The 144,179-nt window shown below is 43.1% G+C and overlaps 2 protein-coding genes and 1 long non-coding RNA gene across 11 annotated transcripts in view; 1 reads left to right on the top strand and 2 right to left on the bottom strand.

Moving 5' to 3' along the window:
* Positions 1-69,103: 69,103 nt before the first annotated feature.
* Positions 69,104-99,693, bottom strand: ALX1 (ALX homeobox 1). Of its 2 annotated transcripts, XM_028746064.2 has the most exons (5): positions 99,320-99,693; positions 92,951-93,255; positions 83,752-83,880; positions 70,558-70,614; positions 69,104-69,771 (listed from the first exon to the last, which is right to left on the bottom strand). In XM_028746064.2, exons 1-5 carry the CDS (start codon positions 99,540-99,542, stop codon positions 69,451-69,453), a joined length of 1,035 nt encoding a protein of 344 aa, XP_028601897.1. In that variant the 5' UTR covers positions 99,543-99,693; the 3' UTR covers positions 69,104-69,450. The 2 variants fall into 2 exon arrangements, with proteins under 2 accessions (XP_028601897.1, XP_028601898.1); XM_028746065.2 differs by lacking the exon at positions 70,558-70,614 and having other exon boundaries at positions 99,320-99,661.
* LOC114605157 (uncharacterized) lies at positions 96,096-116,618 on the top strand. 5 transcript variants are annotated; one of them, XR_003708516.2, is made up of 4 exons: positions 96,096-97,038; positions 101,162-103,648; positions 104,070-104,200; positions 105,644-105,843. It is a non-coding gene; the product is annotated as an uncharacterized LOC114605157 (long non-coding RNA). The 5 variants fall into 5 exon arrangements; XR_013394361.1 differs by lacking the exons at positions 96,096-97,038; positions 105,644-105,843 and adding exons at positions 100,198-100,661; positions 116,450-116,618; XR_013394362.1 differs by lacking the exon at positions 96,096-97,038 and adding an exon at positions 100,198-100,353.
* Positions 116,619-121,516: 4,898 nt separating this feature from the next.
* The window catches only part of LRRIQ1 (leucine rich repeats and IQ motif containing 1), a 96,617-nt gene continuing 73,954 nt past the window's right edge, over positions 121,517-144,179 (bottom strand). For all 4 annotated transcript variants that reach the window (XM_077934778.1, XM_077934779.1, XM_077934780.1 and 1 more), the window contains 4 exons: positions 140,516-140,639; positions 137,110-137,170; positions 132,947-133,067; positions 121,517-122,712 (listed from right to left, as the gene is read on the bottom strand). In XM_077934778.1, the coding sequence (XP_077790904.1) occupies positions 122,579-122,712; positions 132,947-133,067; positions 137,110-137,170; positions 140,516-140,639 (440 nt within the window). In that variant the 3' untranslated portion in view covers positions 121,517-122,578. The remainder of the gene's footprint in view (positions 122,713-132,946; positions 133,068-137,109; positions 137,171-140,515; positions 140,640-144,179) is intronic.

Raw genomic sequence — 144,179 nt, 5'->3', positions numbered from 1 at the left:
ACAGTTCCTTCGCTGAGCACCTGTACATGACATTGATTTAAGAGGCTTTGCAGCAGGCCTACCCAACCTTTCAGCATTGCCTATTGAGCATCAATGGTTCAAAATATGTTGTTGGCTACCTGCAATAGATGACATCACCTTGGAGGGTTTGCACCAAAGACCCCAGAGCTTTTTCTAGTGCTGTAATAGTAAAGGTAAAGGGTCCCCTGACCATTAGGTCCAGTCGCCGTACAGCTTCCGGGTCATGTGGACAGGATGACTAAGCCGCTTCCGGCGAACCAGAGCAGCTCACAGAAACGCCATTTACCTTCCCACTGGAGTGGTACCTATTTATCTATTTGCACTTTGACGTGCTTTTGAACTGCTAGGTTGGCAGGAGCAGGAACTGAGCAACAGGAGGTCACCCCATCGCGGGGATTCGAACCGCCGACCTTCTGATCGTCAAGCCCTAGGCTCTGTGGTTTTGCTATTTTATTTGCTATTTTAATGGTGCATTTCCTAAGACATATCACTGTGTTGTAATCTTTCATTAGGATTAAATGTTACAAAGTCGCAAGTAGTCTTTTGAGGTCTTTGAGAATTCACTATCAGGCTGGATATGAGACAAAACGGTGGGCAGCAAGTTAGAAAGGATTGTGTGAACCCAGTTGGTGCAAGACACTTGGTGCAAGACAGATTGCAAGGTGTACCCGGGGCTACCATGATGAAAAGACATTTTTTTAAACTCTAATACCTAGGAGTTGCACAATTCTATCTCTAGCCTTGATTGAAACACCCAAGTCCGTTGTAAAGCGAGGCCCGCCAATGCAGCAAAGTCTGGTAGTACTGCTAGATCAGGCCAAAGATTAACTCTATGTGGTACACTAGTAGCAAAGTCCAGCATCTTAAAAAGCAGAGACATCACCTTGCCAGCAAAGGTCTGTATAGTTAAAGCTATGGTTTTCCCAGTAGTGATGTATGGAAGTGAGAGCTGGACCATCAAGAAGGCTGATCGCCAAAGAATTGGTGCTTTTGAATTATGGTGCTGGAGGAGACTCTTGAGAGTCCCATGGACTGCAAGAAGATCACAGCTCTCCATTCTTAAGGAAATCAGCCCTGAGTGCTCACTGGAAGGACAGATCGTGAAGCTGAGGCTCCAATACTTTGGCCACCTCATGAGAAGAGAAGACTCCCTGGAAAAGACCTGGAAAGATGGATGGCACAAGGGGAAGGGGATGACAGAGGATGAGATGGTTGGATAGTGTTCTCGAAGCTACCAGCATGAGTTTGATCAAACTGCGGGAGGCAGTGGAGGACAGGAGTGCCTGGCGTGCTCTGGTCCATGGGGTCACGAAAAGTCGGACACGACTAAACGACTAAACAACAACAACAAAGTAGCAGAATCAATGGCCAAATTGAGAAGTGCAGACTAGTGGCTAGAGTGCATTGTAACCTCCCTCCAGTTAAGTCCCTTCTAGTCCTAAAAGACAGGCATTCTTCTTCATGCCACCACAAGCAATAGCAGGATGGGGTCAGTACAGGTATGAGGTCAGCATACTTGTGGATCAGCCTCTGCCAATATCCATGCTGGCTGGGGCTGGAGGGAGTTGCAGTCTGAAACATCTAGAAAGCCCTGGGTTTGCAGAGGCTGGGTAAATGCTGACTGGAAGTGCTGACATAGTGTGAGGCAAGAGGTTAGTCAGCACAAGAGACAAGACCACCTAAATCTTCTGCAGGCCGTAGCTGCTTTCCTAGAAAATACATTCAGCCTACAAATATGGAGAAATTGTAAGATTTAAGAGACGAGGGGCCAGGGTCAAGTTGAAGACCTTTGGCGCAAGGATTAGATTTCTCCAAGCATTTTGTCTGTGCAGCTATGCAGATGTTAAAGCAAAGCAGCTGAGGCCAGTTCTCTGTCAGTCCTCCTGAATGGACCTTGGGGGATAAGATTATGTTACCTTCATAATGTGAACCTTACAAAGTTCATTCACCTCAAGTACGAATGGCAGCCAATTATAGGGTTATAATTGCTGCAGAGGGGATTTGGAATTAGCCTTGGATGAACTGGCTCAAATGATGTATAAAATGTATATGGGAGCATGTGACTCTGAGCAGGGGCTAAATGGAGATGTATTAAGCCTCTGAATATACATAGTTTTAACCGGACTGCTAATTGAATGGAGATAAAATTGCCTGGAAATTCAGCCAGTTTTCAGAGCTGTGAGGAGTGTTTTGGGGATTTCTTTCTTTCTTTTTAAGAAGCAGCAGGAATCTGCTCATAGTTTGACCAGGGAGACCAGAGCTAGCTATGGAACTGCTATGACAACTCTGATGAAGTGACTATAATTTAGCCTCAACTTTCAACATGAAAAGTTAGAGTCATAATCCTTAAACTGCTAGATTGCTGTAAGGATTGGGGAGACAGAATTGTAAAGCATCTTGCCCATTGAAAGATCTGAAAGATGTATTCCAGTTTTTTAACAGCAACCAAAATAAACCATTTCCCTTCTTTGTAAAATTATTTGATGGTGTGCAGTGGTGCCTCGCAAGACGAAATTAATTCGTTCCATGAGTTTTGTCGTCTTGTGAGTTTTGTCGGCTTGCGAACTTTTTCGTCTTGCGAAGCACGGTGTCGGGAAAGTTTTGGAAAAGCTTCAAAAATCACCAAAGTCTTTAAAAACCTCAAAAAAAGGCTACCACACCACGTTCTATGAGTTGCTCCTCGAAGTCAAGTCGCAACTGTATTAACGGTGTTAAGAAAAAGGAAACAAACTTGCAAGAAGTTTCCGTCTTGCGAAGCAAGCCCATAGGGAAAATCGTCTTGCGAAGCAGCTCAAAAAACAAAAAACCCTTTCGTCTAGCGTGTTTTTTGTCTTGCGAGGCATTCGTCTTGCGAGGTACCACTGTACTTGTATCTGACATCACTCGTTTCCTCACTCTCCCAAATACCACAATATTTTGATGTTTCACATTCCTGTACACTTCTGTGCTTCCTGACTCCAGCTTTTCTGGAGATCTGTCTAGTGCGGATATATTTATTTGCAGATATATTTTATTAGAGAGCTGCTGAAAGGGGCTGTATATCTAGGCTGCGTCTATCATCCACAGCTGCTTTGTAAGACACTACTGGGTCAAAGACAAATAACCAAGTCAGATTAATGGACTGAATGACAAGAGTAATGCTGTGCATAGTATAGCATCATGCAGTGTGTGAATTGGCCCTAAAAAACGCATGTAGATTTTTCAATCTTTTGGGGGTAAAAATATACCCTATTCAGATATCTGGAGTTGTAACAATAAGGGGGAAGCACAGGTAGGTGTATCAAAGATGGCAAAATAGATTCACTATTAAAGGTAAAAGGTAAAGGTACCCCTGCCCATACGGGCCAGTCTTGACAGACTCTAGGGTTGTGCGCCCATCTCACTCAAGAGGCCGAGGGCCAGCGCTGTCCGGAGACACTTCCGAGTCACGTGGCCAGCGTGACATCGCTGCTCTGGCAAGCCAGAGCCGCACACAGAAACGCCGTTTACCTTCCCGCTAGTAAGCGGTCCCTATTCATCTACTTGCCCCCGGGGGTGCTTTCGAACTGCTAGGTTGGCAGGCGCTGGGACCGAACAACGGGAGCGCACCCCGCCGCAGGGATTCGAACCGCCAACCTTTCGATCGGCAAGCCCTAGGCACTGAGGCTTTTACCCACAGCGCCACCCGCGTCCCTAGTTTCACTATTAGGACAGCTATTAACTTTGATAATCAAATGAAATGTGTTGACAGAACAGTCTGTCCTATAGATATGTTTCATTTTACTGACAGACAGTGGTAGTGATGAAACTGATAAATACTGGTATATTATTATTTTCTTTCATTTAATAATCACTTCCCATAACGCACCCTGAAGAAATTTACAGTATAATAACATATATTTTAAAATTTACAGAATTACATACACAAAAACATTTTTTGAAAAAATATATAAATATATAAACAATTTAGTCACATATGCATAAAGTCACATAAAACCAAAAAACAGGTAATAACAGGGATGCAAATTTCAGAAGGCGTGTTGAAATAATAATAATGATATATCAATTCTAACTAAAGGAATAAAGCACTTAATGCCAAATACAAGTTTCTAAGTGGTTCACGTTGTATAAAAATCAGTTACACAAGCATGTAAATATAGAAATACCCATAGAATAGAAATGATGACAGCAGACATTAAAACAATCCAATTAAAACAATGCAGGAATTAAAACAAGAGCTTCAAGATAAAAGCAAGGAAATTCCTTGAAAATAGGTGCTGTTACCTAGTTATGTGCACCTAAAGGGCTTCTGCTCTTGTCATATAGCAAAAGTAACCCCTTTGTGTCTTATGGCAAAAAAGCAGCATGTCATATGTCACGAAATTTCCCTGCTTTTCAGAGAAATTTAGTGACAACTCCCTTGGATGTGTCTAAGATTGTAGTTGTTTGAACCCTAGGCAAAATATATTGTTTCATACCACCCCAGTCTCTGAGATTTCAATGGTTCCATGTGTTTACCCACGGTTTGCTTTTATTGGAATCAGGCACAGTGATGTCTTTATCATATATGGTTTACCTACACATAGATACAACCTGAGCCTGCAATGGTGGGGCTCAGAGCAGTAACACCCCGGAAGGTCTTGCTTCTCCCATAGTCAAAGTCTTGGAGTCCAGCTGGGCTCTGTCTCTCCAGTTGCTGCTGCACACACACACACACAGCTGCACCCATTGTCTTTCTCACTACCACCCAGGCGAGGGAGGCGGCCCACCCACCTGCTTTCTGGCACACAGCAGCTTCCTTTGTTATACTAATGACCATGCTTAGGAGGCAACTTGCCATTAGATTTTTAACCTTGCTGGACCCAGGACCCAGGCATCATACAGGCTAACCCCCAAACTCACAATATTATGCATGGAAATCTCTGTGTTGAGCTGGTGTGAGACATACACAAGTTTTTGATTCAGTATTTCTCTTTCTCAGCTTCCTTACCAGCTTCTCCCTTCCGTGTTCCAATAGTGGAACATCGGCTTTTACAACCAGAAGTTTGCAGTTTCAATTCCCAGCATCTCCTGGTAGGAAACTCTGAAGACCTGCTGCCGGTCCATGGAGAACATACTGAGCTAACTAGACCAATAGTCTGATAAGGCGGCTTCCGGCAATCCTTTTCATCATGTCTGATATTTCCATTGTAGATCTGCAGGCAGGCATTGTTGTTGATCTTTGTTAGCGGTAGAGGACAACATGGCTGTGCGGCTCACCCAGACTCCCTCCAGATGAGTTGTGGCTGCATACTGGGGATAGAGAGGAGAAGGGAAGTAGGCAGCAATGAGGACAGAGGTCAGGTGAGTGGTGCAGCCCTGCCATGCCTTCTGCCACTGTTTCTTGGCAGAGGCTGCCTGCTGATTCAGAAGTTGCAAAAGCTGCTGGAAAAGTTTCCATGTGGCAGCAGGGTGGATAATATTAGAAAGACTTGCCAATATCAGCTGGCTGGTGTGGATATTCTTCTCCGATAAGGCCAATCCAGGTTGAAAATGGGTTTTGATAAATATGCACCTTTTTGAAAGAATCTTCTTCTTTAAAGTAAAATACCATACACAGGATTTTATTAAGGGTTGGGTTGCATTTTAGTGGCCTAATGACACATTTCCATTAGATAGCCTGACCTTTCTTAAGGTGCAGTATTTAGATCTTGAATCACTACAGCCATTCACACAGGTTTTACATTTTTTTATTTCCAGCATCTAAATCAAATGAAAAGGCTACACTGGACAGGCTGTAAATTTTCTCACACAAACAAATGTATCCCTTTCATTTTTGATCTTGTATGAACATCATTCTCAATATATATACCCCAGGCTAAAAGATGTTCCTGATTACAGATTGTAAAAAAAATGGCTTCAACATCTTTCAGAACGATAATGTGTTCCACTGGATTTCTGACTCAGTTTTTGCATTCATTAGGATCCATCAGGGGTTAGATTATCACTTATTAATTATTCCCTGTTGTTTTCCTTAACTGAATTAAAGTATCCCTGTTTCTCTTGAAAAAAGTCATAATCATTACTTTATGCTGACACCTAGTGGGGGAGGAGGGAGAGACACTGGCGTGTAAATATTTCACCATTATAAATCTAAAATGTAACATACTAAAGCTATGCAAGGCTTTTATTACAAAACATGAAGCTGCCTGGTATCAAGTTTCATTACTAACCCCAAATGTAAGACAGGTTCACTGAATGGCTTCCAAAAAGTTCACTAATCATTGAAATAAGCTGGGGTCACACTTCAAATAAGCTACTTCCTGTCCCAAACCATTCAGAAATCAAGGTTATGTTTGAAACAATGTTACCTTAGCACTGACCTAAGGGAAAAACTGGTATTATTATTGTCAGGGGTTCAGGGAGAGAGGCACAGATGAGGGAGGAGACTGAGAGCGAGGGGGAAGAATCCAGGAACGAGGAGGAGGAGGATGACAATGACTTGAGGGTTTCCATGAGTCTTTCAAGTGAATCGGAGGATTCCCAAAAGGGGGCGCCCCTGGTCAGGCCAAGGGGAGCCACAGGGGGGACTCGTCAGGAGCAGGGGAGCAGCAGGGAAACCCCGAGTGGGAGTTGGAGATCGGGGCCGGCTTCCCCGCCGGAACGGAGTGAAGAGGGTGGAGTTCCCAGTGTGACAGACGAAGCAGAGCAGGAAGCAGAGAGGGGAAGGAGATCGGGGCAAGACGTCCTGCCGGAAGGGGCGGAGAGTAGCACAGAGAGTAGTGTAACTGTCAAAAGGAAGGTCAGGGGTAGCGAACGCGCGCCAAGTTCAAATGTGGAGGCGCGCGGAAATGCGGAGAGCCCGGAGGAGGAGCCTGGTCCCAAAGCACGGAGGAGGGGGGAACAGGCGTCTGGGGACTCAGCGTCAGGGGAAAGCAGGAGGGAAGGAACCCAGGGGGGCAGAAAGACCCTGCGGAAAAGGAAGGACAGGAAGAGGTGGACCAGCAGAAGCCTCTTAAACTGGTGTGGAGGCGGGACTGATTCAGAGGGGACTTCAGCGGTCTAAGCGTAACAGACGTGGGGCTGCGCGCCTCGGCTGTGGAACAAACAATGTACTTCAATAAAGACTTTTGTAAATAAAGCGGACTTGGCGTTGGTCTCTTGTGAGCTGGGACCTGAGGCGGCCCTGACAATTATTATTATTATTATTATTATTATTATTATTATTATTATTATTATTAATTGTTTATTAAATTTGTATACTGCCCTATACCCATAGATCTCAGGGCAGCTCACAACACAAAATGACAATATAACAAAACACAAAATACATAATAAAAATAAAAGCAAAGGCAACTCAATAATCTCCACTTCAGCGACACATTTTAAAAGGGCATTTGATGTCAATCGGCCAAAAGCCTTGTTAAAGAGGAACGTTTTCACCTGGCACCTAAAGGTTTATAATGAAGGCACCAGCCGAACCTCCCTGGGGAGAGCATTCACTCCACAAATGGGGACCCACTGCAGAAAAGGTAGGTTTTTCTGAATTCCTTTGTGAAGATTTGTCAATATCAGAAGACCGTATTTTTCATAAAGGCATGTCTCTTTTTCCCCACACATTGAACTTAAGAACTAAGAAGCTAAAACCACATCTGTACTCCTAGAGGACCATTTTTAACATAGTGGTTCAAAGATAGGTTTGTGTCACAGAGAAATTTCCAATATTCCTTCCTACTGCAACCTCAACACAAAGAGTTGTGCTAATGCAAAAGTCCCCCTAATAGGTGCCTCTAGTATTCCTTCTAACCTTTCCTAAGAGGGCCCCCTTGCTACACATACACAATATATGGAAGGGATGGCCTTATAGTCAGGTCGCCTTCATGAAAAATTGGGAAGAGTGGAGAGCTTAACCAGTTATGACAGCATGGGACAGCAATGGCGGGTCTGATCATCTTTAACTGTGTCCCTGGATGCTCATTGGAATACAAGTATCACATTGTGTATCATAGAATCATAGAATCATATAACCATAGAATCATAGAGTTGGAATAGACCACAAGGGCCATCAAGTCCAACCCCCCTGCCAAGCAGGAAACACCATCAGAGCACTCCTGACATATGGTTGTCAAGCCTCTGCTTAAAGACCTCCAAAGAAGGAGACTCCACCACACAATGGAGTCTCCTTTGCAGCAAATTCCACTGTCGAACAGCTCTTACTGTCAGGAAGTTCTTCCTAATGTTTAGGTGGAATCTTCTTTCTTGTAGTTTGGATCCATTGCTCCGTGTCTTGGTAGTGCATTTCAGCAGTGTTACAAACTATACAGCACCTAAAGGGAATGAACCTATGGCCCTCCTGATTTTCTAGACTACAACTCCCATCATCCCTGAACATTGATCATGCTGATGGGAGTTGCAATATAAAAGGACCTGGACACCCACAAGGTTCCCTATCACCACACTACATCTTGGTGGGGCCATTCTTTTATGGGACAACAATGTTTGAGATAAGGCATATATGGGAATATCTAGTCCCTCCAGTGGAGTGCTAACATTAAATGGGACTGCATCAGCCAGAAGTGTTAGGGGGCTGCTTCAACTCATAAGATCCCTGATCTGAGATATTCAAGATTTTTGCTGTTGTTGTTGCATATCCATGACATCTCTGTCAAAAGAGAAACATGCATTTCCTCCTGGAGAGAAGGGAGTCTGCTCCAGATGTGCCAACAGCACAGATATCTCTTTGTGGGGGAAAGAGGCAAGGGATCACAATTCACTCTGGCTTCCTCTCCGAGATTTGTTTCAGGTTTCTAAAAGACATACATGGTTCTCCTTGTAACATGACTCCTGACATAGGGCAGTGAAGCTTTGGACCAGAATCCTGGTTAATCTTCTTGGATAATGGTGGGCAGAGCAATCCAAGCAAGAGGAAGCCTGTGTAAATTATGACAGGGAAAATTATGCCAGTGCAATTTGTTGTTGTTTAGTCATTTAGTCGTGTCCGACTCTTCGTGACCCAATGGACCAGAGCATGCCAGGCACTCCTGTCTTCCACTGCCTCCCGCAGTTTGATCAAACTCATGCTGGTAGCTTCGAGAACACTGTCCAACCATCTCGTCCTCTGTCGTCCCCTTCTCCTTGTGCCCTCCATCTTTCCCAACATCAGGGTCTTTTCCAGGGAGTCTTCTCTTCTCATGAGGTGGCCAAAGTATTGGAGCCTCAGCTTCACGATCTGTCCTTCCAGTGAGCACTCAGGGCTGATTTCCTTAAGAATGGAGAGGTGTGATCTTCTTGTAGTCCATGGGACTCTCAAGAGTCTCCTCCAGCACCATAATTCAAAAGCATCAATTCTTCGGCGATCAGCCTTCTTTATAGTCCAGCTCTCACTTCCATACATCACTACTGGGAAAACCATGGCTTTAACTATACGGACCTTTGTTGGCAAGGTGATGTTTCTGCTTTTTAAGATGCTGTCTAGGTTTGTCATTGCTTTTCTCCCAATTTACCCCATTCCAAATCCTGTTCAGGAGCAGGGCTACTGCCAATTGAGCTGGCCCAAGCCTGACAGAGGGAAAACAAATCTTGAAAATAGAGTTGAACTTACTGTATCCTTTTTGCTGTGTGACTTCGTTGGGTTGCACAGTTATATGACCAAGCTGAATTGAGTTTGGAATGCAATTAAGTCTCCCCTTGCTCCATCCCACCCACACCTCTTCCCCAGAATGCCCCTTCTTCAGAAACTTCCCTGGCCTCTGCTCAGTGGGATGCACTGCAGCTGAGCTAGAATGGAGGACTTACACTGGTATATCACCAACTGAGCCAGGATGCTTGGATTGCTCCCCAAGTGCTCTTAAGAGTCCAGCCTTATGAGGACAAACCGCTCCAAGAGACAGACTCACAACAAGGGGAGGAAATCAGCAGTCATTCATTCTCATTCATTTTATCAGCCTTCAGTAGAGGTGCTGCTCCATTCCAGACCAACTTGGGCAAAAAGTGACGCTCTTGAAAGTCAAACTTCCTGGGCACTGAACAGGAAGCAGAAGATTTCATGGAAAGGCGTTCCCAAGCTCTCCTAATTTCCACTGTAATTTCAAGTTTTTTAAAAGGCAAACCAGATAGATAGCTTGAATATATATATACCTGCATTTTCATATTCAATATTGCAACTTAAAATTGAATCCCTCCCATTTTTTTCTTCTTTTACAGCAGTAGCATCTAAACCATGAGTAGCTAACATGGTGACCTCCAGATTTTTTGGACCACAATTCCCATCATACTTAATGAGCATGGCAAATGATGAGGGAGGATGGGAACAGTAGTCCAAAAATCTGGGAGGCACCACATTGGCTACCCCTTATATAAAGGATAACACTCAATTTGGGCTTTCCTGAATGCTGTTAATAGGATTTCAGATCTCCATGCCTTTTGACATTATTCTTTGGCATCACCCCTCCCCCGCTTCCTGGCCTTGCGTTATTTCTCACAATGCAGAGGACTCGAGTATTTTAAGTCACTGGCGGCTCACTCCTCACTTCCATCACCAAAATAAACGTACATAAAATAATAGACTGGTGGTTGAAGGTTTAACAATTATGACAAGCAACCAGGATACAATACTTATCATCTCACTCAACCTCAGACGTTATCAGTCGGCAGGAGAAATTTAATCCCGAACATAAATTGCATTTCCTAAAAAAACATAATCTTGCCTTAAGACACCAAACTCACTGATTAGAGGGAATGTCTGTGTTTACACATTTGTAGAACGCATGCTGACTGTATTAGTGTCCTAGGAAACAAATCGGGCACAGCACACAGGCCGGCTGGAAGCACAAAGCTAAAGGAGAGAAAGAATTCTCTCTTTTTTTACTTTTCTTTTTTTGAAATCAGACCCTCCGATCTCTAAATCCTTTCAAATTCCTGAAGCACATTAGCTTTACTACTGCACGATTTTCGCGGTAGTATTTCCCCTAATGAAATCTGACTAGAAGTTTAAATGAGTTTAATGCATGAAATGTATAAATAAAATGTGGCCTTGATTAAATTTAGACTTGATACATAACTTAAATGGGTAGCACAAGAGCAGCTTCGGTATCATGTATCCGGCTTATTTTTGACCATGCTCTGTTAAAAGGAGCGCAAGCTTTTACATTCCACATACCTTCCAACAGGAAGACAATATAACGGAGAAGGTTCCCTCAGACACAAAGTGCTATCACTCTGCTCACAATCAGGTAGATGCTCTCTGTTATTTTCTAATGCTAGGGGGAAGAATATCGGATTCTAAATACATATATCAAACCTTTTTTAAAACCGTGGTTGGAGATACTTGATGCATGGTCTCACCAACACCATCATTCAGGTACTAAGAGAGCAAGGGTGGTTTCACTGCAACTTTCCTGATATTACCTCACTAATGTATCAGACCCCTGACCTAGAGAGACCATTTCTAGGGTTGCAGGCAGCTCAGTTTCCATGTCCATTAAATTATTGGCCTCATTCCAAATGTGGCAACTTGGAAAGAAGGATTTGTGATACTGAAGATGAGGAGTACCAAAAGGAAAGACATTCCCCCCCCCATATTATCTCAAGATGATGAAACAGATCGCCCATGCCCGAGAACAGTTCTTGAAACCAAGCATAAAATCCATCACCACCAGAATGAAGCTGCGAAAGAGATGTTAGTTTATTTGTGATTTAAAATTGCCTGTGCATTTGTTGGGATGTATTTGTGGAAGGGGAATAACTGTCGGCCATCTTTAGTCTTGTAGAAGTCGACATGGGAATGAGTATGTGGTGACCTTTATTGTTCTACAGTTAGTGGCCCTCCTAAAAAAAATCAAATTCCTGAGCAAAATAGCAATGGCACTCAGACATAGCTATAACTTTCAAATATATATCCTGAATGTTTTGTCTGAAATGGAACTCCAGGTCATTTGCAAGTTCTCATTTACTGAAGCACCACAGAAAGCAGTTCATGCATTAGAAAAGAAGCTGTCCCTTTCATGGGAAAAGAAAGAAAGAGAAGCAACCACTTTATTCATTATAGTGGGGCATTTAAACTGGTTCTTTTCATTGTTCGGTGAGGTTCAGCCAGAATCAGTGAGTCAGTGCACACGGTCATATTCATCATTTGGTAGCTACATCACATATCAACCCTTTCAGGGATCTGCAATGGTTGCCGACTTCAAGGTGTTACTATTGGAGTGTAAAGCCCTTAACCAACTTGGGACCAGCTTTTTGCAAGATCACCTTGCTCATCTATGTCCACCTGACTGCTTCAGTCTACAGAACTGACCTTGTTGAGGTTGCCACATAATATATGTTATGCAGTTGTAACAAATTGATCTTTAGTGTGGCAGCACTTACACTATGGGTCTTCCTGCCTATTGACATCAGGAAGTCACCTTCACTGCATTATTTTTGGTGCCTGCTTAAAACATTTTTGTTCAGGCAAGCCTATCCAACCATGCAGATGTGTTTTAATCTCTCTTTTTTTACTGTTCATCTGAATTATTATAAAACATTTAAATTGTTTTTAACTGTTTTTACTGATAGCTTTTGATAATTTCAATATTTCTTATCAACCACTTTGAAGTTTTATTACAATTAAGTGGTACCGTGGTACCACAGGTTAATTCGTATTACAATTAAGTGGTACCGTGGTACCACTTAATTCGTTCCGGAGGTCCGTTCTTAACCTGAAACTGTTCTTAACCTGAAGCACCACTTTAGCTAATGGGGCGTCCTGCTGCCGCTGCACTGCCAGAGCACGATTTCTGTTCTCATCCTGAAGCAAAGTTCTTAACCTGAGGTACTATTTCTGGGTTAGCGGAGTCTGTAACCTGAAGCATATGTAACCTGAAGCGTATGTAATCCAAGGTACCGCTGTATATTATTTTTGTTAAATAAATTTTGAAAATTGTATTTCATTTTAATATCTGCTCCGCCTTTCCTTCAAGGAGCTCAAAGTAGCACTTATGGGTCTCCTTTTCCCCATGTTATCTTCACAAAAACCCCATGAATTAAGTTGGCAGAGAGACAGTGACTGGCCTAATGGCACACAATGAGTTTCATGGTTGTTTGGTGATTTTAACTCTGGTCTCTTAGGTCCTAGTCCACTTCATATCACTAAATTTTATTCCACATTCTGGGGGGAGGGATGTAGAAATGAACAATATTTTCCCACAGGTCTAGAAAAATTCCTTTGTTAACAACCCGATGTGGTACCTTTAAGACTAACCAATTTAGGCCTGAGAGGACAGAGTTTTGCTGTGATGTGACCTAGAAGAAAAGGCAGCAGGCTGCAAAGACAGAGAGAGAGAAAGCCAAGGTTGATTTCTTGAATCCAGGGCTGTGACCATGGAGTCTTAGTGCTGTAAACCCCTCCATCATAGGCTCATATGTTATATATGTGTGTAAATAAACCATATATCCTAAGGACACCACAGTCTCCACTCTGACCCATTATCAAAAGGAAACATGAAGCCTGCATAAGAACCTCAAATCTTGGAATCTCTCACTACTCGGAGACTGGGGTGGTGTGCAACATTATGGTTATTATGACATGAATCCACACTAGACATTGTGATTGCAGGGACTCATTCTCAACCAAGATAAGACACTTCGGTCCTAAGTAGTAATAAGGCTACAGTGTTTAAGTGTACACACTTCCTTTGCAAAAGAGGATAGGGAGGGAACCAGAACAGGTGGGAAAGACACAACTTTTCTCCCAGTGGAGAAGCAATAAAAAAGGGAATTGACAGTGATAGATCAATCGATAGAGCATGAGATTCTTCATCTCAGGCTCATGGATTTGAGACCCAAACTGGGCAAAAGATTCCTGCATCACAGTGGGTTGGAGTGAATGATCATTGTGGTCCCTTCCAACTCTATGTCTATGATTCTACTTAGCCCTTGCGTGGCCCATAGACATGATATCCCTTTAAAATCTTCCATATTTCCCATCAGCAATCAAAACTCTTCCTCTGGTGATTTATATGACACCAGGCTGTGGAAGTAGCTGTTTAATGATGTTCAGCCATGTCAGTGATCTCTAAGGTTCTCCACCTTTTAAAAAAGTCATACCAAAATTCTGCCACTTCTGAAAACACTGAAGACTGTAAAATTGGATTTGAAAATGCAACATTAAATCCCCTAAAATCTGATCCTTCTGTCAGGACCTGGAATAAATTAAAGTGATGTACGTTATTTTTAAAGAAAGGGGGGAAATATGGGAAGCGGTTTTCAAAGCCTGAAGGCAGAGGACAAAACAAGTTAAGCAGGTGATACAAACCATCTTATTTTCATTCTTATAATGATTTTGCTGCTTCCATATGGGGGCTTGGGCTGGAAATAATTCATAGAATGCAAACTGAAACAAAAAAGTAAAACAGCTTGAATCATACCCTTCTGAAAATATCAGCTGAGTTTTCATAACCAAAATACTGCTAAGAATTTCCTGGAATTCGGAGCAGATTGAAACCTGCAGCAGCACAGTGGCAGGGCATTTGCCTTTCATGAAGAAGGTCCTAGCATCAATCCATGGAGACTCCTGCCTCAGATCCCAGAAAGCTGCTGTCAATCATTGTAGACAACACTGAGCTGGATGGACACATGATCTGACTCAATAGGAGAAGTAATGGGTGGTGGGGTGGAAATGTGCTACTCACCAGATCTCCAGTTGGTCACAATACACAGTTACATATAAACATGTTAAAAGGTAAAGGTAAAGGACCCCTGACAGTTAAGTCCAATCACAGATGACTCTGGGATTGCAGCGCTCATCTTGCTTTACAGGCTGAGGGAGCCAGTGTTTGTCTACAGACAGTTTTTCTGGGTCATGTGGCCAGCATGACTAAGCCACTTCTGGTGCAGCAGAACACCGAAACCAGAGCAGCACACGGAAACGCCGTTTACCTTCCCACCAGAGCGGTACCTATTTATCTACTTGCACTTTTGGGCATGCTTTCGAACTGCTAGGTTGGCAGGAGCTGGTACCGAGCAATCGGAGCTCATCCCGTCATGGGGATTTGAACCGCCAACCTGATCTGCAAGCCCAAGAGGCTCAGTGGTTTTGACCACAGTGCCACCCACATCCCTAAAACATGTTACAGTAATGCAAAGTTACACACACACACATATCTGCACTATTATATATAGTTTAGATAGAAACTTTATTTGCATTAGCCACTAGCCATAACAATAAGATAAAATATACTGGGATTAGAGCTAAATAGTTAGCTATATGAAATACATTCTGGAGGTTTGCATTTCCCAGGGGGTCCACAGGATGGGATCCAGGCCCGTTGCCCCAGAACTCCCAGATATTTCTTCACTCTCTGTCATCTCCTCCTCCTCCAGCTGCTTTCTCATTCAGTCCAGCTTTCTGAGCCTAAACTGACTGCTATGTTTTAGAGTGCTCTGTCTCCACGCTGGGTTTACATGCTTGCTGTCATCAAGGTATATCTGGGCATCTGCACAGAACCGTGAATGGGCTTTTTGTGCCTGCTTGGCCTGTCAAATTATCAACCAGGACCTTCTGTTGTACATCCCTTCCTTCCATGGAAAGTTCAATGCCAAAGTACAGGCTTGATTGAAGTTCAATCCACCTTTCTTCTCAATGGCTTTGCATAATTTTGTCATCTGGAAGGAACAGAAACCTAGATCCCAAATGGGCATGGAAGCTGCTTTCTACCATTGCCTGAACCCCACCCCTCCCAAATTTCTAAACCAGCGCAGCCCAGAACTCTGGTTAACAGCTAATAGTTGTAGCAGGGAATGGTTACTGCAGTAAACACTGTAGAAATATGCCTACATTTCATATACATTCCAGGAGAAACTTCCCAGACTGATTTGCCATGCTGTCATGTGTCACATCCCATTACCTTTGTGACTTCGTGTTATGATACATCAAGGATGTGACTAACATTAACCACATGTAATGTTGCACAGTACCATCTTGTCTGCCAAGGAAATTTAGAGCAGCATGTCTTTCAAAAAGCAGGGTTTCCATTAGAATTATTGGTTTCCGTGCTCGTGTGTGAGCGAGAGATTAACTCATCAGTTAAACTCAGTTTTCAAGTCACGTGCTTGAATACAAAACCCGCAGCCCTTACCCTACTAATTAACAGAGCACAAAGGAAAATCTGGGAGCCAGCCTTCTTTCTGTTCCATATAGTATAGTACAAAATTGGGTGGTTGGGTTTTTTGTTTTTCTTTTGTTTCAAACAGGGCTGCATAGACCTTGGCACCCAACCACTGCACTCTCAATGTTTGGAAATGCTTTCCAGGGACAAAGAATGCACTAATTAGAAATCAGGATCCCAGGTAGATGAAATGCAGAGCCATACAGTAATTTGTGTTTGTGATCAATTTAATAGCTGCACTCTGGAGAAGATTGGTGATCTGGGGAGCAGCCTCTGGGGTACAGGAAAGGGCTCTGAATTTACAGTACAACAGTTCCTGCTCCTCACCTACACGGAGGGTGGCAGTGTTGACCAATTGTAATTGGATTTTTAAATTCTAACTTTTTTAAACAGTTGTAACCTGTCCTGAATGACCTTAGGGTGAAGGGTAGATGGTTAATAATCATAATCATAACTGTGGGTATATTTTGATAAACTTTTAAAATTGTAAATAACTTAGAAGTAATTTTGGGAAATAAGCAACATATAATAATATAATGATGGTGATAAAATCTTGAGATACAGTGGTACCTCGGGTTACATACGCTTCAGGTTACATACGTTTCAGGTTACACACTCTGCTAACCCAGAAATAGTGCTTCAGGTTAAGAACTTTGCTTCAGGATAAGAACAGAAATCGGGCTCCAGCGGCGCAGCAGCAACAGGAGGCCCCATTAGCTAAAGTGGTGCTTCTGCTTAAGAACAGTTTCAGGTTAAGTACGGACCTCCAGAACGAATAAGTACTTAACCTGGGGTACCACTGTAGTTGCATATGAATACATGTAGAGAATGAAGCATTGTTTGCCATTATTTTATGCTGAAGTTATGATCATCTTGTACTTATGGATTCATGTGAGTAGGAGTGTTGCAGAGAAGCTGGAGAAGGCTTTAAAAGGCAATCTGACCACACTTAGCGAGGGGCCAACCTGGCTCCATTTCATGCCATTGAGGGGTCATGTTGTCCATCTCAGTCAGCAAAATGTTTTGGGGTGTCCGTGACTCAATGTGAGACAAAACTACAATAACTTCTTCAAAGGGGGGGGTCATTTAATCTTGTTTGCATTGGGTATGCATATTCCTGCTTCTCTATTTTGCACCCTGAACTCAGGAAGTGTTCCAGTAAGCGAGACAAAAGGGTTTGTCATGAGCTATATTTCTGCTAGATATTTCCAGTGAGATAAGTTGCTAATCTCAGCAATATTATTATTAGCAGTCTGGATTGAGGCTCTGTGTTCCATTTAATATGTTCCTCATGCAACGTAGCATCCTGAATTGTCGCTTTCCCTTTGAAAAATAATAATTAGCAAACAATTGCTGTTATTTGGATGCATAAATTTATGGCAGAAGTTTGCCTCTGAAGTGCATGGAAAGTCTTTTCTGATTAAAACTTCATAAGGTTCCATGCTGTGCACTATTGTTTCGCCTTTTGTGCTTAAGGTGTCAAAAGGGGTGGAATAACAGAGCAGAACTACAATTTTGTAAAATCATATGCTCCACATTAGTTTTAGTTTTAAGGTGTGGAAAGAATTAAGAATAGGGCTGAATAAGTTAGGAAGCACAATGGCACCACACACACACACACACACACACACACACACACACACACCAAGTTCTTAACTGTGCTATCACTGAAATGTTTATAATACATCGGATGAGTTTCCATATGCATCTCTAACCACTTAGTGATGGCCGTTTCAAGTGATGATTTGCATGTGTAGAATAGCATCACAGATAACAAGCAACAGGCAGGACCTTCTGATCACAACACCTTCTCTGTTGTTGTTTCCAGTAACGGAGACAGTTCACACATTCAACTGCAACATAATATGAGTGATGAGATTTCAGATATCACTGTATCATCGAGTGATGCACATGCAATATTTTTTCAACAGATAGTTCTTTCATTAAGTTCCCACCTGCATGTTGGTCACTTGATGAAGGCCGTGTCAAGTGATATCCTACATGTGTGAGACAGCCATTTCACTTCAAGAATCACAAATAGAAATGGTTGTTATGTTAATGAGCACCCACACTTTACCTTGTGAGTGCCCTTTGCGGGATTGTGCATGGTGCTACAGTTCCCAGGGAGCTTACTGGCAAACAGGGGCTGGCTTGCCTCTCAGTGTTAATTTTTGGAGGTTCACACCCAGCCTCAGTAATCAAGTTTCTTATCAGGGCTTCCCATCCCCATAATTGGCCTATCATATTAGTAACAAATGGCTGCCGCAAATGGAGGCAAAATCCATAGGTTTATGTGCACACCATGATTTATAAGTCACTTTCTTAGAAATGAGAGTAAACATAAATTCCTGAGGACTCCTGTGATATGCCCTGTGATATGGTCAAATGAGCAGCTCCTAATAGAAATATTATAAATGGTTTACATGTTAAGGTCCATATTTGACCATAAAAAGTTGATAAAAGACACAGTTGGGGCTTAAAGTAATCAGTATACCTATTTCCCCCCCAGAAATTTCATTCCTGACCTCTTCTCAAAATTTGTACATAATGTAGTCTCTTGTGAATGTACTTTATTTTCCAATGTAATGGCTGTGAACCCTTTTATTTTTGGTACAGTTTTTTGTACAGTTTTTTCCATCTTTTTTATTTATTTTATTTCGTATTTCTTACTGGATTGTTATTTTAACTTCATATTAAAGGTATGGAAATGTTTTCTTAAAATAAAAGCAAAACAAATTCAGTAGGATACATGGTTAGGATTGCTCTGTTAATCATCCCTCTTCTTCATCTTTTAAAGGAGGGGGAAATTTCCCCCATACCTTAGTACTTGAAAGCAGGAACTATTTCTAACCAAGAATGGAAAAATTAAGAAGTCAAATGAAGTGAGGGCAAAAAACACACACCAAAAACAAGTCTATGGCTTGTGCTTTCTATTGACACAATAAACATTCTTGCAGCTACAAAACTGACACCTTTGGTGTTATATTCCACGAGTTATCAGTTAAAGACAAATAAAGAATTTGTAACACTGGGAAGCCCTGTCAGTCAGCTGTAACTAGCTCATTGCATAGCAAAAATTAATCTCTCTTTTTTTAAAAAAAAAACAAAAAACTATTTTTGTACCTCCCTTCACTGCAGTGTACAGTGAAACAAAGTGCAATAAAGCACAATACATAATATTTCCTATAGAAATAAAGAGATATCTTTTTTTTGTCAAGGGTTTTCTCCAGTACTAGAACACCCCAAGATTCATGCAATGCAATGAATGAATTTCCCTTATCTCACATATGAGTTAAGCATATTTGGCTGCTCAAACTGAACAATCAAAACAACTTGACTGTGGTTAGTGGTTCAAAGTTCAGCGTCTTCTGGGTTATTCTGCCACCAGGTGTAACCTTTTCTAGAAAGAGTCGGGCAGCAAAAGAAAATACCTGCATTTCATCATCAGATGATGGGTAGCGTAGATTGCAAAGAAAAGAAATCCAGAAGAAGAAGAAGAGTTTGGATTTGATATCCCGCCTTTCACTCCCTTTAAGGAGTCTCAAAGCGGCTCACATTCTCCTTTCCCTTCCTCCCCCACAACAAACACTCTGTGAGGTGAGTGGGGCTGAGAGACTTCAAAGAAGTGTGACTAGCCCAAGGTCACCCAGCAGCTGCATTTGGAGGAGTGGAGACGCGAACCCGGTTCACCAGATTACGAGACTACCGCTCTTAACCACTACATCACTCTGGCTCTCAAGAAGACTCAAGATGGCCATTTTCATGGAGACTCTGTAATGTGAGCGCAGGGTGGCCATTTAGGCATCACCAAAATGAGAGGAAATGAAAGAGGACACTGATTTGATCCTGTTACAGTTATCCTGATACCTTGTTGCATACTAGCAAAAGTAGCGAGGATCAGAAATAGAGACCTTAGGAAGAAATTTTCCAGGCTGTTTTTATTTGTCTCCTTCCTTCTGAGGGCCCTGCTTTCCAACTTCTCCCTAGCAAGAAAGAGTAATGATCCCAACTGCACATTTGCACACTCCTTAAGGCATGAGCCTAAGCATAATATTTTGTGTCAGTCCTGCCTCCATTTTTATATTAAGTTGAAAGTGTGTCTGGTATACATTTGTAATAAATATTATCACTGCCTGCAGTATTAATCTCCTCTGTATATCCTGCATAAAGACTTTTCCAGAATTGCTTTTTTTTAAAATTCTGCTGAAAAAATAAGCAGTAATTTGAAGTCTAATAAAACAGCAACCGTAATCCACAGACATAGGTTCCCCCACCCCCAATGTGGAACATGACTCTGCTCTGGCATCACCTGAAACTTATTTGTGCCTCATTAAGATGCACACCAACAGCAAGTGAAAATATGAGTTTGAAATTTGTTTTCTCCCAGATTTCCCAGTGGTGGTGAATATTCTTTCCTCGCTTGCATTGTAAGGGCTTTGAGTATTACTCGGCCTCCTTGGAAAGCAGAGCTTGCATATGACTTTTCACACCAGGAAAAAAATAACCCAAACCAACTCATAGTTGAATATTTGTTTTTAATCCAAGCCATATTTCATCTGCTCCCCTATTCTCCGGAATTTCATAATATCCATATGGTCCATGGCAGTGTTCACATTTATTAAAATGTGGAGCTGAGTTGTGGTTTTATATTCTGTTCACTCTTAATTGTCAATATTTTACTAGCTGTGACAATAGATGGATAAAAGCCCGTTTGCCCTGCATGAGGGCCTGAAGTGACAATGTAAACTAGGGCATAGAAGAATGTGGCATATCTAAGGAAGGGTTCGTACAAACTTGAATGCCCATTGCCAAACAGTGTTCAGCTTGTGAGTCGATAAAATACACTAGGAACAAATAGGCATTGTCTGTATTAGGTTTTGGAAGGGCCTTGGGCAAGTCGCCTCCTGCAGTGTGGGGCCCCCTTCCTCCTTGCTGCCATTGGCTGCTCCCCATCACTGTGGCTTGCTTGCCTGCCAAAGAGAAAGCTGGCTAGCAAGAGAGTGCTCAGGCAGTAGCTGCCACCATTGTTCATCCTCTCTGGAGCAGAAGGGAAGGATGCGCAAGTGGCAATAACAAGAAGCATCAGGAGCCAGAGAACACCATCAATGGGCCTCCAAAATGCCCAGCCGTGTCAATCTCTGACACACCTAAAAAAAGATCAAGCTTCCTTTTCCTAGTGTTTATGAGATGATGCTTTGGAGAAGTTCCTCCCATGGGAGGAGGACATTCTGTGTATGCTCTTTGAGCTCAGTCTTCTACATTTGTGGTGCTGTGGTTAGAGTGTTGGACTAGGCCCTGAGCAAGCAGGGTTCAAATCCCCACTCAGCCATGGTGATTTTGGGCCAGTCACTGTCTTTCTGTAACAACACTTGTACACATGTCAGTTTTTGGAGGGAAGCTCTAGGTGCATCTGATATCAACAGAAATTTCACCAGGTTGAATGATAAAGGGTGTTCCATAAACGATGCTTGGTGAATTGACTTTACTTTGTGTGGGGTTTTTTATTACAGTCATACCTCAGGTTATAGACACTTGGGGTTGTGTGATTTCGGGTTGCACACCGGAAGTACCGGAACAGGTTACTTCCAGGTTTCGGTGCTTGCGCATGCACAGAAGCACTAAATCGCGCTTTGTGCATGCACAGAAGCACCGAATCGCAACCCACGCATGTGCAGATGCAGGTTGCGAACGCTATGGGTTGCAAACGTGCTTCCCACAAATAGCTAATTAATGAGAATCCCCTGTTTTCCAAAGCCAAGCCACAGACCCCCTACTTTTGAAAAGTTTGATAATTCTATGGTAGTTACCTCTGCAAAACAATTTTTTGAACAAAATGTGGGGTAGCCCCTAATAAGCAAAGGATTTTAGGTATACTAAAAGCACCCAGTGCTTTTTTTCTAAAAAAAATGTTTAGGGGTACTCTCATTTTCCTACTCATATTGAAATACTACCCCTCAATGAGGCCAAACTAAGATTCACAAAATGTTTAGGGGTATGTGTACCCCTGCGTCCCCGTCCCCCCAAAAAAGCACTGGTTATATCAGCAGCTAAACATTGTGATATTCCGATATATCACAATGTCTGAAATTGGAAATCAGGTGGGGGGATGAGGGAAAGAGCAGCCATGGAGATCAGATGAGTGGGGAAAGGAGAGGAAGAAGAATCACCTTCACCACATGGTTTGAGTGGGAGGGGACGGGGATAGGGGTTGCATCAAGCCACTGTCAGCAGCACAGCCAGCGGTGTCAGCCAGTGAAGAAGCACATATACTATGGCTACTGCTGCTTTCCTGCTGACTGAGAAAAGCTGCTCCAGTTCAGTGCCCAGGGAAGATAGTGCCACAGTGCCTTGAAGTGAGGGTGATCATTTGCCCTGTTTTCCCTCAGCGTGAGGGAATGCTGCAACATTATCAGCTGCCCTGATCTCTTTCAGCAGTGTTATCGGCTGGGCTCAATGTGCAATATCAGCGGTGCCTTGAAATTGGCTGCCCTGCTCTCCCTCGCACGAGGAGCCATATATTGCTGCACATTGCTAAGTGAAAATCATTATTGCAGTGTGATTTCAAAACCAATTTTGGCCAAATTACACAGCACTAAAACAGACCATAAAATGTGTGAGGTTACCATGCAAAAATGACAAAAAAAGTAGTTGGAGAGGATGCAAGGACCCCACTGGGTGCGTTCCCCAGGGGTCCCCAGACCCCAGTCGGGAACCACTGACATAAACGTTTTCCACACAGTTTTAAGTCTCTCCCTCCTCCATTCCTCCCACTTACCTGGGAATTGCTTCTGCAGAGCCATGCATACAATAGCATTGCAATTATTTTATAATCAATCAGCTTTGGTGAGCATGTTAGGAGCATGCTTCCCCCACTTAGGTACATGTATCCCATTTTTTTTAACCCTCTGCATTTACTCATTTAGGTGCTAGACTTTTCATTTCGCCTCCACCATTCTCTGTTAAGAACATTGCCCCAGAAAGAAGCTCCTTGTTTGCATATATAAACTTGCTGTCAAGTGACCTAGTTTATTTTTATCCCAAGTAGAGATTTTGTTCCAAATCAGAAGATAGATTTCCAAGGACTTTTAATTAGAACTGGAGTGGGGGGTGGGGGGGATATGCCGATGGTGTAATTGATTTTGTAGTTAGGCTCTGTTTAATTTAACTTCCTGGCTTTGTCACATCATTTTACTTCTTTTGAAGCAACGAAGGCAATGTAGTTTTTCTTCCGTAACAGGGTGATTCGTAGTAATAGAGTGAGTGAGATGGGTTTTGGACTGTTCTTTCCTCAGTCCTGTCTGTCTTCACATCATCACATTTCCTGGAAGAAGAATTGGCTGAAAAATGGCTCTAAGCCCAGCTTACGCTATTTCAGTGAAGAACTTGAAAGTGACATTATAGTATCAGGCAGCTGCACTCCCCTCCTTTTTTTCCCCTTTCATCCAGATGCAAAAGGCAATGATATGAAACTGAAAGAAACCACAACTCAGTCGTCTGCCTTCCACTTAATTTTTCATACAAATTTAAGGTCAGGTTGTGGCCCAGCAACCCATGAGGTGTGTGTAACATTAGAAGGCCTGTAGCAGGTCTTGGGAAGGGTGGGGGGAAAGGAGAGAGAGAGAGAGAGAGAGAGAGAGAGAGAGAGAGAGAGAGAGAGAACTAAGTATGACTTTTCATTCATTTAGTAGCATGGGTATAAATCCAGAGTTGCTTCATTAAAATCTGTCCAATTTATCTAGATTCATTAATGACTTGCTTAAGGGGTTAAAAGCTCAGCACTTGATTGACCCTTCTTCAGGACAACATTACCAGCAATTAGAAATGGGAGACTCTGACAATTTAAGTTCTCTCAGTTTCTCATGTTTTTTTCCAGCCTTAAATTCCATTCTCCACATTTTTGCAGCAATCTGTGGGTTGTTGTTGGTTTGTTTTTAAAAAGGGGGAGGGAGACCATGAAAATCCACCAGCACGTCAGTGCACATTTCTCTTAATATACATATTTTTGCCTGCAATTTCCCCTAAAATAAATAATTTTGTGTGTTATTTTCATGTATATCGGCAGTTTTATGGATGCATTACTTTGTTGGAGTATATGCAGTATGCTTGACTGGAGAAAGGCATTGCAAAATTCAGAGAAGTGAAAATTTCAAAGGTGTGTGCATTTTGGCTTGTGTGTTGTTTTGGAAATGGTCAGTTAGGCAAATTCACTTTAAAATGCTTACTGAATTGAAATCCTCCCCCATCCCCGCCTGCAACCCAATTAAGAATTTTAGAATATTCATATTTCCTTTTTTATTATTATCGATCATTGTCATTCAGGAAGGACAATAAGAAAAGTCCACACACACAGTCAAATATAAGGTGTGTGTGTGTGATAATTAAGACTCCTTGATACTGGAATGTTTTCTTGGTGGCTATACAGTATCTGTTCTTTTTACTAGCCATATTGTAGAAAAGAGGTGAAGTTTCATTGAAAGGAACATATTGAAAACGTGTGCGTCCCACTTTGTCACATCTGTGTCAAGCCCCCCAAAAGGCAATTGTTTTTACTTTCCTTTTAATCTTGCAAAGAAATTTAAAAGTAGAAGAACTGACCCCATGTTCAAAGTCATTGTCAGAGACAATGAAGTCATAGGCTTCTGGTTTTAATAATGTCTTGCAAAACACTCAACATCATTAATCATATTCAGAGAATAAATGACACACAGATTTTCTAGCTTCAAGTCCTCGTGAACAGCATTTCAGAGTCTTGAAAATTCATGGAGACACCTTCCCTGCAATGCTGCTCAGAAGGAAAGCTGTGAAGGAAAGTTTTTATATATACGGTATATAATCATTCATTTCCATTAAAAACCTGCATATTCTGAGTGAAAGACTTTAAACCTCTGGAATCCTATCAGTATTTTCTACACTGAAACTGCAATATATTTCCTTCAGAACAGCTCAGAAAAGAGGACCACTCAAAAAAGTATGATGTGGATTGTGAAATGTTGCAGTAATTTTGCTTGATTTAACGACCACTTCCATTCATCAAATTAAAATAAACTGCTGATCCATCAGGTGAGCAAGTAGAATGCAGACAGTCATGACTGTGGTCATATCTCTCTGATGTATATATGAGTGGCGATTTGCCTCATTCCCACAAAGCTCAGCAATTTCCTGCAGACACAGGGGCATCGATTGACAAAAATCTATGGTTTGCCCTGAAAAATTCAGCTGAGGGAATGTTTCTGTACAGGAAAAGCACCTCTGAAATCAAAATGATTGTGGCAACCCGGCTCCACGTGCAAATATAAGCTTATTGTATCACACATATCTCTTTACATGTGTGTCAACAGTGCAATAAACATTAAGATACTAGCTAAAGCAGAACCAACCTGACCTTGCATTAATCATTGTACATCAATATAATTTAGGAATAACTGCAAGTGCTTGGGCTAGCAACATTTGCAGAAACAGTATCATCTTATGTCTCCTCAACAGGACCCAAGTTTAATACTGGACAATTGCACATCCTCGATAGAAGCGTTAATAAAGGATAAAAATGTGGCCACGCTGAATCAAACACAACAGATTTGGCTTGATCCACAGCCCTGCACAAATAATGAATTAGTCTTTCCATCTGAGCTCAGTGCCAAGCACGCCTATATCAATTCCCAGCTTCCTGCTATTGTTGACTAAGCACAGTCCCGGTATCGCCATCTTTATTTGCCCAGAGACTTAAATTGTCATTGGCATATGCCTTCTTGGGCTGCTTTGGAAGGGCAGGATATAAATTTAATAAATAAATATGCAAGTTTGTGTCGTAGGCCTATGTCCTGAGTCTTTTAGGCAATGTCCCTGTTGGACACTTCTTTAAAACTAAGGTTACAGATAGGTAGCCGTGTTGGTCTGCCATAGTCAAAACAAAAAAAATTCCTCCCAGTAGCACCTTAAAGACCAACTAAGTTAGTTCTTGGTATGAGCTTTCGTGTGCATGCACACTTCTTCAGATACACTGAAACAGAAGTTGCCAGATCCTTCTATATAGTGAGAAGGTGGAGAGGGGTATTACTCAGAAGGGTGGTGGGAATGGGTGATTGGCAACAACATCACACATACCATCTCGGGACTATTTAATTGCTCATCATCTAACATTGTGTATGCCATCAAATGCCAACAGTGTCCTTCAGCTCTCTATATTGGACAAACAGGCCAAACCTTACGCCAAAGAATAAACGGACATAAATCTGACATCAAGAATCACAAGACAGAGAAACCAGTAGGAGAACACTTCAATCTCCCAGGACATTCTATACAAGATCTCAAAGTAGCTGTTTTACTACAAAGGAATTTCAGAAATAGACTGGAAAGAGAAGCTGCTGAATTGCAACTCATTACCAAACTTAAAACCATGGAGAGACCTGGTCTGAACAAAGACATTGGATTCTTATCTCATTATACATGACAAAGCCATTTTTCACCTTCTCACCCCTTGCTTTTTCCTGTAAGACCTATTGCAGTCGTTAAGAGTCGTCAACAGGCTCATCACAGCTATCTGCCAATCACCCATTCCCACCACCCTTCTGAGTAATACCCCTCCCCACCTTCTCACTATATAGAAGGATCTGGCAACTTCTGTTTCAGTGTATCTGAAGAAGTGTGCATGCACACGAAAGCTCATACCAAGAACTAACTTAGTTGGTCTTTAAGGTGCTACTGGAAGGAATTTTTTTTTGTTAAAACTAAGGGTTAGGTTTAGGCTTGCAAGACCTATTTTAGGTTTTTTTATATATTCATATACTGGGATCTAACAATCTGAGCCAGGCGCAGAAAACATATATGGAGAATGAGAGAATTCTTGAGTCCAGGAATTCATTCTAAGTACCAGAAATGAACTGAGCTCACAGTCCTTTCACATAAAAATATATTTCTGATTACCATCTCCCCCATCCCAGATTCTTCATTTCAGCAATATAATGATTGTGGGTGTAGGGAGTCATTTTGTTGCTTCCCTTGATAAAAAAAAAAAAATTGGGAGTCAGAAATCCTTGCAAATCACTTGAACTACCAGTCGTTCCTGATTTACCTTCTGCCTATCCCTGCTTTAACCAACCATAAAAGTAAGTCACATTATGTGCTTTTTTATTGCAATCCCTGGTGGAAATTATGCTGTGGTATCCCATAGCACATCTGGAACAAGGAAGCTTTTTTCCCTCATTTCAAGGGGCAAGCTCCACAATCATATTTCAAACAGTACTGCTTAAGAAGATCAGGCCATTTTTCATCCAATACCAAATGCAAGATACTTTCCATAATTGTCATGATCATCCCCAAGAATACTTTGGAATAGTGTTTGCCAACCTGGTACCTTGCAATACAGCTGGGGCTGATGAGATCTGTAGCCTGAAACATCTGGAAGTTGCCAGATGTTGAAGGTTGCTTTAAAAAATATACAAGGGGAAGCCTAGCTCAGCAATCAAACAGAATATATATGCTTTGCATGTAGGAAAGTCTAGGTTCCATCTACCACATTTGCCGTGGGAAAGATCAGGTAGTTGCTGGGGAGGGCGGGGTATAAATATGATGATGATGATGATGATGATGATGATGATGATGATGATGAGGATGAAAGAGCCTCTGTTTGAGAACTGCTGCCAGTCAGTGAAGACCAGGACTGGTCAATGTGGTGCAATTCACATGCTGTTGGACTACAACATTCATCACCCTTGAACATTAGCCATAATAACAGTGGATGCTAGGAATCCAGCTGTTGGACCAACAACAACTGACTATCCCTGATGAAGACAATACTGGGATAAATGGACTGTCAACCCTTGTATAAGGCTGATTTCTATACGTAAGCTTGTATATAAGCTTAGAGACCAAGCTTTCATTGCTAGAATACAGTCTGTGACAATTTTATAATAAACACGAACTTCCCATGTAGTAAACAATAACGTGTATAAGGAAGGCGTTAGGCAAATGTACAGGAACGAGTTGGATAACACTTGGTTGATGTGATGTCATCTAACCTCCCCATGAACAAATCAAAATTAATGCTCAATAAATAGGTCATTTGGAAGTTGAAGACCCAGTGAAATCAATGGTCACAACTAACTTGTCCATTGATTTCAACAGGTCTGCTCTGAGTATGTCTCAATCACACACCCTCCAAGAATTCTGGAAACTGTAGTTTGCCTCTCAGAGAGCTGGAGTTCCCAGCACCCTTAACAAACTATCATTCCTAGGATTCTTGTGGCGGGCTGTTTTTAATGTATGGTGTGTATGCAGCCTCAGAAGGATATAACCCACTCTCCAAAAGCACAATTCTCTCATTTTGAGATTTTGAAAAATCTCAATTTTTTTTTTGAAAAATAAATAAATAAGTAGTCTCCTTCAATTTGCTGTGTGAGCAAATCTGGGCTTAGGTGTCAGTCTTGCACTGGTTGCCTCAGTACGGCACGGCAAGATGTGAGGTTTGCCATGATGTTACCTTCAAAAGCATTCATGCAACTGTTTGAAATTTAAGTGGCAGTAATATTCATCACATATGTAATGAATAAGTTAATATACATCAAACCTCATTCTTTCCTTAAAACATGTGGGCCCTTTAAATACACCCCCACTTATCTGAAGACAGGACTGAATCAAGATTAAATTTTATTTGCCAATTATGCCCATACTTCAAGCCAAAAAGAAGGGGGGAGATGCTTGAGTTGGACTCAACAATAAAATTAGAAGTCAAAATTCCTTTAAATACCCTCAGTGCTTAACTTTATTTATAGCAGACGACAAGAGTATATGTTTTCAATGTTACAGTGGTGTTTGCTGCCTTTTTGAGGTTAGTTGCATTTCCACATTTTCACAGATAAAGAAAACCATGATTTTTAAACAACCTGCAGCTTTGTTTATTGGATTCAAATATGGCTTGGTTAATTTTCTTCTTCTTCCATTGCTGCTTTCACTATAAACATTTTAGCACCAGTTACTGATTTCTCTGTTACCTGCACCATATAAATTGGCAAATCCTATTTGAGAGCTGAAGCATTTAGCAATGCAGAGCAAAACATCTGTCTTTAGAAAAACTGTAAATTAGTTTTATAAAGAGGCAATTCAGCAGAACTAATACAAATGATTTCACGCTTTTTCCGTGAGCAGCTGGCTTTTCATTCCTGTGCACAATGAATTAGCAACCTCTGGAATCTGTTTCACGAGAATAATTCTGCAAATCTAAAAGAGATGGCGGTGGAATAGGAAGGTGTTTGGTGCATAAGATGGCATGCCCATATCAGCGGAGAGTGTTTATTATTATAACTCAGTTGAACTATGTAAAGCAATAGGATGTCTGCACTCATGGAAAATATTTCCAACAGCTGGATCCTAAGACTTACTGTACAAGGAACACAATGCTTAGGGAATAATGGCTACCCTTGGGCAAAATGTCACAACCAGCGCCAGGGCTGTGTTTTTCCCTGCAAAGGGCATAGAATATGATATTAGCTATAGAATTCAGCATCCCAGGAATTTGACTTTCTTTTTAAAATGAAATGAAAAAAGTTTGTAATCCCTATGGTTTTGAAGATAAACTTAAAACCTCTGAAATCAGAGGATCCATGGAATTAAATTTCCATGCTTAGAAACAGAGCCAGCTCAAGACATTTCACTGCCTGAGGCAAAGAAAAAATAATCCCTGCTCCTTTTCATATTTAGAAGCCTTCTTGCCTAGGAGCTAAATCTTACTTCAGCACTGGTGTAATGGCAGCATTCTCCACTGCACCTGATGCCAGCAAGCTGGTTTAGGGGGTTGCAGGAAAGGCAGTGGGGCACTTATATTAGGGTTACCAGACATCCCCATTTCCCGGGGACAGTCCCCGGATTTGTGAATAATTCCCCGGACAAATTACATCCCTGGAATTTCTCCAGATTTCATCTAATGTTCCCAGGAAACGCAGCAGTGGCAGTCTCAGCAGTCTCCCTTCCTAGCTGAGGGATCCTCGCCCCCTCCTGCTTGCATGCAAGTAGGAATGGGATTGGGGCTGCTCCGATGGGAAGGAAGGCATCACGCTGCCCAAGCCTCACTACCACCGCCAATCTCGGCCCTCCTTCTCTGCCTTCCATGCCTGACCCACCGCGCACCGCTTCCCCACCACCACCACCAAAGAACCAACAACTCAGGGGCTGCCCAGGCTCATGGAGAAAGGAGATAGAAGCCTCAGAGGAAAGGGAAACGTGGCAGTGGAGGTCAAGGTGGCTGCCGCCCCTCTGCCACTGCCATGGCTGCAGCATCAACGTCCCGAACGTGTAGTGATTAATTAATTAATTAATGTGTCCCTGGATTCATTGAAAAAAATCTGGTAACCTTAACTTATATGCCCCTCGAGCATCTGCCATCTGAGGAGGCAATGCCACTTTGCCTAATGGTAGGGCCAGTCCTGGTTAGACAGCAGACCTTTGCTGCCTTAGTGCCAACAAAGTATGATGTGTGGATGCATGTTACGTATCTCTTTTTAAATTGGTTGGCCACTGTGAGAAGAGGATGCTAGACTAGATGGGCCACTGGCCTGATTCAGCAGACACTTCTTATGTTCTTAATTGCTAATTGAGAAAAATCTGCAAACATTTAACATCGGCAGGTTTTCTAAATTAGCCATTCAGATTAAGCCTTTCCAATAGCTCTGTTTGGTCCCTAGCTTTGCAGGGCAGAAGTCGACTGGTGTTGCGGGTCCCTGTTTTTCCAAGAGATCAGCTGCCAATTAGATGTATGCTAATGAGAATTTCAAAACTGGATTAAAGGCATTAGCACGTCCTTTCACAAGTGGGAAGCCGTGCTGAGTGCTCAGTGGCAATCCTGGAATGAAAGGAGGTGTCAAAATATTTGTTGGGTGACTACCTGGGCTCAGCAGGCCATCATATTCTCCCTGGCTTTCCATTAAGATTAGTTGCAATTACAGGAGGAAACTATCATTGCCCTTAATTCACTAAGAAAACACTAAGGAGTGTCTTCTAATTCATTTCAGGCAAAAGTTAAACACCACCTGGGAGGGATCTAATATACCACCCCCGGGCCTGGATAGACTTCATGCTCCTGTGGGATGTGGTTCAAGCATTCTCAAGGGACCACTAATGTGAAATATCTTATTACACATATTAGCAGCCTCTACTACCAGAGAAAACAGGATACAGTGTTTGTAAAAGAAAGAACGGTAAAAAAAAAAAAATCAATTCAAGAGTAGGGAAGCCTAGTTGGCTGAATCCAGGACATTAAAAAAATCTCCCTTTGTTAAAGATCACATCTCAAAATGAATTCATTTGGTACCCTACTGTGTTCTAGTTTATTGTTTATCAGCCTCATGCAGTGGGATCCTTTGGACGTGGGTAAAGGAAAGGTTCTAACACAGGCTTCCTCAACCTCAGCCCTCCAGATGTTTTTTGCCTACAACTCCCATGATCCCTAGCTAGCAGGACCAGTGGTCAGGGATGATGGGAATTGTAGTCTCAAAACATCTGGAGGGCTGAGATTGAGGAAGCCTGTTCTAACAGATGATGGGCTCTATGGTCACCATGCATTCAAAATATTGGTTGGCCAATGTAGGGCAGCTACTGAATTAATAGTGTCTGGAGGGGTAGCCATGGACGCAGTGGTAGACCTTGGAGTCTCAAATTTCAGTGGACCCAGTGTGGCGCCAAAATTCTGTGCCCCACCACCACCTCTCCCCTTCCATTCTACCTACAAGTTGTAGAGCCCCCTGAGGCACCCCAAGATTCCACTGGTTTCCCAGTGCGACCAAACCAGTCACGCTCCCCTAAATCTGCCTTTGATAGAAGCCTGTTGCAGCAAAACCAACAAGGTGTCTTAGGCTGCAATTCTATACATTTATCTGCTTGAGCACCATATTCCCACACAGGCAATCTTCCAGGGGCCATATGGTGGACAGGGGCTCGAGGCAAAACTGACAGGGTCAGAACCAAAAAAGTGGACAGGGCGAGAGATGCAGCCTTTACTGTTTTGTACAGTAGGCTATATTACGGCCTTGAGAAAACCTGAGATTTCTACTCATCTCTCTATCTTCCATCCAGGCAACAGAGATCAATAGGACTTATTCTTAGATCCATGTCTGTAGCAAAGATGGGGAACATAGAGCCTGAACATGTCCCTCCAGGGTTCACTATCTGGCCCTAAGGGTTCTCACCAGGCCATGACCCTCACTGATCCTGATCCACACCCTCTTGACTCTAACTCCCATTGGCCTCAGTGAGGCTGACTTCTGATTAGACATGCATAGGATTGCCCTGACGTTCCACACCCTTACAAGAAATTAAGCAGACTTCCTCAGAAGGTGGTGGACTCTCCTTCATTGGAGGTTTTAAGGAGAGGTTAGAATCATAGAATTATAGATGTGGAAGGAACCTCAAGGGTCATCTGGTTCAACCTCCTGTAATGGAGGAATCTTTTGCCCAACATGAGGTTCAAACCCAGGACCCTGGCATTAAGAGTCTCATGCTCTACTGACTGAGCTATCCTCACATGGATCCTGTCATGGATGCTTTAGTTGAGATTCCTGCATTGCTGATTCTATGGTTCTATAAGCCCTGTTGAACACCATGGGGTTTCTTTCTGAGTGAACATGCATAGCACTGCCCAGCACAGTCACCGTAAGCACTGAGAAATGCAGTCTAGAATAAACATAGAGTTCACTTCATCACATGATGATGATGATGATGATGATGATGATGATAACATTTCAGGCATCTCTAATTCATGAAAGTACATGCCAAAATAAATTTCTCAGTATTTAACACGCCACAATTGTCGTTTATTAGTTTGTTTGTTTTTGAGTTAATTGTGCATTGGACTGCAACCCAGATCCCAGTGGCGACTGCAAACATTATACTTTTGCCATTTTGAAAGGTGCCAGCCCTCTAAAAAAACCAGACCTTTAAATTCCAAGGCTGCAGCTCATTATGCAGATATCTTTTCCTGCAAAGAACTGCCATTTGTTATACCAATAGTTCTCCCATTACGTTTGCATGTATTTTCAAATGAAAGTGTAATTCAAGAGAGTGTCTGGTCTCTTCAATCACTATGAAATCTCAAGGACATCAAATAAGTCCTTACGAAATCAACAGAATTTAAATGCATGGTTAAGTGCATAAATCCCCTCAATTTTTACAGCAGGATGCGAGCATGCCGAAATCTGTCTGGAGAGCATCCAGCGCTTTTTGCCTGACTAGGCCTGGATGAGCTATTTATGATGCATACTTTATTTACTTTCGATAATATAAATCATGGTGTGTTGCCATCCAACACATTCCAAGTACACAGAATTTTTCCCTTCTCAAGGATTGACAAAATTAAACTAATTTTCCAAAAAGGAGAGTGTCACCAAAATTTGCCTGCATAGTAATCAGCCCATATGGTCCTCTCTTACAGTACAAAGAGTTTTGGTTTTTTTAAGCAACAAATTATAGACCAATATCCATTGGACAGTGTTGTAGTTGTTGTCTTCATATTGAACTCAGTATTCTTCTGAAAATAATTCCAATGGTAGCCGTGGTTTCCTTTTCACAGCTGAATTGGTTGTACTGCAGATTTGAACTGATGGTTTATTGAAATAATATCCATGGACACATTGGATTGTATCCAGTATTGCAGCTCTGCTGGCACAACAGAATTTCTTCTTCCTCTCATGTCCCACCCCCCACCCACCAACACCAAATGGTTGGGGGGACCCCCAGAGCAAAAGTTTAAGAAACTGAAGTCCTGTTAACGTGAGTAACGTGAGAACTCTGCTTGCAAAGAGATGCTAGATGTACAGTCTACCCAGTCCAACCTCTGCTGATTTGATCCTTCTGACTTGCTAGTATCACTTGATGCCTTATATTGGGTACAAGAAAACTGTGTCACTAGAGAACAGGCTAATATATATGGACTAAATACCAGCAGGCCTATGCAGGCTATTAAGAGAACATCCCCCACAGTGGTCTACTGATGCTTGTTTTTAATTTCTTTTTGCATCTAAATTATTTGTGGCGTGACACCTCTTTCGGTTGTTTTTATTTTTGATTCAGATTTGTCACGGTCAACAGCTAGTACGATAAAGTTATTTGAATTGGATTGGATAATTTTTTTTTTTTGCTTTTCATTGTTTCTCACTGTTTTTATGATTGTATTGTTTGGTTTTATTTTTTTATATTGCTGTAAACTACTGTGATTTTTATTTTTATGATACAACAGCATGTAAATATTTCATTTAATAAAAAAAACTGCAACCCATAGACTAGAAGGAGAAAATATGGGTCCAGAAAAAATGTACGGAGGATGCACAACTCATTCTTTTCAATTAAATATGTACAGGAGACACACCCTTTGGGTTGTGCTGTACTGGGGAAATGGTTCAGATGAAAAAATTGATGAAAGATCTAAATCAATGGAAAGAGAAAACATCTCCAAGTTGCTTTGTTGCTCAGCAAAGCATAGGAACATGCTTTATACCAAGTCAGATCATTGGACAATGTAACTCAGCATTGTCTACACCAGGAATAGGAAAGCTGTGACTCAGGGATGATGGAAGTTGTAGTCTAGCAACATCTGTAGTCCAGTCACCTCTGGTTTACACAAACCTTCCCCAACTGACCTGGCCCCCTCTGGTTGTTTTGGATTACAACATCCATCATTCCTGACCATGCTGACTTGGAGCTGGAGTCCAACAATATGAGTAGACCATCTCATTGGTCTACAGTAGGAGTGGCCAATGTGGTGTTTTCTAGATGTTGTGAGCCACAACTCTCAGAAGCCCTTACCAGCAATGGTCAGGAGAGATGGGAGCTGTGGTTCACAACATCTGGAGAGCACCATCATGGCTATCCCATGTCTACACTGATGTACAGTAGAATCCAAGATTTCAGAGTGGGGTCTTTCACAGAGATGCCATGAAAATTGAACTTGTGGCTTTCTGCATCCAAAACATATACTCAACCAGTGAGCTCTTCACACACACACACACACACACAGAGAGAGAGAGAGAGAGAGAGAGAGACGAGCAAGACAGAATAAAGAGTCTAAAACACTTATTTCAAAAACCCAAGAGAAACTCAGAAAAGCCAGATCCATCAGCATGTACCTAATGAAATGCTCAAATGAAACATGTAGGTTTCCACAGATGGAAATTCCATTCCCAAAGGAACCGGAAATAAAGAATTCTACAGTCTGAATGAAGGCATAAAGCTGACCCTTTCCCCCCTGTTTTCATTCTTCTCTCAAATTTTAGAGACCATTTGAAACTTTGCCCAGCAGTCTAATTTGACCCCTGGTAAAGCAGAGTTAGGATATGCTATCGAATAACAAATACAGAAAAATGTTTTCATATTGTTCCTTTTCATTCAGCTGTGGGCACAAAGCCATATACTGATGTTAACTCCCAGCCTCCACAATGAAACAGAGAGAGGGGGGGAGGGGGGGAGATTTTATCTTTATTTTTATTCTAACCAATACCTGCACACTGCTATTTGTCTTCAAACCTTTACTCATACAGTAGCGCTCTGTGGTCCTTGGCGCAATCTTTTCCTTCTAATGACTTTGGCAGGTGCAAAATGCTGACTTTGTCTACCCAAATAGATAAATAAATAAACTAGCCAGGAAACATATGGTAGACTTTCTATTTATAAATTTAAAAAATCCCCTAAATAACCCAAAAATATGTTTCCACCATTTCAGCCAAAGATGAGTCTACCACAGTCACAATATCATCTGTAGCCATTTTGAATTACATAAAAGTTCCAAGACATCAACTGGTTCGTCATCTTGATAATATTTGTTTCATTTAGATTTGCCAATTGATTATTAAACCAAGCAAATTTGTTCCGCTTGGTTCATCTCTCAAGGAGTGAATATCATATGAAAATATGTTCTGTGCCTTAATATATGGTATATCATAATGTTTAGAAATGAAATGGTTGAGGAGTTTAAATTACATTGAAAAAGTGCAGTTCAATATATAAAATAATTTGCTAACAGCTGAATCGCTGGGGGTGAATAAGATCTTCCCTGAAAGTGAGCATCAGAGCATCTCATTGCTCTGCTTGATGCCCAGAATCGCTATCATCTGAGGCCCCTAAAAAGTGCTCTAAAGACTTGCCTAACCCAGAGTCCAGAGGGAGAAGATACATTCAATCTTGCAGCTCTTGGCTGGGTTGGGGGGCCTCCTGCAGCCCTAGGATTGTGGATCTGCCACTGGCAGGTTTGCCACCAAAGGGGAAATAGTCAAAGGGAGTCATCCCTTTGGGTGTCCCTTGGGGAATCCCAAAGCTCAGGGCACTACCCTCCTATTCCAACCACCACCAACTTGGATGAGCTTGGATAGTGGGGAGTGGTACAGGGGTCAACTTCTCAAAAACTTTGCTGGGGCCCAACACAAGGTCCAGATGCCATGTGCACAACACCGCACAACGTCCTAATGTCAAACAGTGCCAGGGGGTGGAGTTGAAGGCAGAGGCAGCACAGCCCCAGTGGCCAGTGGTCCCCATCCTTCATCTCCCCCTGCCATGCAAGGAAAAGATGGGGGAAGCTTCCGCCAGCAGTGGCAACAGCAGCAGGAGCCACAACCACTGAGCCATGCTACGCTCAGCTGTGTGTTCGCCCTCTGAACAATGGGGGCCACAGACCCCTCAAAAACATGGAGGAGTCAAAATGTCTTGGCCCCTAGGAGTCGGTTGTACTCCCCCTAAAATAGTAAGTTCATAGTCTGGGGGTTCTCCTGAATCCATCTTTATCACTAGGTGTGTCAGCTTAGGGTGGTGGAACAGCTTCAGATATTTCTGGACTGGGATAGCCTAACCACTTTCACCAATGTGCCAGCAACCTCTTGTCCTGATTACTGTGTGGTGCTACTTTTGAAGTTGGTCCAGAAGCTATCATCCCTAGTGGGTCACTCCTAACGGAACTCAAAACAGATAGGTTTTATTCCTATTTTATATGTTGACTCATACACAAGGAGCATGCTTTAGGTCACAACCACACCACACACTTAAAGCACAATTACCACACATCTAAAGCATATGGCTTCCTTCAAAGAATCCTGGGAACTATGCCAAATAAGCCTGGGAGCTGTACTTTACAACCTCACAGAGCTATGGTTCCCAGCACCCTTAACAAACTATAGTTATCAGGATATTGGGGGGGGGGCAGCCATGTGTGTTAAATGTGCTCTGAATGTATGGTGTGCCTGGGACCTTTGTTTCTGCAATTCTCCTTGGTGTAGAAAAGGGTGAAGAGAAAAACAGAACGATTTTGTCTGTGTCCTTCAATCTCACTGCAATTTTTTAAAGGAAAAAGCACAGCTCTTGACTAAAGTCCTGCATGGGGGGAAAGCTTCTGCTTTGTTGGGAAATGCTGGATCTCAAGTGTTGCGGTCTTGGCTCATCTCCGAAGACTGAAGCTTTTCAATGGAAGCAGCATGAAATCATTGCACAGCTGAAACGTTATCTGTGGCAGGAAAGGAAGGACGGTGCCCAGACCAATGGATCACACTGTTTCTATAATTCACAGCCTGTTTTTTATATAAGCAGGATAATTAGAATCAAACGAATCACTATCAACTGTAATTCTGATGCAAAGAGGAAATTTGGCACAAGAACAAGTCGAGTGGAATCGTCAATTAGGTAAAGACATAATATCCCGACCACAGGATTTGGAAATTATGTGCTTCTAACCAGTTTTCATTCTCCTTTTTATTGGCAATGGTTTATAATCCTATTGCCGCAGTCAGCAAATATCAAAAAGTGATGTTGTATTTTGGAAGTTTGCTTGAATGCCAGGGATTCAGATTATTATTCCCTGGCAACAACTAACCTACCACATATGCAATGTGGCATGTGGAACTATGTCCAACAGAAGATGCAGGAAACCAAAAGGAGAAGTTATGGGGGAAAGCGAACTGGGTACTGGTTTAAGTAGAACAAGATGTAGTTTTATGACCTGTTTTCCAGCTAACATATTCTGTTTAGGCAACAGGGCATGTTTTACCCATTATCACTTGCACAGAAAATTTAAAATATCCTGCCACAAGCTGAAAATTAATATGCAAAAAAATGCATACACTATTATGTCGAAACCAATAGTTCTGAGTTTTGAAGAGGAGCTCTTGAGAGTACTTAATGGTGTGAAGTTCACGGTACTGTATAGCCATTCTTTGGACAAATTCTAAAATCATATTATGCAATTTCAAGGTAAAACTGAAAATTTGAGGAAATTTTTAAATTGATCCAAAAAATTAAATTTGGATTGTTTATTTTTAAAAAAACATTATTTCCAAAATATGAAAATAAACAATAACAAAATACAAAATAGACAGAGTTTCATCTGGTGACTGCTAACAGAAGGTAATGCATTTAATATATTTTCCCTCTGATCCAACTTGGAGATTTTCTGTATAATTCATCACAATTTTACAACTCGTAAAATTATCTGACGAAAGACTTTGACAAATGTCACTGCATACACTCCTGTTTTTTATATAAGATAAAATCATACCACTGTATACAATTTGAAATCTGACCTCAAAAGTTTGACTTTTTAAAAATAAACTGGAAAAGGGGAGGTAGCCTCTTGACTGCTTGGCTTTTCTCAGCTCTCAAATACAAAATATTGTTCAATGTTATGTATCAAAAACTGTTAGAATCAAATACCATTGCATTATGCCTACCCAAATCTTAAATAGTAGAGAAACAGCTTTCTCTGTTTCTGGTACAATTATTGTGTCAGGTGTTATAATCACATGACCTCTCTGAAAAAGGCCACTCCCCAAATGAAAAGCGGGAGTTGAACAGCAACAGAACAAGATTACACAACTGTGCGTCATCTCTTATGAGTGCAATGTATATTTTCATCTAGCAGTGGCTCCCTCTAGGAGCTGTAGGGTTTGAAACACACCCACACCATGCTGGTCATCCCTACCATATAGAGAGTCCCAAGCAGTGCTGTCCGGAAAACCAGAAGTTACCAGTGATGTGGTTCATTAGGTGAAAGTACCAAGGCAACAGAAGGGGAGAGGAAATCCTGCCCTTACCTGTCAGTATTGCAGTGCTTCATTCTCTCATTGCTAAGTGTGACATGGTGCCTTTAATTGCCTAATTACCTAATGTATTGTTGTGAGAGAATGGGAGCTATTTAAGTGTCTCCTCCTTCTTCATGTTTCCCCGGCCCTGCCTGCCTTCTTCCGTTTTGAAGATTGCCTCTGGCTTTACGGGTGTGTGAGTTGTTGTTGTTGTTGTTGTTTAGTCGTTTAGTTGTGTCCGACTCTTCGTGACCCCATGGACCAGAGCACGCCAGGCACTCCTGTCTTCCACTGCCTCCCGCAGTTTGGTCAAACTCACGTTTGTAGCTTCGAGCACACTGTCCAACCATCTCGTCCTCTGTCATCCCCTTCTCCTTGTGCCCTCAATTTTTCTCAACCTCAGGGTCTTTTCCAGGGATGCTGCATTTCAACCACAGTCTACTTCTGCTGTACTCTGCTACTAAGGGCTAAGTCCCTGACCTCCAGAATAGAAGGGGAGTGTGTCAGCCCACATGACCTTCTGTGTCAGGGCGTAGTGCAGTGTTTCCCAACCTTGGGTCTCCAGCTGGTCTGGGACTACAACTCCCATCATTCCTAGCTAGCAAGACTAGTGGTCAGAGATGATGGGAACTGTAGTCTGAAAACAGCTGGAGACCCAAGGCTGGGAAACACTGGCATAGTGATATGTGCCACCATGAGCACTATGAAAGTGTGTGGTTGTCGAACATACAGTATAGTCACCTTACTGGTGTCAGCAGTCTGCACCTGTACCAGGTCAACCACCTACTTGTATGGTGTTCACTGCAGCATCTGCCCCGCAACTCCACCGCTGCCTGCCAGTGCCCAAAAGTGAGCCCATAATTCCCTCTTCCTCACTGTTGTGATGCAACAGGTGCTGGTGGCATCACCTTGTGAGCTGCCTCACCAACCACTGCTGAAGAAAGTTCTTAAGAACATAGCCTAGTAGGAGAGTAACTGCTTTGCATGCACAAGGTTTAATCCATGGCCTCTCCAGATATAGCTGGGAGGATAGACTCCTATTTGAAACGCTGGAGAGCCTCCTCCACCAGTCAGTGTAGACAGTACTGAGTTAGATGGACCAATGGTCTGTCTCAGTAGAAGGCAGCTTCCTATGTTCCCTTGAGTGTATGTTTTGTAAAATTATAAGTCTCTTAGGACACCTACATAATAAAAAATAATGATCATCATATCTAATAGTAAGAACAACTCACATACTCTGAGCTGTGAGGAATTTTAGAGGCCCTCGGCAAAATAGGTTGAAACCACTCAATTTGGACCAGGTCTTACTCTGTAAAGTTCATCATACGCTTAACCTAAAAGCCCTGAATGTATACAATTGATGTATTGCCAGGAAATATTTTCTCTATTAGGGTAAGAAGCTGCACTGGGGAAGTTATCTTTCATCAGTCTATTCAATGCGTCACAGGAACAATACTGGAATTATACTGAAAAAGAAGTTACCATATTAACTGCTGAGAATATGGATGATAGGCAAAACAAATGGTCACTTGCAATCACTACCAGCAGATGGTGATGTGGCTGCTGTGGTTATTAGAACTGGACTTTCTAGGAAAGTATAAGTTTTTTGGGGGGGGCGGTTAATTAAAGAAGATAAGACGTCTGACATTGTAAGGGAAACTTGCCTGTATTTCAGGATGTGGTTTAGAGAGTGTGATCACCCCAAAATGCACACAAAGTTCACCCCTGTGTTTTCACACCATGCATGATCATTCCAGGGAAGAACCAATATTTCTCACCAACTCACTGGTTTTCACACACTGAGCAACTCTTAATATAAGTAGTGAAGAGTGTCCTGGGGTCATAAGACATACCGGTAATCCTCTCTCAGAGTTTTTTCTTATAACAGTGCTCACTGGTACAGAGTACCACCATCTTTTTTCGCTGCTCATGGCAGCCATTTTGTGCTGCCACCCATGGCACCCTTATGAATATCAGCACTTCTCTTTTATTAAAAATCAAAGCACTGTCCTCTCCAATGGTATCAGAGACAGAACTTCTGTTTTGCACTGCCGCTCCTTATTACTGCTGAAGCCACTGATGACCTGTCCACAAGTCCTAGTGTTATGAAAGAGGGAGAAAACCTATTCTCTATTGACTTTCTCCATACCATGCATAGTTTTTTAAAACTAGCATGTCACAAAAATCCCAAACACTGCAACCGTTCTTCAGATAGGAATTGATCCATCCCCTTCATCATTTTGGTTACCATTTTCTGAACCTCCCAGTGGCTTACACAAGTGAAATATAAAATGTCAAGCCTTTGAGTAGTTTTTGTTGAGGATTTTTTTAAAAAAACACACACTCCCTCATATGCTATGGAACCATCCACCCTTCTCCAGGAAGATGTTTTGTTTTGTTCAAAGAAGCAGCCTTTGTAACATTTCCCTAAAGAAAGAATTAAAGAAGAGGGAGAGATGACAATCTCCTAACTCTGGAGTTTCACATGAACGACCTTGCAGCACCAAACATGTGCTTTACTTCTGCGCTGAGATGACAAACACAAGTCAGATGAAATGGGCACCCCATGGCCAACAGATGGCTTTAGGCAAAATTCATTCTTCTACCATGTGCCTTTCAGACCAATATGCAGCACAGCACTTCCTGAATTCTTCAGAATCTAGACATGTCTTTTAGGCCAGGACCCCATGGAAAGGACACACCCATAACTAACGGACACATTCTTCTTAAAACACATTCAGATCTATCAGCAATTTTGAGATATTGAAAACTCTAGCTACAGGGAATCCCTCTTACATTAATATCAAAAGCATGTATGTGATTGATTAAGAGAATGGGAAAAAATATTTCTGTAAGATAGCGACAAGGACAAAACTGTGATTATTCTGCCTGGCCAAGAACTGATACTACAGAGGCAGCATGTGGATAATACGGAATGTAATTTTTCAGTAATATCTTCTCTATGAAGAAAAATTGTGCATGCCATTCCATTGACATCATGCTACCCTAATATCAGCAGGGCAGTCTTTAAAACATCATTCCAGCGGGTAAGGCTTACATGCTTCATTTTTATTCCACCCTTTGTCCAAGGTGTCCATGATGGTAAACACATCTCCACATACGCTGCCATAACCCCTTTACCCCCAGAACAACCTTGGGATGCAGGTTGAGATGTTGTGGCTGCTTCATGTATAGAATACCCTTCCCTCTGCCACACAGAAAGAAGTATCCATCATTTGCTAATAGGACTAGATATCTGTACAGGCTTTCCTTGATCCATAAGACTGTATCCTGTGCCACTGTAATTCTGGGTGGCATTTTAATCTTTGGTGTGTTTTTTACAGTATTATCATAGTGTCTTGATGTTGATTTAGGACCCCTACAGATTTCCTGTTTATTGGATAGTCATCTGGATTTGCTTGCACAAAGTTTTTGCAGAGGTTGAAGTATATCTGGTCTTCAGTGATTTGTTTGCAAGGCAAACATTGGGCATTCATCTTTCATGAATCCTGATTTGCTTGTCATATGTTTATATATCTTCTCCCTGGTAATTCCTTCATCCCACACTTTTCACTGCATTTCTCCATCGCTTTCCAAACTGCAAAGAAGTCTTATTCTTTTTTTAAAAGATTATTTGCTGCATTCGGGCAACAAAGTGCTTTAATCCACCTTAATTGCTCATACTGAAATTTCCCAGTATGCACTTGGGTCGCTCCTGCAAAATAGTGACATCCTTACACTGAAGTACACCACTTCAACAATTTAAAAATATCAAGCAGGTTAGGAATACTATAAATTGAATAAAATAAATGCAGCTCGCAAGCTTCAAGATTGAATATGCATGCCAACTGAGTCTTCCTGGTCCAATGCTCAACCCAGTGTACAATGCTTAGGAGGCATGCATCCCATGAGTGAGGAATACTGGTCATGTATTTACACAAAGTTACGCACTACGTGGTGCAATACTAATATAAACATATATCAGCACTCAGAGATTTCTCTCCTTCTACGCTGGAGTCTGTAAAGCTCTGGGAGACCCACTGTTCTAGCAAACAATGAAATCATCACCTTAATGATGAACAGGGAGCAGGTTTTCTCCTTGTAAAGCTGGCTGCATAGGAGATGGTGGTTTCAACCCTTCAAATGGCTGGATCGAAGCCCTTGGTGACAAAGAATGCCATGATTAAGTATTTGCAAAACATAAAGCAGACGTATCAAGGAGAGTCATTAAAAGCAAAGACAATTAGTCAGACTAGAAAAACAATATGCAGAGATATATATGTCTAGCCTAGATACACACAGTAGCTACAGTCTGGAATCATTTACTCGTGGATTACTTTTTATCTATTAATAACATTTGAAAAATGACTCCCCGCCCTAAGCCTTGTTTCATGAGACAAGTATAATGTACAATGCGGAATGCAATCTTGACTATTCTTAATCGCCTTCCCGTGATCATAGTCCTTTAAAGCCTCTCTAAGCCTCTCTGTTTCAATGGGTGCTTTACAGGACAGGGGTTCCCATCGAGTTTTAAAAAGAAAAATATAAAACGTAGCCCCTTTTTTGACAGGAAAGTACCTGCAGATTGCTGGGCTTTTGCTTTTGGTCTTTATGCTCTGGGATACAAGAGCCAGGTTGATCAATCACACTTCAGAAACTTCCTTCATATGCTTTTATAGAAGAAAACGATAGCCACAGTGAATCGATAACAGGTGTGGGAAACATGCAGCACAATGTCTATCTGGTCTGAGGCTTACTTTCTCTGAATGGAGTGGTTTCTGCCTGCCCTGATTACATCTTTTGCTGCCTCTGATAATGCTGGGTCAGCTCAAGATATTTTGCTGCCTAAAGCAGATAAGAATCCTCCTTCCCCACAATTCTACATGCAGAAATTGACTGGGCTGGGAGCACTGCTAAAGGTAAGGATGAAGTAGCTAACAGGCTATCCAGTTCCACAAGTCACATGCATTTTTAAAAAAAAAAAAACCAAGACCAAAGGAGAGTGCATAAATCAAAGGGCCCTCCCAATTTGTGCCCCAGACATTAACGTGGGTTTTATTGCGACTCTGCTTTGTGGTGTTCCATAAAAACAGCATCTGCTGAACTAGCACCAGCATGTGAGCCATAAGCCATCTCCTAGGGCAGCACACTTTCGGAAAGAAATGTGCTCGCTATCAGGCAGCCTGAACCATTGAACTTGCTTTACCACATTTTAGAAGGGCAGGGGGAAATATGTTCTCTGTAATCCAATCATTCCCCAGCCCCTCTTTTTTAAATTAAAAACAGGGCCAGTGCATTAGAAAGGGAAGTGAGAGGAAAATATGAGAGCAGAGACAGTAGCCAAAGCCAGGCTCCATAATATTTACATTAATCGGCCAATTATAGCCTACGAGGGCCCGATCCTACCAAGCTCTCCTTTCACTGAATAAGCCTTTCTCACAAATTCATTTGCATGGACTTTGCTTGTAGCGAGGTAAGGATACTTGGTAGGTGGCCTTTGGAAGATTACATGGCTGGAGTATTCGTGTGCTAGGAACCTGGGTAGCTGAGAAGCAAGCTTATATAGGAGACACACCCAAGCCTTACATAGGAAATAATGTCTGGCACATGACAAAGCAGTTGTGATAAAGGACCAGCAAGGCAAGGGCTCAAATGAGCTCTAATATGATTCTTTCCTGTGCCCACAGCTTGTCCTGGGCACTCAGGGTGTATAGCATGCTTCATTTTTATACACTGGATTTTTAGCAGGGATGCAGTGTTTAACTGGCTGGTTAGGTTGAACAATAGAGGATGGAAGCATGGAAGAAAGCCTTATTGACCTCAATGGGATTTGCTTCTGAACAGACATCTACAGGATTGCACTGTACGTTTTGCATGCCTATATGTGTTTACTCAGAAGTAATTTGGGTAGGGTATAAATAATAAATTATTAAATTATTATTATTGTTGCACTCAGCGGCGCTTACTTCCAGGTAAGGGTGTATAGGATCCCAGACTTAATTTGACTAAAACAGTGCTCTGATTATTTGGGTAGAACATTTAATAAACAAGCAGCATTTTCAAAGAGACATTTTTCCTCTTCTGTCTTTCTGGTGTGGTTGCTGAGAGGTCTTTTTCAACACCTGTAATCAAATAAGTGTGTTTCTAGCTACAGTAAAACAATTTTATCCAAACAGTTTAATCAAACTTATTCAATTTTACGCAAACTTCAAAAAACATTAATTGGGTTGCACCCCTGATTTTTAGATGAAGATTACAATTTGATGTTAAATTCATCTCGAGTTTTGCATACTTCTACTTGAACTTAAGCCCTGAATGTTTGTAGTTGGACTTTAACAAAAATGCATGGTTCACAATCAAAATTTATATGGTTCTGTTGTATCTCATGACAATTGTCTTGCTAGAGAGATTCTGCTTTTCTCGTCTAATGAGGTGCATTAGTCAAGAGCCAAAGGACCTCTGACCCTAAGATCAAGTGTCTACTCTGGAGGGAGAACACTTAGTATATGAGAGTATGATTTGACAGCAGGCAGCTGGAAGGAATCACTGAAAATTCTCAGAGAGTAATCCTTAAAAATCTGACTGAGAGTATGTGGAAGTAACAACCACGTCATCTACTGAAAAGTCTTATAGAGTTTGCTGGGGGCAGGAAAGAGCTCTGGTTTCACTACTCAGTCTACTTATGTTATAAGTACTCCCGTCAACAGGGAGCAAGTAAAAGGCTTAATCGATGGTCAAGGGACACAATCCACCACCTGGAAGTTCTTCTTCACATTCCCTGTTATAATGAATGGAACAGTGCAAAAGAATTCCTGTGGGTAATAAACCCAGCAGAACTCCGCAGAAAATGTCATGTTCTATGCCCTAATACCAGTCAGGCAAATACAATTTTATGCACGAAAAAGAACACACACCAAGACTTTGTTGGGGGTGACAGTACTGTGATTGAGAGATGGATTGCAGGAAGAAACAGCTCTCAAATCAATTACAGTATTTTTTTACAGCAACTCATGATAATAAAATGATACATTGTATATGTATAATAATAATAATAATTCTGTGTTTTTATTTGCAAGGTAACTTAGATCATCTGGAGAAATTGTACTTGTGGTCCCACACTCTACAGAACAGGGTAGTGATCCAGAAATGAGGCTTTTCTTCTATTTGTTTCTGCACCCTGTGGTGTCCTTCCCTATGCCATACAGGAAGCACCATATCCATCATCTCCTTCAGGTGTCTCATAAAGACATAGTTTTTCATCCAGGCTTTCCCTGAGCCATAAGATTGGGCCCTTTTATTACTAGATTTCTGTTTTTATCACACTGTTTCACTGTTTTTATAGATGCACTTTTGTACACTGCTTAACTGTTTTCAATATTAAATGATCTGGAAATGCTTTTAAATGAATAGGACAATGCACACAAATGCATTTCCTATTTATGTAATAGCAGAAATGCATCTATAATAATATACCCTGAAAACAGAATAAATGAACACTTTATTGTACTTACCGTTACTTACTTCATCAACCAACAATTTACCACCAAACGTCTGCAATGCACTCTGATCTCCTTATATCTGAACACAGCAGAGTCAGTAGAAGAATTAAATCGGAATCAAATCATATTATATCAATTGAAGAGAATTATCCAGAAATTATCACTAATAAATTTGAACTGGAGCACAGTCATCAGATCTGCGATTCAATCCAGAATGATCCTATTAAAGTTGGTGAGTCTATCACCCTGTTCATGCTTTAATCACATGTAAGCAGCAGGAACACAGAGATCTGAGAAGGGGATCCCTCAAAACTATACATTGCTGGTATTTGACCTTTGGGAGGGGGTCAGCAGGTTGCTGGAAAGAAAAATGGCTCTCAGGGTCTCCTAATTTGAAAACAGAGAGGCTGACTGACATAGAAGGTGCATAAGGTGGATCTCTGAAAGCAGGGAGACAGAAAGATAGCAGAGAAAACCCTAAATGGACAATCTCTATAATCCAGCAAGAAGTCAGAGAAGGTAAAATGGGAATGGCTATACAGAGCAAAACTGTTGAACGCACCAAGCAATACTTCTCTTCAACATGATCCCTGTGAACTGGCAGGAAATGGCTACTTTCTTATGCACGAGAATTTCATCATCCCAACTCTCTCATCCAATCCCCAAATTTCAAGTATTTTCAAAACACAATCGGGTTTTTGTCTGGAATGATAAATGGCCATCCAAAGCAAAGCAAACTTGTTTTGTGATAATCCTTAGAGATCAACGGCTGCCTTGTTGTCTAGCTTACATTGGCTGAAGAAACCGAAATGCAAACATTCACTCCCCCCATCATTTATAATTGCGGCAGTGAAACAGATCCTGCCTCCCTTCTGGAGGAATAAAATAAAGCTTTGCCTGGGACCCATATTTTATTTACAAATACAACAATCACATGATCTGCAATGAAATAAATCTTACATGCAGTGCAATGATTCTGTTTATTATAAACTGGAGATTGCCTTTAAAATGCACTCCAGGGAAAAATTCCTGGACATCTGGCTAGATGAATTATTTTACCCATGAAATTTGGGCTTTTACTTTTGAAGAATGGGCATCAGGCAGCTCACATAGCCAACTCCGGGGGCAGTGATGGTGCAAATGAAATGTGGAGCTTCAAAGCAAATAATTGTTTGTAAACAAATGGCTTGCAATGACCATACAAGGGGCTATTGCAGATATTAATATTGTGCCATTTGAAGTGACTGGATGCATGAAAACTGGCTCCTTTTGGAAATAAAACATTGTCATGTGAGGTTTTAGGTTTTGATTTCACCTATTTTATTCTGCATTGGGACAATGGAATCAGGTTGACTTGTTAGACAGTTGGTGTTGGCTACTTGGGCTTGTGTTCCATAAGACAAATGTGCCTTTACTGTTGTTGTTGTTGTTGTCGATGATGATGGTGATGATTACTTATACCTTGCCCATGTGATTGGGTTGCAACAACAGCTACAACAAGGATACTGAAAGTGAACCTGAGATCATATGCAGACCTATCATATGCATTTCAACAAAGCAATGAGTCTCTCTATGAGTTGACATCTATTGGCACCCAAATCCCTGATACGTATTTTTCATGAACATCAAGTTTAGGACATTAGACTTCCCCAGCCACTCTAGGTGGCTTCCAACAAAAGAGTAAAAATACATTAAAATCCAGAAGAGGCTGCTCTTTGCTCAGACATTCAATCTGTGTTTTAAAATATTTTCCTTCCCTCAATTGTTTCATTTATTTCCTCTGCTAAATATAAATTTCTCCGGTGTGCAGGGATTGGGCTTCCTTCATAATCTCTCCTGTTTTTATATGCTTTTCCTTTGGTTTAACTTATCGGGCTCTGATGTCAGGGCAGCTGCAGTTTTCAAAGAGGAGCTCATGCCACTTCTTGCTCACAGTTCATCCATCATGCTCAGCTGGAACATGATGAGGATTAAAAATGCAACATGATAGTGGACCGATCTTTCGCCTTCCCAGCCATAACTGTGCGGACGCTGGCACACAAATTGAGGCTGACGAGGAATGATATATTTCTACAAAAACCCTCGAGAAATGTGTGAACTGGCTTTCCTGCTGATTTGGATTATGTCACAGGAGATGAAGTGCCAATTTTTGCATGTCCTGATGAAACCAGAAACCTGCGCACAAACCAGAGGACTCGTGGCTCTGTGGTTCCAACATGTCATACCAACAAGGTCTGGTAGATTCCTTACACCAATGTTTTAAGAGTGGTATTTATAAGGCAGTTTCTCAAATAATCAAAAGTCCTTTCTTTAGCATGAATACATTCCTGTTGTGGGCTGGATCAATGGTTTTGAAATTGTTTCCTTGGGAATCTTGAAGTAAAAAGGGAGCTTTTTATGTGTTCTTTCCTTTGTTTATATTTACATTCTTATATGGCTCCTACAATGGTGCTCATATTTAAGTGGGATCAGTACAACTTGTCATTAGATGAACATTTTAGGCATTTTGTATTATACATTGTTAACTGTTGTAGTTTTAATTGTTTTTAACTATGTTTTATTTTGATGGTAACCAGAATGCAATGGGAATTTTGTATTTGATTTTTTAAAAAATCAAATTTATTTTAAAGAGTGTTTTATCATACATAAAACATGATTCCACATCCCTTGCCTTCTCCACAACCATCATGCCAAATCATCTCCATGCCATTCACAGTCCAAATCCATTTCTAATATCTGCTGAAGGCACGACTGGGAAGCCTTGGCCCTCCAGATATTGTTGAGCTACAACCCCAGTCAGCTTCAACTAGCATAGGCAATGGCCAGGGGTGCTGGGAGTTGTAGTTCAGTGCACCTGGTGGACCAAAGGATCCCCACACCTGGCTTAGGAATTACCACGTAACCAGTTTTTTTCTGGAGAAAATTAGTAAAAGCAGTTTAACTTATTTTAAGGTGGGTTTTCCACCACTTTATAGCCATTGCGATGTCATCTTGCTTACTGTAATTGGAATTGGTTTTGTTTAAATATCTACCATTTTTAGCCTGGTTTGAATGCATTTGTGCTTGGTTTGGTTTTGCCATTGTCAGCCTCTAGCTGTACTGGCTGGAAGCATACAAATTTTGAGTACGGATTACTGTGTTCTATAAACTTTATAAAAGGGGGCAGCTGCCAAACCCAGTTTTCAAATATGTGTGAGGTTTTCTCCACTCCCACAAGGTAAATCCTAACCTCTGGTTTCGCTAATGGAAAACATGTCTATAAAGTAGAGATGGGGAAAATCAACTCGAGAAAGGAGCTAACCTCTTTCTTTTTCTTTAATATCCAAGCCTAACAATAAGTCTCTCTGTGTGTCAGGCCTTTCGAAGTCCTTGTGTTAATGACTGCAGCACATTGTGAAGTGTCTAAGAGCTTCATATGAGACACAACCCAGAATCTACGTCCAGGAGGTAACCATTTGCACACATGCTTCCATTCTCAGAGTTCATTGCTTTCGTGAGCCATATTGCACCCTTTCCAATCGCATGTCAGAGATTTGATAAGGTGAGAAATCTTTCTCCTCTGCCTTCTGCAGCAGCACCAGCCAGGAGGAGATGAGGAACCGGGAAGGCAGAGTGCTTGATCATCCTGAGGAAGGAGGCAGGCAGCGTATCCAAAGATTATCACGGCAATGTGGCGTTAGTTGTTACAGGAGTTAGAGCTCAGGATCAAAGGCTCAGAAGAAAGCAAAATTTGACCAGGGGGGAAAAATCAATCCATTGGGAGTGAGGGTCATTGAGCTCAGGATGAACAAAAGAATAAAGAGCCCATTAAAACATCTGCAAACTGCTCTGGAGAGGGGGGAGAAGAAAGGAGGGAAAGGAAGGAAGCCTCCTCCCCCACATGCTAAATGACTTGTATGCAGAAAGCTACATTTATATGTGTGCCATTCCCTCTTTGATTCTTGTCCACTGAAAGAGAGATAACCAGATTCCAGCCGAAATCTCCCCCCACCCTTCTCTGTAACATTTTCAAAATGATGTGTTCCAAACGATGGTTCCTGGATTTGATTGCAGGGGGTCGGAGGTGCCGAAGATCTAACACTCTGCACTCCAAATAATTTCACGCGTCAACATTCGCTGCTTATTTTTTAGAGCTATCTCAACCTTGCTTTACTGTTACTCCAATGTCTTCCCTGTTCCACCCAACTTGCTCACACGCAAAAGAAAATAAAAAATTTATGCTGTTGGAGACATATAGATATATATTTGTCTTTATCTAGGGATTTTCTTGGACACATGTTTCATTCAGCTGTGCCACCTATTTTTGTGTGCTTGGAACTGAGTCTACACTGGTCCTCTATACCACAGCAGTGGTTGATAACTTCTAGCCTGCAGACCTACATTGGCCTACTAAAAGGTCCAAGTTAGCTCTCAAGGCCATTTCTCCAAAACCACAGTCATCTGTTCATCAACTGGCATCATTGGACGATATCAGCTGATGGTCAGGACAGTGGGTTTCAGTCCTGCTGGTGTCTGCTTCCCCAATGCATTTCGTCTTGTTAGGAGAGAGCAGCATAGGCTGTGCAGTCCACACAGTCTAGCTTACCATCTCATCCACCACTTTGATCAAGCCTTTATCTTAATCCGTTAGTCCTTATTCTTCACTGAAACTAAAACTTATACAACTGCACCTGTGATAGGGTTTTTGAATGCAGGCCTCACCTAGAGAGGGTGGGTGGATGTGGATTCCATCAGCTGCAGATTTAAATGCCAATTAGCTCAGTTTGCACATTCTGAAACAATGCCTGAACCAAACACAGCATCCAGTTGAAATGTAGATTGTAGTCTCACAGATGCAAAGAGCTTCCTTGCTTCTGTTACCTGTCAAGTACCATTTGCAGGGTTGCTGCTGGAAAAATCAATTCATCATTGCCATCCTAGTGGTTCCCTGTGCCACAGCATGCCTATTTTATGAAGGAACTCCGCTAGAATTGCACAGTGCTCAACGGGGAACAATAAAAACTTCCACAGAAACCATGTGCACCTCTCGATAGAAGCTTAAAAGTGCAAACAGGTCCTTGAGAGATCACAAACCAGTAATTGGCAATTTTGTTTTTAACTTACAAGATTTACTGAGGTGGGGGATACAGGCTGGTATCTTGATGCTGTGTGGCTTATGTTTAAAAAAAAAAATGGGGAAGCACCCAAGGTCTTTGTAGCATAGATTCAGTTTGTAATGTATAGAGCTTGAACAATATTACACCATCTTCATTCATCCTTATTCCCCCACCCTTTTCTCTCTCACAGTTGTAAGGTTGTAGCTACACTTCAGCATTTGAAGTGCTGTGGTTAAAAAGGTAAAGGTACCCCTGCCCATACGGGCCAGTCTTGACAGACTCTAGGGTTGTGCGCCCATCTCACTCAAGAGGCCGGGGGCCAGCGCTGTCCGGAGACACTTCCGGGTCACGTGGCCAGCGTGACATTGCTGCTCTGGCGAGCCAGAGCCGCACACGGAAACGCCATTTACCTTCCCGCTAGTAAGCGGTCCCTATTTATCTACTTGCACCCGGGGGTGCTTTCGAACTGCTAGGTTGGCAGGCGCTGGGACCGAACAACGGGAGCGCACCCTGCTGCGGGGATTCGAACCACCGACCTTTCAATCAGCAAGCCCTAGGCGCTGAGGCTTTTACCCACAGCACCACCCGCATCCCGTGCTGTGGTTAGTATCTTTCTAAAAGCTTCTATGCAAACATCACTTTGCAAGTGTCCATACCTGCACCCTAAGCAGACAGCATGAGCAGCTGTTGAATCATTGTCATCTGCACACACATAGGGTGTGTCCTCTGTGGTTAATGTGCATTCCCCTGCTCCTTCCCCTGTCAACACCCATCATGTTGCTTTTAGTAATAGTTGTTTAATCCTGCAAAGTTTTTGATATACTGGCAGTCTGGTAGTACATGCTGCACAGCCTCAGTTGTATTCAGGCTTCCTACCATGCAAGCAACTTCAAGTTTACATTTCTCCAGGGGTCAGGCACTCTGCATTGTATATGTCTAACACCTACTCAGAATAGGCCCTTTAAAATTAATATCCCTGAGTTAGCTATGTGTGCTTATGAAGGAACACCAATACACATGGGTCCTCCTACCTTATAAAGCAGAAAGAATACAACAATCATTGCAGTTGCTTACTTTATTCACAGTTGCTCCAGTCCAGTAAGGGAGATCTGCCCAAGGAAGCAGTCTTTCTTCTGTTTGCACAGCTGCTGCAGATGCAGATACACATCTAGAGGCAAATCCCCATCCTTATCACAATACTCACCCAGGCCCCACTGGATTAATTACATAAGGGTAGAGATGAGCATCTTTCAAGAGAACGGCTCACCTGTAAGATTTGAAGCGTCGCACAGGCACACGGACACAAGGTCTCCAAGCAACTTGCAACATATTTAAGAGCATAATCAAAACACATTACACAGGACCCACTTGCACAAGAGACAAGCAATTCCTAAAAGATACACAGAAACAACTTCCAGACTTATTATTATTAGCATAGAAAAAATGAAACGGGGGCAGGGCAGGGTTGGTGTGGTGTGGTGCAAACATGCCAGCAGAGCCAATCCAGCTCCCATAGCAGTGCATTCGCACCATGCTGACTTTGCCACCACCTTGTCCCTCCCGCTCTTCGTCCTTGTGTAGAGCAGCAACTCCCCCAGGGGGAGGTCAGGTGAGAGGTGCAGCCCCACCATGCCATCCACTACTCAGAGTATGTTAACTCCCATAAAGCCAATTTGAAGCGGAGTTAAGCCCCAGGGTAAAATTTACTTCTGGAGTCTTTGTAATGTGGTTTAGCAGGGGTAATGCAAGAATGGAACAAAAATCTATTCCAGCATTTTTGAAGTGGTATAACCACCAAAAACAATTGGAACTTACTAAATTGTTTTCTGGGTCAGTTGCTGGGGACTGGAGTCCAGTTGGCTTATGTTTCCGATAGTTTCACTTTCCCATCCATTTGGGGTAAATTGGGACCCTGATAAACTTGCATATAACTTACAAACCTCCTCCCCCCCCCCCCCACACACACACACAAAGGGAGCGCTACAGGACAACTGAGGAATACATAGAATAATAAATGGATCAAGTTTGGCTAAAAAAAAAAATGAGTTCTACAAATATTTCAACAGCAGCTGGGGTCCACAACAACCCCACTGGTTTAGGAGGGTTAAATTGCCTATCATAGCTTGAGAGTGCATGATTCATAAGAGCAGAGAAGAGTCACCGGAGATCTTTTGCTGTTCTTTTTCCTTTAGCTTGACTGCGCTTGACAATCTGACCCATTAATGAATTGAAACATAAATCTGCTAAAGAGCTATGAACAGTTTCCGTGTGGTCCTGTGTATCTGCTTGGGAAACTTTCTTTTGGTAGTGCTCCAGTCCCAACTGATGATATGGGGAGTAAATAGTGTCATCTTCTGGTCACAGTGCAGAGTTTAGATCCTATCTCTCCTACGCACTTTACAGATGGCCTACCATATTAAAAAAAATATAAAAAAGTTACTCATAACATACCAGTGGCAGAGAATAGAGGTCACCTCTTCTCTCATACCCTCTTTGATGAGTCCTTCTAAGATAACAAGCTGTGCATCTGAAAAATTCCCATGGGATAACTGCAGGTCACATCCCTTTATCTATGTAGCAATGATCTCCTTGTTAATCACAAAGTAGTCAAAATTACCATATTTCCCCTGCTAATAGTTTCATTGTAGTTTAGGGTCTATATATAGGATTTTCATCTAGGGCCCCAGAGTAAGGATTGTTTATTTATTTTGTTTCTTCGTTTAATTTCAGTACTATTCCTAAGCTACCATTCAGGGATTCATCCTCCCATGGAGGCTCACAACATATTAAAAACAAAAGATTCACATTTTACAGAATAACAAGTCATAAAATGCATTCTATAATATGTTGAAGCAGGGGTGGTCAATGGGGTACACTTCCAAATGTTGTTACAATTCCCCTCAGCCCTGACCCTCGGCCATGCTGGCTGGAGCTGATGGAAGATGAAGGCTAGCAACATCTGGATGACACCATGTTGACTACCCCTGCACTAAAACACCCATAAAAAATGTTATAATAGCAGCAGATGGACAATGTCAGCAGAGAAGCAGTATGAATACAAAAACAAGCAACAGGGCATAAAGCATTTGAAACAGCAGCTGTTAAAGGCAGAACTTAAAATATCAAGTAAAAGCACTTTAGAAAATCAACAACAAAAGTCTTCAGGGTCCATTTAAAAGTCATCAGTGTAGGACTCATCCATACCTATTTAGGAAGGTGGGTCCATATGGTGAGGCCTCCTTCAGCTTACCTGGACAGGGGTGGGGTGGAGTGGAATGGAGTGGCAGCAAAATGGAGTTGTGCAAGTAAGCCAGTGGACTCGATCCAGCACCCTGGTTGGTGAGCCCACTTAGCTTTGTCACTGCCGCCACCCCGCCCCTTCCAGAAATGCTACAGCAATGCAAGGGGCAGGAGGACAGCTCTGTGGCTCCACCCCACCATATGGGCTGCTATTGGTCACCCCTGAAAAAGCCATTTACTAGACTATTTAATGGTGGCCCTGTGAGACAAAATGGTAGGCCCAAGGAGGTTCGTTGGGATGTAGACAGCCCATCAAATTCCTCAGGTCCCAAACCATTTAGGACTTTAAAGGCTTTGAAGGTAACTACCAGTTTACAGAGAGGAGACCCATGACTCATTCCCTGCCCAATCATAGGTGGAGCTAGAGCCAGTGATAGGCAGAACCAGTCAATTATAATTCTAACCTCCTTCCTACAAGACAATTTGAGGACTAAGGTGGAGGAAGGTGACAGGCAGTGCCTCTCTTTGGAATGGTTATATGTAAGAAAGTGGGCAAATGGGGGCTGTCTCAGGGCAAAGTGATGTTCATGCCCTATTTGCCCTCCACTGCCTGTGGATTCTCTAGTACTGAGATGTGTCCAAAGTAAGAGGAAGAACAAGCAATTGGTAGGTCCTCTGCATGGGGAACACAGAGAAATGCTATTGGGTGACAGAGAAAAGGTGGAACTACTTTGCCTCTGTCTTCACCCAAAAGGAAAGTGATGCCTAATCTGGTGATAACAGAATAAATGATGTAAGGAGGCAGCTGCAGCCTAAGACAGGAAAGGAGGTAGTAAGGGAACACCTAGCTACTTTAAATGAATTCAAATCTCCAGCGCCTGATAAGTTGCATCCAAGGGTACTAAAGGAGCTTGCAGATGTAATTTCAGACCCTTTGTCTATTATCTTTGAGAATTCTTGGAGAACAGGTGAGGTCCCTACAGACTGCAGGTGAGCAAATGTTGTCCCCATCTTCAAAAGCTGGGGGGGGAGACCCAGGTAACTACCAACCTCTATTGGTTGACCTCGATACCAAGGAAGGTCCTAGCACAGATAATTCAACAGTCGGTCTGTGAGCATTTAGAAAAGGATGCTGTGATTACTAAGACCCAGCATGGGTTTTTCAAAATAAGTCATGCCAAACCAATCTGATTTCTTTCTCTTTTTTTGATGGTATTACAGACTTGGTGGATCAGGGGAATGTTGTGGACATAGTAGATCTTGATTTCAATAAGGCTTTTGACAAAGTCCCTCATGATATTCTTGTGAGGAAGCTCGTAAAATGTGGGTTGAACAAGGTAACTGTTAGGTGGATTTGTAGCTGGTTGACTGACTGAACCCAAAGATTACTCATTAATGGTTCCTCATAATCCTGAAAAAAGTGACAAGTGGGGTGCCTCAGGGTTTTGTCCTGGGCATAGCTGTCAATGTTTCCCTTTTTTAAAGGGAAATTCCTTTATCCTGAATAGGATTCCTTGCAAGGAAAGGGAAAAGTTGACAGCTATGGTCCTGGGTCCATTATTGTTTAGGGTCTGTATAAATGACTTGGATGAAGGAATTGAGGGGTTGCTCATCAAATTAGCACATTACACCAAATTGGGAGGGGTAGCTAATGCTGCAGAAGACAGAATCAGAATTTAAAATGACCTTAACAGATTGGAGAACTGGGCGCAAGCTAACAAAATGAACTTCAATAGGGACAAATGTAAGGTTCTGCATTTAGGCAGGAAGAACCAGATGCATAAATCTAGGATGGGGGACACCTGACTTGCTAGCAGTACATGTGAAAAGGATCTAGTGGTCTTGGTGGACCACTTGGTGGTCAACAGTGTGATGCAGCAGCGAAAAAAGCTAATGCTATTCTAGACTGCATCAGAAGTATAGTGTCCAGATCAAGGGAAGTAATAGTACCACTCTATTCTGCCTTGGTCAGTTCACACTTGGAATACTGTGTCCAAGCACCACAGTTTAAGAAGGATGTTGACAAGCTGGAACATGTGCAATCAAGATGATCAAGAGTCTAGAAACTAAGCCTTAAGAGGAGCGCTTGAAGGAGCTAGGTGTGTTTAGCCTGGAAAAGAGGAGACTGAGAGGAGATATGATAGCCATCTTCAAATATCTTAAGGGCTATCACATGGGGGAGGAAGCATACTTCTATTCTCCTAGTCTGGTGGGTAGGACTCGAACCCATGGCTTCAAGTTGCAAGAAAGCAGATTCCAACTAAACATCAGGAAGGCCTTTCTGGCAGTAAGAGCTGTTCAGAAGTGGAACAGGCTCCCACAAGAAGTGGTGGACTCTCCTTTCTTGGAGGTTTTTAAGCAGAAGTTGGGTGGCCATCTGTCATGGATGCTTTAGCTGAGATTCCTGAATTGCAGGGGGCTGGATGACCCTTGGGGTCCCTTCCAACTCTGATATTCTATGATTCTATGAAATGAAAGGCCTACTTTCAAAGCTCCTTATGGATTTTCACCCTGAGAGTCTCTTTGGGAATGCAATCAAAGGCACCACTGAGCAGCAGCAGCAGCACATATTTCCACAGGCAACTTATTTTGCTGTTACAGTTATTGTTCAGCTAGCCATGGGCCCAGCTCAAACCCTGTTAGCTCAGGATGTGGCTGAAAGTAGCCTCCTCCAGAGGCGTTGTTTATAAATTACTTTGGTCCACTTGACAAGGTCAAATCCATTCTCTTAATGATGAATCTCATCTGCTCTGGCGCAGAAAGAAATGTTTTCTTTCACTTCGACGTGTTGTAAGAGCTCATTCATCTCTGTATGTCCTATAAGAGAATCCCGCTACATCAGAGGGAAAAGGAGCAAGCAGAGTGCAACCGATGGCCAGGAAGATATATGGGATTCACTTTCCTGGGACAGACAGTCGAGTGGTAACAAGTGATAGAAAACAGCTCTATATTTCAGCGGGATGTGTGTTCACTCCCTGGGGATTTAAACCCCGCTGTGCACCATCTGCATTGAACGGATCCGAACTACTTTGTAGCTGTAGATTTTTATTTCACTTTTATTTTTTTGTTTCCGTGATCTCTATTTATTTGAGCGGAGGCCCAATTGCCACCCTTGAAAAGTTCTGCCTGTAGAAACTGTTGCCAAAAGGAATTGAAAAGGGGGAAAGCTAACGCAGAAGCCGAGCCAGTGTTGTTTTAAACATTTAGCAGTATAAATAGGAAGTGTCGATAAACGTGGGGATTTTAAGTAGCTCTCTGTCTATCTCTGCTCCATCGTTTGCCTAAAGTCCAGGGGAGAATTAAGTCAATTAATGGATTTAATGGTTCAGGTCAGCTTCTAGTCCAAGAACAGAGGGAATATGCTGGAAACGGTAAAGGAAACGGGAGTCAATATTATTTCCTAGAGCTAGCCCTCCTTAAAAGCTTAGGCAAATCCCTTGTCCAAGCCACACTGTAAATCCATGTTGGTGGATCTTACCAGCTACAACTGGGAACAAGACTGGGAACTGCTGCAAGTAATTAGCTTGGAGGAGGGGGACAGCTAATTAAATAAGCCATTGAATTTTATTGTCGAAACTGTATGAGGAGAAAGAAGGGGTATAAATAGTCTTAAATATATAAATAAATAGTGAGTTTCAGAAACAATGGAGAGAACTATTTTAGCACAACACCTCTCGTATGTGTGTATAGTCTCATTTAGTAAAAGCAAAACACATTATTTATGTAATGCAACACAACATTCTGAAACACTTGATAGTTAAAAAAGGGCTATCGTAGAATCATAGAATTGTAGAGCTGCAAGGTACTGCAAGGGTCATCTAGTTCAATCTCCTGCAATGCAGGAATCACAGCTAAAGAATCCCTGATTCCAACACACCTTTACATTTCCTTCCTAACTGGGACATGACAACAGGGTCTCCTTCTTTTTTCTGGATCTCCCCCCTCCCCCACTCTTTTGCCTCCTCTGCTTTTTTTGCACAGTCTGAGCTTTGCTTGCTGCAGTCAGTGGAGCAGGAGGAGAAGACACTGTGTCCTCACCCTCAGGGTTTTCTGCAGGAATTGAAATTAAGGGGCCTTTGAACTGAGGGGATCATCCCCTTTGCCAAGGATAAAAGGAACGAGAAATGCTTCACTTCATAACGTTAGAAGGGTTAACTTACATGTAATATTAGCATTTTATTTTAAGTAAACCAAGTTTTTTGTTTCTAATGTTTGGATTCTTTGCTATTTTTAATAACTATTTTAGATTGTGTGTTTTCGACGTAGAAAAAAAACACACAATCTCAATGTGCAGTGAATGTAGTCTGCAGTGTTGTGTGTACACAGCCTAGGTTACAGTCTGATAATTCTTGTTAATTCCCATTCCTTTCAGTTGAAGGAAGGACCTTTAACAGCAAAGAAAACATGTTCCTGAGCCTGTATAATCAATAGTTTATATTCCAGTAAGTGTTTTTGTTTTTGTCTGTTTGTGTGTTTCTTTGGTTTGGTCTTTGTAGATTTATTGCATTGGCCCAGATTGTTAAATCTCTTGCAACAGGCTTCCCTGCAACTCTCATCTCCATAATGTTTATACCTCATAAAGTGCTGGAATTGTTATTTGTAAGTATATTACTTACCCAGCTACCCAAACCAGCACCTCAAGCATATGCATTTCATTGGTTTATTTAAATTCTTATTAAAACTAGTGGGGAAATATCTCATTTATTCATTGATGCCCTGTTTAGATTGTGAATTGCTCCATAAATGCCTTGAGTTTCTGAGTTGAAGATAACAGCCATTTCCCATTATATCCATAATTTAACAGGCAGTAATTGTAGCTGCAGAACCTCTGAGCAGACAGATACTAAAACATTAGTGTAATTGGTTACAGGACAAAACAATTTTTTCAATGAATTTTACAATGGCAACAACAAAAATAACATGGCTCATAGAATTAGCCTATGTGTGCTGCTGCACTAGCTGACTGCCAATCCTCCAACTGAGGAATCCTTGGTAGCGCAGCAAAAATCTGAGCATGTGTCTCACAATTTTTACTATTTGTGTACCTTCTGATATGCCTCCTTTAGCACTGTGCAAAAATCTGTCCTCCAATTTCTTTGAGGTTTTCTGAAACTGAGAGAGAGATTTCTCATTTCCCTGTCTCATTCTGATAGTACCTCAGCTTGTTTGGTTTTAATAATTTTAGCAGGTGCAGGGTGTAGTGCAGGTGTAAGCAACTGATGGCCCATGGGCCAAAAGCAGCCCACGGAGGTCGTTTGACAGGCCCCCGAGCCGCCCCCAAACTGAGCTGCCCGCCCACGCACTGCGCTAAACCAGCGCAGCACAGCATGGGGACTTGTTTCCACGGTGCTGAAAATTGCATCTGTGCATGCACAGAGGCCGAAAATCACAGGGGTGTGTGCAATCTGACCCACAGAGGGATCTCCGTGGGACCGATCCGGCCCAGGCAAGATATACCTTGTGGACCCCAGTTTAGGGCTTACTTTCTCACTGTGATGTGGTTGAGGGTAGTGGATGTGCCTTTCTTTCCTGGAAACATTTACCCAGCCCTCTGCAGCCTCCCCAGCTGCCTGTGCTTTCTGATCTGGAAAAGGAACCCTGGGAGTTGCTTTCACTTATTGCTTTCTACTAGCCTTTGACTGAATCCTGGGCAGCTGGGAAGGCTGAAGACCACTATAAAGATGAAAGAAAGGACACACATACTGGCTTCTTTGCTAGATCGAAAAGAAGTTAAGTGCAGCAAAAGCCCTGCACCCCATTCATGAAAAGATCTACACTGGCTCCCAGTACATTTCCAAGCATAATTCAAAGTGTTGGTGTTGACTTTTAAAGCCCTACACAACTTCGGCCCTGAAGCTTCTCCACCAGACATTAAGATTCAGCTCCAAAGGTCTTCTGGCAGTTTCTTTACTATGAGAAGTGAACTTACAGGAAACCAGGCAGAGGACGTTCTCAGTAGTTGTGCCCACCCTGTGGAATGTCCAGCAGATATCAAACAGATAAATAATTATGTGGCTTTCCATAGACATCTGAAGGCAGCCCTGTATTGAAAAGCTTTTAATATTTGAAGTTTTGTTGTGTTCTTTTATATTCTGTTGGAACACACCCAGAGTGGCTGGAGCAACCCAGTCAAATGGATGGGGTACAATATTCATTCATTCATTACCCGTGCTCATTGATCTGTCATCTATGGACTGGGGCAACTGAGTATTGCCTATTTACCTGTGGAAAACTATACTTCCCCAAACAAAAATGTATTTTACATTTAGCTTTAAACATTTACACGGATTTCATTTTAGAAGAGAGGGCCCAGTCATAAAATAATTCTTGATGAAACTTTCCAGCAATGTTTCACAGCCATTTTCAGTAAGATAAGAGAGCACTTGCCTCACTCCCATAAATTTCCTTCTCATTTCAAGATTATCTGATAGCAAAGAAAATAGTGAAAGTGTTACGGAGAGAATGTACATGTACTTACTCCCTTCATTGTAGAGTATACTGTTTAACCTGTCTAGATAAGGAAAGGCTATAGTGGTTCTGGGATATGGGTAACAATTCTGTGCTGAAGAATAATCTACATGTGGATGCATCTGTTGTAAACTAAAAGTAACATCAAATGAAAACCTGAATGTATGCCTGGGTAAAAAGAGAGATGTTTTAGACCTGTGTTGAATGAGAGATTGAAGGCTTATACCAGGGATCTCCAAACTCGGCCCTCCAGGTGTTTTGGGGCTACAATTCCCATCATCCCTGACCACTGGTCCAGTTAGCTAGAGATGATGGGACTTGTAGTCCCAAAACATCTGGAGGGCTGAGTTTGGGGATGCCTGGCTTATACCGTATTGAATAAGTAACAGAACCTAGGTCAATTGAGAGATTCCAGTAGTAAGAACAACCCTGGGCTTACAGTGCAGTCCAATACAGCAGTAAACCCCACAGAGTTCATGGGACTTGTTCCCAGGGAGGGATAAATAAATCATTGGTTTTTCAGGACAGGACTGGAAGCAACCAGTTGAAGTCACTGAAATGGAGATTAAACATGAGCCATGAGTAAAGCTTTGGTTAGGAATGAACTAAGGCAAGTTCAATCGATATTGCAGCAATCTTTTGCCCTGGTATTGTCTTCCATGGAGGTTTTCAAGAAAAAAATTAAACTGTGAGCAAAAGGGGCTCCCGGAGGGAAAGGTGTGGAGTGTATGTATTTAGTCAAAATAACATCATTGCCCAGTGCACTGTAAACCTTAATATTTTCAGAGGATAGAGAAGGGAAGTTATATCTCTTTCTGTACCTGATGGAAACAGATGTGCATTGTATGAGTGGGCTGCACTATATTCACAGTCATCTTCTAGCATATGGTAGACAAATGGTTAGGGCACTCTGCTTGGGGGAAGGCGGAGGTTTACTGGAGCTGAGACACTTTTCACATTTGCAATCTGTGTCCTGATAGGGAAGAAACTCCAAATACAACTACAGGGTGATGGCTTCACCTGGCAAATCGGGCAGAAGGCATACACCTGATTTCTCTGGAAATGTTCAGCCTTGAGAGAGGGATGGCAGCAGTTTTCATTAAATTGCTGGAAGCAGACAGTGGTGTTTACATGCCATGCAAATTATGTCCATACGCCACAAACCTACATACAGTTGCATTCCAAGTGGCTTCCATACCACTTTGTGCAAGTCAGAGTTGACCTCCTTTAAGACTGAAATAAGCTTCAGCATTAAGGACACCTGCTCACTAAGATGCTATTCATTTCTTTGCATTGCCATAAGGATGAGTGAATCTATCTGTGTTGCTTTATCAATTTTCCAATCTTATATTCAGTTCACCTCTTTCCCGCAGGACTCGGAGATTATTTTTTCCAACAACAAAAAATCCTCATTAAAAAATGTCAGCATTTTAGAGTATATGCACATCCGAAATATGCACATTTTTTATGCAGCTTTGCCTAATCTGCACATTTTTGCAAGCAATTTCCCTGAATACAATGCATGCTGTTTTCACTGATAGATAACCTTTTCCACACACATGTATCAATATATGCATTTTTGTACTCACAGTTTTGGTTGGAGAACTGTATTGCATAATTTGAGAGGTTCAAAATTTGGGAGGTGAGTTGCATTTAGTTTGTGCAATGTTTCACAACATATTGAAATAAAATCAAACTAAATTTGAATTCCCCACCATTCTGTTGGCTATGTCCCCCACATCCTCCACCCTCTACTGTTGATGCAGTTTGTGTTTGGGTACCAGTTTCTGGAAACCCCAGGAAGGATGAGTGCTGTTGTGCTCAGGTTCTCCTTGTGAGCTTCCTCTAGGCATCTGATTCACCACTGTGAGGACAAGATGTGGACTACATGGGCTACTGGCCTGATCCAGCAGGATCTTCTCATGTTCTTGCATGATCCCTAGCTGTGGCTTAGTTTGCCAGTCACTAGTGACCTGAAAAAAAAACGAAGATCATGGCCACTGGTCCCATCACCTCCTGGCAAATAGAAGGGGAAGAAATGGAGGCAGTGAGAGATTTTACTTTCTTGGGCTCCATGATCACTGCAGATGTGACAGCAGCCACGAAATTAAAAGACGCCTCCTTCTTGGGAGAAGGGCAATGACAGGCCTAGACAGCATCTTGAGAAGTAGAGACGTCACCTTGCCAACAAAGGTCTGTATAGTTAAAGCCATGGTTTTCCCAGTAGTGATGTATGGAAGTGAGAGCTGGACCATCAAGAAGGCTGATCGCCGAAGAATTGATGCTTTTGAATTATGGTGCTGGAGAAGACTCTTGAGAGTCCCATGGACTGCAAGAAGATCAAACGCATCCATTCTTAAGGAAATCAGCCCTGAGTGCTCACTGGAAGGACAGATCGTGAAGCTGAGGCTCCAGTACTTTGGCCACCTCATGAGAAGAGAAGACTCCCTGGAGAAGACACTGATGCTGGGAAAGATGGAGGGCACAAGGAGAAGGGGGCAACAGAGGATGAGATGGTTGGATAGTGTTTTCGAGGTTACCAGCATGAGTCTGACCAAACTGCGGGAAATAGTGGAGGACAGAGGTGCCTGGCGTGCTCTGGTCCATGGGGTCACGAAGAGTCGGACACGGCTAAACGACTAAACAACAACAAAAGTGACCTGAACCAAAGCTGTGGTTCTAGTTTCATAGTGTTTTTAGGCCATTGAAACTAATAGAGATAAGCAACAGAGGCAGCGCTTCACATGATGAATGGGGAACCAGATAACCCAAGTCAGTTTGGAGCCATTAGCCCAGGGTAGCTCAGTTATCCTTCATCATGCAGAGCACTGCTTCTAAAGACTCTCATTCATTGCAAGTCCAAAGCTGGGCGCAAAGGCATGACAAGTTTAATACGGCGTCTGTATCTCGTCACACCTCTCCCTCAAGAAGGTCGTGAATACCTGTTTGTCTAAGTGCATCGAGGGATGCCTGCAGTGTGTAATGGGAATAATTTCCACTGTAAATGCAGGGAGGAAAAGTTTAATTTAAGCACAGTCTTTCCAATTATGTGTAAATGGCAGGAAATCTGCTTCCATGCCCTCTTCGCTCCAGCTGAAATGACTTTATAGTGTGTGTTCTCAACATAAAGGTTTATTGGGCTGCAAACTGTCCACTGCTGCCGTCCGCTGGCGGGGATTGTGCTGTTCAATTCCAGCATAAAATGCCTCGGTGCTGATGATGAACAACGCCAAAAACAGCACGGCGCGGAATTTCATGGGATGACCAGAGGAATTTCTGCTATTGCAATATATGCGAAAATGGAAGCGGAAGCCACATCAAAAGGACTTGAGATTGCCAAGTGAAGCCTGAGCTACTTCCCTACTGATGAATCCCTAATAAAAATTATCTGGAAATTGACTTGGCGTGTACCACATGCTACACCTTGAACATGAGTATGGGGAAACTTTTTTCCAAAAGATTAAAAACACATTTTTCAATAAGAGAGTCTTAAATTTATAACTCTAGTCTTTTCCTTTCCTCTTCCATGTCTTATAAGGAAGTCTGGAAAACTGCTGTATTGACACATACAAATACCAGTACTTTCTATTATGCTTGCATGTAGGTACAATAGCCATCTTTAATGTACAAATTGATGGCTTTACCGCCATTCTCTCTTAATCATGGTTTCAAAACAACATCTTCCACATGACTCAGCCCACAAATTTTACAGTAAAAAAAACCAAAAAAACTAAAGCATTTTACAAGCTACTATTCTTCAGGCTGCTTTTCCTTTCTCTCTACCCCCCTCCCATGTGCAAACATTCCCAGTTTTCCAAAGTAACTGTGGACACGTTTTTGGCAGAAGTGAGGTGCAATTAGTAAATGGTTTGCAAAGGCATATCAGTGTTGAGTTTACGGTTGCAAGCAGCGACAAAGACTCTCACCTTATAAGCAAATGATGCTTTATAAAAATCCATTGCCAATAGTTTTGCCGTTGTTTTTTAAGCCATTCTCACTTACCGGGTTGTCTTAAAAAATGGAAAGAGCTCCAAGCCTGAAGTTAGGGAGGCTGATGAAGGATTGCTAAATCCATAGTTCCCTGGGTGGATGGTAGACATTTATGGATTGCCAGACTTATAAAGCTAGAGTGACCATTTGAAATTCAGCAGGTACTAGTGCGCAGGTGGGGGCCACACACCAGAACAACTTGGAAACAATACAAGTTCTTACTGAAAACACACAGAACTCATGTCTCTTGCTTTTTAGCCAATTTGAGGAGTCGGGGGGGGGGGAAATACCCCCCCCCCGGCTCTGTCACATCCCTAAAGCTGTTGCTACTCACCCCAAGCTCTAAAGTATACAGTGGTACCTCAGGTTAAGTACTTAATTCGTTCCGGAGGTCTGTACTTAACCTGAAACTGTTCTTAACCTGAAGCACCACTTTAGCTAATGCCGCCGTGTGATTTCTGTTCTCATCCTGAAGCAAAGTTCTTAACCTGAGGTAATATTTCTGGGTTAGCGGAGTCTGTAACCTGAAGCCTATGTAACCTGAAGCGTATGTAATCCAAGGTACCACTGTACTCTCTAAAAGAGCACATGGCAAAAGGAGAAGAATGGTGTTTTCCCCCCACCTCCATTGCCCTGATAAACTGGGCAACCAGGGCTGGTCCAATACATTTTAGCACCTGAGCCAGACTCCGAAATGGTGCCTCCCTCCCAACCATGAAAGAAAGGGTGAGGGAAAAGCTACATCAGGAACATGGGAAAGAAAGATTGACATCAAGATCAGCTACCCCTGTGGATCCAGACACTTTGCCTCATGGGTGGGCCAGCCCTGTGGGTAACAGTGGACTGTGGGAGATGTAGTTCTCCCAAGGTTTCATGGACTGGCTAGACACAGAGGAGTGGTGGGAGGCACTAGCTGGGGAACCCCCAAAGGAAACCCCAGAGGAGGAAGGCACGGAGCCAGTGGATTGGTTGTGGGACTGCAATGAGCGGTCAGAGGGAGCAGACTGGGAGGAAGATGTGTTGGGAGCTGAAGAGGTAACTGGGTTTAGTGAGCAGGGAGAAGCTGTGGCAGAGAGAAGTCAGAGGCAGGAATGGAGATTGGAGAGGAGGGGTGCCAAGTGAAAGAGATCCAGCAGGCTGCTGAGGAAGCCAGGGAGTCTTCCCCTCCTGTATGGCCAGCTCCTCACCCTCCTGGTTTCCCAGAACATGAAGAGGAATGAAGAGGGTGGAACAAAGAGAGACAAGATGAAGGAGTCTTAGGTTGCTGGGGAGGAGGAGACTTAGGAAACTGTGGGAAAACAAGGAACTGCCTCAAATGGGGCAAGATCTACTGGTAAGAGTGGCCATGCTCACTCAGCCTGACCTGGTTTTTGTTTCTTTGAATGAAGAGTTAACTTCCCTGACATCTCATGAGTTATTACTCACCTGACCCCGACCCCCATCCTGACCCAAGGGCTGCTATGATTTTTAACAAATCTGAACAGGAAAATGATTCTGAGATTTCAAAGCTCAGCTGAGGTGAGCTTTTACCACGAGCAGGGGGCAAACCATGTACACCACCTTGAAGTTATTGGAGAAAGGGCAGGATATAAATGCGATAAAATAAAATAACAAATCTGTGGTCCTTGTTTGTGGTGGTGCTGTCCCCTGATAGATTGTGAATGCTTGGTGTTATTGTTTTCATTCAGGGCACTTCCAAGAGGGGGCCTAGTTTGCAAATGGATCCTTGAGATACCACAAACAGGTGACTGACAACAAAGGATGTTTATTTATTTATTTTTAATTTAATGTCAGAATGCCCTTCACACTGAGGGCCCCTCCAGACATCCTTTTTACTATATAGTCGTACCTCAGAAGTCGAACAGAATCCTTTCTGGAAGCCCGTTCAATTGCCAAAACGTTCGACTTCCAAAGCACGGCTTCTGATTGGCTGCAGGAAGCTCTTGCAGCCAATCAGAAGCTGCGGAAGCCCCATCGGAAATTTGGTTTCCAAAAGAACATTTGAAAACTGGAACAATCACTTCCAATTTTCACGGGAGCTGGAACGTTCGACCCCCTAGGAGTTTGGGAGCCGAGGTACAACTGTACATTTATGATGATGGGTTCATGGTAGTTTTGGAGCAGTTACACCTGGTCCTGACTTCAATTCTGTTGATGCCTGAAAAAGTTTTGAGGTGGACATAACCTTTCATTTCCAATAAGTGCATGTCTCATAACTTCCTGCTGAAATCCTGTAGCTTTTCATACCACAAATGTTCCAAGTTTGGAGAGGAGGGTGCCCTGCTTTTGTTGTACAAGAGTGCCCTTCCAAATTGCAACAATGTGATGGCACTGAGGAAGCATCGCAAAACAACTAATAAAGTGCAAGGATGGATGGATGGCCCAGTATAACTCCACTACCAATTATGCCCCTGACATGTTGCAAAATATACCATATGAAACAAGAGAAAACATATCAGTCTAGAGGGGGCCTAAACAGTAAGAGAAGCACCCATTGGATCCAGGTGGTAGTTTTATTGCACGTGAACTTCTCTCACTTCCTGTCTCAATTTTGGGGTTGTGAGGAAAATGCCAGCAGGAGCAGGCCTGGCTGAATCTTGTCCGACTCAGTCTCAGTCTCAAGCCTTCCTTTATTTCAATTAAGTTTGAGTTTGCCTTTATGAACTTGGGAGCGTGAGTGCTTCTTTCAAAGAGGCTAACATTTCGTTCATCCAAAGGAGCTTGGAATGTGGCAGGGGAAAGGGAGGAGCAGTAAATCAAAGCAGATAGCAATTTGCCAGATGTAAAGTATTTTTCTTCATTCCTCCTCCCCACCTCCCTTCATCACCAACACACACATACTCTCTTTTTCTTTTTCTTTTTTTACTATCAGAAATTTCAGAATGTTTGCTGACATTTTAATTCTTCCTTCATCTTTCAGAGGCACTGACATGTCATCCAGAAACAGAAGTTTCTCTCTCTCTCTCTTGCTCTCCATCTCTCTCTCTCCTGCTGAAAAAAATCAGTGGGAGTTTTCCTTTGAGTCCTTGCAGCGATCACTGAAACTCAAAACACACACACCAATGTGTACTGCTGTCAGTTTAAAATTGTAACTTGGTTTTAACTGCAGCAGATAGGCTTCAAACTTCCACAAACATTTTTCAGCTCAGGTTGAAATTGGCTGAATCCTCCACCTTTGCCTTGGGGCACAGATTAAGGTTGCGCAATCCTTTTACCTACTTTTCTGAGACATAAACACGATTGAATTTAGCAGGACATCATTCTGGATACAAACGTATGGGTTTCACTCGAAGAAAGATGCCCAATAATTAAGGACAACTTCATAGAGGTATCTTTAATACTGGTGAAGGTACAAAACAAATAAGAAAGGTATCATTCCTTAATAAATTATGGGTTGAATTCTGAGATCCCATGGGATTCACAGAACACTCCTGCTCATGGATGAAAGGAAAGGTGATTTTTCTGGAGTCTATCTATCCCTGGCACCCCCTATATACCCCCAAAGTGGTCAGACTCCCTACACAGCTTGCTAAAATGTTTCCCTTGCAGCACTGTCATAACAAATGCATTTTCCACCAAAGACTTCCTGCTATACTGTGAATAAGGAATTCTGCATTGACACAGCATTGACACCAAGCAACGTATAGCAGATCTGCTTCTTTAATAGGTTTTATTCTTTTTTGCAGGTTTTACAATCATATTTCATCAACCAGTACAGTACAACATATTTGGCTATTTTTTAAGAGGGCTTCTGGAGACTGGCACATGGTGGTTCTATTTTGAGTCCTCCTACATGTTTATGCTTTAAAATGTGATTGTTAAATAGCATATCAGGCATCTGGCTTAAGCGGGCTCCTTTCTATCTCCTGATCGGTAGCAATTCTTCACACAGCAGCTTATGATTGGGTCCTTTAAATATGGGAAATAAGAAATGATGGTGGGTGGGTGTTTTTCTTCTTCTTCCTTTTGCCTGAACTCTGAAAAAAAGGACATTCTTACATTACATGGCCCAGGAGATGTTAGCGGTATGTTCTTTGGCTTTCATTCGTAGAACTGCAATACTGGAAGACCTCCGTTCAAATTCCGGCTTGGTTTCAAATGCATGTCCATTGGTGGTTCCAGAAAGTAAAGAGTCAGTGAAGAAATTGTTGAGGGGGACATGGCTGAATTGGCTCTGGTGGTTTGAAAAACCCGAGTACCCAGAATCTGTCCGAGGCGAATGAGAGTAAGGGGTCATACAAGAGGAGGTCTCCCGTGGAAGCATGCAGGAAGTCACCACCGAACCGCTCGCTGCATTTCCTGCCCACAAATTATTCTGAATCTGGAACATATGAAACAAAGAAGATTAAATGTGCACAATTTCCACCACCCCCTCCTTAACATAGATTTCTGCTTTGTTTGGTCCATTTTCGGGCAATCGGGTGACACATCTGTCGTTCACGGAACTGTAGAACATTTATTTCTGTGGGAATGACAAATCTGGTGCCAACAGGGGTCCAAAGGTTTGCTTGTTTAGGAGCACCTTGCACGGCCTGTACAAAAATGTTCAAAATCAAAACGGGGTAGGTTTCCAGGGAAAGGGTTTTTGTGGTTGCAATCACAAGACTGTGTGACAACCAACTTTTCACCTGGCTCCAGTGAGAGCAATGTGTCCATGGAAGCTGATTTATGAGCATCAGATTGTCTTCTAAGAATAAGCCCTGTGTGCTCAAAAGTCAGCTGAATTAGAGGACCCCTGCATCCAACATCCCAAACTGTTCTTGCAGTTCCCTTTCAGTTCCAAATGTACAGGGAGTTGAAGTTCACTGTGCATCTTTCAGTGTGAAAGATAATTCTGCCCTTTGCACCTAAAAGAGCCATCAAGGGCCATGTAGCTGAGCATCTTATTTTGCAAATAGTCTCCAACAGATCCTCTGGACTTTTGCATCGGGGCATCAGTCCCAGCACCTGATATTCAGAGGTTCGTGAAGGTACTATAGACAGCAACCAGTAAGAAGTATGCTCCATGAATTTCCTTAATTTTTTAATGCTGCCTAACCTAGTGGCCATCAACACATCTTGTGGTGGTGAGTTCCACAAGCTACTTATGCACAGTGCGAAGAAGTACCTCCTTCTGTCTGTCCTGAACCTGCTGCCAGTCAACTTCTTTGGGTGACTCCGAGTTCTAGAATTATGAGAGAGAAAAAGTTCCGTCTGTGCTCTCCTCCCCATTTGTCATTTTATAAACCTCTATCACGTCAAATTGGGGGACACAGATGTCAGTCCTGCACCTTCTGCCAGTCATCTCTATTGACTAAATTGTGCATGGCACAGTAAGCATGCAGAGATGTCACAAGAATTACTTGTGTATCCTCTCTGCTGCTGCTGCTTTTTGACATGCAGAACAAAAACAAAACAATGTTGCTCTCAAACATGATATTGATGCTCCTGAGTTAGAGGGCTTTCCTCATCCAATTGAACTAGTGCTGTGATTCTGTTTAGACTTAATGCTCTGCTTCCTGGAAGGCGAGTCACTCCTATGGGCACAACTCCTGGGGAACCCCTCCATACCAAAATTCAAGTTTCACATTTCCATCCTGCCTTGCACCTGGCCACGTGCCACTCCTGTTAAAGGTAAAGGTAAAGGGACCCCTGACCATTAGGTCCAGTCGTGGCCGACTCTGGGGTTGCGGCTCTCATCTCGCTTTATTGGCCGAGGGAGCCAGTATACAGCTTCCGGGTCATGTGGCCAGCATGACTAAGCCGCTTCTGGCAAACCAGAGCAGCGCACGGAAACACCGTTTACCTTCCCGCCGGAGCGGTACCTATTTATCTACTTGCACTTTGATGTGCTTTCGAACTGCTAGGTTGGCAGAAGCAGGGACTGAGCAATGGGAGCTCACTCCATCATGGGGATTCGAACCGCCGACCTTCTGATCGGCAAGCCCTAGGCTCTGTGGTTTAACCCACAGCACTACCCACATCCCTTACCACTCCTGTTACTATTGCTTAATGATGTTTCTATCTGACCATTCCTCAAATGAACAAAAGATGCATGCATTCCCACTACCCACCCTGCTTTATCTCACAACAACCTTATAAAGTAGGCTAGACTGAGATGTAGTAACTGTGACCCAAGATGACCCCCATGGACTTCAGGGCTGGGTGAGGGTTTGAACTTGTTGTTTTCTAAATAAAATTAGGCTGATGAGAATGTGCGTGCATGCATATGCACCAACATTCACACATACCCCCCAAACTGAAAACACCATGAGCTGTAATTTTGTGGGAATTATTTGCCAGGCAGGCTGTGAAACCAATGTGGAGGATTTCTGCTTCATCGCATAAAGAAAGCAAGTGTAAAGTGAAATATATTCTGAGAGTCCATGGGAATTTTACTTCATCAATCTGATTTGCTTTTAATAGAAAGTAAAAGGAAACATTTAAGAGCCCTTCCTCATTATTTTTTTTAAAAAGGATATATGAAAGAGAAATAGTATGTGCTTTACGGCTGTGTCAAATCTTCTCCAAGTTAAATTTTTGCTTTATGAGGAGCTAAATGCCTTCTACCATTTTTTTCCTGATGGATGTTTGCAACTGTTCTTACCCCTTATTTTCCTAGTGAGTGTGCCTATGAAAGGGGCCTCATTCCTTAGCTCAAAAAGTTAGGTATGTGTGCAGCTGCAACCTTATATTCTGATCTCTGCATGGAGGTGCAAGCTGTAAAAGTCCAAGCAGAGCTGTGAAAGGACAGCTTATCTCTCTGATCTGGCCTCAGACCCAGGCCTGGACCAAAGAGTGAATGGGGACGGGGTGGGGGTGGGGGTGGGAGGAGTGCCAAGTCATTTTGTCTAAAAGCAAAACAACGCAGATTCATTACAGTTGTGGCAGGACAAATATGCCCTCAGGCCTTTGTTTTTGCAGATTGTCTGGGGTGGGGGGGGGGGACAAAATTCCAAGCCAGGGTCACCTTACAGCGGTTCTCAACCTGTGGGTCCCCAGATGTTGTTGGACTACAACTCCCATCATCCCTGGCCTTGCTTGCTAGGGGTGATGGGAGTTGTAGTTCAACAACATCTGGGGACCCACAGGTTGAGAAAGGCTGCCCTCCTAGTCTCCCACACAAAGGAGGAGTGCCCCCCTACAACATATTTAGCTAAAGGTGAGATGGCCTCTGCAAACATACCACTGCCCATTCATAGGGGCCTTGGGGGCTTTGGGGGCATTAGGACAGTGTGACCAGCTCCACCACACTGGGCGCTGAACTGAGGGGTCTCTGTAGGGCATTGCAACTATGACATAGTGAATTAAGCAGAACGGAAGGCAAAAGCCACAGATCACCACTGGAATTTGAAAAACCAAAATCTGAATCTTCTGGCATGATTGGGATTCCAAAGCACAGGTGCAGAGCCTACAAATCCTGTTTCAGAAAGCTTTTGATGTTGGATATTTGCAGTCTCATAGGAACAGCCCACAGGCCCATCTAGCATTATTCAACCTGGTATTTTTTCCCCATCCTGACCAGCAGTGGCTCTAAGGATTTCAGACTGGGTTGGGGGTGGGGACAACAACAACATTCCCAGCCTTGCCTGGAGATGTCAGTCAGTGTAGACAACACTGAACAAATTGGACCATTGGCCCAACGTGGTGTGAAAGCAGCTTTCCTAGGTTCATATGACGCAATTCCTTCAGCAATGTTGCATCCCAAGTTTTTGTCAAGTGGGATACTTGGAGTGCCAAGGAACAATAGGAGGATGTTGGAAGCATGTGAGGGGAGGAATAAAAGGAAAGAAAATGGATCAGTGGACCAAATTATTTTCATGCCAAAGTAAAAGGGGACTAAATCCTAAAAGGGCCAAAAGTTCCTGTAGCAACGCGTGCTTTAAGTTCAGCCAGGCAAATATTTTCCCGTGTTTCATCATCCTCCTATCCATTTAATTTGTCTTGAAATGCTAGAATTTAACCACAAAAGTCATGTCGAGCAAATAAAACTGAAAATTTATAAAGTTGGCAAGTAGGTTGTTTAGCTTTTCTTTACTTGAGGGAAGCACAATCATAAATTTGATAACAAAAGGGTATCCAGCAGAACTCTCGTTGCTTGGTTTGCGAGCGTGATGTAACTTTAAAAGTTGTGATCCTGTCTGTTTCACAGCACTACTTAAAAGCATAATTCTCTATTCCTCAAATTAGCAATTCTTTATTTTAAGTGGATAGGTAAAGATTTGCAGCAGGTTGACTGTTTAACAAGATATATGCTGTTAAGTTTCACTAAATAAATTCCTAAGTGTAAAATATATATTGGAATTTTAAAAATAAATACAGCCCTGTTTTACAATACGTAGAAAACATCAGTGCCTCTCCTGGAATGCAGGGCAGAAAGGAGACAGTACTTGAATTTAAAGAAAAATATTTTTCCTGTGATCTGTGTAGTATATAAAAGGCAATTCAAGGCGATTCTGAATAAGCCTATACATAGATCTCATCTCTGGTTTCTGTTAACATCACAAACATCTTGAGTTTTGCTCTTGTGGTTACTGTGAAATCACTAAAGAGCCCTTCAATATTTTTCCTTACTATAGTACATGTGTGTGAGTGGCAGTGGAGGTGGGGGTGGGGTGGAAGCACTGTAAAATTCAATCAGATTAGCAAACTCATTAATCAACTACAATTTTAGTTGATTAATAGAAAGAGGTAACTTTAATCTGTGAGGGCACATACTAATTTGTGAAGCTGTTTTGGCTCCTGTGTGTTACAATAACAGGAATGAAACAGAAAATATTAAAGATGTTTTTTTTCCTTTTGACAAGGTGGTCATTTTTCTTATTAGCTAGTAAATTATCACCTCCTTCAGTATCTCAGATGGCCACCTATGTTGTGGTGACTTGCACATTTATTTAGATGCATTTGATCAAAGCAATCTTATACATGCCAACCCAGAAGCAAGTCCCACTGAATTCAACTGGGCTTACTCCAGGTAAGTGGATATAAGGACTGCAGCCTTATTCAGTTAAATAAACTACAATTTCTTTAGTGCTAATTGATATATTTGCTAGTGGACAATATAAATAGGCAAACACTAGCAAACCTATACCAGTTAGGCTTCTGAATTTGGCCTGTCAGGTGCAGAGATCTGTTATCTCCAACCCTTGGAATGAATTAGTTCAGTTGAACAAAGTTGACTTCCAACAGCTTGAAGCAAAAAGCACAAGTACAGGAACAAAGCAAATGAACAGGAACAAAGCTTTTAACAGCTGTCTGACAGACAGAAATTAAACAGGATAAGTCTTTTCTAGTATGAAAATACAATTATGGGGAAAGCTTCATCTGTTGTCATTCTGTCGGTCAGACTTCTTTTTACCTGTATTTGGTTTAGATTTACTTTTGAACCCTGAACTTCAGCACATTGCTTTGTAACATTCAGAATGCAGGGGGGGAGGGTGATACTAATTTTTTATGAACTGTAAAAAGTTACAAATTTGGATGGACATGAACTATTTGTTTTGTAAAAGGATGGGCCTTTTAAAAACAAACTTTCCAAGCCCTGGTTATCTCTGATCTAAGCACTAAGGATCTCTTAGCTGCAGTCTAAGCACTAAGCACCACAGTACTAAGATCAGAGATCTTATTTTCAGAGTTTATTTTCTCTCTTTGCGCTGTGGTACCTAGCATTTTCCTATGCAGGTAACATTTTCCATATCTCTTACCTTACCACTGTAGGAACACAGGGGGAAAAACTTCTGCCTATTCCTCAAAAGCCAGCAGGCACAAAAAGCCTTTCTCTGCTCTTTAAAAAGCTTATCTCCAGTCCAATTTAGCTGCTACTCTTTTAACATCAAAGAAGCTTATCTCCATTCTTAGCGCTGCAGATTTAACAGTATTATTGAGCTATGGCCCTTTAAAAATGTCGCTGATACAATAACCACTTTTTGTTGTTACCACTGCAGACTCTCAACCGCAGCTATGTACACAAAACACATTTAAAGCACATTTCCTTCCCCAAAGAAACCTTGAAACTGTGGTTTCCAAAGGGTGTGCGAAACATAGCTCTGTGGTGGGTAGACTACAGTTCCCAGGATTTGGGGAGGAGGGGTTAATGTGCTTTAAATGTATGATGTATACACAGTCCTGATCTGCCCTTGAACGGTGCAGTGCTTTCAGTTTCTCCTCTTTTAAATAGTTTGCATTCTCTGCCTTTTTCTTGAAGTGCCTTAAACATGGATGGACAGCTCTTTCAAGCAGAGTATAACTATGATTTGTGCAAAATGCATTCCAAAGCAGATACTTAACCCCCAAAGGTATTCTGACTGCCAACTTCTCCTGCTTATGTCACTCTTACTGCAGCCTCCTGAAAATGTTGACGGTGATACGACTATGGCGATTCTGAAGATGCTGAACATCCCTTCTCTCTACAGAATTTAGCAATGCAGGATAACTGGAGTTGCAAGCAGGGCATCAATCAACCAGGGGAAACTGAAACAGGGACCCATAACCAATTGAGAGATGATCAGAAAATCTATATAAATGAAGGAATATCCACTCCAATTCTTAGCATGGTGGGTTGCTTCTTTGTTGTTGTTGTTCTGGGTTTTTCTTCCCAAAGCCTAATTGCTGAATATAAATTAGATCCTAGTTCACTCTGCTTCTCCCAGGCTGCTTCAACTGGAGGAGGGAGAGACCCCTTCAAGAAAGGGGTTGGGGGGGTGGAGAACGCAGGAGGAGCATAGGGTGAGGCTGCAGTTGCTCAGTGGTGAAGGGAAAACATTCTGCATATCTTATTTTAAAGAATTCTCTAATGTGGATTCACTATTGGAACTTAGGATGGTTGCATATTGCTGTACCTCAGTGTTTCTCATCTGTGAATTAGGAGCAACATGGTCAAAGTTGTTCAAATACGATGTAATTTTTAGTTTGTTTGTTCAAAATTTTAACTACCCTCCAGTTATTCTGCACATGTGTGTGCTATATGTATTTGCTTTGCCAGACTGCTTTTGCCACCAAAGCCATCGGCTGCCATGCCTTTCTACTTCCTCCTTTCTGCTTGCTGAACATCAGAATCTGGATTCTGTTGGCTCTGCCACTGTTTACAAGGCTGTGCCCCTGAGCACCTGGGCTCTGCCCCACTCATCTAAAGGAGTCTCTTAAGTTAGAGGTTAGGTGTATGACTCCTTCCCATGTATCTATGTTATGCTGTATCACCTGAAAGGTCCTTTCAGTACGACACAGGCTGAGGATTCTGCCATTCTTCTGACCAGGAATCAGGACCAGTCAGGCTTGATGTTAAACGCGCACATTTAATGTACACATTTCTTTTTTTAAAAAAATGCAAATAGCATCTGCAGTTGGAGGGCAGGACTAATAATGAGCAGGATCGCAGCAGGAATGGGGGGGAATTAAACCCTTTCCTCCCCTGAGGCTGTTCTGAAGAAAATTCCTGCTGGGTGCATTAGGGGGGGAAATCCCCAATAGGCAACAATGGGGGGCGGAGGGGTTGGTAGGGTCTTAAGAGCTACAACGGGGGTGGGAAAACTTTTCTGGCTGATGAGCCACATGTTCATCTCCCTACCACCACCTGTCAAACCCCTGATGTCACTATGACATCAGATCGCACTGGGATTTGATGCCCAGGTTGTCAGGACTTCAAAACACAGCACAGGGCTGTATGAAAGCCCTGTTGCAAAGAGCCCTATATTGCTGTTTGAACCTCTGAAACCCATCATGTATGATGTCAGATGTATAGCAAGTGACTGTGACTTGCCCAAAATGGCTTCATGGGCCACTTAGAGATGCCTGAGAGGTCATATTTCTCACACAAACGGGAGGTTCCCCACCCCTAAGCTACAAGATAGACCTATGGTCTAATTGTATACAGTGCTTCCTATGCTCAGTGTATAGACAAGTCTCCTAACAAAACTAGCAAGGGGGGGTTAATGATGCAAAGGCACATTATACAGTGCATACTTGGAAGTTAAAATGACAATAGTAGCCTGTGTGTCTTGCAGAGTCAAGTGTTATGCAATGTGAGTAGTCTTGGGGGACGGGTGCTGTACAAAATATTCACTGTATGACCCTACCCAGACTAAAGGGCTGTGGTCAGCACAAATCAGAATGGTTGGTTCCAAGAAGGATGGGGCGCCTCTGTGGTTATTTGTCAGCTTCGTGCAGAACAAAAACATATTTTAGTCAAATGCCATGTGGTGTGTAATATGCACCATCTGGAGTATTTAATTTGAGCATGTAACTCTGATTATTGCTAATGGAAGTCCCCCATGTGCTCTCTGGTCATAAAGGGCCCCTATGTGGAATTAAGATGCAAGGTTTAACAAATAGCACATGCAGATTTATATAGTTCCTCACACCCTTGCTTTGTGAATCAGGAGCCCGCCAAAGTTGCCCCACTGTTGGGAACTTTAGCCATTGGCTAAATACATCAAATACAAGAAAATGCCTTCTACCAAGTCAGACCATCTAGCTCAATATTGTTGACACTAATGGGAAGCTCCTCTCCGGGGCTTCAGTCTGAAGCCTTTTCCTGCCATACCTGGAGACACCAAGAACTGATCCTCAGTCCTTTTACTTCAAAGCATGTGCTCTTTTGCTGAGCTGCAGACATTCCTCCAGTGCACATAAACTAGATGAGCATGCTCCCCAGTCCCTGATGACACAAAGCCAGCTATTCTGTTTTGTTTGCCCTTTTCAGGAGAGATGTCATCTTCTTACTTTAGCCACTTTGAATAGGAGTGAGGAGTAAGAGCAGTAGCTCAACTTCTGCCTTCCTCCAGTCACTTGCTAATGCCCATTTCATCCCAACGCCTTTGCCTCTGGGGTCAGTAGATGTTATCTCTCAGTGAGGGAGATTTGGCCCAGGTTCCTCCAGCTGCTGACACCTACCTTTCTCAGTGCATTTTTCTTTAAGATCTACTTATCATTATTTTTTTAGACAGCATCTTAAAAAGCAGAGACATCACCTTGCCAACAAAGGTCCATATAGTTAAAGCTATGGTTTTCCCAGTAGTGATGTATGGAAGTGAAAGCTGGACCATAAAGAAGGCTGATCGCCGAAGAATTGATGCTTTTGAATTATGGTGCTGGAGGAGACTCTTGAGAGTCCCATGGACTGCAAGAAGATCAAACCTGAAGGAAATCAGCCCTGAGTGCTCACTGGAAGGACAGATCGTGAAGCTGAGGCTCCAATACTTTGGCCACCTCATGAGAAGAGAAGACTCCCTGGAAAAGACCCTGATATTAGGAAAGATGGAGGGCACAAGGAGAAGGGGACGACAGAGGATGAGATGGTTGGATAGTGTTCGTGAAGCTACCAGCATGAGTTTGACCAAACTGCAGGAGGCAGTGGAAGACAGAAGTGCCTGGCGTGCTCTGATCCATGGGGTCACGAAGAGTTGGACATGACTAAATGACTAAACAACAACAAATCATTATTTTTTCCATCCAGCTTTTCCTCCAAATAGCTCAAGTTCCTCCAAATAGCTCAAAGTAGTACAAATGGTTCTCTCCCCACCCCATCACTACTTTGTTCAATACCCTTACCATGAAGTCACATCATGCAGCTAAACGCTGGAGAGGTTGCAGCAATTCAATACCATGTTCCTAATGGGACTCTGCCACCCTTTGGACAAGTCAAAATGGAGTTCTTATCAGCATCCACTACTAAGAAACTCATGCCCTGTGACATCCGTGTGTGTGACACAAGACCTATTCAGGCTTACTGGAAGGAAGAGCCAACAGCTGGGGCAACAGGGCTGCAGGACCATGGATCTAGCCTCACATCCTAGGTTGCACATTCCTCCCAGTTTCTTTGGCAGTGGGGAACCTTTAGCATCCATGGAGACTGCATGTATACTTGAGGACCTGGGAAGATCAGGATACCAGGAAATGGGGAAGGGCCATAGCACAGTGGTAAGCATCTTCCTTGCAAGCAGAAGGTCCAGGTTCAATCCCAGGGGTCTCCAAGTAGGGTTGGAAGAGACACTTGCCTGAAATCCTGGAGAGCCACTACCAGGCAGTGTAGGCAATATTAGGTAAAAGGTAAAGGACCCCCTAAGGGACGCGGGTGGCGCTGTGGGTAAAAGCCTCAGCGCCTAGGGCTTGCCGATAGAAAGGTCGGCGGTTCGAATCCCCGCGGCGGGGTGCGCTCCCGTTGCTCGGTCCCAGCGCCTGCCAACCTAGCAGTTCAAAAGCACCCCCAGGTGCAAGTAGATAAATAGGGACCGCTTACTGGCGGGAAGGTAAACGGCGTTTCCGTGTGCAGCTCTGGCTCGCCAGATGCAGCTTTGTCACGCTGGCCACGTGACCCGGAAGTGTCTCCGGACAGCGCTGGCCCCCGGCCTCTTAAGTGAGATGGGCGCACAACCCTAGAGTCTGTCAAGACTGGCCCGTACGGGCAGGGGTACCTTTACCTTTTAAAGGACCCCTAGATGGCTATGTCCAGTCGAATTTGACTATGGGATGCAGCATTCATCTCCGCTTTCAAGGTGAGGGAGCCGCCGTTTGTCTGCAGAAAGCTTTCCAGGTCATGTGGCCAGCATAACCAAACTGCTTGTGGTGCACAGAACATCATGATGAGTGCCAGAGGACACAGAAACGCCGTTTACATTCCCATCGCAGCAGTTCCTGTTTATCTACTCATGTTGGTATGCTTTCAAACTGCTAGGTTGGCAGGAGCTGGGACAAAGCAATAGGAGCTCACCCTATTGCATGGATTCGAACTGCCGGCCTTCTGATCGGCAAGCTGAAGAGGCTCAGTGGTTTATTGCCCTTCAGACAATATTGAGCTAGACTAATGACACCTTGAAGATCCCGTTTAGGCCAGGGCATTGCAGGATCTAAATATTTTTCAGAAGTAGCTAAATACAAGCTAAATACAAAGGCATGTCATGATGAGGATTAGCAAACCACTGACTTTGCAGGCTTTGGTGATCTAAGTGAAATATGCTGCTGTTGACTGTGCTATTCTGAGAACTCTGCCTAGATGGATCTAGAGCTCCCACTGCCACAAACCCTTGCTAAATTCAGGGATTTGGGACTTGGCTTCTCTTCCTCCACTTTTGATTCTCTGCAACCACTCATGTTTCCTAGACTCAAGAAAAGGTTCCCTGAGAACACGGGAAACTGCCTCTGACCACTGGTCCATCCAGCTCCATACTGTCTACATTGCGGGGCAGTGGCTCTCCAGGGTTTCAGACAGGAGTCTCTCCCAGCCCTACCTGGAGATGCTGGGGATTGAATCTGGCACCTTCTACATGCAAAGCAGTTGCTCTACCATAGAGCTATGGCTCCCTTCCAGTTCCTTCAGCCATTCCTGAGAGGAACTCTGGATTCCACTCTCTCCTATGCCACAACATTTACCAGGTCGCCACTGGCATGCCATTTTCTCCATCTGACTTATTGCTTGGCTACTTGGAGGAAGGATGGACATACAGGCATAAACAGATAAAATAACAGAAATTGTTCCTGAACGTCTTCACTTAAGAGCACATTCTCACAGGGCCCTTAATTATATGCTTTTAGTGTACTTAGATCTGGGCACAAATTGTTTTGCATTTGCTATTATATTACTGTTATTCACTAATGCTGGTTTTGGTGTTCTTTAATGCTGTGTTACTTGTGCTGAGATTGTTTTTGCACATCTTTTTGGTTTTGTAAGCCACCCAAAGAAAATGAGATAATAATAAGTGGAATTCAACTAAGATTTATTCTGAGTAGACTTATTGAAATGAATTAATATGACTAAGTTAGGCCCGCTAATTTAAATAGATTTGCTGTGATCACAAGTGTTTAATTGCTTGACAGAAATCACAGCAACAACTCTGAATTCTGTGGCCCCATTCAATGTCTATTATTGTGTGTGTGTGTGTGTCTTGAGATGGATGCCAACAACACAGAGAGAAGGAAACACAGAGAGACTGAGAGATCCAGAACTTTAAGTAGCTCATGTTTTGACATCTATAAGCTGTTTTTATTTTTTGTACAGCTCCTAAGAATGTTAAGCATGTTATAATAATTGTTTTTTAAATTAGATGATTATTATTATTATTATCATTATCATTATCATGAAAAACAGTATCATACATACTAGAGATCATGGGAAATGTAGTTTCTGAGTGTCCAAGTGTTCAGTAGGAAGATCAAGTGTTCTGGAAATGATTTGTCCCACAACTCCTTACACCTGGGACACCTCTGAGCAGGCTGATGGCAATATCTCAGGTGCCCAGAACTTTGGGACCTAGTTTACAGGGCACCTGCTCTTCCTACTGAGTACTCAACAGATGATTGATGAATGAATGAATGAATGAATGAATGAATGAACAAATGAACTGGATCCCAGTGACTGCCTAGACACCCGGTAAAGAATGGGGAACTTGTGACCCTCCAGATGTTGCGACGTTCCCAAGCCCCAGCTCCTATCAGCCTTAGCCAGCAAGGGCACTGATCAGCGATGATGGGAGTTGTAGTCCAACAACATCTCTCAAGGACCACAGGTTCTTTGTCCCTGTTCTTGGACTTGGAGCCTGCTGAATAGCCCCAGGCTGGTCACTCAAATAACCACCTTGTATTTAAATACATGGGGAGCTATTCTGTGCATTGCCCACTGCCCAGTTGCAGAAATGTAATCTAAAGTTTACTTGGGTTCCTTAAAGCTGGTGCATTTGGAGAGAGGCTCACCCTGACAATCTGCTATGATGGCTGCTGCTAATTCAGGCTGTGATTTATATAACATATAAAATGGATGCATATGCATTCTCGCTCTGCCACATGTTCACTGATGGCAGCGGGAGTGATATTGCAGATGCTGGTCTTCTATCCCAGTGTTCGGCATTAGTGTGCATACAGCAGGGAACCTGATTATGTACACACAGTTGTAGACATGTAGGTCTCTTTCACACTAACACTGAACGTCCAGATGTTAGGGACAGTGGAGCCCATAGGAATTTTCCTACTCCCCCCCCCAGCATATCTAGTATACACATGTGGCAGGGGGAATACACATACACCTAGAAATTTCAGGAAATCAAGCTAACTGTGCAATTCTATACATGCCTACTCAGAAGTAAGGTTGGTATACATATGTAAGGGGCCATAGGATTGCTGGCTAAATTTCAAAGCTCACACTGAGATCACAAAGTCACCTGCTGTTTAGCAAGTGCCACCCAGTTGCCACCAGTTGTGCTGCCATTTTCCCCACTCTGGTGTTCCCAGACTAAATACTTCTACTTGGAAGTAAATCTCATGTATTTCAGACTTTAAAATACAATTAACATTAGCTTTACGATTACAGCAAAGTTAAATTCTGTTTTAGTGTGAGGTAGAGGTAGCTAACTTTTGGTTAATTTTATGACATGTGAGAGGGCCTAAATCACCTTGAAGAATTAGCCAAATTGGCCAAAGAGAAAAATGGTTGAAATGCCAGACAAATAGCAAGTGCCTGACATTTTACTTGCTATCCAACTTTGTGACTTTGCAAAGAGTTTAATGAATTTCCTCCAAACTGTCTTTTTTTAAAAATAGGAATACATTCCCACAATATTCCAACAGCTATTTGTTTATCTTTGTGAACACTTCAGCTGCTCTGATTACAATGCCTTGTGACATTTACAAAGGGGGGGGGGGAATAAAAAATGTGTGTTAAGGAAAATAAAATTATACAATTAACGGTCGGGCACAGAAAGGGATAAAAAGAAAACAGATGGTTGGCTGCAATTACTGTTTTTATAGAATTCTTAGTCAAGCAGAGTATAAGTTGCCAAAAAAAAAACCTGGAAATATTGTCTTATCATACTACAGGAGGTTAGATTTCTTCTAATAGTTAACAAATGCACTGAATCTAAAGAGCAAAAGTGTAACACATTTACCATCTGGTTGCCTTTCAAGAATTTGTACTCATCTAGAAATTCTATTAAAACGCTTAATATATATTATAATTAAATCATACCTACAAATTAGGAAGCAATCATCCTAGTCACTGAAACTCCTTACAGCTGGAGAAACTCCAATGAACACATGGAGCTCAGCTCCCCTGACATGCAGGGGCTCTCCCATTCATTTTAGTGCATGTAGGGCTGTTTCATGGCCTCAGATCAGAAAGGAAGATCAGAGTTCCTCTCAAACTAAAAAGTACCATCTTGAGCTTACTCTCTCTCCCCAGCGGATGTGACAGATTTCCATGCAAGAACCCCATGGTACACGCCAAAGTGCCCCGTGTGGCTCTGGCTTGGGTGCCAACGATGGCCAAAATATGGGTTGATTTCAGAAGTGTCAACACAGAGAGCTTGCAGTTAAAGAACCAGAGCTTTGCTATATTAAATACCTGTGGGTAGCTATCAGTCCTCGGTAGAACAGATATGTCATAGGTGGCGGCAAAATGACTTTTGGCTTGTTGGATTTGCCCGTACCGTTCCCTCTTTCTCCACTTTGCCCTTCGGTTTTGGAACCAGACCTACATCAGAGAAGACAACAATGGTTAGACTACTCAGGGGGACGACCGGAGGCAAAGGGCAAGATAACATACCCCTCCACAACTGGACTGGCAGCTGAATCTTACTTCAAGACTTACTTTTTAAGTTTAGAGAAAAGGTGAGTAAGAGGCAACATGATATAAGTTTCTTAAAATATGCACAGAAAGGAGAACGTGGCTAGAGAAAAGGGTTTTTTCCCACTCATAGAATCCTAGAATTGTAGAGTTAGAAGAGACCCAAAGGGTCTCCTAGTAAGGTAAAAGGTAAAGGACCCCTGGACAGTTAAGTCCAGTCAAAGGCAACTATGGGATTGTGGAACTCATCTCGCTTTCAAGGTGAGGGCACTGGCGTTTGTCCACAGACAGCTTTCCGGGTCATGTGGCAAGCATAACTAAACTGCTCCTGGCGTAACGAAGCATTGTGACGGAAGCCAGAGTTCATTCAAACACCGTTTATCTTCCTGTTGCAGTGGTACCTATTTATCTACTTGCTCTGGTGTGCTTTCAAACTGCTAGGTTGGCAGGAACAGGGAAAGAGTAACCAGTGGTGGAGCTTCATACTCCAGCACTGGGGGGTGAGAGCAGGCAGGGGCAGAGCTGGCGCACATCCCAGGGGCATGACGCGCTGCCTGCAGGGGCATGGCGCCCAGCGTGGGTGGTGGGACAACCGTGATGGCACCCTACTGGATCATGCTGCCGGGGCAGTGTGCTCCCCCGCACTCCTCTTCCTCCGCCAGTGAGAGTAATGGGAGTTCACCCCGTCGCGGGGATTTGAACCACCAACCATCTGATTGGCAAGCCCAAGAGGCTCAGTGGTTTAGACCACAGCGCCACCCGTGTCCAACCCCCTGCAATGTAGGAATCTAAACTAAATCATACATGACAGGTGGCCATCCAACCTCTGCTCACAACACTAGAATTTGTGGACATCCAATGAAGCTGAACATTGGAAGATTTAGGACAGATAAACAAAAGGATTTCTGCGCTTAGCACATAGTCAAACTATGGGACACACTCCCCCAGGAGGCAGTGATGGCCACCAATTTGGAGGTCTTTAAAACAGGATTAGACAAACTCATGGAGGAGAGGGCTATCAATGGCTACAGACCATGATGACTATGCCCTAGCTCCACAGTTAGAGGCAGCAATGCTTCTGAATGCCTATTGTTGAAAACCATGGGAGGGAACTGTGCTCTTGTACTCATGTTATGCTTACAGGTTTCCCGCAGGCATTTGGTTGGCCACTGCAATAACAGGGTCCTGGACTAGATGGGCCTGTGGCCCAATCCAGCAGACTATTCTTATATTCTTATTACGAGTGATAGTACCATGTCCCTCTGCCACAACTGAGGACAGCAAGCTGGCTAAGGAGGTGCTGTTTTGGCCGTATGGCACACACAGCTCTGTCCTCCAGCATCTAACCTCCACAGCCTGCCCCTAGCACCTGCTGCCTGAGGAGGCCGCCTCACATTGCCTAATGGTGGAGATGGCCCAAGTCAATTATACAATATTGACGCTGAGAAACACTTAGAATCTGCTACCAGACAGAATAAGAGATCAGTTAATTGGTGCCAATTACTGCAAGGGTGTCAACCTGAATAAAATATGGGGGGGGGGCAAGGTAAGCCCCACCCCACATTCAATCACAAGACACTGTGCACACAAACACCATTTGAATGGCAAGGCCTATCAACTTAGGGTCTCTCTTAAAAAATTAGATACAACCTTAATTTTGCTACCATAATGATAAATGATGGGAAAGCTCCTGCCCCTCATATCTCATAAAGTAGGGGAGGAATTAGGAACCTGTAATGTTGTTGGATTAGGAACCCAGATGTTGTTGGATTCCAGCTCCAGCCAGCATGGACAACAGTCAAGGATCATGGGTGTTGGAGTTCAGCAATGGACCACAGGTTCCCTACTTCTGATGCATACAAAGGATGCTTTCGCTCCATCAAATAGTGAACTCAGCTAGTAAGTGCCACCAGGATCAGGGAAGTCCCTAGGTACTTAAAGAACTTGGTGCACAGGTCCATGGCATAATATCTGCATATGCTAATTTCGATGTAAATATGTGTATGGGGAATTAAGGTGGTGGAACTCTAGAGTCTCATCAGCAAGGCACTTTGCAGTGCTCTGAGTCTTTAAAAAAGATTGAGTGGGGCAACCTAAAAGGGAGGACTAAGCATGCTGAGCACAGTGACCACTGAAAATGAAAAACAGAAGAGTGGAGTGCTTTCTTAAAAGGAATGACAAGTTTCCAAGGCAGCACCATGCCTAATATGTTACAATAGTCCACAGTAATGATGTGGAGCTCCTGTGCTTGTGCTTTGCCCTTGTTCACTTCTGGAGAGAGGAAGCTCCACACATATCAAAGAATACTTACACTCCGTTGAAGTGAAAGGGGAAGCATTTGTGATCAGAGGAGCTCCAGACAGACAGACAGACAGACAGACAGACAGACACACACACACACAGCTCCTGCACCCAGAAAAAGTCATTACAGTGCGACAAATGTGTTTGAAACTTTAAATCGTATCACTAGTCACATATTTATATAAATCATTGCCAAAAGATTGTTCATGTGAGTTATTACCATAGCATTTCTTGCCAAAGCTACTCCCTCCTCTCACTCACCCTATTTCAAAGCCTCTGAATAAATAAATGGATCCTGTTTCTTTCAACAACAACAAAACGCAACTTGAAACAAATATCAAAATAGCATTGTGGTGTCAAATGGCAGGGAGGTTGTTCTCCTCTGTGCCACAACATTTCTGGTCAAATTACACAGCGTTAAACTGAGCTCAAAAATAGTGCTGTTCCCCCTGGCTCATGTTTAAAGATCAGCAAACGAGGAAAGAACTAAAGCCCTTAATGCATTTCAAATCTAATATCGGAGCAGGAACTTTAAACAGAAATGTTTCTGAAACTGATTTGAGTGTTAATCATTTGTGGTGGTGATTTATTGCTTTTAGCCCTTCAGGATACCCAAACACACATGTACCCGCCCCTTCCTAATATTGCCCAAAGCAGCAGGGACGGCCTTTTAATTTCCATAGACCTGTTGCGAATTTAATGCGTCAGTTTTTAAAAATGCCCCCGCCCAAACAATCAAAGCACAACCCCGGCTCAAACCTGTTAAGCATTTCTTTTCTTTTTATGGACCTAGGCTGCTGGTGCAATCCTGCCCTTAGCGATTCGTGCAGAAATTCCACTGAAGTCAATGGGGCTGTTCCAGTCCTTAACCAATTGCAGGATTGCACCTCTTGTGGGCAAATTTGTATTATCTATTGTGCCGAAGGCTACAAGAAACCATTCCCTCCCCCCTTGCTGTCTCCGCAGGAGGCAGAGAGAACATATTATGGGAATTTAGTAATGAGGCCCTTTCATTGAAAAAGTCCTTGACAATCTCCTTAAGCTGGGTGCCAATTAATCCACTGACATGCGACAGGAAAGAGAACAACTCCGATAAATTAGGTTCAGGCTGACTCTCTCGGCATGGATGCAGGACGAAACTTAAATTGGATCTTGATGAAATGCCGCGGAAGGGAGACGTACGGAGCATATCCAGCCAGTCATTTGGCTAAACTAAATAAAACAATTTGCTTGAATTTAAAGGAACTGACGGGGAAGAAACCCACATTTTTTAATGCTGACACTCCCCCAAAATGTTTCTGTTTACATCGATTTACTCAAAGCCGGCTCTTGGCAAAGATAAAGTAACCATTTGCCTATACAAAACAAGGCAACAATCTGCTGCTTGTTATCCCTGCCTAGCCAGATGCGGGTCTCTAATGATGTCAGGCCTTTGAAAATTGCTTAATATTGTGATGGAAGACTCGGAGGAAGAAAGATCCCCAGTTTCTTGCATTGGCCTTTTTCAGTAGGCTGATCAGAAATGCAAAAATCCAGGGCATTTAGTTCAATAAGCACGGAAATCTCTGTGTACACAAAGCATAAAATAAACATTCTCAAGGGGGGAAACTGAAACCAGCAATTTTGTTCCAAGGAGAGCACATAATATATACAGACTGTAAATCCACGCTCTCTTTATTGTGCTCCACACAAAACTAGACAGATCTGATTCTGGCACCTTTACCCATCTTGGACAACAATGTGGCATGAGAGAGCCCAAACCTATTGCAACCCAGGAGATAAAACTGAGCCAAGCTCCATCCCAAATGGCCAGATCTCTTGACTCTACTCAAAGAGTGTAAAATGATGTTGAGCATGGGCAGAAATTGCTGTTATGTCAACATCAAGGTACAAATGAAGGGGGGGGTAATCTGAAAGCATGATATCTGGATTCTGTGAACTTACTCTCAGAAACACACTTAGAAATAACCTCCAATTTGTTTATTTTTTGGCACCAAGACTTTCAAAGAGAATCCAGAGTCTAAAGAGTTGCTGAACATTCTGGATTTAAGGGGAAGGAATGCAATTGGAGGGATGTCATTTTAGAATTCTAAGAATAGCCATATCTTTTGTTTGTTTGTTTTGTTGTGTGCAGATCTGCTAGTGAAGGAGCATATCTTGTCAAACTGACTTTTTATAAGTGCCCTGGAAAGTTCAGAAACAGACACCTTTGTTCAGTTCCTCATGCTTGAGTATCTGTCTCCTTTATTTCTTGGCAAAGCCTTTCCAAATTACAAAATTGTATTCAGTCTGAAGAGTAATTGGCAGTAATTCTGTTCAGATTTTTTTTAAAAAAAAAAAAATCCAGCTTCTGTAGCTGTTCTCCCGATTTAGCACTGTACAAAACTTCCTAAAGGCAGGCATCCATTGAGGAGACTGTAAAAATCTATTACCTCCTAATGAAAAAATATTTCGCTGAATTTGATGGTTCATTTGGTTTGCAAATTATCACAAACTGCAGCACTTTCTGCATGTGCAAACTGTTTTCCCATTTTTATCTTGTGGTGTTCAATGGGACTTGATTCGGCTCAATGGGCAGGATCCCAAAAACTGAGAGGCTGGTTGTGAAAGCTTTGCAGTGCAATCCTACCCATGTCAACTTGGAAGCTCCCTTTAGACACTGGTTGCCTCCACGTTGCTAAGGTAAAGGTAAAGGGACCCCTGACCATTAGGTCCAGTCGTGACCGACTCTGGGGTGAGGGAGCTGGCGTACAGCTTCCGGGTCATGTGGCAAGCATGACTAAGCCGCTTCTGCTGAACCAGAGCAGCACACAGAAACACTGTTTACCTTCCCGCCAGAGTGGTACCTATTTATCTACTTGCACTTTGGTGTGCTTTCAAACTGCTAGGTGGGCAGGAGCAGGGACTGTGTGGGAGCAGGTGCACACATGTGTCCCACCACTGCTCCACAGCTCCATCCAGCAGCAGCACTGCATGAAGGTGCTGGGTAGGGAGTGCAATGCTTGCCTTACAAGACACAATACTTGCTCTGGGTGTTGGCAACCCATGCTATGCCACTGGGTGGCACTTACTTTACAAAGGTCTGCAGTGAAGAGAGTTTTGTGCATAGCTGTGCACCCAAAGCTTTCAATAGAATCTGGAAGCATTCCGGTTCCATGGCACCCGCTCTACAGATGTTGGTGCTGTTAGTGTAGACATCAGAGGAAGGGCCGTCTGAACAGCATGGTGTTGGGGGTGAGACTGCTCAGCACAACCCCTACTCCTTGCCCCTGTTAACAGCAATGTGAGAGCTCGCCATGCCTGAAAGGAACATTGAGAGTTGCCTTATGCCAAGTCAGAGACCATTCGTCCATCTGGCTCAGCACTGCTTGCTCTGACTGGCAGCTGCTCGACAAGATTTCAAGCAGGAGCTTTTCCTCGCCCTTCCTGGAGACAGCAGGGATTGAAACTGGGACCTTCTAGGTCAAAGGTAGATGCTCCATCTCCGAACTACAGCCCTTGCCCATGAATTCAAAGGGGCTTATTCCCAGGTACATTAGTATAGGACTGCAGCCTCAAACTTGCTGTATTCTCCCCTGGCACATGGCAAACTAAGAAAAGTTTCAAGAGTGGCTTGCGATATGGCCATGGGGGAGTCAGCTGTTTGACAGAAAAGCCAAAAATTCCACTGGGAAACAAGCAAATCCCTTTCCTGAGTCTAAGCAGTTCTTTGGACCCAGGCCAATAGGTACTAGGCAGTGATCCAGACAGCCAAAGCCTAGAGGAAGGGTGGTGCTTCCCCCACCAAAAAATGAAAAGAAAGACCCACATACATACATATGCAACAGTAAAAAGACATAATCCAGATTTCCGTCCTTCATGTTTTTGCATGCATCTTTTACACCCACACAGTCTTCGGGATTGAGGACTGAACTGAGACAGAGGATTTTAGCATGTTATGCATGTTAATTGGCTGACCAATGCCAGGATCTCTGTGTCATCAACAATTGTTTTGTGAATTGCTATTGCTAATTAGGTATTTATCACTGTCTGTACTTTTCTGCATTCAATTTCCCTCTGACCTCATGGCTAACACCCCCACATACAAAACCCCATGGTATTTATACATACCTGCAACTCAGGATAACACTCCATACATCGGATGAAGTGACATGACCTATAGTCCACGAAAGCTTACACCATAATAAATCTGTTAGTCTTTAATGTGCCACAAGACTCTTTGTGGTCTTAGCTATGGTATTCAGGATGTTTTTCTAGATGCAAATGCTTTTAAAATGACCTTCCCCAACCCAGTGTCTGCTAGATGCTATGGACTCCAACTTTTTAGAAATGATATTTGAGGGTTGGAATGCAAAACATATAGAAGATGCCAGTTCAAGGAAGACTGCTTTAAATGGACAGCAGTTATTTCTAAAAACTTCCATGGATTAATCTTTTTTGGGGGGTGAGGGGGGGTAGGAAACCAATGCTTTTCTTTTTAAGTTACAAAAGTTACCCAAAGCATGCATGTTTAGCAAGTTCCACTGGAATCAATGAATGTACTGCAGAACAAATTTTTGTCTCTGAATTTTCAGTTTCTTAATTGACTCCTTCTCATTCTTTGATTCAAAGAATGTTCTTCCATCTTGTCTCCACCAATACACCCACAGTAGGTGCAAGAGTTTATTGGACAACATGTATTTTTTTAAAAAAAAACTTCTACTTTGAACTGTTTTGTGTTTATGACCCCAGTGATGTAGCCATGCTCAACTACGCACCCATTTCTTCTTTAAGCATCAGTGTGTATTATGTTTTCAAGCTTCTGAACATGCCTCCGCTGACTTCTATGGGATTTGCTTCTGAGAACGTACACTGAAGAGCATAGCTATAACTAATGTGAAGCCTTTTCATCCATTACATAATGGTTTGACCACTGAGTATATGCTTCACAGGCCACAGGCTGCCAGTCCTAGCTGTGTGGATGGTTGCATGTACATGGCTCATAATTTGCATTTTTAAGTGTACAATTTAAATAGCTTAGATGTGTGGAGCTTAAAATGGGGGGTGTAATGTATTAAACAGCCCTAATTAGTCACCAATGTTCACATTCAAAGATGTACAAGGATATTTAAGCCAACAATTAGCATGGCATTGTTCATTAACCATGGGGGATTAACAACAAAGCACAGAAGCCAGTCAGGTTAATGCAATAAACCATAGGATACAAGATTCCATCCTTTTTAAAAACACCTCATTGATACTAATATGATGAAAGGGAGAAACGTGCTAAGTGGGAGGCACGTTTGGCAGACCCTCGCCATAATCAACTCCCACCCAGAAACCTATGTCCCCACCGTGGAAGGACGTGTGGACCCAGAATTGGCCTCCACAGTCACTTACAGACTCATTGTTAAAACCATGTTTATGGAAGACAATCTTACTTGGCTATGAGTGATTGCCAAAGAAAAAGAAGTAAATTAGCAGTAAAATACTGCTAATGCCACACAGCAGTGTCAGCTCACTGACCAGAATGGTTCGGAGACATAGAAATTGTAATTATAACCCTTTATAGAGACTGGATAGTTATTGTGCAACACTGTATAACCATTCTGCAGAGGCAAATCCTTGTCGTGTGTGATTGTTTACATTGGCTTTTGCAGTTCCAGGGCCCATAATGTTAATGTATTACATGAACTATGTGCTCCTCTCTTCCGCTCTCTTTCCCTCATTAACATCACCCACATCCAGAATGCAAATAGTGCAGCAAAGGCACAAAGGCGCTTCCAGGCATCATGCAAAAATAAAGCCCTGAATATGTGAAATAGGGCTAGTCTGGCTCAGCTCAAAACCCACAAATTTGGTAGATGTCCCTAAGCAAGCCGTTGTGCTTTAGTCTCAGCCCTGGTCCACCTTACAGGACTGTTGTGAGAGTTGCTGAAACAACAGCTGCTAGTGCTGATAGCTATGACTTATCAAATTTATTTGTCACCTAATACCTCGGCCTCTAGGTGACACACAACAAAATATTAAAAACAAGCCGAGGTAACAGTTACAAATATTACTTAATAAACAATGGCTATTACTCAACAGATGGCAATGCACTGAACTGCTAACCCTCTTTCCCCAATACCAGAAGAGGAACTGACATATAATATTCTGTAAGATTGCCGAAATGAGATAAAAAAAACTACTTGTTGTTTTAAATAGGCCTAGGAGAATATGAAAACCTTCATCTCATACCACAATGACATTAATATTGCTGCAAGGTTAGCCTCTTTGTGGAGAGCATTCCACAGAAATGGGGAGCCACCACTGAGAAGGCTCCTCTTCGTCTATTTCATGCCTCATAAGGAGACCATACTCAGAGGATAAAAGCCACTTTGGAAGATCTTAAGACCTAGATAGGCACCTATAGGAAGAAGAGGCATCCAGTCAGGTACCTAAAGCTGTGTGGGACTTGAAATGATGTGAAGCCCTTGAAAAAATCTGTTCAGTATTACGACTGCTGACATGCCTTACTGGTTGAGTAGCAAAGCTACCAAAATAGACGCGCAGTCAGCTGGCCCAGCCTCAGATCGAAACACAACATCCTCCTCTGTCTGAGGGATAATTCAGACAAGGCTCTTGCTCAGCCTAATGAGCTTTTTTAGCCTCCAGAATGAGCGGCTTTGTTTTTGGATGGAACCGCAGCTCCTACCTGAACTCTGGCCTCGGTGAGTTCTGTTCTCAGAGCCAGCTGCTCCCGTACATAAACATCAGGGTAGTGTGTCTTCTGGAACACTTTCTCCAGCTCTTCCAGCTGCAAACTGGTAAATGTGGTCCGGTGCCTCCTCTTCTTGCTGCTGGAAACGTTGCTGTCGCACTTATCTCCCAGTTCGTCCATCTCGCCTTTCTCCTGCATCCCTTTGGCGGGGGACATGCGGAGGCTGTTGCAGTTGTCCAGAGGTCTCCCCAGCTCGGTGTGAAGCGGCTGACCTTCCACTTTGGTAATTCCATAGTTCACTGTACAGCAAAGGGGAAACAAGCTTGGTTTGGGGTTCCTTTCGATTTTAAATTGGGAAGCATTTTGCGAGGAAGTAGGGATGGAATTATTATTGAAATGGCTACAGCTGAAGAGGAAGCTTCCATGCCAGAATCACAGACTGCTTATATTAACAACTGCCTTTAGCCATGCCTTTCTTGTCCCTCAGCATGCCTACTGGAGTTCAATGTGACTTACTCCCAGGGAAAGTGCCCACCAAGTGTGGTGCCCTCCAGATCTTGTTGGACTACAACTCCCATCACCGCCAGTCAGCTTGGGGAAATGGGCAGGGGTGGTGGCAACTGTAGTCCACTGTGTTGGCTAGCCCTGATCTATAGGGTTGCTGTCTAAGTCATGCTATTGGAATACATTCTCGCAAAGTGCCAGCTACCACGTTTACCTGGAAGTCAGTCCCATGGAGATTCAAAGAGAATTTGCTTTGAGACGCCTATATTTCAGATCACAACTATGCATTTTGCAGTGCAAGCAAACCAAATAATAGACCCTGTAAACCTGAAGGAGCGTCTCCGCCCCCATCGTTCAGCCTGGACACTGACATCCAGCTCCAAGGGCCTTCTGGCGGTTCCCTCACTGCAAGAAGCGAAGTTACAGGGAACCAGGCAGAGGGCCTTCTCTATAGTCGTGCCTGCCCCGTGGAATGCCCTCCCATCAGAAGTCAAGGAAATAAACAACTATCTAACATTTAGAAAACATATGAAGGCAGCCCTGTATAAGGAAGTTTCTAATGTTTGATGTTTTACTGTGCTTAATGTTTCAATTTGTTGGAAGCCGCCCAGAGTGACTGGGGCAGCATATACATTATTATTATCATTAGTAGTAGTAGTAGTACTAAACATCAGATCAAAATAGACTTGCAAAGGCACATTGCAGTCCTATGCATCTGTTCTTAGAAGTGTGCTTAGGTTCATTCCTATTTCAGCTTTCACACTCAAGTACTTCAGCAATGGCCCTTTGCATGCTTACCTGGGAGTAAGAGAATTCCATCTGATTAAATATGCAGAGACCTGAGAGAATATGTCAATGAAACTTTCTATAAAGTGCTTTGCTTTGGATGAATTTCCAAACTATTTCATTTTTTAATCCAGTATAGTAGATTTAAATTGTTAGGGGAGGGAAGTGTGTAAGAAAGGTATGTGGAAAAGAAGCGCACTTGCGAATCAAGAATAATGAAGGGAGTGAAAAGAAATAAAAACGCCCCACTTTTTTTTTTTAATGCTCTTGGTTTTGTATAGCGACTTTGCTTTTAATTAAGGAGTATTTTTACAAAGTGGTGGGGGTTCTCTTCAAAATCATAACTCAGTCAAAGAGATTATTTCCTATATTTTTGCACTCGTCCTGCAAGAACCATTTATCTTTGAAAAAACACTTGCTGCCCAAGATAAGGATTAAAGTATTTTCCCCCTTTAGCTTCTGAACTAATTCCCAGCCTTTTTTGCTAAATATTTCTGAGATAACTGATGCAGCCTGTTACAAGATTTGAATGATCTCCAACTCCCCCCCCCCTTTCTTTTGACAGGTGGGGAGTAGAGAAATTCCAGTCCTTCAGGGCAGTAAAACATTACAAAGGATGGCACCCAAGCTGCCCTTTCAAGATTGTTTTAACGCTCTCTGCCACTCCCTGTAATTTCTTTACACCCTCCTGTTCATTTTCTGTAATTTTAACCAGACACAGACTGCGACCCATAACAGCCCACTTACTTAGAAGTAAGCACCTTTGAAATCAGTGAAGCTAGCGCCCAAAGTAAGACTGCAAACACATTTCCTATTGACCTTAATAGGGCTCTACTTCTGAGTAAATGAAGTTTGGGGCTATAAAAGAGAACAGGAGTTCACAGTAGGTCAAGTCTTCTCAGCAATAAGTTCTTAAAAATATAGAGTTAAGGTACCCAATTTAAGGAAGCTAACCGGCAACGATTTACACCCTACCACTAGTATTACTTTCTGTTAAATGCTCCAGTACTGTCCTTCAGCATTGACCCAAATTGAAATAAGAACCAAACCTATACAAATTATGGCAAACCTATCACAAACATGCCATGTTAGATTCCCCAGGAATTATTTTACTTTTTCTCTGCATAAGGATCTTGTGGGTCTTTTCTTCCACTTTTGTCCTACACACTTAAAATAATTGCCTTTGGAAGTTGTGTGAACTTGCTGTCAAACAATATTAAAATGGGAGTATTTTTTAAAAAAAAAAACAGATTCCATTGTTATAAGCACCAAGGAAAATATTGCATTTTGATGTAAAAAACCCTGATTCTTAAGGCTGTGATCTAAAAACTTACCTAGAAGAATATTCTGCCACTTAGGTTTGTGCTGTGCTTGTGCTTCCTACTTAAATATTGATTCTCTCTTTTATTTTAGGTTTACTATTCCAAAATGTTCAAAGCAGCATTCCAGTAATTCAGAATAAGAATCGTATTTACAGACCTCTTGCAGCAGGATAATAAATGTGTCGTTTGTTACTATTTAGACATTTTTAGGCAGATTGACGCATGGAATTACAAAAATTTCCTTATACTTCCCTCATTTTTATATTCTTCATTACTGTTCCAAATACAGAGCTGATCATTTTTAGATTTCACAGTCAAGGCAAAGGGCAGGCAAATGTTGAGTCTAACGTTAAAGCAAACAGAATCAAAATTCTGCTATGAAATCTTTGGCCCGGGGAACATTTGCTGGCAAGAAAATCCATCCCACTTTACAAGACATAAAAAAAGTTTCAGACAGGCTTCTTTTATCGTTTGGCTTAATTTCCTTGTTTAATCGCCTTGCTTTAACATGCTCTATATATAATGGGAAAGATCTCCAACCTCGTTAAACTCAACGAGGTTGCAATAAACATTTCACATCGCATTGGTTTGTCGGCTTGAAGGCACACACGGCAGCGAGCAGGTTAAGAAGGAAGAGAACGTCGCGCTGCATTCCGAGATGAAAAACTGGGTGTTTGAAAGCAGGTTTTTGTTGTTGTGCCTTTTGCGACAGTTTTTATAGATTTTGCTACCTAATGTACCACGCGCAGCACAGTCTTCTCCCCCCTCCCCATGGAACATTTTACGAGCCCCATTCCAACCAATGTTAATGGAAATCTGTGGGGTTTATTTGCAAGTCACGATTGCCTGGAGGATCAGGAAGGTGTAGGAAAGCATACAGAGGATGCCCAAAGGCAAGTGAATTCATCAAGAGCCGGAAGTATGAATTGCATCTATAAATAAGGGGCGGAAGTATAATTGCCACTGACATGACCCGCGGCAGCAACTAAACGGACACACTTACCGACGAGTAAGCCCCATTGAAGTCCACCAGATTTACTTCCGAGTAGACACGAGATTTTCCTTTTTACTCGACGTGTCCCTTGGTTTTAACACCAAGTGGTATAGGTCAACTGGTGGAGCATAAGACTCTTAATATCAGGGTCGTGGGTTCGACCCCCAAATTGGGCAAAATATTTCTACACTGAAGGGGGTTGGACTAAATGATTCTGTCCTGTTCCTTCCAATTCTATGATCCTATGGTATTACCAAATGTAATAGCTTGCATATTTTGTAGGACTGTTACCATCATTTCAGACGGTGAGGAAGAGCAGGAAACTGACCAAGAACGATCTGAACATTTGTGTGCTTTTTAAGACGGTTTGGATTGGCATTTTGGTTTGTGATCTCGCGTTTTTCTGGAGCTCTGGCAGACTGGAGGGTTTCTACAGACACGACCAGATGTTCCAACAAACTTAGCCAGCACTTCCGGTGAGCAGAAAATTAAGCGAAAGGGTAAAATGGGCCGGCGGAATTTTGGGAGAAAGCAGTCCCTTACTTGCTCCTTCCGTAGTAGTTTTTGTTTGTTTATTCGTTTCTTTTGTTTTCTGTCAAGAAAAGTCTAAAGTAAAGAAAGTAGCATCGCACAAAGATGGGGAGGGCGGGCGACTGAACTCCAAAAAGCAGATATAATATTTGAATTTAAAACCATTGGAGTCAGATTCGAGCACTGTGGTTTAACCGGATTGTGGATCGGATATGACAGAATATTGTAGCTATAATGTAGTGTGAGAGAAGATCAGAAAAATGGTGCTGCATTCAAATACTACTCCGGATCCTGGATAAATGCAGCCGATCAGGGGAAAATATGTATATTAATATTTGGCTGAGGGGGAGTGTAAGTCGGGCAGTTAAACATTTCGGCTTCCAATTTCCTCAGTAATAGCATAAAAATATAAAATGCTCTGATATACCTAATAGCATTCATAATGAACATACACACTCATTAGAGCTCTCTCGTTGCTTTGGGACTTTTTAGCCGCTCCCGAAGGATCATTTTGGCTTATTCGCGACTCCCTGCGATACCTGGCTGTTACTTTTTCTGTTGCTGACAGTTAAATGTCCTCCTTATTTCCTTCTGTTGTGCAATTAAACTGCGCGCCGCCGTTTTGCCTGTCGTTATAATTTAGTCTATATGATGAGATTATTAATTTATCCGTTTATGTTGCCAACTTTTATTATTACATATGCTTAAAACCGATAAATGACAGACGGATTTAGAAGATGATCAAAATAATACTTGGGTAAACGCATTCGCACACTAGATAGATAAAGGCATTAGTGTAGTGTAATGTTTTATTGTGTTTTAAATATCTTGGAAGCCGCCCAGAGGGTTTGGGGCAACTCAGATAGATGGGCGGGGTACTATTAATAGTAGTAGGAGTAATAACAGTAGTAGCCAAAAGCCTTTGCAACCTCTCTCTCTTTCTATATATATAAGCACATACACGCGCAAAGTTAAAGGCCCATTTTAATCTATAGCAGGGCAAGACCGAAATGTGCGTCCTTCCGCGGTTCCTCTCTCTGTTTTGCGTTATGGTCCCTCCTTCTCCTCCCAGACTCCGGCTGTAAATCCTTCCACAGATTTGGCTTTCAGGGAAGAGACGGAGAAGGAAAGGAGTCGGGGGAGTGTTTTCTTTTTGAAATGCTGACTTTGGGGCTACCTTCTTTCTCATATCCCTAAAGACAGGGGTGAGCGGGGAAGCGGATCTGAGGTCCTGCGGGACTCAGCTTCAGAGCTCACGAGTAAAAAAGCCCTTGGCAAAAAAAATAAAAATAGAAAAGCAAGGGCAGCTGAATGCCTCCAAGCTGTGTGACACCCAAAGGAGGACTTTAAAAGGGGAAGAAGAGGAAGAAGAAAAGCCCGTGGCCGTCGGAAGGTAAAATCCTCTTTGCAAATCAGCCGGCTGCTGGTGGGATGAATTGACGTTGGATCTTGGCGTCTGCCGCAACTTCCGATGGAGGCACGGGCGTCAGTTAAAGTCAAATCGGAATGCAACAGAAGAGGAGCATCACCTTCGCATTGTCAACTTTTATCTTGTTTTCATCATTTAATGAGCGGCCCGTCTAAAAACACTCTCTTCCCCGAAGGAAACCGGTTATAGCTATCCGGTTTTTGCGGGCTTCCAAGTCCTCGGATCAGGATGTTTCCAGCTGGCCAGGGCTGTTGGGATTGCGGGGAAGCTAATCTAAATTCTATAACTAAGGTGGCGACCGTCTTTGGCGAAGCTTCTCCACAAAGGGAGAAGCGTCCCCGCTCGAGGTGCCTCCAAGGCGCCATCACCTTTTAGGAAAGCGCGTTTGCGCCCCAGATTCTTCTGAGATCAAAAAGAGGGGGGTGTTCTCCCGAGAAGAACACTCCAAATCTGCGGTGGATTGGGCCACAATCTTGTCCGCCCTGCTGTGCGTGCGTACGTGCGTGTATGTGGGGAGCTTTGCTGGAGAGGAGAAAACTGCCCACCCTCCCCCCAAAAAAATCAGTTTTCCAAAAACATTCTGCATGCAGACGCCCAAAAGAACCCGCTTCGCTTCGCCGACCCGGATCCCGTTTACACAGAAGGCCAAGCCACCCCTTTCCGGAGGAGAGCCGCTCCAAGCAGCGGATCCCGGACGGCTTTTCGGACACCCTCTCCCCACCCCGCACCTCGCACACTCGCCCCAGATCCTGGGCCTCAGTGCGGGCGGACTGCCTGCCGGCCAGCCCTTCACTCACCGGAGCCGTCCCTGCCCGGGGACGCCCTGTCCAGCCTGGCGTGCGGGTTATAGGCGGCCTGGGCAACGCATTTGCCTCCGCCTTTGCCATAGAAGGCCTCTCCGCCGTCCAGCGCTTCCATTACGTGCTCGAGGGGGCCCCCGGAGGCCAGGTAGAAGTCGCCTCCTTTGCCCGCCGCCGCCGGGGGGCTCTTGAGGCCGAATTTGTCGCTCAGGAACTCCATAATCCTCGACGGAGCCGCGGTCGCGCCTGGCCAGTCGTCGTCGCTGCTGCTGTTGCTGCTGCTGCTCTTGCAGTCGCTGGTGCTGCGGCGGAGGCGCCTCGACGGCGCTTTTATATCTTGAAGCGCAGCGGGGGCTTCTTGCGCAACCTTTCCAAACTGCGGCCTCCGCTGGCTCCACCCCGTCTCTGGCCCCCTCGCTCTCCACTCCCCGCCGCAACCTCGGCGGCCCACAGCGGATGGGTAGACAAGCGAATGATGGAGGGAGGGGGGTCGGAGAAGAGTCCCTGGCCAACCGCAGCCAACTCACATTTCGCCCTGACTTCTGCAAGTCGAGAGGCGTCTTCCCCCACCCCCTGCCTTCTTCCTGCCTTCTCCCCCTCCCTCGCCCGCGACGCCGCCGCGATCCGGAGGGACTCTGGTCTGCTTTCGGCCCGTATGAACGGGCAGCAGGAAACGGGCCGGCGATCTGGAGCCTAGGGAAGGCCGAGGAGCGTGGCGGAGGAGGCGGGATGGGAGGGTGTCCCGCCGCGGTCTCTGGACTTCGCGGTAAACGAAAAGAGGAAGAAAAGGGGGGGGGGGTTCCGTGACGCGTTGCCAAACTGCAGCGCCAGCTCCAGGGAGTTACACTTCGGGGCGGGGGACCTGTGTGGGAATCGCCAAGAGAACCGAAAGGGGTCCTGGCTGGGTGCGAGAAAGGTGAAGAAGGGTAATAATTGCCAACAGCGTCTGGAAAGCCCGGGTTTCAAGGATGCGGAGAAATAAAGTCGGAAAGTCACCATCCCCGAAGGAGCGAAGCGCCTTTAACTCGGAAGTAAGTCGCCCTTGGTCTCATTACATCTGCATTTCCAACTCCGGATCCGATAGGCGTTTGCTTGTGGGGCAGCGATCCCCTCAACAGGTCTGATTTCCATACAAGGCTGCAATATATTCTCTACTTCCGAGGAAACGTTTTTAGGACCCGGCCTACAGCTAGAAGCAGATGTGTAAGCCTGCAGGAGAAGAATCCTTGGCGTTTGCTTCCTCGCGAGGAAACACGATGAGGACTGCAATGGGCTACTACGCGTTTTCAGGTCACTGACTCCAGAGGAGCCCCGTTGGCTTCAAAGGGAATATTTCAAAGTAAGCAATAGAAAGCAACAGTTTGATCCGGATAGTTTGAGGAGGAGGGGAAGGAGCACCCCTAAAGTTTAAATGCTGTTCTTTATTAATAATATAGCAGGGCTCCGTCAGCCAAAAGGCGGAGGTGTTTTTCTTATATTAAATATATTTTTTAAATCGGCTCACACGTGTGCATCAGGGTTTTCAGCAGGAACTGCAGATAAGGAAGCTACAAATTGTTAACCACTTTATATACCGATTTTTTAATTACTATTAATTCTTATTAGCTGTTTTATTGCGTTGCAGCCAAGACATTGAAGAGTCCTGCGGTACCTTAAAGGTTAACCAATTGATTTAAGATATGGGCAAGTAGGAAAGCTCATTCTCACCCCCCCCCATCACACACACAAAATGCCTCCAAAGTGTTTTATTATTTATTGCTAGGAAATGCACATAATTCTGACAATCGTTCATCTATAAAACAACCTTGTCCAATATTAACCCTTGTTCTTTCTTTTCAGAAGTGTCTGCTAGGAGAGGGCTGACATTCCAATGCTGCCCCCTTCCCTTTTCTCCATTCCCTCCCTACCCAACCCGCCCCCCGTCAATAATTAATCTGCCAGCAGCGATCTTTTGCGTGTCAAATGATCGTCGGAATCGTGCGACGCTTCGTCTCCCTGCGGGCTTTTTTAGCAGCCTCGGCTCCTATCTTGAACGTTTCTTGCAGCGCAGAATCGATGGGTTCGACCTGCCGAGATCTCTGCCTATGTCTCTGCCTTTCTCCCTCGCCCTCTTTCATAGGGACTGGGGTTAAATAAATAACCGAGGCTGCTTTCCTCATTGGAAGTCGCTGGAGTACTGTATTTTGTTTGGTTCGTTTTAAGCGGGTATCAGAAATGCCTGCGGGTCGGTACTACTGATTACGTCCATCACAGGCTTCCTCGCACTTTGCGACGAAGTCGAGATGTATAGGAGAGGCTTTTGGGAACAGCTGTTGTGTGGACGTCAGAAGGGATACACGGGCGATCAGGATTTTGCTGGGGGGGGGGGAGCCCCTGGCCCGCCTGAGGCACAAATCGCCAATCATTTTGCTAGTCGTTTCAAAACCTAGCTTTCATCTAACACCTTTCTTCTTCTTTATATAACCATCACCATTTGTATTCAACTAAGTTTTACTCACAAAAGACCCTTTGAATTTTCATTAATTCTAAGGGCGATACTCAGCCAGATGGGCGGGGTATAAATTATTGTTATTATTATTGTTATTATTATTATTGTTGTTGTTGTTGTTGTTGTTGTTGTTAGCTAAGCGGAGTAGACTTATTTAAATTAATGGACCTAACTTACTTGTGTTCATTAAATAAGCCCCATTAATTTCAATGGGCCTAGCAACGAATGTGACAGACAGTTCAAAGAAGGGGCCGGGATCTGCTAGGTCGGGGTGTCCCCTGGGCTAAATGAGACTGAGAATAGAAATCCAAGGCAATATACTTCAAATTAGGGGGGGGGGGGGTCAACACTGTAAAGTCCTCAGGGCAGGTTTCCTTGTGTTTTGCTTTGCTTTTGTTACACCATTCTAATAAAATGACCAATATAAACCAATATAATGAGACCCACGTTAGGGGATCATTATGATCCACCAGCAGAAATGGCCACAATCAGCCTATAAATAATTCTTCCTTCATAGCCCCCATTCGGATCCATCACTGCAGTGGATTTCGCGCAGGAGGTGGATTGTAGAACAGGTTTGCGTGCGTTGTGTTCAATAATAATAATAATAATAATAATAATAATTCAGTCTTTTATGAAACTATAAACAATTGCCATTTCCCGGAGATTCTTACAGGATTTCGAGGTCTATTCCAGCACATGGTAACGTTGCCATTGGTTCAAGATGCGAGGCGCCCTGAGCATTACCCGGTTGGCTCCTGCTAGTGTCCGTACTGGATATTCTCCAACGGAGGTTTTCATTGGGTGGTGTGTGTGTATGCGCGCGCGCGCGCGCGCAAACACACAGACCATTTTACACCCCCACTTTGAATGGTGTGCAGATCGATATCTGTATCCCAGCCGCTGGCAGTGCTTGACTTCCCAAAGCCCAACCCTTTCTACACACCTAGTGCGGGTTACGACCAGAAGCTAGCTGCTTCCGTGTGCAGGAGAGAAATAATTGCAACCGGGGAACTGGGGGGTGGGGGTGGCGGGCTTCATTCCAAGTCGGCGTGTTTAGGAGAGGTGAGGTTGAAGAATGCCTTCTTCCACTGTGAAAAGTCCTGATCGAGAAAGGAAGGGGGGGAAAGAATCAGATATGAAAGAGATCTAGCAGTTGGGACTGCAGCAAGAAAGCCACACACGGCGCACAAAATAATAGCGTGGGTGTTGTTGGTTTTTTTTGGTTTTTTTGGAGGCGTTGATCTTACGCCGAGTCGGGAGCTCCAATCGGCCTTTGCTGGAATCCTCCTCCTCTTTCTCCCTGGGCTAGAAGATCCCCGGCCCTTCGGCCATCCTTGGGGCCCCTCGGCCTCGCCTTGCCAGGGAGCTAGGAGAAGGTATCCGAGAGAAAGCGCGCTCGGCGCGGCGAGTTGCTGGCTTGCTCGGTGTCTCCTAAATGAAAGCCACGTGCGGGTCTGCTGCAGTCGCGGCGCGCCCCTTCTCCCAATACAAGCCAAGGCAGTCAGCTAGCAAAAACTGCAGGGGAGGAAGGAAAGGGGATTGCGCAGGGCGGGGGGCGGTGGAGAGAGAAAGAGAGAGAGAGAATCGGCCTTCAGCCGCAGCTTTCAGCGCCACCACACAAGATAGGCTCCCCGGGACCGCCGGGACGAGCGAGAGGACGTGGTTCAAACGGGGCCTCCTAAGGATACCCCTGCCTGGGCCCAGGGGCGGCCTCGGGGCTCTTCTTCGGCTCTCCACGGCCTGCGCTCTGCGTGCTCTGCGCGCTCTGCTTCCCGGATGGGATTTCCCTTTCGCGTCCCCCAGTCAAAAACAGAACGGATACAAGGCTCCCTCTGGTCAGTTTCACTTGGCTGGTCGCCCCTTTCCGCTCTCCTGCGCGCGTGTGCGCGCGTGTTTGAGCCCCCACCCCGCCCTATCGTTCCCACTTTGTGCTTCGCCCTAGATCTGATGCTGGAAAGCTCTCCCCACGCCCCCACCATCGCCAGACGAGCTCCCCTGATTTATAGGCCTCGGCTCTTGATAAGATCGGGCCGCGCGGGTGTACAGCCGGGGAGGGAGACTTTGCAGCGCAGAAACAAGATCCTCTGCACCAGGGAGAGGGGGGCTACGAAGGAAAGGGGGGAAATATCCTCTGGCTGTATTGGGGTGGACGGATCAGCCCGGGACCTAAGCTGCTTGCCCCCCACCCTCCAAAAAAACCCCACCCCACATTTATTTTCTTTTTTCTCTGGCTTTGCTCCATCTATGTCCCCAAAGGGTCCCAGCAGGCAAGCGGAGGCCATTGATGTCCATTTCTCGCAGCCTGGAGATGCGCAAAGCGGGATCAGAAGATCTCTTGCAAAGAGAGGCGAGCCGGGGCCGCTTCCTTTCCCAAGAGGAGGCTGGAGGTGAGATCGCTCTGAAAAGCTTCTTTTTCAGGACGGATTCCCGCGGCTACGACAGGCAACCAGCCAGACCCCCCACCCAACCCAACCCCGCGCGCTTTTCTTTTTTTTATTTTTATACGGGCCGGGCTGCAGATGTCTCGCTGTGTTTCGCGAGATGGTGCCTTCCCCGAACCGGCTGCGAGAGGGTGTCGGCTCGATCGCAAGACGGCTCTTGGCCAGGGGGAGCGTGTGCGCGAGGCGAGAGACAGTCCCCTGAGATAACCCCGAGAGAGAGAGAGAGAGAGAGAGAGAGAGAGAGAGAGAGAGAGAGAGAGAGACTTCCCGGGTAAACGGCCTCCCCTGCTCCCGAGGCCGGCGGAGGGCTCGGGGCGCGGATCTGAGTGCGCTGAAAAGCGCAGCTACTGCGCTGCGTCGTCAGCCTTTCGGCTCGCAGGTCCGCCACGATTAGGCGCCCTTGGAGATGGCCATCGACGGAGCTAATGCTCTGAGGGAAAAGAAAGGACCCTCGCGCCTGGGGAGCGGGGGGCAAGTGGAGAAGGGAAGGCGGAGGACTCCTGCAGGCGACAAATGGGCTCGAGAAAAGGTTGTTTGAAAGAAAGGGCGAAAGATCCGCACTGCGCGTGAGAGGGAAACGGAACAGGAAGCAAGGAGGAAAGAGGGAGGGCAAGGCAGCCGGGCAGCCCAGGGGGCACCGTAGGGGGCTTGCGTCCCATAGGGACCTCTTTTCCAGGTGAGCAAAAGTTGTTGTTGTCAGAAGGAAGTCACTGCCTCTCTCTGTAGCATATGCTCCCTACGAGCCCTCTTCTCAACAGCTGAGCTTCCCAGGGAGAATCGTCTGATCAGCAACGTAGCTCTCGATATTACTATTATTATTATTGCACCGAATTTCCTCCCACCACCAGATATAGTTGAAAAGTTAGCTGTACTTTCAAGGGCAAGTCGTCTTGATCAGAGCAGAACATATGGGGAGGATCATACCGGTTTTTTAGGGTCCACCGTTATCCGCCCCTCCTCCATATTCGTGCAGCCTCGCTATCTGAGAACATTCTCCTGCCTTTAGGAGCAATTCCTTGCAAGCTTGCAGCTTTAAAGAAAAGTCTATAGTTTCTAGCTGTTAGGGTGTTCTGTGGCTATGCTTTGTATGAAACTGACAAGGTGCTTTTCCCTGGCACTCTTTGGTGTCAATTTCCTAAAATTCGTTCCCAGCCGGCGCCCTCCTCCCTTTTCTCTTCCAACGACTCTTTTCTTGAGCAGCAAGGTTAGCATCCTGGTTAGCATTCTGGCTATAGTTTTGGCCCTGCCTGCTTAGCATCTCCTTCCCTTCGACTTATTCCTTACAGACAAGGAACCGATTTTATTGCCTTGCCTTTCCAGGGTGGCGCGAGTATTTATGGAACTGAAAATGCGCGCGTACAGCTCTCCTCTTTTCTTGTTTCATTGAAGGCGAACTCCGGAGAAAGAGCACATTTCTCGTTACCGGTGGTTTGCTAGAACGTAAGCCTGCGATTATCCGCGGAGAAGGGACTGAGCCTGACCAAGGAAGACGGGTGGATATTTTTAAATGCTCCTTTTCCAGACGGGTCCCGAAATAAGCCAGCGAATTAGACGTGGAAGTCAGCAGCCAATCTGCCGTTGAACTTGATCGACTTGTCCAAACAATGACAAAAACGCTCCTACTATTAAACAGCACGTTGGTTGTGTCACCAGTTTCAGGTGGGTTAGCACCTTCTCCGCTTGTTTAGGTTCCACCACAGAGCTTGCTCCTTTTATTACAATATTAAAATGGATTTAAACAACAAAACAAACAAAAAACAAACAAAAACCCTGTTATTCAAACAATACAGGATTCTTCAAACCCAAAGGACATTTTGGGAACAAGGGCAAGGAGGCCTGAGGAACAAACGGGACTTTCGTGGATTAAGCCGAAATATTTGGATGTTTAGCGTTCAAAACTGACTGAACTGGGTTGTGTATGTACGGAGAGGATAATTTAGGCTGCAACCTTAAATACATTTGCTTATTGAACTCAGTGGCGGGGGGGCGGTGTCTCTGAGGAAACGTGATCAAGTTCGCTTAGTGAGAAAAAGTACTTCCTGAAATACTAAATTCCAATGAATTGTAAGTTATTAAATTTTATTGGTGGTATAAAATATATTTGGACGCATTTATTGATTTGTTCATCGGATATATATGGCTATATATGGCGCATCTAACTGGATTTGTCGGTCTGCTTTGCCAGAATAGCCCTTGTTTTGATCCTAAACTCAAACGAGTAAAGAGGCGCATGATCCCGTTGCCAAAAACGGCAAAGGCCGCTGCGATCCACTTTTCCCGATTTCTTCCATAGCACAGTTAAACTGTTAACTCTCCAGGGATTTAAAGAGAGTCTCTACCCTCGACTTCAGTGGGCATATATCTAACCATACGCAGGTTTACTTGCAAGTAAGCTCAGCTGCTTTGAAAAGATCTTACTTCCAAGTAAGTGAGTTCAGCATCACTTCAGTTAGTCCGCGGACTTCGGCCTTGAAAACTTTTTAGTAAGATATAAATCCCACTGGCAATAATTGTTTGTGTTTGGGGGCATATTAATGGCGCGTCCGACTGTCTTATTTTCTAGAATTTCTAGGCACAAATCTAATTCCTGGAAGACGTTGATTGCAAACACAGAGGTTTATTTCGGGTGTTAATTTGCTGTGCGTAAATAGCACTGTGGGGCTCCGTAGCCAAAGCCCTTAAGGCGGATTGGAATCCGCATCCCGCCCCTTTGCCACGCATTGGCGACGTCTAGAAAAACCCAGTAGTTGCGAGCATGGACGGCTGCTTAAAACGTGTTACGGGATAGCTAATGGGCATGAAGTGTTCCTGTCTTGGATATGCAACAGGAACACCCCGATCGGAAATAACAACACGGACTTGGAAATAAATTCCATTGAAATCAGCTTGGAGCTTGTTCCCAAGCCAGCGGTTTAGGATCTCCGCCAGCAGAGTCAGGGCGGCGCTCCTCATTGGTCCGAGTCGCGTTGGAGGAATGTGGGAGCTCCTCGCAGCCTCTTGGGAGGCGAGCACAACATTCTCCCTCTGGGCCAAGATCCTGAAATGTCACGGTTCCCTAACAAAGCTCCTTTTCAGGATGGCCAATTTCACGATGCCTCCTTTTTGTTAATTTACTACAACAACAAACGACCCAAAAATAAATTTAAAAAATCACCTGGAGCCCAGATGCGACTTCACCCAGTCGTCTTTGGAAGTGCAGCAAAGGATCTCAAGAGATCGAGGCTCCCCGGGTGGCTTTGCCCCACCTGGCAAAACTCCAAGTCTTCATGGACCCAGGTTTTCTAGGTGGCTCGCCGAGTAACCTTCCCGGGACTAATCCTGCTACGCTGTTGTCCAGGTGCAGAGTATGGGACTAGCTCTGGGAAAGGGTGACCAAAGCCTCCGCCTTTGCCCGGGTGGGGGAAATCGGCCTCTGCAGTCTAGTCTCCAAGCCAAGGTCGCTTTCCCAGGGCGGGAGGAGGGAAACGGGCTGAGGAAGGCCAGCTCAGCAAAGCTTGGACGCTCTCCAGCCGTGCAAAAGACGCCGAGAGTAAGCGCGTTACTTGGGGCCGACTGCTTCGCCAGTCCAAAAGGCTCCTGCCGTTTTCTCGACAGCCTCTGCCCAGCACGAACCGTTTCTCTCTTTCTGTCTCTCTCCCTCCCACCCCCGTGCGTCGGATCTGTAATAAAGTCAAAAGGGACCTATCATCATGGTTCCAGTCTTCAGCCACTGCCCGAGTCCGGATTGTGAGTCTGAAAAGCTGAGTGTGTCAAATGAAGAAAAGGTGAAACTGTCCACTGCAGGACGAGACCGAAGGTCCACCTGCAGGCCAACCCTGCGGCCAATTCGCCCAGGAACAAGACTCCCAGTGGGGTTCAAAGGGACTTACTCCGAGGGAAGCGTGCGTAGGATTGGAGACCTCCTCCAGCACTCCGGTTCCGTCCTCCAGATGCGCCGCGAAGGTCACAGGAAGGGCACGAACCCCTCCCGATTGCCCACCTCCAATCGGGTATACTGCGGCTGTACATGGATGTTCCATTGTGTAGGTGTTGGTGGACTTTGCAGTCACTTGTCTAATAGCTTTTTCAGCTGATTGCTACTATCGCCCGAGCTCTTCGATCATCGAAGACATGGAAGGAACCGAGAGGGCATCCCAGAAAAGCCGCCGAAGTCCCAGCGAATTCAGTGGGACTTATTCCCTGATAAGCGGGCAAAACTTGGCAGCCGAAAAGTCGTTTGCTCTGCCTCCACTGCGCTCCCGCCACCCCTGGATTTGGAAGCGTTGCATACACGACGTTAGCAACAATTCCTACCCAGTGGTTTCTTAGGAAATAGTAAGTTTCTATGCGTTTTCCTCCCAAACCAGCTTCGATCCTAATTGACCTAGCTGCGTATTCCTTTCACCCTGCACTCTTTAAGCTGCCAATATACTATTTTCATTTTCGTGGAAAACCTCTGAGCACTTGAGGTGAGGATAATCCACGTTACCAGTGGGAAGCTAGATTTTAAATATTTGAGGCACGACCCAGCCCAAGCTGGACCACGTGCACCCCAATCCTGTTTACACAGCAGCAACAAGCAGGTCGCCTTGACTTGCTCCCAGCTATAGGTCTCCAGTTTTGCAACATTGTGCTCTTACGCATCTGAGCCAGAGAAAACGAAGGCCGCCTCTCAGCACCTTTGCGCGTGATACGGGGGTGCCAGATTTGGAGAGAGGAATGCGAGACCATGGCTGAGGCTCCCAGCCTGCCTTGGCTCTCAAGCCTGGTGTCAACAATCGCTTTATTTCCTCGACTGACTCGCCCAGCCGTAATCATAGGGGCTGCTTGGCTCAGCTGCCATTCATGACACATGCCTAGAAAACAGAGAATGTTTCTTTTTAAAACCATGGCAAAGGCTTCTCTAGACGAGCCGTTAATTACGAGGGCGATTACGCGCCGCTCTGTGCGCTTTTCGGCGCACAAAGCGGTTCGAGGCCGGCTTTAACGCGGAGCGCCATAAACCTGTCAATGTCGCGTCCAGGAGAGAGATTACGAGGGGAAATCGGGAGTGTGCCTGGCAGCGGTCGCTTTCCTGCTTTCGCCTCCTGCAAAAAGCCGAGTTGATTTCAAAGCACGTTCGGCTTTTTGATGACTTCCTCCCCGGGATACGGATTTGCGCGAGGATCTAAGGTCGCTCTCCAAACAGAGAGAGATGAGCTAATATTCCTCGTGTGGATTCAATCTTTGCTCCCCGGGAGATCTTGATGAAACGGACATAAGAAGGAACGCATATTTTCAAAAGGAAAGAGCAAACTAAGGCAGAGACCCCAAAATCTCTTTCCTGGAAGTTGGGGGGGGGGCTTGGGGCTTCACCTTTCAATCCCGCTTCACACCTGAGGCTTCAACCTGGCCTGTGTCTACACTGCAGAGATGGGGAGTCTGTGGCCCTCTAGATACTGATGAACTACGACTCCCGTCAACCCTCCGGAGTTGAAGGTAATAGGCATAGGCAAACTCGGCCCTCCAGATGTTTTGGGACTACAACTCCCATCATCCCTGACCACTGGTCCTGTTAGCTAGGGATGGCGGGAATTGTAGTCCCAAAACATCTGGAGGGCGAGTTTGCCTATGCCTGGTCAACATCATCAGGCCCCCCGCTTTGGACTCTGCAACCAACGCGATTACAATGGCAGCCCCGGAAAGAAAGCCCACTCGATTTGATTTATCCCGCATGGAGAGCCTTCACACGTGGTACCAAAAAAAAAAAGCGCTAAGGGCGCAATTTCCCTTTACGCAGCAGGAGTTTACCCAAAATAAAGTTCCCCGGAGTGCAATGGGAATTACTCTTCAGTAAGTATGCATATGGACGCCAGGCAGCCTATGCAGGTTTACTCCAAGAAAGCCTTGCCTTCAGTTTGTCTTACTCCCAAATAATCGTACATGCGGTTAAACTCGTTACGCACAAGCTTATTTGGAAGTAAGTTCGGATTTCTTTAACCTTCCAATAAAATGCACGTGGGGTCAGGACACTGCAAAACTGTGCAGGTGAACTCGGAAGTAAATCCCACTGAATTCAATTGGCTTGTTCCCACGATTGCTGTTTTAGTATGGAAACAGTGGGACAGGTGCTGGTAAGAAGCAGCTTCCTGAATAGAAACTTACCTCGGAGTGGAGTTGGATTCTAGCTCCACTGGACTCTGGACCCATCCTAAGCTGCCCCATGATGGCTGAAGGAATATTTCCTAAAGGAATCATAGCCCTGGGGCTTCCCACGTGGTCCTGTCTAATGTTCGTCCTACTCAGAGTAGACCCACTGAAATTAACGGGCGGGCGAATTTAGACCCTTTGATTTCAATAGGTCTACCCTGAGTTTAGCATAGTTGGATACAACTCATTCTCTCAAAGGCCGATCTATTCAAACGTGGCGCAGGATTGGTTGAGCCAACCGCGCTTAGTTTGTAGGTCATCCTCCCCTGGCCCATTTGCCCTTTCCATGTCCGGTTCCTCTTCTCTTTGATGCTATGCATCCCATCTTGAGCACACTGAAGCTCATTTGCTAGGTCTAATGGTGCTGCGCAGCCTGATCCTATTCAGGTGTTACGTCTCTCCAAAGTAAAACCCACAGAACGACTGATTAGAGTGTGGTGCTGATAACGTCAAGGTTCGATCCCTGGACTGCATATTCCTGTATTGCAGGGGGTTGGACTAGATGATCCCCAGGGTCCCTTCCCTATGATTCTATGACTGCAACGCTAAAACAGTGGGAGTTAATTCCGATTGAAACTGCATGGGACTTTTGAGCCCAGAATTTTGGTACTACAATACCTTAGATTGCTTCTCAGTGCAATCCCAAGGACTGATAACATCCAGTTCAGCATTTGTAAGTTCTCTTCATTTCAATGGAAGAAAAGCACACGATTCACTTTCCCACTGAAATATCCAGTATCATTAAAATTGCCTTGGAATAAATTCTAAGAGTGACAGCATGAATACTGAACACTGGTCCAGGCTAAATAGGAGTTGCAAACTGCTCATAGGATTGCCCTAAACAGCACTGATTTTTAAAAGCTCAGTTTTAACATCCTTCTCTCAAATATTGTTACAATGGGTAAGAGGGGGAGACACCGAAAGAAATTACCTTTGAGTTTAAGTGCTTCGATATGCTGTGTGCAGCGAAGTTCACTGTCAACCAGACGGAAGGTCGTGCTGCAAAAGGGTTTTTTTGCCTAGTTTTTCTATCATGTTTAGGATTAAGGTACAACGACCGTCCAACTTACGCTAAGGTTCTACAGCAAGAGAAAGGCAAACGGGAGAGAGAGAAAGAGGGGAAGAGTGGGAAGGGGAGAGAGAAAGAAAGAGAGAACTTTATTGAGTTGAAATTCTGGCTGACTTGCTAAAAATGAGAGAAATATTTGCTCTTTCACACAAACGTAAACCGCCTAACCTTTGGTGTTAAGAAAATGATGCAATGTAGCAGGGGCAGGTCTGTTGGCTGCGAGCCTAAGAGCCTGAGACTGGTTTACTCGCGAGTAAACCAGTCTCAGGCTGAGGGGAAAGCGACGTTCCTGTTGCTAAAAGCGTCTGGCGCAGTTCTGCCGGGCGTGCGCGCCATGGTGCGCTTGGGGTGGGCTTCTGTACCTGCGGCGTGGGGCGCGTGTGTTCCAGCGGAGGGATCCTGGTCAGTTTCAAGCCGTCGGTTTCGTGCCTATTCTTGGCTCTCTCTCTCCCTCCGCCCCCTTGAAGGGGAGCCTGCCCTTTGAAAACACACCCTAAGCGTCGAGGTGAATGCTGAAAAGGGACTTTGCGGTCACCAGGTCTGCTCATAATATTTGAGCAAGCGTGCCTCCTTTCGCTTTCCGCCGAGTCGAACATATTTTTCAAACCGTTTAAATACTGACGTTTTCACGTGGACAGTCGGGTAGCTATTGCTCATTTTGTCTGGGAAGCGCCATGAATGCTTGACGTTACAGGCTGCCTTCAAGGTACCAGCAAAAGCCTCTGGGCTGCTTCTGCGGCAGAGCGCACAGTGATCGTTGTTGTTGCTAGGAAAGCGACGTGAGCCTTTTTCAAGACAAGACACCCCTCCCCCACATTTTATAAGCGAATTGAGAAGAGGCCCCAAGGGAAAGGGACTCAGCCTGGCGACCTCTTCCATCCAGATCCTGCTGAAATCCAAGAAACTGTGCAACTAAGATGCTAAAAAGTGCAAGCGGTATATCTGATGTGTTCTTAACCAGGTTTACTTCGGTGCCAGTTGAATGGGACTGACTTCCGCATCAGCATGGATTGCGGCCTCTGGCAAACTTCCTGTAAAGCGAAGTACCACTGAGGCAAACATGTTTCTGGACTGTCCCACTGCACAATGCTTGGGGGCAGCAGGGTATGTGTGTAGGGTAACATCATGACCGAAAGCAGGGCTCTAACATAGACTTTCCCTAGAGATGTAGTCCACCCTTCCACCCCAAGTGTGGAGGAATTTATTTTATCTCATTAAAAAATGTATGCAATGAATGGTCTTTCAGACGTGTGAGCCCCTACCTGCGGTCTGTTGTGTAGCATGCCAGACAGACCAGTTAAGTACAGTGACAACCAGGTCTCAGTGGGATTAGTCCTTGACGTGTCCATTAGACTGCCTGGCACACTGCTTAGGGTGTCGTTAAGACTGCTGCATGATCGGGTCCTGTAGTTCATCCATACAGTGAACCCTCTCTCTCTCACACATCCACACGAAGGAGTCGATGGATGAGAACTGGAGGATTAAGCAAGCGAAGTGAAACCCAGTATCAGCATAAGACTGCATTCATATGCCTACTTTTCTGGGAGTAAGATCCATTAAAGTAATGGGGCTTAACTCGTGAGTTTTGTTTTAGTTTTACATTTATAGCGCACCTTTCCTCCAAGGAGCTCAAGGTAGCGTACATAGTTCCCCGCCTCTCCAGTTTATCCTCAGAACAATCCTGTGAGGTAGGTTGAGTGACTGGCCCAAAGTCACCCACTGTGTTTCGTAACTGAGTGGGGATTTGAACTCCGGTCTCCCAGGTCCTAGTTCGACACTCTGGCACTTTATTCCATTTTCAGGACATTTCCTCATTATAGTTGAGCTCTCACACGAGGTGAAAGCCACTTCCAGAGCAGTAGTGGAATACAGCGCTAGTTTAGCGCTCATTTCCATTTTATCTGAAAACGCATTTTGACCCTGGAAGCAAATAACACGGAAACGAGCGCTAAAGTCGCACTGTGTTCCACTGTAGTTCCAGAAGTGGCTTTTACATAGCGGGAAAGCTCAAATATAACGCAGAACTTAACAGTTAGGGAAAAGGGACGGAAACGGAATTAACTGTCTTCGTGTGAATGCAGCCCTAGTTAGAAGATCGCTCTGTAAAGCGTGTCTTTCACGAGGACTGCTCCAGAGCTCGTCCTCCTCGCTTCTTGCAGTGCTTCCTCGTTAAACAGCACAGAGGAACAAAACCTGCTCTGGAAGGAGGACCCTGGGACTCAGCTGGACTAGTAGACATGCATTGTATAGGAAACAATGGTCTTTTCTTTTCTTTTTCTGTAAGAGACCCGCACCCATTACGGTCTGTGTCCAAACCCTGAGTGATGCAGTGCAAAAATTCAAAGGCCGGGGTGTGTATTTGGTGAGTTCCCCGTTTATTTACTAGGAAGCTCCTTAGATTTCAGCCGAGTAAGTTTTAGGGTCACAGCACGACTGATCCAACCTTTGTTGGGTCCGGAAAGTTCCGTGTTAGTGTTTTGGGGAGGAACTCTGCATACCTACAGATGGGGGGTGGGGTGGGGTGGGGGAGAGATCAGAGGCGATGTTGACCTGCCAGTGAAGAGCATAGAAGCTGATCAGATAGCCATTCCCCAGCCTAGACTTGCCTTAGACATCCACCACGCGCCCTCGGTTGCGATTCTAATTCCGCAGTCAATTTGGATTGAGGCGAAGCTTTGGAGTGCCCTGCGCACGCACTGTTTCAAAGCCCGCTTCGCTGCATTTGAAATGCTCGGGCCAAAGTCCAGCAGCGCAGAATCGGGGGTTTTCTGCTTCAAAAGAACCTGAACGAATTCATCTCAGCCTGTCCCCAGCCCAACAAGAGCTGCCTTTGTGCTCTGCAGCCGCCGCAGTTTGGAAAGGGTTTCGGCCACGAAGCTGCGCCACTGGCTGTAATGGAATCACACGTCTCCGAGGGGAGACCCCGAAATTAGCGCTCTGCGGAGGTGGCAACAAAGCGGCCTCTTTAGCACTGAAGGCGAGCGTGCTGTTTTATCCTAAAATAAAAACTGCCCAGGGACAGAATCCAGTTCGGTGAGGGAGGACCCTAGAAGCAGGAGAGAGGATAGTTAACACTTTCCCAAGATTTTGCAGTGAACGTAAGTTTTGGAAGGGGCGTTAAAATCTGCAAGGCAGCCGTGTGTTTCCTTCAAGGTTCCGATCCTGTTTACACTTACTAGAAAGTGACAACTTGTTGAACTCCGTTAGTTTGTTGCTGTGGCGCAGAGAAGACTTAACAGATTTTATGGGGTGGGTGTGGTAGCGCCGGCCCTATCATTAGCAACAGTAAAGCGACTGCCTCTGATTTTGAGCTTCATAAAAGCGCAGCCAATTGTTAGTTAGTTAATGTGTTGCATTTTTACTGGTAGAGAGGGGACCCGGCGCTGCTGAGACTTCCTGTTTCAGGGGCCAACAGATTTCGACGGGACTTACTCCAAAGTAAGTGTGCATAGGACTGCAACTTTAGCCCTAAATCACAATACAATAGAATGCAACTCAACATAACGCAGTGCAGTGCAGTGCAGTGCAGTACATCCTTTTCAACTTGGTGAGACTTGTTTCAGATGAAGCATGCCCAGGATCGGACTGAGAGGCTGCCAGTATGTCCCTCCCTATACTACTAGGGTTGTTTATTATAGATTGTGAGCCTGTCGAACAGTGAATGCCAATAATGATGACATATACAATATAGTTTAATATAAAATGCATTAGGCGCGGCGCAAAATTTAAAGGAACAGGTTCCTCTTGTCATGCCCACGATCTTCCTGGAACTTATTTCTGAACAAATCCACACAGTCTGCGCAGGTCTGGCCGTTCAGTTCTAACCGTAATTGACAGGAAAGTTGAATCACATGGGAAACGTGTTAGGAATAAGGTGGGGTACCAGATGCGATCATATTTTCGTTTGTCTGGCAAGGTCGTTTTTTCTTCGCTGTAGATCCCCTCCAGTGCGGAAAAGGGCGAGCTCAGTAGGAGAGAATTTTTTCCTCTCTGCTCGTTTATACTGTCATTGCTTCGAGCCCTTGATCAAAAGCAAAGCTCCCCCCCTCCCTCCAGGGAGTCAGGTGTCCGAAAGGTACACCCAGATCCTAAACAGGCTCCCTCGGACGCCAGTTCCATTGCGATCAAAGTCGGCTGGGCTGGCTAGCAGTGGCGCACTGGCTCCCGCTCTCAGCTTCACCCAATAAAGTCGAATACTTTGCTGTCACCCATCCCACATCCACGCCGCCCCTGGTTTCAATGGAACTGATTCCCCAGTTCCCAAACAGCGTTTCGACTGGGCCATTAGCATATTCTCAGCCAGGCACCAAATGTTCCGACTGCTTTCTAAGCGCAAGAGAAACAAATGACGCCCCGTTTTGAAATCGGGTCAGTGTGTTGTTGTTTTTCCCCAATTGCGGAAGAGCCGGTGAATTCTAACGACGGAAGTAGATGGCCTATCTCCCTAAAAATAAACCCGAGATAGACTCTCTGACCATTGGCGCTTCCCGGATTCCATTGCTGACTCGAGACTTCATATGTCGAGCTGGGTTTTATTGCAAAGGGTCTGACTTGTCACCCAGCACACTATTAAAACTTAATTAAAAGGGGCACACACATACGCTGCAATCCTATACATGTTTACCTGGGATTCCTTTTCCTAAGTAAACATTGCACTGCGTAGGTCCAATCCTACGGAAGTTTTTTTTTCCTGTACAAGCCCGATGGACTTGAATGAGAGCTGCGCAAGGTTGATCAGCATCAGGCTTCACACGACCGGGTCCTTATACACGTATTAAAAAAAGATCGTCCTATTTGCTTCCAAATAAAGATGTGTACAGGAAAATTGAGGCGGAGTGGCCGGATGTTTAGGATCGGTGTTTTCTTTATACTTTTAAAAATATGGCTTGCTTGGAATTTTTGTTATTCAGGTTGAAAAGCCATCCCAATCTGCTACATGTCTTTCTGTTTTGTTTCAGCTCTCATTCAAGTCGGCGAAGCTCCCGCAGGGGAAAGAAACCTAGTTGGAGATTGTGTTCTATAAGCCTATGCATACTTACTTGGGAGCAAGTCCTACTGAGCGCATTGGAATTTACCGAATAGTAGAATGATGCTCAGAAGATAGGTCTCGAAGTGGGGTGTGTGTATGTGTGTATTAAAAAACAAACAAACAAAAAAACCTCCACCGACATGAACAGGCGGTTTCCCCTCCCCGTGATGGGAAGTCATAACCCACAACCTTTCAGTTCAATGGGACAAGAAGACATCCATCCCAGAGTGCATCGCGCACTGTTCTCGCTCTTCTTCGCACGGCAGACTGCCAGAGGGATAAAACCACGTTGAGTTTTGGTCAGCAAAACCCAACAAGCAATCTTGTGGCTCCCCAAACTCTCAGATTTGTTGTGGTATCGAAAGGCCTGTTCGTCAGCAGGCAGGCACTGTTCCTCGACGGTCCGTTTCAAAGCAGCCGAAGTCTCACTCGTGTGGGTTTCAGCTCTCCAAAGCGGGGGAGGGAAAGTTACTGGGTCCGTTTCCACGCAAGGCATGGAAAGCAGACCGTGGAAAGCACAAGGTCCCCGACCCTACGACTGAGGTTTGATCTGCTAGGATAAAGGATTTCTCACTGACAAGCTCCTCCACAGTAACTGGCTTGCGGTAGATCGGAGCCCCGATTTCAACGCAGGGAGAATCTTGCGTTTATTTCCACCCAGTGCGCTTAAGATCTGGGGGCGCTATCCTCTCTTCTGCCCTGATTTGATGGTAATTTTAATTGGCGTTCCTTGTTACTGTTTTTGGACATCTGGGCTGTATTTTGGGCATAGCCGTATCTGTGCTGTATGTTTGGCATAGTTCTCTGGGCTTCGGCAGGCGGGCCAGATAAGTAAACCATAAATAAATAAAACAAATACTCCCAATATTAGACACCTCCACCCTCAGACGGTGAAGGAACTATTTCTTTTTGATGTCTTCAGGTCAAGATATACTACATGTAATTGGAAGCGGCGTGATCCGAAGCATGTGCCCTTAGAAATCAGAGCTGGAGAGTCCTTCGCTTCCAGAGGCGCCTCTGTCGTGGAACTGAAAGGGGCACTTACTGCGGGACAGAGGTTTGCAACGGATTTCACGCAGCCCAAATTTAGTTTATTAGCCCCAGGGAGTGGGACGTGGTGGGGGCTTGAGGGCTCTTTCAGCTTCCGATCTCCAAGCCCATTTCCTTGGGAAGAAGGCCCAGTCATTTCAGCCGGACACTTCGGGATCAGGCTCCTGGGAAGGCGCCCATAGTCATAGTTCACAGTGTAGCGTTATTGGTTTCGGATGTGGATCTTTGTCATTCGAGGTTTTATCATGATGATGATAATTTTGGAAAACCAATCGGGAAGGATGCGTTCGTTGTATGAATAGAGGAGTCACAAAACAAGCAGCTTCGTCTTACAGAGCTACAATTCCCAGTAGCCTTAAAAACTACAGTTCCCGAGATTCTTTGGGAGGAGGTCGTGCTTTAAATGTGCTTTGAATGTATTGGGTGGGCCTGTATCACTTTGCATAATCCCCAAACCTTATTATTTGTAAGTTCTCCTGGTTTGAGATGCTAAAGGAAATTCCCACTATAATGGTGAGTCTTGAAAACTCACGTCTCCTAAGTTACAAACTGCACCTATCGATTGAAATTGACCGCCACATAGATTCATCAATGAATGAATCCCAACCATTTAACCGAACAAAGTTTATAGCGCTGCCTAGATTTGCTTTCACAGATCAACACAGAGGAGAACCTGTTTTGGTGTCTCTAGCCTCTTTAAAATGGACTCAGCCGGATCCTGTTCAAGAGACCGACTTGTTCGTTAATATTCACACGCGGTACAAATAACGTGTTTGTGTGTGTGTGTGTGTGTGTGTGTGTGTGTGTGTGTGTGAGAGAGAGAGAGAGAGAGAGAGAGAGAGAGAGAGAGAGAGAGAGAAGGAGGGAGGGAGGGAGGGAGGAAGGAAGGAAGCCTTAGAAACACGAATACGCAGCTATTGGACGAAGCCGTCCACTCTGACCCACCTGGGGCCAAATCGGAGCCCAGCCAGGCCCATAAAACAGCGCCCCGAACGACGAGAGATTGGATTTGGGATCAGCAATCCTGATTTGCAGAGAATACTAAGAACTTAACCGGAACGGCAGTTCAGCCACCTCCAGCGTTGTAGCCTCTGGGAAGGTGTTAGGGTACTTGGAATCTGAATCTTTGTACTAAGGCTAGTTTTGCAGGTCAAAGAAAACAACGCCTTTCGCCACGAGTGGAATGCATTTAAAAAGGATTGTTGTGTGCCTGTCTACACTGTATCCTGCCACTACTGAGGTCAGTGGCAACTTCCTCACACGATTTCCAGCCCTTCACCACCCAGAGATGGAGTGAACTAATAGATTTTATAACTAGAAAATAGCCAAGCGTCCAGAACTGTATTGGATTGGGAAATAAATTGAAATGAAAGGTAACGGACAACCCCATTTGGATCACTTTAACATGAATGAGCAGCTGCTTTTAGCACTACTTAAAATGTGTTCTGGGTGACAAGTCTGTGATTATTATTTATTAGATTTCTATACCACCCTTCATCTGAGGATCACAAGGTGGTTTAAATATAAAAACACAAAAATGCATAACAAAGTAACAAATAAAACACTTTGTTTTATATGCAAGGATATTGATGGCTCATCTCACCTACCAGTAGCAGAGTCAGGGCAAAACTTGAAGCCAGCATCTGCCTCTCCCTACCCCACAGTGCATATGCTGAAAATCCCAGTCTAGGATGTTTCTGCAACAGATATTGGGCTTCTTGTACAATTCTGGCAGCAAGATATTTCCATTCAGTTGTTTTCTCTGATGTAAGTCATACCAAGTTCTTGTACTTTAACATCTCAGCATTATTTCATTAGGAGTTAAAACATTTTTTTAAATAAAAAAAATCCTTTTCCAGTCTGCTAAATAGGGAATGATGAAGGCCAAAGGAGACAAAGACTAGTGAGCATAGTGAAAAGGGAAATAATTCTTGGCTGTGATTTGCTTTCTGTGGTTCACAATTTGTATAGGTTTCTTTAGAATTTTGCTTATGAGGACTAGAAACCTGCTTTGCCACAAACACGGTCTGAAGTCCAGGGATTCAAAGTTCCACAACACAGGGCGCTAGCATGGCTACACAAATGCCTGTGCATCATGCAATCACCCCCATATGGGAAGTGCTTGCCTCCACTGTTATCCCCCTTCCCACAGCTGTCATTTGGTTTGGATTGCACTGGGAATCAAGGCCATTGCCATAAATAGGCTGCAGAGGAGCAAACATGTCAAACTGTAATCACTCATGAAACAGGCACACAATATGCAATTAACAACCTATTGGAAGTAACTTCACCTGGAGTCAAAGACACTGACTTTCAATGTTCCAGCCTACATGAAGCTCAGTTTTCATACTTAGAAGCATAATAAGGCTTACAGCCAAAATGGGGTTCGGCTCAAGGTATGGCAATAATGCATTGCAATCTTAAACATGGTCTAAAGGTAAAGGGACCCCTGACTGTTAGGTCCAGTTGTGGACGACTCTGGGGTTGCGGTGCTTATCTCACTTTACTGGCCGAGAGAGCCGGCATACAGCTTCCGGGTCATTTGGCCAGCATGACTAAGCCACTTTCTGGCGAACCAGAGCAGCGCACAGAAACACCATTTACCTTCCTGCCAGAGAGGTACCTATTTATCTACTTGCACTTTGACGTGCTTTTGAACTACCAGGTTGGCAGGAGCAGGGACTGAGCAATGGGAGCTCACTCTGTTGCAGGGATTCAAACTGCCAACCTTCTGATCAGCAAGCCCTAGGCTCGGTGGTTTAACCCACAGTGCCACCCACGTCCCTAAAATGGTCTACTCAGCAGTAAATCACATTGAATTCAGTGGGCCTTACTCTCAGTTAAGTGTGTCTAGGATTGCAGCTTCACCGAAGCTCTCTTCAGGCATTACTCATGTGAGAAGCATGTTGAATGGAGTTAAACATGCACTGTTTTTCCCCATGCCTTCCCCTTTCAAGCAAGTAATGTCTGAAAGAGGGCTACTGGTATCCACCATTTTAATTTAGTAGCTTCTTCATGGGCACTTCTGTTGATGGACATCTATCAGAATTATATTCCACACTTTTCCCAAGGACTTCAAAACAGTATATATAGCTCCCTCTCTTCTTTTAACTCCATCCCTGGAAGGTAAGTTAGGTTGAGCAAGTGGACTGTGGCCATCCTGTATGCTTTGTTGTCAAGGCTCCCCATTCTAAGGTCACATCCACATCTCATACAACTTAAATAGTTGTGGCTTCCCCCAAAGAATCTTGGGAACTAAGAATCTTGGAGACCCTTAACAAACTACAGATTCCAGGCTTTTGGAGGAGAAGCCATAACTGTTAAAGTGGTAAAGGACTGCTTTAAACATATGGTGTGGATGTGACAAGTCACACACCACGAATGGGAAACTTTTCAGAGTAGAAATGGCATTCTTCCTGAACAGAATTCCACTGCTGAGATTTTAACCTGGACAGCTCAATTCTGAAATGTCTTAAAGTGAGAATACTTGGACATCAGTGAATTTACAGCTAGCAACTTTGCACAACTGATTTTCACTGCACTTTCTTTCCAAGTGAGTGTGCTTAGGGTTTTGGACTGCATCTTCTTAAATCCAAGTGTTGGGCAGGTAAGTCTGAAAGCTGAAACCATCTGTTTAGCAGCATTTTCATTTTAAAAAATGAATTATGACAGGAGACATTAAAATACAGATTGCAATTCAATACCCAAATCTTTGTGTGCAGTAAATAGCTGGCAAGACGAATGTGCAATTTTCTATTTATCGCAAACCCAGCCATAAAATATATTAGAGGTCCATACTGCTTTGGTTTTCCCTACAGTGGTCTTAGACAAAGAGAAACATTTCCAAACCATATTAACTTGAAGACATTAATGAAAACAGACAACATGATAGGAACTTTACTGTGTCAGGGAATGTATAATATATTCTAAACACAGCCACAACATATTAATACATCTTTTTTATTTTTATTGACTGAAGCCTTGATTTTTGTCTTAGCTTTTCTATTTCAACAGTATTTCTGAGTGGGTCAAGGCTCCAGTGGGATATAATGACACCAAAGTAAATAGAAGAGTTGTTTCTCCAGATTCTGTCAGCAATTTGTACCACGCTAACCGAAACATTGCTTCAGTAAGAAAAGCATACATGCATTGAAGTAATGCAAACAACATTAGTATCAGTGGCATGGAAGGGACGGACTCATCATGAGGCTACAAAAGGGTAGATTTTGACCGATACTGAAGTAATAGGCTAGGACAAAATTGTTGTGTGATGTTAAAAGTTATACTTTAATTCTGGAAAATAGGGTAGCAGACCTGAAAAGTAAGAAGACTGCCAATGTACCACAAAATAATAAACATAATTTGGAATTATGAAACAGATCTTAATATCACACTACTGAATTTTAATGTGCTGTGAATGTGCATTCATTCACCCCACTGGGGTGTGCAACTGCTGGGGAGAAATTGATGCATTTTTTACACAAAACATATTTACATCATTAATATGTTTGGAATAAGATGGACATTCCACATTTTACTTTTTAACAGATACATATTCCAATCTACAAAGCAGAGAAGCAAAATACCTAGATTTGGGCCAATTTGATTTTGATTTGTTTTGCTTGATTGAGAGGTACAGGAAATGAGTTTAAACACATGTACTTAAATCCAACTGTGGATCAGGCTATCTCGGTCACATACCACTGCACAATCACAAACCATTATTGTACGTATACATCCATTTGTTCACCGGATCATACCAGCCATTTTATAATAATTCCATACATGCTTTTAAACCATACTGCAAAAATAAATTTCAGATACAAATATTGTAATTTCTCTGATATTTATAAAAGAACTTAGCCAAAGAAGAAGAAAAGGTGGGAAATCATGCAGCGTAAAATAAAATACAGCATACATGGAGCTGAGGAACTTTCCATCTGCAGAATCCAAAAAGAATGGCAATGCACAGGCTCACCATATGTTTTAAATGCTGAAGGTCCAATGACTATTTCAAAGCTTTTGCCTTCTTTTTGCCACTTCCCCATCCACCGCTGAGCTGAACTGGATGGTCTCGAAATGAGATCCGCTCTTTGTGCGAGGGCCCCAAAGGTGATCTTTCAGGCACAGGTGCATCCTTTTCTACACAAGAAGAAATTGGTATGAAAATGCTGTTGCTCAAGTCATCTTTAAAACAACAACAACAACAACAACAACAACAACAACAACAACAACAACAACAACAACATAGCAGCCTCTCATCATGCCTAATTTTGTTACTTAGTTCCTAATTCGAAAAGTTTTAGCAGAAAATCTAAGCTACTTTAAAGCCATTAACTGATTAAAAACTTTGATCTCAATGGCAATTTGTGGATATTTAATATGTGTGTGCTCTCTCACACATGTGTTTCTTCTGAATAATTGCAGATAAAACATTCATTGGCCGGGAAATCACACTAACCACATTGGCGGAAATAAGAGATGTGCAGAGTGACAACAATGTGATCAGCACTGAATACTATTTCACAAGGGAATGCCTCTGATTAAGCATATACATTTTAAACACATAGTTAACACATTCACAAATTGCATTGATAATTCATTCACATTTACATGCTATCTCACAACTGAGATTTGTAAAAAGCATGGGCAGGAACAGTATTTTAGGAATATTAGAATCAAATTGAAAAAATCCAGACATATAATTTACATATTCATTGTTTCCTTTTTGTGTCCAATTATTTCTTCGTCATTTGCACATACCGTATTTCATGAACACATAAGTGGCACAGAGATATCATTTTTATGGATTCTGGCATTTTTTAACCACATGAAGAAAATTCCAGATGATTTATAGGGCCAACGGGTTACTATTTCAATTTCTCAGCCCAACATACGCTCGCCAGACTTCCACCAAGGGAAAGACAGAGGAAGTCACCATTTACTCCACTGAATAAGAAATGGAGAAAGCTGACCTAAATATTGAATTTTTATTCAAATCTTAAGTCTTCAATGGTAACTATGTAGCTGTCAATAACACCTTCAGAAATTTCTGAGTACTACATAGGGCTCCAGTCAGCCTCAAACAGGAGCCATATAGCACTCTCTGGGGCTTGTCAGATGTAGTTTTATCACTTCCCTCCACTATACAATATAGTGATCATGGTAATGGGTTCAGGATGAGGGCTGGCTGCCCATCCTGAATCTGAGTGCTTCATTGCTCTATAACTGCTACTGTCGGTGGTTGAATACAGCACTGCATGTGTGTGTGTGTCGCTTGCCACAAAATGTTCCTGGCCTCCAGGGTAACCTTAGCTTAATTTGACTAATTCCTCCATACCTTCATCATTCCACAGTCCATCTGCCCACAACCACACTGTGATAATGTGCATTCTGTGCTGGATGCAGGTACATTTTGGGGGTGCTGCACACACATATCGTTCCTGTCTTGCACCATACATATATATAAGGCTCATCCTGCTGGAAGGGTTATAATCCATTTTGTACCGAGAATGAACTTCTCAAGTGCTTTCTGTCTCCCTGTGTACACAGAGGGCGCTTTTTCATGTCATCTTCTATTGGGGTGGACTTTCTGACATTGCAAGGCCTGTGCCAATTCACATTTTCCAGTCTAGCTACATGCACTAGGAAAAGCAGGGAACAGACCATGGGTATAACCTCAGATTTGTATTGATTTAGATTGATGGGGCAGGGCAGCTGCCCCCTTGCCCTCCCTTGGCTACACCCATGGAACAGACTGTATATTGATAAATCAGTACATCAGTTTCTGTAGTCTCTTTTTAGGGACAGCTAGCATTTTGAATGACCAAAAATAATTTCAAAAAAGTACTATGGAACAACATGTGCTCACCTGCAGTGTGGCATTACATCATTTCTGCCCACAGCCGGGAGGCATGGGGACACAAATTTAGGGGAGTAGATAACACCAATGTGTTGGTGTACATGTACTAGTTGGTATACATACCCACCTATGTGTACAGACAACATGGATAGTGGTGGCTGCTTTGCCTAGTGAAGAGGTGTACAATTAAAAAGCACTATCTACAAAAGTGCTTCACACTGTGAACATAGCCTAATTGTCCATTTCACACAGCGTCCCCAGTTTCTGGTTCATGCAGACATTCAGCACTTCCCAAAATGGAAATGAGAGTGCACATTGAAAACAATGCAGAAATGAGTCATTATAGTTGTGATTAAGCTGTACTGCGCCCTGCCCCCAAAAGCAAAAGACAGGAATTTCTGTCTTTCATTTTAAATGTGAGCCCAAAATTCCCTCTCCAGGCAATTAGAAGTCTTGCTCATATTTTTCTCATCACTATTCTTTCGACATTCTACAGGTCATGGAAGCTCACAGGTCCCCCCCCCCCTTTTTATACAAAAACCTTTCACATAAACTTTTGCATACCTAATTAACAAGTATGTGAAAACCAGAATCATGGGTTGTATCCAAGTAAGTCCAACTCAGAGTAGAGCCATTAAAATTAATGTCTGGTCATGCCCATCATTCTTAGTGAGTCTATGTTGGATATAGCCACTTGCTTTTAGGTGGTCTCATTTTGCTTTCAAACAGACACTTGCCTACTTAGGTTCACTATTAGAAGGAATGTGTAATTTTAATGTAATTCCACATATTAAATTAGGAAAATATGCATCTTTCCATTTGAGTACACACCAGCTGGTGCCAACTTCAGTTCCTTGAGATGCATAAGTCTTTTGCAAGTATATTTCACAGTATGCGTTTTGTTTATACATTTGCAGTGTATACAACACGGCTACTAAAAGTGGATATGGCCTCTAGATGGATGTGTTTATAGTCAAAATCATCCAAAGCCTCTGATATGGCTTCGTCTGCTAAATGAAGGTAATTCAATGACTTTAAAAATATTAAGAAGAGCTGGTTGGATCAGTCCAGTGGTTTTCAACCAGTGTGCCATGGCACCCTGGGGTGCTTTGAATGATGGTCAGGGGTGCCATGGGCAACACTGGTCTCTGTCCCTCTTCCCTTCCCTCCCTCCTCTGATGCCCTCTCATGTCTCTGCCTCCCAAAAGCCTTGAATGGATGTTTGTCATAGCAGCCCTGGCTACAAGTTTCCCAGGTGAATGGTGCCTCTGGGGCTGGCCAGGGGGTGCTTCCCAGGCCCCTGTGGGGCAGTGTGAGAAGGCACCTCTCTTTGGGGTGGGCAGCTCAAAGACTGGGGGGGGGGAGCAGCTGTGGTTGCCCAGAGGACTCCCAAGAAGAGGGGAGAGGAGAGGAGGCTGAGGGAACACGCCACAAGGGAGGGTGTTTGAAAAAGGGTGAGAGGCTGCCAGCTCTGCGAGCAAAGGGTGACATAACTGGGCTCCTGAGCCCCACAGGGGTGCTGCAGAAAGAATGTAGTGGGTCAAGGGGGCCGTGGACTCAAAAATGTTGAAAACCTCTGGATCAGTTCATTGATCTATCTAGCTATCCATTGGCCAACACCCAGTGGCCAAACAGCTGCCTCTGGGAAGCTCCCCCCAAAAGACCTAAGCAAAACAGCAATCTACTCATTTGCAATTCCCAGCAGTTGCCATTGTAATACTTTAGCCCCAATCCAGTTAAGTGTAATCATGACCAAGTCCTGTTGATATGGACAAGCCATAAACTTAATTCCATCACTTTCAATGGCGCAATGAGATGTGACACAATAAATCTGTTATCAGGAACAACATTTCCCCATAAGTTAAAAGGGGTGGGTGGGAGAGAGATGCAATAGAGATGAGATATGGAAATAAGGGTGAGAGCAGGGAGGCAGTTAACTCTCTCCCCCCCCCCCAACTTGGTTTTTCTAATTCATTCCTGCCCTAAGCTGCGAATTATCCCATGAAAGAAAACATAGCCACAAAGCAAACAGCAACCTTCGGGTGTGAGATTCAAACTGTTGTGAGAAAAGGGTTTAAAAGTTGCACTCCCAGCACCAGGCTCTGGGTTGATTCATACCTCTGTGGCTGCATTTAATGCTTAAGAAAATGCCTTCACAGTAAAATGCTGATCACATATCGTGTCTAGTTTGAGCCTTAGTCACAATTAACTTTAACTGTGTCCCAGTCTTTGCTTCAATCCTCTGGCGCTTAGAAGTATGTAAACTAGATTTGTGTGTGTAAACCATGGGTAGGCAAACTAAGGCCTGGGGGCCAGATTCAGCCCAATCGCCTTCTAAATCCGGTCCGTGGACAGTCCTGGGAATCAGTGTGTTTTTACATGAGTAGAATGTGTCCTTTTATTTAAAATGCATCTCTGGGTTATTTGTGGGGCCTGCCTGGTGTTTTTACATGAGTAGAATGTGTGCTTTTATTTAAAATGCATCTCTGGGATATTTGTGGGGCATAGGAATTTGTTCACCCCCCCCAAATATAGTCTGGTCTCCCTCAAGGTCTGAGGGGCAGTGGACCAGCCCCCTGCTGAAAAAGTTTGCTGTCCCCTGGTGTAAACTCTATAACCCTGCTTCTTTAACAGCTTTCACCAGAACTTATACCAATTACAAGAAGTTGCACTTAAGATTAGAACAGCAGTATTAAGGGGAAAAAATAGATGTGGTTCATCTTATGTGACTGAGTTGCATCCAGACATTTCCCTATGTGAATGGAAGGATTCCTTCTTGTACAAATGGTACTCTAATCCAGTGGATGCTTCCACTCACTGGATGCTTCTGCAGGAGGCAATTTCCGCTGATCTCTTCCTTGCTGCAGTCACTGCATACACTGTTCCGGAGTCCCCCCCCCCCCTATGGAGCAGAGGGCTGAAGAAGTAAGAAGGAATTGCTGAAAACTGTCTCCTCCCCTTTCACCCTCGGAAGCCCCCAATTAGTGAGACTCTTCTTCAGGCAAGCCTGGATTCAACCCATGCTGTTTGGTTAATCAGAGATAACTCTGGACTTATAGTGAACTTTCCCCATTAAAATTATAAGAACCAGATAAGGATCTCTATTCTAAGAGCAACACTGATGTTAATCCAGTTATGCCTTTGGTGAGGTTTCTAATTAAGCCAAGTGAGAAAGCAACATTATTGAGTTTGTCTGCTTCCTTAACTGGAGGCGTAACTTTAAGGTTGGAAAATTGTGATGAGGAAAAGGTAGGTGGGAGGAACAGCATTAGAGTTTTTGAAACTGTAATTTTCTTGTGAAAGAGTCAGTCCCTCATTTTGTGTTTAGACTGAAGAAAGTGCTCAGGGCTATTGTTTTGGTATGACATCTTTGATTCAATAATTGTCATTATAAGTTGCTGCCTCTTATAAATTTTATGAGGGTATGAACTATTTCTTTGTCTATCTTTATGAAATCTATTTTCTTATCTTCCTTACTTCCTACCCAGCCTTTGTATCTCTGAGTCTGTTTTCATTTATAAAAATATTGTTCTGAAGTGGTTTGGCACTTCGAGAGATTTGGTGAAAAGTGTTACAAGACTACCACTTAAATAGCAATAGGATGCAATCTATCCTGAGCATCTCTTCCAAAAAGATCGTGGAAAGGAATGAGAATTGTGCAACTGTACTCTAAGCTTCCTTTCATTCTAATATGGCTTGGGTAAGAACAACAACAACAAAAGAAATCCTGCTGGGCTGTATCTAAAACTTTGTATTAGGGACTTGAGCTTCAAAATGTGATTTTCATTTGATAAATAAAATAAAATGTTTACTTTTATTTAATAATGGTATGAGCATTATCTTTCCTAAAAGATACCCACCAATCTGCTTATTTATTTCATAAACTGTATCCTCAGTAAAGGAACCTGTATTATTGAATTTGATGTTAAGAGCCACAGTGTATCCTGTAGCTTCAAAATCCCACACAGAACTACATGGGGAAGTGCAAGTGTGACTTGCAACATAATGTTGTGGCCTGGGGTGCTCCTGTTTAGGTTTCAGACAGACATTCCTCCATTCCCCTTATACCCTGGTTTTCTGTGCCCCTGCTCCACCTATCAGTCTAGTGTGCCCACTAAACACCAGTAGTCACCGGGCTTCATTTTGCCAACTTTTAAGGATTTTGCTCCCCTCCCTGTGGTGTTATTTTGGCTACATAAGTTCCAGCATTTGAAAAACAGATTTCACTGTATGTATATATGATGTGACATTGCCTCTCATAACTTCAGCAGCGTTATTCAGGTGCTGGATAATTTCTTATTGCATTGCTTTTATAAATATATTTTTGATGGAGAAGAGAGAGGACATTCTTAAGTGGACAGTTATGGCTTCTGGAATCATTGCCTTATTCCTTTCTGCCATTTAGAAAATGTATGTTGTGTACCAAGCATAATATGGGTGTAAGTAGGTGTAGCAAGAGAATAATGATTTATAGTGATCTTTATCTTCCTATCTGATACATCATTGTTAACAGAAAGTCAAGGAACTCTGGGAAAAACCAATCAGTAAATTCTCCTGTGTGAACTCCATAGAAACACACAATAATTTTGCCGCAGCAGAGCCACTACTTCATCAAACAGCAATCTTAAGTGCTGATGTCTATGTAGCTTAACTGGGCCACTGGGAAACAAAAGAGAGATACCAACATTCTTGGTGTAGCATTGAGGGATTAAAAATAGAAGAAAAAACCCTCTGTGGGGAAAAACTCCAAAATAGCCTAATAATATATAAGATTCACAATTGATGGGGTGGGAAAAAGGAAAGTGGAATATAGTACCCACGAATAAGGAATGACTGGCTGGTTTGGACTCTGAACACTTCACACTATAACATTCTGTTACAAATCTCAACTTGCTGCATGGCTCCTAGCTAAGTTTACAGTACAGTACCAAACATATTGGTACTGCCCTCAACCTCCCCATCTCTAGTTTTTCTTGAGAGTTCTTCATGTAGGATAACCCTTCATTTCAAAGTCAACAAATGTGTTAGGAGGAGACAAAAGGAAACAAAAAAGAACAGAGTTCTCTGCTTATGATTGTTACCAAAAGGCCGATATTTCATTGTAATGTTTCTGAGATCACAAGCCCTGTTCTTGTCAAACTAATGCCACAACAACCACACATTCATACACAAAAGCTACTCTTTATAAAACCACAATTACAATAACAGATAAATACAGAATTGGCTTTTTCCCAGTCCAACCTAGTACTACATCAAGTTTTGTGCATATAAACCATTACTGCCTTGATATGTTTTCACAGGAGCAGCAAGCCATAACCCTGGAAGCTGAATTCCTGGAACAGAAGCACCATGTTCTTGAAGCACCATTCCAGAAATTGCATACATGGTGGACCTAGCAAAGGTTCTGAGGCTTCTGGTGCCACATGAGGTCAATGATCTTATTATCCCTTTAGTAGATCAGAAGCTTCAGGCATGGAATGTGGGAGTCTTGCATGCTCCAAGGACTCTGTTGCAGTAAGAGCAGTCAGATGCCACAGCAGAGGCCTCACAGTATAGAAAAGGGTGCCCTCAAAATGTACCCAGGCTGCTCTACATCTGTGTCATATGCATTCCCCAGAGCTGGCATGAAATAACCTGAGTCTGCTCTTGGAATACTTCTGCCTGAATTGGGAAGTCCAAGGTATTTGGGTTGGGGTGGAAGCATCCTTTATAATCTATAGCATTTGGCAAACTGCATGTGTGTTTAGTATTACAATGTAAAATTTTGTGACCGTTACAATGAAAAAAGCGTTTGCTAGACACTTAGGAGATTTAAATTATTTGTACCCAGCTACTCAAAATTTCAATAATATTTTGAGTCAGATTTTAAGGTGCCTGCATGTACAAAAAACCTGCAGAATTAATTGTGTGCTGAAAAGACTTCTTAAATTTGAATAAATGCTCCTTTCCCCCAGGCATTAAGTTCTCTTCTCTTTAATCTATTTTCTTTGCTAATGATTTGTTCTGTGCGCTCTCTCTCTCTCTCTCTGCCCTCCCCCCCCCCCCGACTAAATCTTCTATTCTTTAACAGATGTCAAAGTTGACATTGGAACTTTTATTGGAGGGGGCAGGAAGAAAGAAAAATAGAGACTTTGCAAATCAGTGTATTGGCATACCATAAAGTCTGCTAAGACGTCATAGAATTTTCACCAGTCTATCTAGAACTCTGTGACGTATTTTATAATTTATCCAAATCCTTTACCATATTGTATTACTTAGCAGCAAAGACAGCATGGTTGTGTGTGAGAGGAAACCAGCTATTTAACAACAGTGACCAGAACAAATCTTTTGCTGCAAAATGTTTACATCAGTTTGAAGTTATATGAAATAAGTAGAATTTAGCAGGTTGGAGTTGAGTAACTCTTTTGTTATTTTTATTCTTTAAACAACGTTTCTTGGGTCTGTCCTGAAATCATTTATTTAAATATTTAAATCATATGTGCATACAATGATAACTGGTGAAAGCTTTTTTAAAGATAATGTACAATCAACAACTGTAAGCCTGCTAACACGACATGTACACACACACACACACACACACACACACAGAAATAATCACAGGAGAGGATTAGGCATAGGCCTCACAATCTTTTAGTGAATGAAAAACTGTCCCCCCTCACTGGCAAAGGGAAACTTTTACTGAGAAGGATGCACCATTTATCTTTTAAAAAAGCAAATAATGGAACTCATTGATTTCTAATCTATGTATTTCTATCAATTCAGTTTGCAGAGTGTGCCTTTCTCCAGGTCCAAGTCAACGAATGATATTTTCAAATAGATTTACTTATTATTGCAATTATTTATTTTACCATGGTAGGAAAAATGTAAAAGTGTTGTAGTCCTTTATATTATTAAGAAAAAGTGTTTCAGAGCATGACTGTTGCATGTGTTGCAATCTTACTCATGTTTATTCAGAAGCAAGCCCCACTTTGGGCTTTCCCAGGGAGTATGCAGAGGATTGCAGTCTTAGACTTCTTAGAATGTGAAATAGCCCAGACCAAAAACAAAAACAAAGGAAGTCTAGAGTTGCCATGAAAGAATTCTCTTTTGAAACTAAGAGGAGTTTCATAAAAGCATTCATCTTTGGAATCAAATTAAAAATATTAGCAAAAATCACTGGGGCATACAAACTCTCCAGTGCCAAAAGCAGCTAATTGACTCTCTAAGCCAAAATTACACTAAGCTTGAAAATTGATTCTCCAGATTTCTTAGAAAAATTAGATAGAATATAAATGAACATAGTAATGCAACAGACCTCAGCTTTATTCACTAATAAGTACCTTTGAAACATTATTATGTCTCAATCTTATTTTTTCTTATAGTTTTTAAATACTAAAATATTTCTGATTACTTTTTCTGGTAAACCACGTATTTCTACCTGTCCACCAATTCTTTATAAAAGCGCTATTTAAATATATGTTTCTGAATAAAGGCTGCCTGGTTCTTGTATTCAACATACACTTGCATCCTAAGCATTTCTGCCAACTCCATCAGACATTTTCTATGAAGGAATCATAACATCAAGGAGTGTGATGCTATACTGGTATAGTTTTGGTATGCCCAAACTTTGCAAGTTGTATGGTAGCAAAGCAAATCTTAGTGTTAGACTTATCGCAGTAGGTGCTTAACTGCTGTTTGTGGATTAATTGCATACTATACTCTTTTTTTGCCTTCAACTTCTGTAAAAAAAAGTACACTAAACTGTTCATGTCAAATTACTGATTTAATACTTATGGATTAAACAATTAAAAAGACAGAAGACTCTCATTTTAAATCAAAGCTGCACTACTAAAGTGAATGAAACCATGCCATTTGTCTCACTGAAAGCTACCAATGAGCAAGTGGTTTCAGGATTAGGCCTTAAGCGGCAGACAAATACCCATCTTCAAGAAACATCAAAGGGTTTGGTAGGGCCTAGAGGAATAAGTAACTAAATTATAGGTTAAACAAAATCTCTGATGATTCTAATTTTCCACGTGGTTTTATGCACACACATTATCATACACATTCTCTTTAAATCAATTTGTCAATCACTCTCCCATTCATACACATCTAGAGATATATGTATGCAGTGATATCCCCACAAAATGTTTAGGGGTACTCTCATTTTCCTACTCATATTGAAATACTGCCCCTCAATGAGGCCAAACTTAGATTCACAAAATGTTTAGGGGTATGCATACCCCTGTGTACCCCCAGAAAAAGCACTGTATGTATGTATATGTCTATACATACGTACATATCTCTTGCTCTGGATATGCCAGATACACATTTCTGTAGTTCTATGTTATCTACATGCATACACTAACATTTCAATATATCTATAGGCATACATTTTATATTCACATAAAAAGTAAGGGCAGAAGTAGAGACGAAACCACCACTGTCCTGCAAGGAATGTGTCATTTGATGCTAAGCCCTGTCAGGTGATTCAAGCTTTATCTAGCTGATTATTAAAAGGAAAGTACAACTTACTTGAAGGTCCTGCAGAGTGTCTGTGTGGCTGATTATTTTTTTCTTTGTTCTGAGTCAAAGTACTTCCACTGGTCATGGAAACAAGCTCTAAATCCGTGTCTTCTCTCCTTACAGGGCTTGTCTGGAAGCAGTGAAAGAGAATGTACACAATCAAGAAACAAAATATGACATTTTCTGAATGCAGCTCACATTACTCTCAAATAAACAAGCCGGCTCTGTCAAACAATCTTCTTCAGAATGATCCCACAATCCTTTATTGCTGCCCAGTCTGAACAAATGCACTATGTCAAAGCATTTTTGTAAATAGGAGGCGATCTTAAAATTGTGGTTTGTGATCAGAATCAGTGCAGCAACAAAAGACAACATTTTAGTACAGTAATTTTGAAGAAAATAAATCTTGCAGACAACTGATGAAACCTTAAACAGCTTAAGATCATTTACTGAGCAGTCTATAATTTAAAGTCAGAGTTGAAAGCCAGAAATGTTATATTTGATTATTTTTTTGCCATATTTGTGCTTAATCCAGAGCAAGTATCAGTTCTATCAATCAAACACTGAGTGAGTAATTTCATCTTTGCTACCTAACTAAACCTTCAGAAGAGTTTTTATGTACAGCTTGCATAAGATAATTATATTAAAATGTAACATATTGATGGATTTAAAAGAATAGAACAGAAAAAAGTTCTTTCATGTCAGTATGTTTTTAGATTTAGAATGGAGATTGAATAGAGAAATTAATTCAATGGCTTCAGCAATGCACATATCTGTACATTACAAATACTGGTCTTTCAACCATAAATCCTTGTAAGTAAGACTATTTATGTTTAGATTTATTTTCATGTAAGGATCACAGCCTATGAAACTGAAATGTACATACGAATTTAATTTTGCCGAGTTTAAAAATGTGTTATTTGTGAATGCAATGCTGCATTTAAGTTTTAAAACATAAATAAAATTACAATTCATAAATGTACTAACATTTTTAGTGAAATTAGTTGGTGCATCTGCAAGAAACTTAAAATACACTTACATCTTATTGAGGGAGGACCTAAGAATACAGTACAGTCTTTATTTCTCAATTATTTCAATGGACTAAGTGCTCTCAGCTTCTGAAGTGTATCTGTAATGACTGTGGTGATTCCAAGATCTTGGCAGAACAAATTAATGCAGTCATTCAGTGTTTGTCCACTCTTATAGACTGGAGTAGACTTCAGGTTTCTTGGATCTAGTTTGGTTTTGGTTTTTAATAGAACCCCAAGACCTACAAACTGGAACCATGTGCAGAAGACAGTTGGAATTAAAGAACAGGGGGCCTCTGAGAACACTCTGAGCCTATGAACTTGGTGGACACATTTCAGCAGCCTAATTTAGCTAGAAAAAAGTAATTATGTTGCTGTTGTTCCTAACAAAAATAAGAGACCCTTCCTGCTCAACTATTAATTGCCAGAAATCTAATTGCCAGTTGACCCTGATCTAAATTCTCCCAATCTGTTATACAAACATCTGTTTTATCCACTTCATTTGCGATATAGTCTTGCCCCCTTTTTGGAGAAGAGAGGTTTTGCCATGCTGATCCATGCTTTTGTAAGTGTGCTTCATTGAAGGCTGTCCATGAAGACAGACAAGAAGCTTCAACTAGTGCAGAATTCTGTTGCCCATCTCTTGGAAGAGGCTTACATTTGGGAATATATTCATCCTACTTTACAAAGACTAGACACCTTCTGGACTTAATTTAAGGTGGCTCTTTTAAAATCCCTTTATAGTCTGGCACCTACAGGTTTCTTAAAGTTCACCTCTCTCTAGATTAGCTGAGTTACTGCCTTAGCTATGCAAGGTTGTTCCTACTCCATGTGCACACATGTGAGGTGAAGACATACTTTTATCTTAATGATTTTGAGGCTGTAGAACAGGAGTCACCAACCTTTTTGGACCAGTGGGAAAATCTGGAATTTTGAGAAATTGCTGTGGGCACCACTCACAAAATGGCTGCTATGAGGGTGTATAGGAGAGCCCAAGACAGTGCAGACAGGGACTGAGCAGAAAGAAAAAATACTTTCTCAATTATTGCGGACTTGTGAGGAAATATTTCATTGCACCAGATGAGGTCCTGGTGGGCATACTGTTGGCCAAGGATGCCATGCTGATGAACCCAAGAACAACCTATTTGATGAGATACTTTGGCCTTGCGTCCTATTTATTTATTTGCAACATTTATATCCTGCCTTTCTTCCATGGACCTCAAAGTAGGATACTTTAGTCCTCACCACAACTATGTGAACTAGGTCAGACTGAGTTTGCATGACCTGCCCAAGGTCATTAAGTGAGGTTTATTACATAGCAGGGTTTGAAATAATAATAATAATAATAATAATAATAATAATAATAATAATAATAATAATAATATCTTTATTGTCATTGCCCCCTCTCGGGTTCTCCCAGTCCTAGTCTGTGCTTAAGCACTAAAACATACCTCTGGCAGAATGCTTATGGCCACAAAGTGGACACTGTGGTGCTGCGTTTCTGCTGCTGCACAGTCTACTGTACTGATTGTTATTTTAAACACTTATTGCTGGTTTTTATTCTTTTATTCTGCTGGGAGTCATCTCAAGTTTTCAATAAATGTTTTGAAATTAATATATTCACGAGGTAGAAGCTACCAATTAACATGTCTGGCTGTATCAAACAGGTCTTAAAGAAGTAGCTTGATCTCTTTGTGGGCTTATACAAAAAAATAATCTGGGTTACTAGTCATTCAGACTGGGGGTAAAATTCATTCCTCAAACATAATTCAGAGATAAATCTGTATTATTATTATTATTATACTGTGAACAAAACCCATCCACATATTTTGTTAGTGTATTATGTTGTTCGTCAGAGGGGATGTAGCATACATGTGAGTAAAGTCAGTTTGCTATTCATACACAAGTAATTATTTTTGAGTGGTACTCTGTTGTTCACACAACAGGATTCAGCACCCACCCTAATACAGTGGTACCTCAAGTTAAGTACTTAAATCATTCCAGAGGTCCGTTCTTAACCTGAAAGTGTTCTTAACCTGAAGCACCACTTTAGCTAATGGGGCCTCCTGCTGCTGCTGCGCTGCCGGAGCCCGATTTCTGTTCTCATCCTGAAGCAAAGTTCTTAACCTGAAGCACTATTTCTGGGTTAGCAGAGTGTATAACCTGAAGCATATCTAACCTGAAGCGTATGTAACCCGAGGTACCACTGTACATTGTCTATTCTCCCTGCACCTCGAAATCTGAGGTACTGCTGAAAGTCAATGTGCAATTGAACAAGTGGAACAAGGGCTCACAACTCATGTTTATTTCTAAACAGCCCTTTACCTATGTAGATCACAGGCTGGTTTACAAAGCAATCACATAAAATATAATGAAAAACTAAAATCGCAGCTAAAACATTTCCCCCAATAGAATACTTCCAGTAATTGAGTAAGAACTTGAATGTTCATGCCAGTAAGACACTCTCCCTTATCTTCAAAAAGTCTTAATGAATAAATTAAGCTGGTGCCAAACAATAGTTACTGAGGGGGTTTATTGTAATTTTCCACAGTTGAGGTGCCATCACAGAGAAGGCCTTGCTTTGTGTCACCACACAACAGTGGGACTAAAAGTAAGGCCTCCCTGTTGATCTAAAAGCATGAGCAGCATTGCAGATGTGCTCCTTTAAGTAACTGTGTTCCTAGTCATTCCGGGCTTTTGAAATCAACACCTTACATTGCACTTGGCAGCTTATTGAATGCCAGTCCAGCTCCTGGCGGACTGGTAATGACACATGCAAAGGGGATAACCCACAATTGAGGGACAGATGACAAATGCAAAGGGCTTATGAATTATGTATATATGCAGATTTGATTTTACACAGCTCTAGTATTCAAAGAAAGGTCTCACCCTGATCTCAGAAGCATTTATAGGACAATCATATGCATATTTACCCATAAGTAAGTCACACTGCGTTCAGTGGGGCTCACTGCCAGTTAAGAATGCACGGGACTGCAATTGTAATCATTTTTTAATGCTGTACACTGAGTTAATGTTGTGCCCTGAGATCTTTTGATAAAGGGTGGCATATAAATTTAATAATAATAATAATAAATGTCCAGATTTTAAAAAACCAATTACCATGGTAAAAACAAAACATCTTACCACATGTTGAACTCTTCCTCCCTTGATAACCTCTGGATCTATCTCAGGTAAGAAATGTTTGCTATACAGTGAATGGAAAATGACAAATATGTCAGTAACAGAATAAAATGCATCAGAATACTAAAGCTAGTATCCAATGAACTATTTCAATTGCTCCAAGGGCTTTGGTATACCCAGTGAGATGTTTGCCTTATCTTTGAGCAACAAATTTAAACCACACAACACACTGCTTCCTCCCAGTCTTCTCCCTATTTCAAAAGTGATTTCCTAGGCATGTCAAGTGGGGTCTTGTATGACAAACCTAAAGCTTGCTTGGGCACACATAAATATCACTATTAAACAATTTATGGAGAGCATTTTACAATTGTCTCATGGCAATGTATGAATACCATAAACACAGCTAAACGTATTTTAACAGTATAAAAACCCCCAACTAAATATCGGTTTGAGAACAATACAAAATAAACGCTTAAGGCAATTACTAGGTCCTGTCCTTAAGTGTACATATTTACCTGTTGGCAAGCTTCACTGTAATCAATGGGACTTCTGGATAAACATATCTTTCCAACTCTACAATTCCATGATTCTATGATAGTTAGCATTGGGCTGTATGACACCTACTGCTTAGAAACTGCAGGTCGTCAAATGTTTAGCTAAATATCATTAAGAATTTTGGCTCTTATTTTCAGTGGGTTTAAGGAATATTATTTTTAACAATCTGGCTCAAACAGATAAGGAAGTCATTCATTGCCAGAAAGTTTAAGATAAAATTCTCAAAATGCAAGTTCTTTAATAGCTAGAAATTTATCGAATTTACTAGTGTATTGAAAGAGTATAAATTACACTTATCATTATCCAATCTTATTCAAGCAGTCTATTATATAGCAGTAATCTTGGTTTTGGTTAGATAAGTCTATCAGTTATTTGACCACATGGCTTCTGATTCCTTTCCAGTTGATGTTTTGCCATCAAGTTGAGGGTAAGTAGGATCAGTCATAATACCTAAATTATCCTAACAAATGCTATTAACATTAATGTGCCACACACATCTACAGAAGTGATTTAATATGATTTAGGCTGCAACAGTATACCTACTTATCTGGAAACAAGCCCAATTGAACTCAATGGCTTACTTCTGAGTAGGCATATATATAGGAGTGTGTTGCTAGAAACAACTGAGATTGCATAAATGACATTTGACCTTAATTCTAAAAAACTATTGTATTTATCTTCTCTAAATGCTTTTATGAAAATTAAAACCAGGGAATAAAATAAAAACTAAATTGTAATATCTGGGCCCCTCTGCTAACTTACAGAGCTCAAGATTGAAAATACTATAGTTTATGGTTTTATCTTTTCACCTGGTTTTAAAAAAACACATATTTTTCAAGGGTAAGTATGGCACTCATGTATATAAAAAACCTCCTCATTATATAAAATATTGTTTAAAAGGTTAAACTATACATTGAACTTCTATCTATTTCTGAAGACCACCATGAGAGCCTGGATAGCTCCGTTGGTTGGATTGCAGCGCTGATAACACCAAGGCTGCAGGTTTGATTCCTGTTTGGGGAAGCTGCATATTCCTGCATTGCAGGGGGTTGGACTAGATGATCCTCGGGGTCCCTTCCAACTCTACAATTCTGTGATTCTATGATTACTTGAGGATTGTTGCTTTAAATAATATTCAATATAAGTGAAATTCATTTCTAAGATGTTCTAACATTGTCTGGCATCTCACTCCTAAACATAATTAATTGAAATATACTATCTTGTTCCAAATAAGAATATTTTGGGGAGTATCTGTTGTCACTGACTTCCACTTGATACGGTTACCATTGCTGTTAGGTAAGCAGCTGCTCACAATGTTTAATTCAATTTGGCACGGGATTGGCAGATAGCGCCCTACAAAATCATGCTATTAACATCCTTACTGAGAAATCAATCGTGGCACTTTGTCCCTGGGTCCACTGCACCATTGATCTCAATACAAACAGATTGCAAATAAGGGAAGGGAGGGATCTGTTTAGAGCTATTATTGCAAGTAAGTAGGATATAAATGATGTTAAATAACAATAAATCAAAATTGGGAGGCACAGAGAACCTCGGACTGCCAGGCTGCCTATGGACAGCATGTTGCGAGACAGTAAGGTAAAGGGACCCCTGACCATTAGGTCCAATCGTGGCCGACTCTGGGGTTGCGGCGCTCATCTTGCTTTACTGGCCGAGGGAGCTGGCGTACGGCTTCCGGGTCATGTGGCCAGCATGACTAAGCCGCTTCTGGCGAACCAGAGCAGCACACGGAAATGCCGTTTACCTTCCTGCCGGAGCGGTACCTATTTATCTTGCACTTTGGCGTGCTTTCGAACTGCTAGGTTGGCAGGAGCAGGGACCGAGCAAAGGGAGCTCACCCCGTCGTGGGGATTCGAACTGCCGACCTTCTGATTGGCAAGCCCTAGGCTCTGTGGTTTAACCCACAGCGCCACCCGCGTCCCAGTAGTGTTGCATTGTAGTGCGCACCTGCTTCCTGGGGCAGAATTGTGTGTGCTATGGGCTGATGCCAATTATGTGTACTAGTTCCTCTGATATTCCACCAATTGGAGCCTGTCTCTTGTACTTTAGCATCTTTATTAATCGTGACCATTTTTTAAAAAAGCCCACCTGTATGCTTTTTGTCATTCAGCTGTCCCCCCACTGACAAGAAAACTCTGAGGAGTGTTTTTTTTCTGATCTGAGGGCAGAATTGCCTTGCATCTGCAGGTGTCATCTGCCTGACAGCCTTGATAACTATCCTCAGAGAAACTCTCTTTTGACTTCTGAAGAACCACCACTTACACAAAGATAAATCATTGAAGTTTAAAGGGAAAGCATTTCCTCAAATGTGAAGACCTGAAATTTTGTTTTTTTAAAAAAATAACAATCAAAAGCTTTGTATTATTTCTGCTCCCTTTTTCCTTGTGTATTTCTGTAAGATATATTGTCCACTCTAGCCCATGCCTAGTTCAAAATACCATCTGCCATGCCTTAGCATATCACTGCACTATTTAGTGTACCTGGTTAGCTATTAGATTACGATGATTTTGAATGCATTCTGTAACTTGGAGAAAAATATATGTTTTCCTGCATTTTTCATAAATACAACTATTTGGGTTTCTGACAGAAAAAATATTCATGGATATTATGAAGTGATATTTCATGCTGGCATGTCATAGCAATTCACTAAGGTTTGTGGCAGAATGAGATGCAGAATTTATTAAATTAATTCTCAACGGGAGTGTGTTTGAAACTTGGCAATCTGGCCTTTGGCAAAAAAAAGCATATTTGTTTTAGGACAATTAAGATGGGTTTCATGTTACATGATGTGTTATTACAATCCAAAAATCTAATTTAAAGGCAATGATCTCACCATTTTTCATTTCTGGGGCTAGTTGCTTCAAAATCCCAAACCTGTGTATGAAGCCATTGGTATGTACGTTCTTTGTTCCTTTCCATCTTATCTGCGGAACCATAAGCAAATGCTTCTTCCTTACCTGTGGATGAGAGATATTTTCAAGTTCTAACCTTTTGTTGGAACAAATGCCAAACAAACAGCACTGATTTACAGCAGAATGCTATGCAGGTTTATGGGGCAGTGAGAGAAAATGGCCTCAACAAGACTTCTTAATAAATATTCATAGGATTGGGCAGATAAGGTGGTAAGTAAAAACAGAAAAAAGACAGAGCCCGTATTTTCTCCCTTACTTCCTTTCTCTGTACTTTGTAGCACACAGAATATTTGCAAACTAAGGCTCCATATAGAAACAGAAAATACAAAATGTGTCTGTGGAAGGTTAGTAGGGCTACTAGAAAGGACCAGTTAAGTAAACAGGTATGTAAATAAGCTTCTATAATTGCCTTCCCTTTGATTATGCCCACACAAGATTTCCTCAAAAAACATTCCAAAGGGCAGGTCCCCTCCTAGTGGGGGCACTAAATAGCTGAGGTTTAACTGTGTCTTCTGCCTAGGGATGGCAGAGGATTGCCACAACTCTCATGCTTGCCTGAATTCCAAAATGGAAATGAAGCAAGCAAATATGAGTGGCATTACTTTTTTGCTGCTTTCTTTTTTAATCCACAAACATTACACAAATTATCACATTATTTTCTGCATAGTTTCTGTGTTTCCTTTTCACTGAAATGCCTTGAAGTTAATTGCACAATTAATTGCACGTAATTATGTTTGTTTCAGGCTTTCAGCCATAGTGGGTAGGAAGACAAATAACCCAGGTTTTAATAGAAGCCTAACTGTAACAGAACAGAAAGCTCTGATTGTGATGAACACTGGATGGGACAGGAATTGCTGCCTCCTTATATGCCCACTGTGCCATTTCTGAGTTTTTACTGGTGGTCAGTTTTATTCTACGAGCCTTAGCTGGTTCCAAGGTGTGGTTAGCACTCAGATCTTGCCCTCTCCATCTTCTTTCCAGTCACCTTTGACTGGATCTAACTATCCAGGGGTCATTTACCTTTAACTTTTACCCACCAACCTTACTACTGATGAGCTTCTATCTCCTGATCCTGCACTGTTCTCAAGGGATCCAGGACCTTACTCTGTTCTGCTTCTTCCTATTTTATGTTTGTTCCCTTGAGTGACATCATTTCTACTTTTCATGTGCACCTGGGCCATGGCTAAATAAGATGGACTCTGCATTGGGGTGGCTTGGGATGTAGGATGTACATGATGGACTGCGGTGACAGAGCTTATTTAGAAGGTGTTGTAATTGCAGTGCTACGAAGATGTAAAAGAAAAAAAAGTGGAGGGAGATGGGGATAGCTTCTGATATCAGAAACTAAATCCTGGTCAAACTCAGTACATGTACAAAAAAAAGATGAATCTGCAATATAGAAGGAACAGAAAGAAAAGAGCACCACATCCAAACATGTGTGAACCAAATACAGTACCAGACAGAAGTGAGGTAATCTCCTGTGCAGACATTGCTTCAGAAATGCAGCAGACACTCAAAAAGTTACTTTACCAACTCACAGCAGCTGGTAGAAGTCAACTTAGAAAGAAGAAATTCACATCGGAATATGTGATATTATATGTTAAAGATCTCTATACGTAGTGCAGACCTCTTGTTTCTGGCCTTTTCAGACCAGAAAAGCCTGAGTCTTCTGGCTGATTTTGTGATGTGTAGAAACACTCAGTGTAAGGTGGTGGAATGAACTTCCAAATTCATTCCTGATTTTTCATACTGTGAACTTGGAGCACTGAATGTAATCAAGTAATATCTCCAGCACCTGTTTCCTAAAATCTATGTATTATCAGGATGATCTGTTGGAGCATTTAATCCCTTGGGATGATTATGTGCCATGGGAAAGTACCCTTTGTGATCACTTTGATTCTCTAGAGCAAAAAGAAACCATATTCTCTGTACTTTAGCCTGCTCTTAATTTTTCTCTGTCTCTTGCCACCAGCAATAACATTTTCATAGCAATGCTTGTTCTGTCTCAAGACATTTTGGGAACGTTCACAGTCATTTTGTTAACAGAGTAACAAAATACACGGACATTTAAGGCAGCAATCACATGCACTCTTACTTGGAATGAAGCTCTAGAATGACTTACTTCTGAGGAAACATACACCGGATTGGGTTGGATTTACTAAAGACAAAATGCTAGCAAGCTTAGAAGTATAATATACCCCATGTGCAGGCTTACATATTAGTCATCTTGTATTGTGTTCCCCACTTCCCCAGTGGTGAAAAGTTGCATAGGCAATGCTAAATAGGCTTGGTTTACTTTGGATGAGAGTGCCGAGACTTATTGTATCATTATGATATTGGCTTTATTTACAAATAATTATTTACAAATATACAAATTAACCCTAAGTGGAGGCAAAGCTGATCTGGTAACCCACATCAGATTTGCAGAGATGCCAATTCACAGTTTCCCCTTCTGTCTCAAGTTCACACAAACACCCACCCACCCCTCTGCCCCCTCCTCTTAGTTGGTATCGCAATCAAATGTATTCCCAACTATCTCATAACCATTTGCTCCAATCAGCTGACTATTCTGGGCTATTAACCAGCAAATCTATCTAACTAAAGAATTGTTATTCAGGTAGGTAGCTGTGATGGTCTGACACAGTCAAAAAACATAAAAAAATAAAAAAATTGTCCACTAGCCCCTTAGAGACCAACTAAGTTTGTTCTTGGTATAAGCTTTCATGTGCATGCACACTTCTTCAGAATCGTTAGTCAATAGTTGTCACAATATCAATTATTTAACAATATGGCTTCCTGTCATGCTGTATTTTAAACAGCTCATTGGTGATGACAGCCCTAAATGAATGTATCTAAACAGGCAAACCCTTGGAACATTTGCTTCAATTTAGTATTTTAAGATGTGACCATGACCACACTGTACAACAGATCATCTAGATTTCAAACCAAATCGTAATAGTCTTTCCATTTGATTTTACATCTCAAAAACTAAATGATCAAATGCCGTTCTTACAGTGACTCACCAGGAGACCTCTCCATCTGGCAGCTGGCTTTTGGAGCTTTTACCTGGTGCCAGACCAAAAGAGATTGACTGTGCTGCTTCTGTTCTACATAGCCAGCTGACCAGTAGCCTCCCTGACTGAACTGGCAGAGGCAGTCTCTGGTATGGTGATGGAGAACTCGAGGACTATTGCCCATGCCTTTGCAAGGCTACTTTCCCCCGATCCAGCTTGAGACTTCATTATTTATTTATTCTATTTAAATATGTACAAACTGCACTTTCACAGAAAAATGCAGTATAATGAAGTGATGTCTCATGTGGTCATTGGCCTAACCCACAGGACAGGACATTCCCTGGATTTGGTGGTCTGGAATTGGAGTGGTGATGGCTCTATGACTCCAATGTCATGGTGAGACTGCTTCCTGTTGAACTTTAGGGCAACTCTATCAATTTTCCCCTGCAGGGGTGGGAGACCAATTAAGATGGACTCTCCTAAGAGTCTTATGGGTTTCAATGGATTCTTTAATTTTCTGGAAATTTTCCAGTGGACAGAGCTGGCGATCCTGTCAAGGCCTCTGTCTCAC

The sequence above is a fragment of the Podarcis muralis genome, chromosome 10 (assembly GCF_964188315.1).
Source record: "Podarcis muralis chromosome 10, rPodMur119.hap1.1, whole genome shotgun sequence".
Lineage (NCBI taxonomy): Eukaryota > Metazoa > Chordata > Lepidosauria > Squamata > Lacertidae > Podarcis > Podarcis muralis.
Note: the sequence above shows the minus strand (reverse complement) of the source record. Positions and strands in the feature narration are given on the sequence as shown.

Excerpts from the sequence above, each read along its gene's own strand:
- ALX1 (XM_028746064.2), bottom strand. The coding sequence starts at position 99,542 with ATGGAGTTCCTGAGCGACAAATTCGGCCTCAAGAGCCCCCCGGCGGCG. Across the intron at positions 93,256-99,319 it reads CCCGGGCAGGGACGGCTCCG|TGAACTATGGAATTACCAAA; the intron begins GTGAGTGAAGGG and ends TTTGCTGTACAG. Across the intron at positions 70,615-83,751 it reads GGACTGATAGCTACCCACAG|AACTCGGAGTCACCCAAAGA; the intron begins GTATTTAATATA and ends TCATAATTCTAG.